The following is a 142,215-nucleotide window of genomic DNA, read 5'->3' on the forward strand; positions in this document are numbered from 1 at the left end:
AAGTACTGGTGGAAAACAGCTTTTTCCACTCTTGGATGATAGGAAATTCCTCTTGCATTGACCTTGCATTGGCTCCCACCTCTAAAACTCAGCCCATTGCACCCCCTGCCCCAGAGGAGGTTGGAAGGGTAATGGAAGGCTGAGGACTGTAGAGGTGATGGGCATCTGGGTCCTTTCACCATCAATAGCTCTACCTGACACTCAGAGAGAGCCCCAGACCGTCAATGCTATCACAGATACTTGGGAAATGGGTTCTGTTTGCTCTCTGCATATTGAATTCGTGCACTGCAAGGCTAGGAGAGATGCCTTCAGAAAAGGTAGATAGTTTGGGTGTAGAGGCCATATGAAGGTCTGGTTTGGGTTTGGTTTTTTTTTTCCATGAATACATCTAAAGGCATAAAAGCAAGAGGCAAAGGTTCTGCAGCCTCACTTGAGAGGCTCCCCGAGCAGTGAAACTCAAGATGTCAGTCCACAATGGCAGGTGTCCTGCTGACCTGGGGGCCATAAAGTATACAGTGCAATATTGGTGGGCTTCTTGTTGTCTCTTTGTTCAAAACAGCATCCTGGGTGTTAAATTAAGAACCAGTTTAAACATTACTCAGGTGTAGCTATGAATTAGGTAAACTCTGGATCCCAAAGCCCTAAGCAATCATGAAGAATACTTAGATACACCTTTTGGAGGACCTTACTGTGAAGTGACAATAGACAATATAGCTCCCAGGATGAAGGAGAAAGAGAAAGGCTTATTCTCCTATTTTCTCCCCAGTATGTGACAGTGTGGCTCTATCTGCTCACAAATTCCTGCAGTTTTGCAGTTAGTGTGAAAGGATAACCATGACAAAGTAGGATGAAGCTGTATCATCCCTGGAGATGTCATCCTCATCAGTCAGAAATGCCATCTCTATCAGTGCCAGAGCCATGGTGTCCCTGATTTCTCCATCCCAAACCCCAAGCAGGCTGTTCCTTACGATTGATGTGCTGAGTTGGAACAGGTCACGACACAGATATGATGCCAAAGCAACCACCTTACCTGGCTCAACAGTCTGTGGCAGCCACTCATTGCTGTCATTGGTGCATCGCATGTCAAGGGGGGTCCAGCTGATTTTGCCATTCCCCTTCTTGCACTCACGAGTGCCAGAGATGGGAGGTCGCTTGTCGTACCCGCTCTGGCATTTGAAATGTAAGACTTGTCCCACGTAATACTGTCTGTTCAGGCTTAAAGAGGCATGTGGAACAGTCTTGGGAGGACCACAGAAATCTGGTGGGATCACAAGGCAGCACACAGTTAAAGCAATTTTTTTCCCTGCTGCTTTTGTTATTGAAACAACACGATTTGCGATCTTACAACATATAGACTAGCAGGATGTGTTAGGATACAGAATACTCATTTGTTTACACCACATCACTTGTCATTATTCTTAAACTGCTTCCACGGAAATGGGAGAAGTGTTACAGTAATGAATGGGCTCTTACCTTTCTGGTCAGATGCTGAAAGGTTTACTTGCTTCTGGGGTGCAGGGGTCTTCTGCGGTTTTCTTTCTGGTTTCTGTGTAGCATCTAACTCCATTGTGGGAGCCGTTGACAATAAAACTCTCTCATCTGTGGGAGAGGTCATATTGCTGAATTACAGCAGGACCAGTAGCAGAGCAAAGCCACAGCACCCAAAGTTCTAGAGGCAGAATAGAGTTGCTACAAGTTCTAATTAGCAAAGATAAGCATAAAAGATCACTTGTTAGAGCGATGGCCCGATGTGTCTTACATAAACTCATTGGAAAAACACCTCTAAAAGTGTAGGAAAAGGACAATCATCACTTACCAATGCATTCAAATTCTTTGTAGACCCAAGAAGCAACCTGCTTTATACTCTGACACTGAATTCCCAAGTACTGCCCACTTCTTCTTGTGTAGCCCTTGTCGCATTCATAGTACAGTTTGGTCCTCAGTGGATACCTTTTAGCAGTAATATCAGCAAATTCGGTTGTTGGAAGAGCTGGGCAGGCTTCTGCAAATGGAAAGCTGAAAGTCAGGACAGCCTGTGCATTTACCCAGTTCACCGAGGACTTCCCACATTCTTCTGTCTTACCAATACCAGATCATGCCCAGAGCTCAGTGAAAGAAGCCTAATTCTGCTCCTGGCCACAGGGCTGAAATCACAGCAGAGGGATGAAACTGGATGCCATGAATGGAACATGAAGGTAGCAAAGCATTGTTTCTGTGGTTGACTCTAAACCAAAGAGCGGCTCTGAAAGTCTGGTGGAACTGTTGGTTACCTTAAGTGAACATTTTATATTTCAATTTTAGGAAAACCTCACCGTCCAAAAGACTCCTTCCCATTGGAGCTTGTTGTTGGCATTGATTTTCTAAATATAAATTTGTTCAGGCTGCAGAAAAACCCCTTGGGAGTGTCTCCACAAAGTGACAAGAAGCCTGTATTTGTCCACACTTCTTTAGTTAAGAGGGGCTGATTCGACTCCCTTGTGTTTCTTCTAAAGGACAATGGATGCTGGAGCAGGGATGCTCTACAGCAGCTGGGAGCAGTGGTAAAAGGCACCAGGTCTATCTGCCTGCTCCTGCTCCCCTGCATAAAGCAGGCTGTTGAGCCCTTCCTTTCCGAACCCAGCAAATGAGCAACATGAAAGACTACCAACATTTTCTTAATTAAGCTGTACATTCAGTGTAGGGAGGCATAATAAGAAAAACTAAGCCATTAAGACTTGCAATCATCTATAAGCAAACACTGGAGGGGGAAGCAGACTCTCAGTTTAGTCTGAGCACACCAAAGAGCAGCTTACTGTGACAGAAGTTTGCAAACCTAAATATAACTTGTCCCAAAACAAGGACGTGAAGTGCTGTGTCATCAGCAAATCACGTCTAAATATACTTCTCAATCAGTTGTAATGAATTAAGTGAGATCGTTTCAGTGTACTTGAAAAGCCCACTGAAGCTGAGCTGGAGTCCCAGAAGCTGAGAAAGGCACTACTTAATGATTATTTAAGGCCTAAAGGCTGAGAAATTAAAAGATAAAGCAGGCTGGTTGCATTAGAGATGGCATTTTGGATCTTCGGGTGCATGATCTGTGGCCCTTTATGTTTATGCATAATAGTAACAGCTATTATGAGTAGAAATTCTTGGGCATCATGTTTTCACATCTTCTACAGCCATAATTAATGCAGCCTTAGCAACCAGCAAGAATGACTGTAAAATGGGCCTTGAATCCTTAATAGGGCCGCTCTCCATCATCTTTGGTAAGTTGTGGGAAACAGGAGAGGTGCCTGGGGATTGGAGGATGGCAGATGTCACGCCAGTCTATAAGAAGGGCAAGAGGGAGGACCTGGGTAATTATAGACCGGTCAGCCTCACCTCCATCCCTGGAAAGGTGATGGAACAACTTATTCTTGACACCATCTCTAGACATATCAAGGATGAGGGGGTCATTAAGAGCAGCCAACATGGTTTTACCAAGGGGAAGTCATGTTTGACCAACCTTATAGCCTTCTTTGAAGAAGGCAACAACTGTTAGCAGCCAAACAGACAAGCTGTGTAAGGGGTATGTTAATCCCCTCATAGCTTGGTCTTATCAAAGGATTTGCCTTGTAAACTACATCACACTGTGGCTTCTAGAGATGTGACTGTACCCGAAATAGTTAACCACACGGTTTACCACAGACTGTCGGGGTGATTAGAATTGAAGAGTTATCAGATTAGCAGCACATTGAGATCATGTGCTCTCACTTTCCCTGAAAGCTAAAAGCATGTTTCCCTCAAGACTTCAAAAGCCTCTTTGAAGCAGACTGCAGATCTGAATCTTAGCACCAGGCACTCAAATCTACAACTCTTTGGTCTCTTCTTAAGAAAACCCACAGCATTGAGTCTATTCATCATAAAGGGCACCTGTTGTTTTAACCTATGAACAAATGAAGTTTGGGTTCTTCTGAACTCGCATGTCAGATAAGGATTGTGCACATGGGTGACAGTGAGCAATACCCATCAGGCTGGTGCTCTTGGATCAATTCATCCATGTTGCAGCTGGATCTCATGCAACACTTCTAGGATCCAGCTTTGTCATTTCATCCACATCATGCAAATTCTCACACATCAAGCGAGACTGCAGTATCTACCTCTTTGGCCTTTACAACCATATTCCTGTCTCTGACCATCATTCGGAAAGATGAATTTCCTAGGTCTCAGTGTGACCTTCTGCTTGCTTCCCTCTGTTGACTTCTAACTGCTTCACTGTCAATATTACCTCCCATTTTCAAGAATCTTTCCCTTATCAACCATCATAACCTTTCAAACATTGGCTTCTCTTCCCTGCTATACCTCCTCACCAATGTGTTTGATATTAAAATCAAAATAAAAATATTAAAATCAAAATAAAAAATATTAGAATCAAAGTAAAAAATATTAAAATCAGCTTTGGGGTTTCTTATAGAAACATAGAATGGTTTGGGTTGGAAGGGACCTTCAAAGCTCATCCAGTCCAACTCTCCTGCAACAAGCAAGGGCATCTTCAGCTAGATCAGATTGTCCAGAATCACATCCACCTGGCCTAGAACTTCAGGCAGTCCTTGTGCCCAAGGAAACTGCATGGTTTGTCCCTAAAACATCAACGTCCCTGTTGTATGGATGACAAAAGAGCCAAGAGATGAGAAGAAGCCAGGTGTCCTTATGTCAGCTGAGATAGAGTTAATTATCTCCCTAGTAACCAGTGCAGTGCTGTGTTTTGGATTTAGTCTGAGAACAGCACTGATAACACTGGTGTTTTTAGTTGTTGCTAAGTAACGCTTACTTGAGGGGGTTTAAGGCACAGACTTCAATTGTAAGTCAAAGACCTTTTTACTTCAGATTATGAAGATTATATACGTTTTAGATTATGTCCACACGCTCAGAGCTACAATGTGATTGGTTAGTTGCTGCTGTTCACGTGCACAATACAAGCTTTTAATAGGTTAGTCTGCCTTTTTCGACATCTTCCTTTCGACCTTCTCCTCACTTCTCAGTTCCTTCTTCTACCTCTTGTTTTCGTCCCCTTTTGTTCCACTTCTTTTGCTCCACTTTTCTTGCTCAAGGTTAGTTCCTTGCAGAGCTGAAATAGCAGAGTCTGGCTCAAAGTTAGCTCCTCGAAGAATTAAGGTCACTCAGCATACTCTGACCATGTTCAAACTCCTCTTCTCCTACACCTACTCTGATCGAGGGCTTTTCATGCTCTGCCAGCGAGGAAGGGCACAAGAAGCCAATCACTGCTCAGGGACAGCCTGGGCATCAGGCAGCTCGTGGTTAGCGACTGTACTGTGCACCACTTCTCTGCCTGGGATTTTATTCCTCTCTTTTTATTCATCATTATTGTTATTATTTTAATTCTTAAACCCATGAGTTTCACCTGTTTTCCCACTCTCCTCCCCCTCCCACCATGGAGGGGAGTAAGCACGCAGCTGCATGGTACTTATTTACCTGCTGGGGTTAAACCACAACACTAGGGAACTAGGGAATGGCAGTGTAGGCTTTCTTCTTGCCTAGATCTCTGACTTTTTACATTTTTAGAGGACATTAACTTTGCCTTTTTTGCACCTTTTTGGGAATTTTTCAGTTTGCTTGAGTTGGTGATGTGAAATAAAAATACTATAAAAGGCCAGCCCACATAGGTGTAAGCTGCCTCATCACCTCTGGTGGCACAGTTCTGCTCAGCCCAGCTTTCCACTGGATTCTGCATCCCTCTATAGCTGCTCCAGGGCTACACTACCTCTAGTACTGGTTTAAAAGACTGCCCACACATCACCTTTAAATCTCTCCTCATTTTCCCCCCCTGCATCCTCCAATTCTCCATCCTGGTCACAAGGTGCTGTGTGTCCCTATTTCCTTCTCTTCCAGCATCAGTGCCCTCTGTCCTCCCTTTCCAGAAGTTCCATCAGACCCCACCTACCATTCTCATCTCCTACACCTCAAAAGTTCCCTGTTACTCCATTTCTTTGCACTTAGAGGTGCTAACATGATGTATTGAAATGGGCAAACAGAGAAGTTAGTGGAACTGCAGTCATGGGGTTTAGCACTGGTTGCAGAATTGTTAGAACACATAGGTCTCCTAAGGCAGCTGGGAATCCACATTTCTCCCCCTATTAGTGAATTTTTGGTGCCTACAGCATTTATGGAGCTGGATTCAAATACTGTCATACAGGGGATGCAGACATGCTCTTGGAATTAGAAGGACAGTAGTGAATTCAGATGATAGACCCCTATGAAGCATAAAAATTCAAAAGTACTTATTGCATCTCCTGGTGTGCTTCCAAAATCAAGATCAGTAAGTTTTCTGAGCAACCCTCGTCCTCTGAGCCACCATATAGGTGGAATTCCTGCTATTCCAGTGCTTGATGACATTTGAGGTGTCTTAAGGCATCTGGCAATCCATATAAGCTGGCAGATATCAGATAGGAATTACTGAAGGCTGATGCCAGGCAGAATACCCTGCTAAATAAAGCTTAACTGTCTTTGGCTACCCTCAGCATCCATCTTTTGGCTGCTCTCAGCATCTAGCATCATTATGTAGGCTCAGGGGAAAGATACCCACTAGCTAAATCACCATCAGTTCTTTCAGTGCGCGGGTTTCTTCCCTGAGGTTTCCCACTCAAACACGTTACTGACCCAACACAAAGCTGCTCACAGCAGACGTACTGGATTAGTATTTATGAAGCTCTCCTCCATATTTCTCTTCCATGTCTCAGTTGGCAAAGCACTGTTAGGCAAAGAACTGTTAAACAGAGCATCAGAACAACATCCTTTGTCCAGAAGAAGCGAATGGAGAAAATGTATAACAGGTACTTTTAGTACTGGGTAAACACACACAGTGAGTCATGCAATGATAGTCTGAACTCAGAATTTCCTCTGTTCGTGGCTGTGTGTCACCAGCGCTGACATTATTATTCTGATGTCGAGTTAAAGTGTCAAGGTGTAAAAAAAGGACAATTTTCCCCTAAATACAAAGACATTAAGATGGGGTCAGTAGGAAACCGGATGCTCTGAAGAGGTGGGTAAAAGCAGTGGAAGAAACCAGCCACTTCACAAACCTGCCCAGTCCAGAGATGAAGAGAATTTCATGCCAGAGGTACCAAGAAGTGAAACCAAGCCAAAATGAAGACATCTCCCCAGATGTACCTGAGAAGCTAATTCGGCCCTGGGGGTTCATCTGCTGTCTGAAACTGCGTGCTCTCCAAACAGAGCACATCTCTTGAAGATGAAACTGATTTGGGTGAAGAGAAGGAATTGATACCAGCAACTGGACTGAAATGGTAACAAACCTTTTCTAACTTCAAACCTTATTCCCAAAGGGTCTGTTAACAAGCTCACTGCAGCTCTGCCTTCTTCTTTCCCTGCTAATGAATGTCATTTATTATCTATGTGGATTTGTAAGCTGGTAATAGATCCCAACTGTGGGGATGGGGTGCAGACCTGAAACTTAGGGTAATTTGCCTGTGAGAATTTGTTTAGCTATACTGTCAATTACACAGAGATTATCCCCCAAAGTCATGGGAGTAGTAATGAGTTTGCAGTGTAAAGGACAGAAATACACTGCAGATGAAGTTAGTTGGCACAAATTTTAATGCAAAAGGTAGCCTTATGGGGCAGGAAATGGGTTTTAATGTTCCTAGCAGTGGAGAAGAGGCATGTCCTGTTCTAAGGACTAGGCAGTTCAATGCCTGCTGAGTTTGCTGTACTGGGAGATGGCTCTGTTGGAAAGACAGTGTAAAATAAACTGGAACAGGAACCAGCAGGGGCTGTCCATTAACTCCTTGTAGGACCATAGACAACTCGATAGGGGTGAAATGCACTTATCTCTTGGCTTACTCATGCTAACCAGTTGTTTGCCACTGACCTAGACAGTGGAATCGAATGCAAAAATACCTCCATACACAGCAAAGCAAGATTTGGTTTGACTGTGGACTAATTTTTCTCACACTAAGCATAACTTTGCCTCAGGAACCTGCCTTCTTAGCTCCCTCTGTAACAAGTGAAACTGGGCAGACCTCTCTAGAGGACAGCAAACACCTAACTTAAGCTCTCCAAAGCAATGCTTCAAGGTGCTTCTCTCTTTTTATCAGCCACAGTGGTGGAAGGACACTCTTACATGCTCACATTGATAAGCAGTGTGGTTTAGCTAAGGCACTGATAGCATTTTAAAGCTCACTTCACTGTGAGTTCCCAGCAAAGCAGCCTGCAGATGCTGTTTCGTCTTCTGCTGTTTCTTGACTCCCCCTCTTCTTAAACATATTTATCTCCTTTCATATCCAACTCACTCCTGTTTTAAGGCATGGAGTGAATGCCACACAGCCAAAAAACAAGCAGACATTTCAATTCTATGTGTAGTCACTAGAAAGACACAGGACATGACTCACAGCACCTTATCTGCAATCTGGCAGATCAACTGTGCCCTGAAAGTGCTATGTTCTTCCCCTTGGTTACAAAGGGGATCCACAGGTCCAGCTTGATGGAGAAGATGGTGCAGATGGCTGAAGCTAAGCAAGACGAATCTCATGCCTCCCCTGGGAGGAGGCTGAGAATTTGGATTGAAAATGTGGAATTGGAGTATTAAAAAAGAGGGAGAGTGTTTCCTAGGGCAGGGAGAAGGACAAGCACAGTGCACTGCACAGAAAACGTACGAAGTGGAGAATGGGGAACATCTGGTTTTCTTCTGCTTTTATTTCTGGATGTTTATACCCATCTTAGTTCCGTGGTAAAGCCACAGAGCTCAAACTCTGTAAAGACAACCACTGCACATGGTATGGTAGCAGAACACAGAGTCTGCTTTTGAGAATATCGTACATGAAAGCCTTGTTTTGGAGTGTGACATTTGGGTTTTAAACAGGTTTGGTTACATTTGTGCTTTAATCTGTGACTTCAGCAACACCCACCTCTTCAGTGTTTTCATCTAAAGGGAAGAACACATTCCTGAGCAAGAAAATCTGCTTTTAAAACAGCAGCAGAAATTCAGATCCTTTTCTTTGTCTGGACCAGTCTCAACTTTGCCTTTTGTTGCATTGGAAGGGCCATAGAAAGGAACTGGACTGGCTGGCAAGCACACATCCCAGTCTTGGGTAACAGTGGGAAAAGGTCTGGTGGGACTCTTGATTTCAGGTGGCTTTAAGACTCGTCTTATTTGACTTGTGGCCTTAGCATGGTCATCAAGCTTTTGCTGGAGCTCTTACGAGTGGGCTGGAAATTATTTGTTAGTGTTGCTGATTTTTCTGACGCTGTAATGCATGAAGTGTTTTTCCAATTAGAGAGGGCTGTATATACTTCACCTTTACAAATGGAGAGGATAAAAATAAAGCAGCAGATGACTGAGTGCTGCTACCCTGGCAGGGCTGAGGAACAGGTTGTCAAGTGAAGAAAGACAATGGAAGGACTTTGGAAATGTGAGATTTGGAGAAGCATCAGAGGAGATGGAGCAAAGGCATGGTAAGTCAGGTTGTTCCAAGATTCAGGACCAGGGTCAGGAGATGGAAACCGTGGGGAGAAAACATCCAAAAGCTGTGCTTTAGAGATGCAATTAATGTAATGGGAAAACCAGGAGAGACAAAGCTGAATAGGTTTGATATAAGGAAGAAGTTCTTTACTGTGAGGGTGGTGAGGCACTGGAACAGGTTGCCCAAAGAAGTGGTAAATGCTCCATCCCTCGCAGTGTTCAAGGCCAGGTTGGACAGAGCCTTGGGTTACATGGTGAGGCGTCTCTGCCCTTGGCAGGGGGGTTGGAACTAAATGATCTTAAGGTCCCTTCCAGCCCTAATTATTCTATGATTCTATGATCGAGGTAGAAAGCGAGGAGACCAATACTGCAACAATCTGAAGGCAAAAATCAAAGCTAGTGGCTTTCTAAAAGTAACTGAAGAGTGGATTTCTTTCTGTAATAAAAGGAAAGGGCATAGCATCTCATCTCTGATGAAGTAGGGAGAAGATTTCTCCATCTCAGGGCAGAAGCAGATACTGCAGGATCTCTGTCCATAACATCCTCAGCAGGATCACAACTTATTGACAATTTATTTTTAATTGTAGCTGTATATTGGTCACTTTGCTGCTGAGGGCACTGTAGCTGAAAAGTTTAGAAAGGTATTTGCTCTCTGGTTGACCTTAGGAGAAACACTTGCACGTGTTTGACAGCTTTAATTTATTCCTCATTGCATTTCAAATCCATGGGAGCGAGCCCTCATATGCAAGTATAATGGGGAAGAAATTCCTCTCATTTAAATGGCTGAGATCTGGTACCCATCTTGTGTGAATTCAGCTGAATGAAATTCTTTCTTTTGTGAGTTTTAATCCTTTCCAGGTTTAACTTACAAACCTATTTAGGGCATTCCTGTAAGATGAATAGCAAGATGGGAAGGTCGGAGGAGCGTAAGTCAGCTTTTATCTTGTATTTGACCCTCACCTAGCATACTTCAAGCCTCATTCATGCCTGCAGCTTCTAGGCACTGCTGCTGTGAAGAGTAAATGAGATAAATGTGATGCTTTTTCTGAGGAAATCAGCATTTCTCTTACCTTCTTTAGCACTAAGGTGTAGTTTAACTGATACTAAATAATCATCCCATGCCTTAGTTTCCCCAGGTATATATTAGAAGACTTTTCCCTCTCAAAGCATGTTGAGATCCAGCAGTGAAACTGTTCAGTAAAACAAAGACTTCTTGTTTTCTATTCCCCCTCATTATATTTATTCCTGATAGTGCGTTTTGCCAGAAACCCTCTTCCAAACAGCCTCTACAGCAGGATCTATTTATGAAACTGAACTTGCAGTGCTGGAAAGGCCAAGGCAAGAGAACACAAACAGCACTGTCTGTACTGAGGCATAGTTGATTTTTGACCAGTTTGACCTAGCCACTTCCCCTTTTCTTTGCTGAAGGCTGTTCCCAAGTCTCCCTGTTAATCCCCCAGAGGAAATAAACACTATGAGCCTTGGAGCCACAACAATTCAGGCATCTCTAAAATGAAAAATATTGGTAGAAGTTGGTGTTTCTACCTTAGCGCCTTATTTGCATGGAGAAATTAAAAGATATATATCTATGGGTAAATACTACGTTTAAACATTGGGTGAGACATTGAAAATAAACACAGGAAGCTGAGGAAAGAAAATCTTAGTGATATAGTGAAGAATGCAAAGCTATGCATTTATTTGTCCATCAGAGAATGAAATCACATCAAATAGCACAAAATGCAACTGGCTCTGACACCCCTCCATTTTTTTTTCCATAAACCAGAAAGATTTCTGATAAATGAGACTGGCCAGCAAGAAATCTCATGCATAGTAATATGGAAAGTGTGATATAGGGAACCTGACTCATCCCAGAACCAGTCCTATTTACATATCTCTGGCTGAACGTCTTGCAGTGATACTCTCGCACGCAGCACTGAAATGCTTGCTGTGGGCACTGGCACTTTATTTGGCAATGAAAACGCCCCATGGAGGAGAAGGTACAGCGTTTACTGGCAAAATAATGAGAATAAACTCACCTGCAGGTTAAATATTTATGGAGGTACTTCCTGCATTAATGAGTTTGGTTGCAGCAACACAATGTTCCCTTGAGATGCCCAGCCCCTAGGCTACAGATGATCCATCAGAAGGTACAGTACCAGCGTGCCTGAGAACGTGCCTTAGGCTGCTCGTACCTCTCAACCTGGGCATCATCATCAGATACAGAAGAATTACACATTGCAGAGGGACTGGACTAGATGACTGTCCAACCCAAACTATTCTATGAGTCTATTAAATAATCACATTTATAGAGCACTGAGAATGTAAGATGGTTTTTCTTCCCCTTTGAACAAAGCAATTAAAACTCAAACACACTCTTATATCACCAGACCATTTCTCAGAGCACACACTTGTCACAATAAATAAGCCAAATATAAGCAGTATCACAATTTAGAAATGTGTAAAATTATGCTGAATGAATTAGCTGCCTCCGTTCACAGTTTACAGGCACTACTGGTTGGGAGGTGTGGCTGAGAGAATACTTGGTATCTATAGCACCCATAGCAAACGTGGATGGCACCTTCGAAGAGCATTGCCATCAGTTTTACCTATAGTTACTGACATTTCAGTGCCTATTTTTGTATTTCCTAAACTTACATGCAGAATGGAAAAAACCTCTACAAATTCAAAGAGCTACCTAAGGTGCACAAGGTTGCTTTGATCTGCCCACTGTTCCAGTGGTGGGTTGGATGACACATGCATTACTCAGACAAAAAGTATTCTGTAGTGCTCTGGATTGTCTGCAGTGGATGGCTTGTGGGCACAAACCCCGTTTCTCTCATTTCCTTAGAATAATAAATTCCTTAAGCTCTTAACATCTTTCCTTACCTGAAAGGAGTCAGGATGTCGCGAACATCCTCCAGCAGCCACCACAAGAAAGCAAATCGTATTTTCCCTCCCCAAAAGGCAGAAACAGTCTTTTACCTGGCCTGTTCCCCTTGACGGATCCAAACAAAAGCCACATCAAAAGGCACTTGAGCTCCATGGGACTTGTTCACATCTTTTCTCTGCCACACTGAGGACGGTGAAGTTTCTTAGAAGTGATGGGCTGCTGCCAGCCAAGCCAAGGAGCCTCCTACTGCCTGGTTAGACTGGTGGGGAGCATCCCCACCCTGTGTGCACAGCAAGGAATTTGCTCTTTGGTCAGCAAATCGTCATTTCACTGGGCTGGCTCCGCAAGAGATAATAAAGTCTGCTCTTTGTTCAAGTATTAGTAGCTTTAATCCAGGAACTCAAACTTAATGCTCAGTGTGGTGGTGCGTGCTGTTGTGTGTAGGAAGTGGTTTGACACATCAGAGCTGCTGACTCCAGAGCTGTTCCACTACAGCTGAGGTCAGCAGAAGTGGGCAAGGTTTTAATGGGTTTGTGGATTATTACACAACTATTACATGCTGGGTGTTTACTTCTCCTTTATAAATCTTCAAGGAATGAAGTCTTCCTAACAGGCATGCTAAGAAATAGATGTGACATGTTTTTAAATGCATCTGTCAGTCATAGGCACACACACAGAGGACCCTGGGTTAGTGTCTCTGTTCAGAGACTCTCCTGTCCTCACTCTCAGCAGGGTGATGGTGCTGTGAAAGGCAGTTGACACAAGGGAGACCCAAAACAGACCTTTTTGAGGAGTGAATAATGTGATATCTACAGGGAGAAACACTAATCTGCATCTTCTCCCCCAGCACAAGAAAAGGTGAGAAAAGGTTCAGCAGTGCTCATAAGAGCAGCAGACAGATGAGGTGGTACAGCCCCTGCTATCTCTCTCCTGATGAATCTCCCTTCACCCTTTTCATGAAAGCTTTTGTGCAGCTTTACTGATGCAAGTGACAAGTTCTCTTATAGGGTTCAACAAGGCTTTGGCCAAGAGATTACTGCCCAAACCCAAATGCATCAGGGCACAGGGAACATGTAAGGCTTATGGAGAAGCTGCTGTGGATAAAATGCTTTGCTCACGCTGGGACTCCATGCTCCAAATCCCCTTCCAATTTTAATAGCATAACAGGAAACACCATTGCCATAGTCCACTGAAGGACTTCAAGAGATTCGCTCTTGAAAATCCTGTCTGCAAGTCTTAGACCCCAACTCTTCACCTTTTTCCAAGGTATCTGGAGATGCACAACTGCATACACAGAACCCCAGCCATCTGGGTTGGTAAAACATATTTGTTACATTGCCCAGAAAGAAATCATAGAATCAAAGAATAGTTAGGGTTGGAAAGGACCTTAAGACCATCCAGTTCCAACCCCCCTGCCATGGGCAGGGATGCCTCACACTAAACCATAGCATCCAAGGCTTCGTCCAACCTGGCCTTGAACACTGCCAGGGATGGAGCATTCACAACCTCCCTGGCCAACCCATTCCAGTGCCTCACCACCCTAACAGGAAAGAATTTCCTCTTTATATCCAATCTAAACTTCCCCTGTTTAGGTTTTAACCCATTACCCCTTGTCCTATCACTGCAGTCCCTAATGAAGAGTCCATCCCCAGCACCCCTATAGCCCCCCTTCAGATACTGGAAGGCTGCTATGAGGTCTAAATCACAGACTTTTAAGCGCAATTTCTCCTTCCCCTGTTAAACATGGGGTCTGTTCTTTGGAGGCGCATGGGTTTACTCCCCAACATCCCCTTCTATTTCCTGCTTCATCAAACTATTTAATTTTATAGCTATTTCCATGATGGAAACAGAGATGGGGGATGTTTTCTGCAGCCCTCCAGCTCAATCTCCCTCTCTCAACTGTTCAAAACCCTGCTGGTCAGTTAATGATTGAAAACTCTGAGCAGAGGGCAGCAGTTTGCACTGCACACACAGAATCTATGATCTTGAAGGTCCCTTCCAGCCCAAACCATTCTATGATTCCATGAACTATCCACCAGCTGAAGGGGTCTACAAGGATGCTGGAGAGGGACTCTTCATCAGGGACTGTAGTGATAGGAAAAGGGGTGATGGGTTAAAACTGAAACAGGGTAAGTTTAGATAGGATATAAGGAAGAAGTTCTTTACTGTGAGGGTGGTGAGGCACTGGAATGGGTTGCCCAGGGAAGTGGTGAATGCTCCATCCCTGCAGTGTTCAAGGCCAGGCTGGATGGGGCTTGAGTGACATGGTCTATGGTGAGGCAACCCTTCCCATGGCAGAGGGGTTGGAACTGGATGCTCTCAAAGCCCTTTCCAACCCAAACCATTCTAGGATTCTAGGATTCTCAAAAAATGAATTTGTCCTTTGCTGGAAAAGGTCTTTTTTTGGCAGATGAGCTGAACGTGCTCCCTCCTTCACAGCCATTTGCTTTCAAGCAGCAAATCCCAGCGTAGCTGGATAATAGGCACTAAGATTGGATTAGAAATGGTGAGTCTTTATCCTAGCAAGAACACACGATGTACCTCTCAGTTGTCCTGGAAGGCACGGTGACCCCAGGTGGCTAATGGCTACAAGCACAGCTTTCATGAGCAAGACCTGAAACTTGCCATTTAGACCTCTGAAAGGTCAGAGGAGGGGAAAAAAACAGGTTACTGCTTGTGAGAGCAATTAGTTAGGTCAGCTCTGTGAAACAGGGCAGCTTGCTCAACAGTACCAGGAAAAACCAGTGCTGCTTCTGCAAGCGACTGACGCGAAGCAGAGCGAGGCAGAAAAGGGGAACGTGAGAACAGACCCAGCAAGGGGGAAAGTTATCCAGACACGGAAAAACCAGGGGGTTGTGAGATAAACCCCCCATAATTAGCGTTATAATTTAGATGATGAACATTAGGTGTTAGCAATAGAGGTGTGTGGCAGTAAAGGAGGGGAGGTGCTGTGAAAACTCAGTGGAAACTGGGTGATGAAGAGAAATAGGAGGGTCTTGAGCACCTGGGAAGGTGTACGGGGCAAAGATAGTCTCTATTGCTTGTTGTCTTCCCTTCATTGATCACTAGAGTTCTACTGCTCAGAGAAGTCCTCTCTTTTAGGAGAAGAAGGAAAAGATCACGGCCTAGGTCACCACAGACGAGATGATGAAGATCATTTTTGTGCAATGCCAAGAAAGAGGCAGAAATGGGGTTGCCAGGAAGTAAACCAGACACAGTTCCAGCCCTCTTTAGGTGTAGGCTTAACAAGGGCCTTCTGAAATCCTGCAGGTGCTTTTAAAATGCTGCACTAACTCGTCTGGTCTGGAGGTCTGAGTAGTGGAGGTTGTAAGCTGATTGTGCAGTGGATCTGGTGCAGTTTTGTCTGATGGGAAGAAAGCAGAATCATTCAGAAGCTGGGGAGCAAACAGAAATTCAGAGGTCTGGACCAAAGGACTTGCCCCCTTTGCATCAAATGAACCCAAGTGGTATTACATTTTCAGTTGGGCATTCCTTGTTTTATAGATCCAGTGATGAAGTTCTTCCCTGTGAGGGTGCTGAGGCGCTGGCACAGGGTGCCCAGAGAAGCTGTGGCTGCCCCATCCCTGGCAGTGTTCAAGGCCAGGTTGGACACAGGGGCTTGGAGCAAGCTGCTCTAGTGGAAGGTGTCCCTGCCCATGGCAGGGGTTGGAACTGGATGAGCTTTCCCTTCAGCCCGAACCAGCCTGGGATTCTGTGACACAATTCTTTATTTGCTTGTTTGTTTTCATTTATTAAACTGTTTTCATCTCAACCCATGAGTTTTCTCACTTCTACCCTTCCAACTCCTTCCCACTGAGGAGGAGTGAGTGGGCAACTTGTGGTGCTTCATTGCTGGCTGGGATTTAAACTATGACAACCTGCCAGTACCATTGGCCTCCACAACCTCCTCTGGCAGCAAGCTAAAGGACCCACTGTGCAAACAAGGGACTGCTTTTATGTTCTATACTGATGTCCTACCAAATGTCCTGTAGTTCTGTTATCGGGGGATCTGCAATCCCTCACCTCCATGATACAGTTAACCTACACACATCCTTATCCTGAACAGTCCTAGACCTCTGCAGTCTGTCCTTGTAAGGCCACTGCTCCATGATTGTGTCCCATGATTATTTCAGTTGCCTTTCTATGGACTTTCTCCAATTCCACTATACCCTTTTTGAGATGCAGAGACCACAATGGCAGGATTTCCCCTACATGTAGGCACACCAAGATTTTATATGACAGCAAAATGATCTTCTCTGCCCATTCCCAGCAACATCCAACATCATGCTGGCTCTTTTGGCTGTTGGTGCCATTCTCCAAAACCATCAAGTTAGTCTGCAGCAACCCCAAACATTCCTTAGTATTTCCCTGTGGGAATCAAACACCAAGCACATTGTTGCTACAATAAAATGGTCTAATAAGCAGAAAGGGAGGACTCTAAGTTCTTAATCTTATTCTGCTCAGAGTTAGCGTTTGGCTAAGCTTCCAGCTTAAAAATTCTTGATATATTTAGTATCCCTGTAGTGAGTGTTGCCACAACTTCATGAACACAGAGATGCCAACATTGGGTTCTTTAATACTTCCGCATGCAAACACAGCTGTGTAGTACAGATAAGTTTCTTCTCTAGATGTTCCTATTTGCAATCATCATTGCTCTGGCCTGAGCAGGAAAATTTCAGGACCTTAAAAGAAACTCATAAATGAAGCACATTATTGCATGACCATACTTGTTCCTTCCCTTCTCCTTTTTATTACCAGCAGGTTATAGTTAATCAAGTATACTTAATCCTGTAAAGTGCACGTCTTAAGCCAGCCTCTGTACTGAGCTCCTTACTCAGGTGTAGTGAGACACCCTGTCACTTTGCTTGACTTTAATAAGAAGTTTTGCACTATCTGTCAAGTTAGGGGAATACAACCTATTATAAGGATTATAAGGTGAGTAAAAAATTGATTGGAAAATCCCTGAAAATAAAGTGGCCTTAACATGGTTCACAACTGTGTCAAATGGAAGAGCATATTGAGTGGCACCGATTAACCGCAGAAGAGAAGGATGTATTGTGGGTCTTAGGTGGTAATGTGGGTCTTAGGCTATTCAGCATTTTCAGCAGTTATCTGGATGATAAATGCAGGCAATCCTTGTTTCCATGCATATATTAGAGAGCAGGAAGGAAACAGCCTGTGAAGTGGAGCAGCAGCATCACTGATTCGATAGGTGGTCTTCCAGAAATGAATCAGGGTGTACATGCAGAAGATCAACTGGCAACATCACACATAAAAAGTGTAAATCTAATTCTGAGACACGTAACACATGCAAAGCAACCCCTTGGTTTATGCTGTGACAATAAAACCATGGATAGGATGCTCAGCTGTGGGCACTACACATTATGAGAAACACGGAGCAGCAGAACAGAATCAGAGGGAAGCAATGGGAATGATAAGGGAGTCTAGAAACCTTTTCCTAAAAGGAAGGACTGAATAACTTGGGGCTTTCTGAGGAATGGTGATGGAGAAGGGGACAAGGTATCAGTATTCAGTGAAAGAGGTGGAGTTGACAGGCAGGGACTAGATGACCCCTCGAGTTCTAGGGTCTGGTAAGGATTGTGCTCTTCTTCCTCGATTTCTAGACTCACAGCCCAGCAAGCTGCAGCCAGTGCTCTAACCCTGTGATTTACAGTCAGAGAAAGTCCTTCTGCATTATCCTTAGCTCTTATTTACCATTTAACCCATCTCCAGGCAGACTTAGAATCTGGCTGATTTTTGTACCAATTCTATTGTCTTTAGCCCAGAAAACAGCCAGACCTTCAGTTTTAAAGGGGTTTGTGACTAAATGAACAAATGCACATTTTGAATAACACGATGGCATTGTTGCCATAGAAGTCAGGTAGAAACTCTACATAACATCCGTCTTGGACATCAGGTATGTAGTACTTGCCTTTGTCTAACCAAGAAAGCAGCTTTCTCCCCTATCCAATAACTAGACACTAAAGGTGGGAGTCATACCACCTTTAGAGACTCACACTGGAGACAAACACCAGAGCTGGCTGTCTAGACTCCTTTCACCATCAACAGACACAAGTAGGCTCAACTAGGGCAGGACTGTATCTTAAGAAAGGTGTTTTAAACAGGTGGGACATGTCCTGTAAGTGTCTGGTTTTCCCTGTTGAAGATAAAGAGGATCTAGATGTTAAATTCAGGCATAAATACCCTTTATGACAGGCATCTAAATTCAGAGATGAGCCTGACTTCCAGCAAGTTTTAAAGCATACTAAACCATTCCCATTCCACCTTTACTCTTATGTTACCAAGTGAACTTCCCATGGTTGAAGACCACCATTAGAAATCTTTCTACTCCATTTCATAAGGCATCTTTCTACATCTTCTTTAGTTTAAGGAGCTGAGTAGATGCTTCTGTTTAGGAAGGTAGAGTTCAACGAGTTCCTTTACTTCAGTGAAGACACAGTTAATCTCAAATGTATGAAGTTTGTTGAGTCAGTTCTGAGTTTACCACCTCATAGGAAGCTGCTTTAGATGTTCCAAGAACTGGGGCTAAATACTCTGCCACAGAACTAAATGCAAACAGTTGCATTTCAGTTCTTGGCTGATCTTAATCTAGTGCTTTTTCCCTGGCAGTGAAAATAACGCCATCTGAACCATACAGATTTTGAGGATTCCTTGCAGAAATGGAAAAAGGAGAATTTCTAAATGCAAATAGCACTGGTAGGAAATACTTAGAAAAGGTCTTGAGCTGGAGTAACTTGGAGGTTTCTAAATCTAACCACTAACCAAGAAATGTTAGTGTGTGACTGAGAAAATCAGTGTGGTCCTCAGGAAGGAAACAGAGAGTGAAAAAATGAAAAGCTGAACGTAAAAAGGTCAGGATTCAGTTTGCATCAGCCAGGCTAAAGAAACAGAGTTATTCCTCCTTGAGCATAAATTATTAAATCTGACCCTTTCATTCCCTGCAGAATAAGGGTTCATGCCTTGTTTTGTGCTCCTAATGAGGCTCAACAGCATCTTTTCGATGAGTCCCCAAGCCTTTTGTTGCAGTACCAGAGCAATCCTTCACGTTATTGCCAGAGTAACTCAGGATGAGCTTATGCTACACAAGTCAGACCTCATGCATTGGGATATAGTTTTAAGCTCATAATTTCCTGGGGTTGCTTGAGGATTTTCTCTGTAGGGTGGTTTTCTAACACACATTCAGCTGCCCTCAAATCAAGGAATCGGCAACCAAGGGTTGTAGGCAAAGGCCATCTAAAATGGGGCAATTAAGCATTGCTCTAGCTAAAAAGGGAGCACTGATGCCAGTCAACAATGCTGGAAGAGAGAAACTTACAGGTGAAATATTAAATAAATAGCATCTACTGGAATATCCTTTCCATTGGGTTAGATTTCCATGACCCATTTTGTTACTGTTTGCAGGGACCAAGCATTATTTGTGCAGGGGAAAAAGGTGGGGTTGGGATGGAGACCTTGGGATTAACAAATGACCATGAGAAGCAAAGCTCTGAGTAACCCAGAAGGTTTGTGGGGTATTCCAGAGAACTACATCTCTTTCTCTAGAGGGAAGCATGACAAGAAAACACTTTGGGATCAGCAAGGTGGTTTTCACCTTTCCCCACATAATATTAGGTTTAGGTGTTGGTGTAGATGCAAACTTTGGAGCTAGTCACCCATTTGCCATCGCAGTTAACAGAGAGGGGTAGGCATAGCTATGATGTGCCGACATCTAAATGCACCTAATTTAGGTGTCTTCATATGGGTAAGACGAACTCCACCACAGAATTGTCTGCTTCTCTGCCCTGGCCACAAACAAGCCAAATGCCCAGATGCGGCAGATGTCACATTTGGTCTGAGGATACCCACCAAACATCCCACCTGGTTTAAGGACGTCACAAACATACTCTATCTCCTGTAATGAACACTGAAAATTGGCCTTTGTTGCCTTGGTGCCTGTAACTGCCTCCCAGTGCTTGGCAAAATTAACCTTCATACCATCAGATTTATCCCCTTCACTCAGATGAGCTAGCATATTTGTCTCAGATCCAGACCCTATAACCAACCTCACCATCTCTCTATGGTGTTGTGCAGAGTTTTGGGGCTGAGCTCTGGGCAACTTCATACTTGAAGGTAAATGCAGTTAAAGGTGAAAGCAATGAACTTCAGCTGGTAAATATGTAGTACCAAAAGGATCAAGATGTCCACACCAGTCCTAACAGTTGTGCTGTTCAGGGCATACAATGCTCAATGCCTCTCCTGTGCTTAGGAGGAGAAGGAAAAAGAAAGGTGACCTAGACAGGATGCAGTTGGCCGTAAAACAAGCTAATGAAGTGCAGGAGTTATCTCCATAAAGCAGTTCATATTTCATGCCCTGTAGCTTTTCTTCCAATGAAACAGCAACTATTCATCAGGCTGCTCAACAGAATTACGCTTACCCTGAGGAAGTTCTCCTCTGATCCTCATAAATTGAACTGTCCACACTATAACTAGACCCTGCTTCATCATCTGCATCATTCCAAGCCTGGTGGTTGGCTTTGGATGTTGCAGAGAGATCACTCATGTGGGGCAAATGGCCTCAAACTTTCTTCTTAGGGCCAGGACAAAGCTCATTGCAATTAGAGAGCATTCAGTGCTGAAAATGGGTCTTCACCCTAAGACTCCAAGCTCAGACAGTTATTGCGATTGGCTTTAAATCTGATTGCATTGCTCAATCACAAAAGAGATGCGCAAACTTTGCTGGAGACCACTTTCACCCCGCAGAATCCCATCATGTGTGGGATAGTCTCATGCTTCAAAAGGGATGTTGACACCTACTGCAAGCAAGGAATCAGATGGAAAAGCAATGCATGGGATCTTCTGTATCTCTTCTGGACATACACACACTCACTTCTCTATTGATACCTCTGATTATCACAGTTCAGCCCTTCCGAAGTCCTATTGATTTTGATCACTGCATGTTGATAACTGCAGACAGCCCTATAGGAGAACAGGGTCCTACGAAGAAAGTATTAAACAACCTTGTAATTACATGCTCCGTCCTAAGGTTCATGCTTCCAAGCTCCTAAATTTCTTCATTTCTGGTTCCCACAGATCAGTATTTCCTCAGCTGGGCAGTTTGACTTGCAACCGCAACTTTCTTTCAATACAGGAAATGACTCAAAATTCTTTTAATACAGGAAATGACTCAAAATTCTTTTATTCAAAGGAGAAGAAAGAATATTGTGAAAACGAGGATTTGGGAGGGTGTAACATGGCTTCATGTTATACAAAGGCTGATGTCACTTGAGCTGAAGCACTGAAGAGAGGACAAAGCTTCCTGGGGCTGATTTGCTGCCTATCAGGCAGGCACTCGCTCAGAAGCCCTCATGACCATCTTCATCACATCTGATGATACACAGGGCAGCACTCATAAAAAACCCTCAAAACCCCCTCAAAACCTCCTTAGCAGTTTTCATGGTAAGCAAGTGGAAAGCTTGAAATATTTGATGTGACTAATAAAAACCAGGCACTGATCCTCCTCAATTTGGAGTGTTTTGTCAGCTCATTTAAAGTTAGAAGAGGAAAGTACTCCAGATGCTGTGCCAGATACGCGCAGCTCAGGTGATACAGGAAGAACACATATATTGCAAATTATAATAGAAAGATAGTATCTACCTGCTTGGCTGTTTAGTGTTCAAACCATGTCCACCAAGATGATTACATCTGTATCATCTTCTCTTCAGGGGAATAAAGATTAAGAAATCCAAGGTTTGCAGGAAGACATCAAAAACCACTGTTTTCTTTCCCAGTTCTTGGCCTGGATGTTGTTATGCATAGCTTGCTCCCCTTTTTTTACTTTACCAAGTTTTGCAGTGTGACAGAGTCTTTCTGCTGTGTCTCCAATGGGCACTTCCCTAGAGCTTTGCTAAATCAATCATAGAGGAGGGAGGGAGAAGATACCATGGTGAAACTGGACAAGGACCAAGATACAGCTTGGCACAAAACCAGCACCTCTTCTCGCTGTGGCTCAGTGTGACCAGCAGTGCCAGCCAGTATTAACATAAAGTGTAGTTTTCAGCAGAAGAAACTCAGAAGAAAAGAATTCTTTGGGTTTCAGGAGAGAGGAAGTAACTGTGCTCGTTGTATGCAATTGGGTTTGCACTCTGGTTGCTGTGGCATCCCAAATGGCCATGTACAGCCAAACCTCAGCTTCCCATGCTCCCCAGAAAGTGATATGGTCAAAGCAGAGCTGCTGGTACAGACTCATCACCATGAGCATTGCCAGGAGCTCATCCCTGTGGTGGCACAGCCTGGCTCTGCCTGTGGAAGGCTCCATCCCAGAAACATCCAGCTCCAACACAGGGCTTTAAAATCATAACCAGCAAATGTAACTGAGAAACCAGATAAGCCAAGAGAGGGAGAGCTTCATGAGAAGGTCCTGCTGCTGCAGGCAACAAGCATCAGAATGATGAGCCCAGAGGGGACGGCTAAGAGCACCTCATCCTCATTTTGGCTCCTCCACTAACTCTAAACGTGGCCAGGGGATGTCACTTCCCTGCTTCCCCCTGCCTAACACCCGTAAGCTCTTGATAATAAATTGCTGATAACAGTCTTGAGATGATTTAAGGTCCTTTCCAACCCTAACTATTCTATGATTGCAACTGCAGAGATGTCTCTCTGCTCCCCTGCTTAATGTCATGCAGCCTTTGAGTAAAGACAGTACTTTAAAAGTCTTCATTCAGAGCATCACCTCCTAATTGTGAACAGCTAGAAAACAACAGAGCAGAAGCTTAGTTTTCAACCCTATATTTAAAAAGAAAGAGACAAGCGATTCATTTGTTTTTACTTCAGGAAGCTCTCCGTATCGACAGAGAAGAAAGTCCCTTTCTGAAATAACAAGAAATTCATTAGCACTTCTTGTACTTTTTTAAGGTCACCATTACAGATATTTTTGATAACACATCCTTTTATGTGCATGTGGTCTGCTCTGACGGTGGAGATAATGCTGTTTACTACGCTATTAGCTGAAGAGATGTTGGTGCTTTTTTAATGATGTCTTCCTTGTTTATTAGGAACAGAAGGATGGACTCTGCTCCCACCTGGCCGTATCTCACTTATGGTTAAGGACTTGGAAAGACACTTGGAAAGACTGCAGAAAGAAAAACAAGAGATGTGGTGAACATTGTCATGTTTAAAACATATGAGAGCTCAATGTTCAAGCTTCTTCATTTGCCCTCCATGAAGCTATGAGACCAGGTCATTAAGGACTTTGGGATCCTCATCTCTGACTGCAGTGTTCTTTCTTAAGAAACATAGGAGTTGACAGGCTGGACCTGAGTGGTGAGACACTGGCACAGGGTGCCCAGAGAAGCTGTGGCTGCCCCATCCCTGGCAGCGTTCAAGGCCAGGTTGGACACAGGGGCTTGGAGCAAGCTGCTCTAGTGAGAGGTTTCCCTGCCCATGGCAGGGGCTTGGAAATGGGTGATCTTAAGGTCCCTTCCAACCCAAACCATTCTATGTTTCTATAGACTAGATTACCCACTAATTTAGTTGCTTATCAGGCCCTTTTCCAATAATCAGGATTCTATCTCCAAAGGAAGCGCCAAGAAATCCTACCTAGAGCAATGCAGATTTATCATCCCTTGTCCCTAATTTTGTCTTTACTTCCAGTCACTGAGCTGTTTTATAACATACAAGATAAAAGCTTTTCTCTCTTGCAGGAGATGGCATACTCTGAATAAATACACAGCTCCTCATTTTTTACAACAGCAGTTATGTTGTGAATTTAGAGTGACCAAAAGCCTCAAGGGACACAAATGTCTTTGTGAAATTAAAACTCTGGACAAAAATATCTCCTAGGACAGAAGGCAGAATATGGAAATTGTCTCAGTAAATTAAGAAAGTGCTGTTCCATGAACTGTTGTCTAGAGATGAATCACCTCTTGGCCATAGCTCATGCTCGAAAGCTTACTGGGCACCTCAGTTTTAGACAGCTAAAATTAGATGGAGTTAATTGTATTAGAATTGTATAAAACATCTTACCTGATCTTCTATGTCCATATATCCAATATATAGAGTCCTACTCTGAGATGGGAAGTATCACTGCTAAACAGCTGGCAAATGCTGCCTGGGGCCTGCTGAAGGTCAGAATCCTAAACCAGTCATATCATTTAGACCAGGCTGGTCCATTCCCAACAGCAAGGGTAAGGATGTTCCAATATACCTCTCTCTGCATCAAGCAGCTCTGTGGTAGAGGCAATCTTGAAGGGTTGATGTGTAAGTCCTCTAGGACTACTCTAAACCAGCAGTTCTTCATTCAACAGGCTCTGAATATCACAGCTTTATCTTAGCTTCAAGATGTTCAAGGCCAGGTTGTACAGAGCTTTGGGCGACATGGTCTAGTGTGAGGAGTCCCAGCCAATGCCACAGGGCTGGAAATGGATGATCTTGAGGTCCTTTCCAACCCAAACCGTTCTATGATTCTATGATTTAATGATTCTAAAATAACATAAAATATAAGAAATCAAACCAAAATCAAATGGAATAATAAAATAAAATCTTGTTTCCACTTGAAAACGTTGTGATTTGTGTCCTTGTAAGTGTTTTTGGTGCTGAAAACCCCTGACATTGCAAAGAAATCAGTCTCATTGTTATTCAGCTCAGGGTGAGCTTAGGGAATGGAATGGAACGGGACAGAATGGAACAGACTACACTAGGCTAGACTAGGATAGAATTGGAATAGGTTAGGCTATGTTATGCCTACAGCTCTGCATGACAAGAGATGCCCTAGGTCTAAGGCTGTTCATAAGAATTCAATATGAACCTGCAGCAAGTGCAAGGGTCACCTTGTCTATCTGCATATCGTCAGTACAGATGCATTTCCAGAGAGATGTTGCATCACTCAGGAACAACCCACCATTCCCAGAATTTAATCTCAAATCCAGAACTGTGTTTCAGTCCAAAAAATGCACCTGTAAATTCATTCAGCTGTTTTAACTGACAGTGAAAATTGCTGTCTGAGACTCCTTCTGTTTTGACTACTCAAAATGCTTTCATTTGCAGAGAACAGATGCCCAGAATCCTTCAAATGGTCTCAGGCTGGGCTCTCACAACCATAGGAAATGCATTAGGGAGGAAAATGGAAGGGGTTAAATGATTCTAAACGGGAACCAGCCCTTTTAGATGGTAAAAGGTTCAGTGAATTTAACCAATGCTCTTTCCTGGCATAAAAACTTCGAACCTGGACACAAGTATAATAGCAAAGGATCTCCACCATTGCACTTGATCTTTAAAAAGGATCACTTGAGCCTTAAAAAGTATCATCCCATCATTCAAAATGGAATGGAAGCTATTGAAATTTGGGGTTAATAATGGTTCAGCCAAGGTTTGGCTCTGATATAAGGGAAAGCTAAAAGGAAGACGTTAACACTAGAGTGAAAGCTTTCACCGCAGGCACACACAGTAATGGTTGGGAAGGCAGGCAAGCCAGCTCATAAAGCTGATTTTCTCCTTCTCTTCCAAATCCTCCCTCACTGTTTGCCTTGGCTTCCAAAATCTTCCTCAAAGCTATTAGAGCTGATGACCAATGTAATGGAGTTTTAAGTTTTCTTTCCCCCTTTCTTCATTAGAAAATCAAAGAATATCTCTAATTGGAAAGGATCCATAAGGATCATCGAGTCCAACTCCCAGCAAACATAAACCTGCTGAAATCCCTCCTATTTACTGATGCCTCAAACAGTGGGGCTTTAAGCATGTAAGAAGCCAGCATTTTTGGCACAAAGACCCTCTTTCTGGCTAACACAGGGGGATTGGAATAACTTCCTATCCAAATCCTTCCTCTAGCAGAGCAGCACAACCCTTTTTTTTCCCTGGGTGACGACAGACATTCCATCTGTACCAAGTCTAGTCATGTGTAATATTTTCACTGTTACATTTGCAACATGTTTTCTCAGCTCTTCAAACAAGCTTGAGACAGTGACGGTGGGACCAAACGGTCAGTTCCTCATTTATAGCACTTCTGTTCCCCACTGCCGGCCAAACAAAAACCACCCCATGGTGCAGTGTCAATAGCAACGGAGCTTTCTTTTCGTTGCGACTGAAAATATTGAAATATGGGTGTCGGAAACTTCATCTGTGACAAAATATTTCTGTTCTGAGACATTTCTTACTCATTTTCATCATGGAACTCAGCCAAAATACGAAACTAGGTAAAAATGTGAAGTAAATAAAAACGAGGTGAAAAAACCCAACGATTTGCTGGGGTTTGGGGTCATTCTATATATGGTAAAATGCACCGTTTTCTTCACTGCTTTCATAGCTGCATTTTCAGCTGTTCCCTTAGCAGAAGAAAGAATATTTCAAATGCCTTTCTAACTATTTTTAACTCTTTTAGGTTACTGTTCCTTCAAGTTTTGGGGTATTTTTGAGCCAGAAAACCTAAGCCAATCTTTCCAAGCCAGAATAGCTTTTCTACTGGCACTTTCCTCTTCATACTTCATTTTGCCACATAGGCAATGCTGAAGGCCCTTAGGAAGATGGCAGTGATAATCAAACAGGTATTGTCTCAAGAAAACAGTCCAGGAAGGTGCTGCCAAGGCCACCACAATATATGTGGTGTGCAGCAGGATTGGATCTCCGCTTGGGATCTTCACCACTGATTGGACACCACCATCTGATGGGATTTAACCACTTTTTATCCTGATTGACTCTTCTCTAGCAGCCCTGATGTGTTGCTTTCGTGCCACATCGTGGTCTCCACCATTTCTCATGTATGTGGGTTGGAAATGCTCTGTTCTCTTGATCCCCAATGTTTTTTTGGTGGGGGTGGGGGTGGGGGCGTTCTACAATCACGTTTGCCGTCCCAAAGACCTCCAGTTAGGTTGCAATGCACTGCCCTCTAATGCCGTTTTGGCGTGTTAGCAACCTTCATCCTCAGCAGAGATCTGTAATACATAGCAGAAATGACCCACATCCAGCGAAACCTGCTATCAATGCTTTGGGGAAATTATACGAAATGAGGCATTTATAGGCTGCTTTTTTTTCTCCAGCATTGCTTCATTTTACACCTTCAAAGAGAAAAATAAGAACTCCCTATTTACCTTTTCTATACCATTTTGGATGCTTGATGCTTTTGAGGTCCCCTTTTGCTGTCTCTTTTCAGTCAACACATCTGATTTCTCTATGTTTTTGGATTACATTGCTGCACCTTGGAGGAGATGAGATGCCCAGGAGTGCAGACAGCCACCAAAAGGTGCATACAAATGTTAGATTTATGAGGAGGTTTTCTCCTTTTCTTTTAAATTTTAATGCTTCCTAGCATCGCTTTCTTGCCTCCTTCAGAGCACTGAGTAGGCATTTCTAGAAAATGATCCACAATGAATGCAGCATCTCCTTCCTTAATGGAAGCAGCTGATTTAGAGCTTGCCGCTGTGTGTGTTTTTTTAGTGCTATTTTCTCTTGCGTGCATTGCTTTGCATTCATTAACACTGGGTCCCATCTGCCATCTCATCGCCCAGCCAGCATTATGCCATCCTTCTGCAACTTTCTTCTTTGAGCTTTTGGCTGATTATTCTGAATAATGTTGGAATCCATAGCAAGTTTCATCACCTTGGCTGTTCACCTTTCCAGGTTGCCTGTTGGGGTCCCAACCAAGGCTTTTCACAGTGTGAGTATCAGGAGTTTATTCACAGCTTCCTCGTTCTGCCCATAACTCCATCTCCATTGGGGCTGTTCAGCCTGGAGAAGAGAAGCTGCATGGAGACCTCAGAACAGCTTCCAGCATCTGAAGGGGGCCTATAGGGATGCTGGGGAGGGACTCTTCATTAGGGACTGTAGTGACAGGACAAGGGGTAACGGGTTAAAACTTAAACAGGGAAAGTTTAGATTGGATATAAGGAGGAAGTTATTTCCTGTGAGGGTGGTGAGGCACTGGAATGGGCTGCCCAGGGAGATTGTGAATGCTCCATCCCTGGCAGTGTTCAAGGCCAGGCTGGACAGAGCCTTGGTGAGATGGTTTAGTGTGAGGTGTCCCTGCCCATGGCAGGGGGGTTGGAACTTGATGATCATAAGGTCCTTTCCAACCCAAACCATTCTATGATTCTATAAATAATCTCCCTCCTCTCCTCTCCAAGGAGTTCAGGAGACCCAGCTGCATCAAACTACTGAGAAAATGGAAAAGTTGGGAGAAAGAGCTCCAAGAAAACGTATAGAGCAGAGCCAGGTGGGCTAAGAAAGAAGGTACAGAGGTAGGACTGCTGGAGCAGCGATCATTAGTGGGATTCAAGAGGAAAAACACCAACATGGAAAGGTTTAAAATCCTAAAACAAAGCAATAAGGGTAGTTGAAAGATCCAACTTCAGCATCACTGAGGGTCTGCTGCAGGGCACAGAGCTGGCCAATGCTTCCTCACCTTTGCAGATGGTGGAAAAACCTTTGCTAGGAAAAGAGATTTCAGGCAGTTATTACCTTTCTCCAGGATATGTACTGCTGGGGATGAGACCACGAATGTCTCCCTCATTCGGAACCTCTACACTTGGCAGCTGGGTGAGGCTTCTCTACCTGCCTGCAGCCTTCCTGAATTGAACGAGATGGATTTTTTGGGGGCTTCATTGCTCCTATATGGGTGTGTACAAGTGTATTTTGGCTATTATTGCTGTGGTGGATAAATTCTGATCCATGCCTAACGCAGTTTCCAGGCTAAACCAAGAGCTGCTTCTCTACTTGTGAAGTATCTGATTCATTTCTTTAATAGGCAGTTATTTATAGGTCTAACCATTTAGCCTGTGCCTTCCCTGTTGTGACTTGTTCCTAGGAGGAACTGCAATCTCCCATTGTTATGATGTTTTCCACCTTTGCAGACTCTGACCTCTTTTTAGTTTTTCACAATGATTGTCACGCTGTGCTATTGCTCTGTGACATTTCAACCCATGGCGATTCCTCTCAGCACCTTTTGATGCAATTAACTGTTTGATTTCTTCCTTTAACATAGGACACTTGGTTTTTTTCTCAACAGGATTCTGTCACTATAGAATCAGTAGGCAAGTGTCCTGCTGATTTTCTTTCTTCCACAAAGTTACATATATATATATTAATATTATAAATCCTTCCCTTCAAAAAGCAGGCATTGCTATGTCAAGAAAGCCAAGGAAGATACTTGGAAGATCCTCCATAAATAAAGTTAAGACAATTTCTTCCTGTATTTAAGAAGCTTTCACTGTTACTATGATAATACACTCATCTGTAAATGCACCACCTAGGAAGACTGCCTTAGTAGAAAGCAGCATAACTAGGAAGGGAAGATTCTAGTATAGTCCAGAACTTGAAATGAGATCTTTCTGAAGTAGTAGCTTTACTTACTAGCACCACTTCTCAGCTAACCATGGGGAAACAAACTGCATAGTAGCCCAATGCGAAGCAGTGCTAGAGGTAAGGACTTTCTGATGAATACAGAGGTAGTGCTTGCAGTACTTTGAGGTTGAAGTGACAATGCTATCTGCTTTGGGGTTGGAGGTTGTGCTTTGTTTTGCAGTGTCGCATGTTTATTTCCATCACTTTATTATGCAGTGGAAGTGGCCATAATTCTTAGACATCTCAGCTCACCCAGTTTGACACTGGCAGGAGCTGGAGATACACGTGCCCATTAAAGCAAAATAGAAAAGCCATTCTTGCCACTGTCAAAGAGAAAACACAGAATAAGTAGTGCGAGCCTTTGGGGTGAGCCACCTGAAGAAGATGGGAAACCAGTGTGGTTGGGTAACACCCACGCTCAGTCAGCTACAGAATAGAAGGGATTATTTTGGAAAACAAAACTAATTTCTGCAACAACTCTGATCAGAGAAATCAACCAATCCAGCCCACTTCAGGCCAAAATGAAGGGGATAAATACTTCTAATAGCCAGATACTTTGCAATAACATGATTACCTGGTGACCTCAGTAATGGCACAGTGCAACGGTAACAAGCATGCCTGCATAATAATAGATGGGGACGTTTGGAATACACTTGATGTCAAACGACTGTAAGTTTTCTTTCTTCCTAACTTTTTCATTATGACTGTGCTGTCATACTCAGTAGAGCTTCATATTATTGTCTCCATTTCCCCCCCCCCCGAATTAAGGTTTGCTTGGTGAGTAATTGGAAATGCTCAAGGAGACGAGCTGTCAGGTTACGCATTCAATAAGCTGCCACAATTTCTTAATGAGTTAGAAATACAGTACAGAGATTTGTGATATACAGGGACAATACAGTGTTGGGCAGAAATACAGTCCTGCCCTCTGCCGATCGAATTCCTAAATCTGCTTCAAACTCCAGCACAGCTCCCAACTAAACAAGAGCAAGTGGCAGCTCATCATATTGCGGGGACATAACTCTGTTTCCCAAACCCCTCACAGTTCAGCTATAACGATGATTTCTTCTCTCCTCAGCAGTGACACAGGCTTTTAAACCTGAAAAACCTCTTAATGATCATTCAAATTATGAGTGCAGAACTAACATGAGGGTTTGGTATTGCTGCTGCCACTGGGATTTAAAGCAGCTTTGTTTAAGTGAGCTACATGGATTATCCGATAGTATTTGCTGTTTGGTGCCAAAATAAACTTTACTTTGTGTTTGTTGCTGTTTGTCTCTATTCCCATAGTTACACGCACCGTATAAAAGGGTTATTGCAGGGGATCATTATAGAGCCAAACATCACATTCAGATCGTGAGATGAGTGATTCACATCATCTCCTCCAGAGTGGGACTGTGATTCCCACCACTGCACAGGACTTAGAACTGGGGGAGACCCCAGACTTACGGGAGACCCCAAACCCCACAGCATCACTGTATTGCTTCATCGCACGACCCTCAAGTCACATCAGAGACTGGATTCCAGGCGTGAGGAAGCAAAGAAATCTCAAGGTGCTGATTACACTCGATGTGCATCGTGAAAACCAAAAGGAATTTGGATTTCTTTGGGACTACAGAAGCCAGGAACCCAAACTTCCCACCCGGGGTGAAAAATCGTGCGTGCAATTAGCTGTCATCTTTCTTCCCTTGCCAAATTCATCCCCGCATCCCACTTTGCTGTATTAGGAAGATGATGTGAATGGCGGCTGTGGAGCAGCAGCCGGGGCTCAGCTGGAGAGAGGGGGCTCAGCTGCGCGTCTGGCACCTTCAGCAGGGCTGCAGGAGGAGGTCAGCGCTCCGAGTGCTTCCTCCGGCCCCTTCTTTTCGGGTTTAGAGCGCTTTTTCCCACCCCACAGCTCCCGGCGAGGGTCCCCCCCCGTTCCCACCGCCACCGAGCGGAGCGGCAGGGAGGGAAGGGAGCCGGCGCTGCGCCGCCGCCAGGGGGCGGTACAACAGAGGCGCTGCCGCTTGGCGCTCATTGGTGGAGAGAGGGCGTGCTTGCGGCAGTGCGCAGGTGCGGCCTCTTCCCGGCTGCCTCAGCGGCCGGCTAATGGCGGCGGCGGCGGCGCGGTGACGGGTGAGCGGTGGGTGCCGGGCCGCGGCCGGCTGTGCCCGCCCGGGGAGGCGGTACCGGGCTCCGGGAGGGTGTGCGGGCGCAGGGCGGAGCGGGAGGAGGGCGCCAGGCTCCTCTGCAGCGGCCTCGGCAGTGCGGCTGCTCCGCTCGGAGGGGTAGGGGCCTGCGAGGGGTGGCCTGGGCCCCTCGGCGTCCCAGGCCTCGGTCCCCTCCGACCGCGCTTGGCGGGGGGACATGGGAGCCCTTCGCTCCGTCGGCGTGGTGACAGCCCCATGGCTGGGCTCCGTTGTGTGTTCCCCGCGGTGCACCTCATCCCTGCCAGGCGCTGAGGCACAAAGTCGCTTTCCCGCGGTGGCAGCACCTTCCCTGTATTCCCTGTGTCCGTGCGGGTAGCATCACGTACCCGAAGTGCATCGTACCTCCCATATATACATCGTATCATGTGTCTCGTATATTCATCGTATTTCGTAGAATAGCACCGTTGCTACTGCGCTAACTTTATTCCCTGTGGTGGGTGGAAATTCATGTTGTTCCCTGTCCTCATCCTGTGCCCATGTATGTTATAAGGTACCTCTGATAATCTCCAGTAAGTGCAGCCCTCCTTTTCTTGCAGTGAACTCTCTTCTGCTGAGCCCTGGTTGTTATATTCCGTTGCAGGATTAAATTGTCGGGTTTGTTTTAAATTCAGAGTTACAATATAGTTGCTGTATCCGGGACTTTTCCCACAGGCTTAGGTGAATGTAAGTTATATTTGCAGCAGCCATCATCTCCCGTACGTCAGGCAGGTTCCCTCAAACGTAAGTGTCTGTCAGACCTGTGGGATCAGGATCTTGCTGATGAGTCTGTAAGCTTTATCTGCAAGACCACCGACCAGTTCTGTTTGATCCTGCAGTAAGTTAAGAGGTTAGTTTTGGGGTGAAGATGCTGTGATCCAGCCTATCAGAGAGTAAATAGTGAGCTTTAAAAAGGGCCTTTAAACCCATTTAGTGAGCTTGTTCCACAAATGATAGACCTCTCATTACAGACGCATCTCTTTTTCTGTTCACCTAAGATGCAATATCAAAGTGATGCATTTCATGTCATGTTTTGATATTGTTACCTAGCTAATTTTATATACGTGTGCATATGTATGTGTGTGGTGTGTGTGCACATACAGATGTAAGTTCTATGTATAGGCCTTTAAAAGGGCCTCTGAAATATGTGGAAATAGTGATTTCATAATACTGTGGCAAGTGTATTTAGTATGAGAAAGATCTTCCTTTACAGTGATGCAAAAATTAGTGACATTTAATAAGATGATTGTAATGCTGATGCGTTTTTAAGGGCAGCAGAGACAATAATTCCTTTGTGTTTGATTCTGAAGTCCTAACGCTTGTGTGATGCACAGGGTGTCGCTATAAAACCTGAAATTACTGATACTTAATGCTACAAAAATAGTTTTAGGAGCTTCCTATCACTTGTTAATGCTTGAACAGTATTCATTACTTTTCAAACAGTTGCTTTTAAACAGCCTTACTGTAGTTATGTGTATTTGCTACTAGCTTAAGTAACATTTGATTACTTCAGATTTTCTCCGGCTCTGAAAACAAGTCATTATCAGAATATGGTGTACTAACAAACCAGTAGCAAATAAGCCCTGGCATAGGTTTGTTGTGTCATCTGGAATTTGTCTTTTTTGTCTTCTAGTTTTCAATTGAAGGGAAAATGTCACTTTACGATGACTTGGGAGTTGAGACCAGCGATTCTAAAACAGAAGGCTGGTCCAAAAACTTCAAACTACTACAGTCTCAGCTGCAGGTGAAGAAAGCAGCTCTCACACAAGCAAAGGTATAGTCCCTTTGTGGTTTTGCTTTGTTATTAAAGCTTCTTTTCTCTTTGGAGCACTAAAGAAGGTTTGTGACCTTAGAATACCAGTTTGGGATACTTTTACTGGAATTTGGCTGTGAGCTTGTAGCAAGGAGTGTTACAAAACCGAGGGGAGGAGAGGCAAGGTGCAAGTTTCTTAAAGTCTGTTAGAGGGAAATATCAAAATTAACATTAAAATTGAACCAAGAACTGATGAACATCTTTCAAGTAACAGAGCTAAAAGCTTATCTTCAGATCTAACTTTAAAGATAATGAGATTAAGTTGGGGTTTTATTTAAAGTAAGGGTCATGCTGTGATTGATGGTTGGCCATACTGTATCATTTTATGCCTTTTATGCTGTTTAAGGCCTTTGCTTCTAAAGTGCAAATTGTTTTGCGTTAGAAATGTCTGCAGAAAGCATTTCCAATGTGCCTAAAGGGAGAAAGAGTTCAAGCTAATTCCCTGAGCCTGAGCTGTGACAGAGCCATTTGCTCTTTTTATTGCTATATTTCATCCTCCTTCTTCAAGCAGTGTTGATATGTTGGTTCAGTCAGGATCTGTGTGTGTTCTTTGTGGTGTGTAGCTTCTAGAGTGAGAGTACTTGGTTAAAAATAAGTAACAGCTTAGATACTGAACACTTCAGTAGGCACAGCATTTTTTTCATTGGATTTACTCCTGTTTTATGCCACTGAAATTGAGGGCAGGATTTAGTTGATAACTAGAACAACCTGCATGAATGAAATCTAAATGACTACTCTATTAGATAGATTCTTTGTGTGACACTGGTATCAGTATATGCACAGGCTAATAGAAGAGGATTAGAAAACTCAGATTTCAGAATAGATTAATACATTTTATCAGATGATAAAATATGAAGAACAGTAGATTTTTGAAATAAGTCTGAGCCCCTTAAAAAACCCACTTGGTTCAAACTCATCTGGAAAGATTGTCTGAATTTTTAAGGGGTGTCTTTCTGGCCCTAGTCCAAGCCTAGAAGCATTCACCTACTACTGTATGTTCTAGTGCATGCACAAGCCAAGTCTGATCTCAGTTCCTTAAAAAGAGGAAAATATGCACTGGTTTCATGGAAGCATTCTTTGAAATATTCCATCAGATCTGTATTTGTGCAGCAGCTCTTTAAACATAGTTGACAAGCATCTGACTCAGAACTGAGAGCCTTTGCCACCACTAAAACGTGACATAAACTTAGTTATCCATGTCAGGGTCCATTACAAATCACAGAATCACAGAATGGTTTGGATTGGAAAGGAACTTAAGATCATCCAGTTGCAGCCCCCTGCCATGGTCACTAGACCATGTTGCCCAAAGCTCTGTCCAGCTTGGGCTTGAACACTGGCAGGGATGGGTCAGCTTCTCTTGATGCAACCCGTGCCAGTGCCTCACCACCCTCACAGTGAAGAGTTTCTTCCTTATATCCAACATAAATCTCCTCTGTTTAAGTTTGAACCCACCATCCCTTGTCCTGTCTCTACAGTCCCTGATGAAGAGCCCTTCTCCAGCATCCCCATAGCCCCCTTCAGATGCTGGAAGCTACTCTGAGGTCTCCACACAGCTTCTCTTCTGAGGCTGAACAGCCCCAGGTGTTCTCAGCCTGTCTTCATACAGGAGGTGCTCCAGCCCCTGATCATCCTTGTGGCCTCCTCTGGACTTGCTCCAACAGCTCCATGTCCTTCTTATGTTGAGGACACCAGAACTGCACACAGAGCTCCAAGTGGGGTCTTATGAGAGCAGAAATTACTGTATTTTGGTAAACTGAAGAGAAATGATTTATTGAGCTTTGCACAGTGAAAAATTTGAGACAGTGGTTTTCATCCTTTTACTACAAAAATTGGAGATACTAGCTACAAATACATAAAACTAGCTGCTGATTTCTGGTTTTTTTAGACATTCTTTGTTTTGGTGATGTTTTTCAGAGTCAAAGAACAAAACAAAGCACAGTCCTTGCTCCAGTGATTGACCTGAAACGAGGAGGCTCTTCTGATGAGAGACAGATTGTAGACACACCACCTCATGTAGCAGCTGGCTTAAAGGTAAGACCAAGGCAGCTAAGAAGTTCATCTGTAAACTAATGGTTTAGAATTTGAGTTACTTGACTGCAGTCTGTATTTTTAGTTTTCCATCATCTTTCCTGGTGGTCAAAAAAATAACCATTTTCTGAAATTGATTTCCTCTGCTCAAAGAGTCTTTAATTGATGAACATTTCAGTTTCATACAGTCTTTCCATGCGATACAGCGTGGGATTACCAATCTTAATGTGTAGTTAAAATCAAAGTGTTCCTAGTGTATTTCTTCTAATCAGCTTGAAGGTACTTTGCAAGAGAGCAGTTTGGTCAGGTTAATAATGAATGTAATTGTGATTGCACCAATGCTGGAAATGGACCTGGGTATCAATCAACTTTAAAAAAAGCCACCTAACTTCTAAAATGGATTTCTCATGGTAAGGAATCAAAAGAAACTTTCTCCCTGAAACTTTTTCAAAGGTGGTGGTTCTGAAATAGAATCCCCGAATGGTTTGGGTTGGAAAGAACCTTAAGGTCATCCAGTTCCAACCCCTGTCATGGGCAGGGACACCTTCCACTAGAGCAGTTTGCTCCAAGCCCTGTTCAAACTGGCCTTTGATACTGCCAGGGATGGGGCAGCCCCAGCTTGTCTGGGCACCCTGTGCCAGCGCCTCAGCACCCTCACAGTAAAGAACTCCTTCCTTATATCTAACCTAAATCTCCCCTGTTTAATTTTGAGCCCATTACCCCTTGTCCTGTCACTACGGTCCCTGATGAAGAGTCCCTCTCCAGCATCCTTGTAGCCCCCTTCAGACACTGGAAGCTGCTCTGAGTCCTCCATGCAGCTTCTCTTCTCCAGCCCCAATTTTCTCAGCCTTTCTTCATATGGGAGGTGCTCCAGCCCCTGATCATCCTCATGGCTCTAAATAGTTCTTTCAGATGAGGGTAGAACACTCTAGGAACCTCTGTGTTATATTAATAGCAGCTGATGAAAAAGACTGATGAGATTATGTGGAAGGACCCCTTGCAGATGCTTGCAAGAGCAAGGTGCCCTAATACTTCTAATAATGAATTAAGGGGGGGTTGAAAAAATCCTTGTCCATGGTGACATGCTGCTGCTTTGTATTTGGTAGGGGGAGTGAGTGCGGGCAATGTTTTATTCATGGAAGAATTTGAGATAGTGAAAGCCTGGATGGAATGTTAGTTTTAAGTGAAGCAAATATTTCTTCTGGTACCTGCCATTATTGAAGTCAGGAATTGTGGTTTATGGTGTTGAGAGTAAGAAGGAAGTGTTAAATTAGTGTTTTCGAGCTGGAGGTTGCTTTCAGATATCAGCTGACCAAATCGTTTTTCTTTCTTTAAGGATCCTGTACCCAGTGGTTTCTCTGCAGGAGATGTGTTGATTCCTTTGGCAGATGAGTATGATCCCATGTTCCCAAATGACTATGAGAAAGTGGTAAAACGTCAAAGGGAGGAGCGACAGAGGCAGCGTGAGCTGGAGAGGCAAAAGGAGATTGAAGAGAGAGAAAAGTAAGGCTTTTGTTTAAACTTGTGACAGTTATATAAAGAACAAACCTATCAATTTTCCCTCTAAACAGGGAAATTCTTAAAGCTTTTCTGAAGAAAACTGTGCTTTTAGAAACAAGCACGAGGTTTTAGTATGTTGTATGTTGTAATACTCTTGCTAAATTGACTGATAGTGCAAACATGACATTTATCATGTTAACAGTCCCTTTAGCTGAAAGGTACATGTCAGTTTTTATCTACTTTATTTTGACAGTAGCAGCAGGATTTGTGTACTTAATGCATCATTATCAGACTTCGACCTTTAGAGTGTTGTCAGTATAACTTGACTACAGAAATACCTTCCAGCACTCAGTGATAAACCATCATTTCGGGGTTTAAATACTACAAAGTGATGCATAATTTTAAAGATACATAGTTTTAAATATGTAGTTAGCACAGTCTATGAGAGGCATAGTTACACTTTATTAACAGTCTGCATTCAGTTCAAGTAAGTTAATTGTGTATTTTTTACTTCTTTGTCTCTGTACAAAAGAGAGCACTACTTACTTGTAATTACCTTAATACCATTTCCATGGAGTAAGAAATCTCTCTAATCATATTAAAGAAGTTGAATGCAGATTCAGTGTCCTATTGAAACAGATGGTGAAATGCCTGCCAGCCAGGCAGTAAGACTATATTTGCCCATTTTAAGTGAAATTAATAAGCCAGCTTCATCGTGGTATGAATCATCTCAAGTCTATGGAATTACAGGAGGGTTATTCTGTTGCCCTTTTTAGATTGTGGAAATTGATATTTTTAGCCATTTGGCCTTCTCTGTTCGCTCTTGGTTCTATCTTCGTTGATCTGGTGGAGGAGGAATGCCTCAGGCTCTCTGTCAAGATGTCAGAAATCCAAGCTGTCATTTCCACAGCTTCAGTGTTGATAGCTGTTCAGTCATGCTTGTGCTTGTTGTATGTGGGCCAAAAGGGTAGTCTTTATATATAACATTAGAGAGAGGAAGTGACAAACACATCATACACTTTGATTTAAAATTGGGGAAACAATCTCAGCCAAGCCTGCATCAGCTGGATGCATTGTAATAACCTGGGTGATAGAACAGGGTGTAGGTTTGGTTTAAATTCACAGTGCAGAGATTCAGAACAGCTGAGCTGTTTTTAGCATCCTGTAGCACAGTTTTGATGGCTGTTCTGGCAATGAGATCTGATTGAAGTTCCACGCTGTGCTCCTCACAGTTTGGGAAAACTACTTTTCCTTTTTCTGAGATATTAAAGTGAGTAATTTCATAATCACAGTAAATAACAGCTGAAGTGCAAACACTTCTTGAAGCATTTCTCACCTAATGTTAAATATGTTTTAATAGACTTGTTGGAATCTTATTTAATCACCAAGCTACTCAATAATCTGATGGTTTTGGGGTTGACTGAGTAAATGATATTACTTTGTATAGCCTGTAGTGGGGAATGTAGAAGGGATCTGTTCAAAGCAGGGTGATTAATTAACGTCTCTGTTATCTTGTGGTCTGTTCCACCCAACACCTTTTCCTTTGTAGTCATTCAGTCACCGTAGTCAGTTTGCGCTAGATTTATTCAGGTGCTTCCTCATTTTCATACGTTCTTCTTGGCTGACTTGAAAGTGGAAGATGATCTTGCTTTGGATCTGTCTTAATTTTACAAAATATACTCTGTGAGTATAAAAGCAAAGAAACAAAAAGTAAAGGTTTTTACGCATGCCTTCTTGGAAGATGTTATAGAATGCCACTTAGAGTGGAGCAGTATAATTCACACTGCAAAGGTGGTATCACAGATTAAAGCAAAGAGTTAACTTTGATGGTTTCTAACTTACTATGTTTCCTAGAAGACGTAAAGACAGACATGAAGCCAGTGGCTTTTCAAGAAGACCAGATCCAGATTCTGATGAAGACGAAGATTACGAAAGGGAGAGACGAAAAAGAAGTAAGGGAACTGTTGGATTTATTTTTTTTATGGGGAAAGAGGTGAAAAATAAATGCAGGGAATTCACAATCCTGTTCCATGGATTGTGTATGTCTCTGTTCTCAGCTGAGGTGTGTACTGCTATTTCTGAGCCTTTAGAATAACCCTAGCATTTTCTTACAACCATAACTGTCATCATGCAGAAAGCTTTCTTTCCATGCAGGCTAAATTGTGGAAAGACCTCTTTTTACTTTAGTTTATAGATAACCTGGTTTAAGTTTCTGCATGGTGTAGGTTCCAGGAAAGGGGTGAAGCACGAGATAAAATCACTGGAAGAGGATCACTGTTGAGTTTTAACTACTAAAGCTGACTATTCCTGCATTTGTTATTTCATGCCCTTAGAACTACTTAGATGGTGTGGATCTGGGTGATGAGACAGGTTTTTGCATGTTGGTTCAGCCTTGGGAAGAGAAGCTGTGTGGAGACCCCAGAGCAGCTTCCACTATCTGAAGGCGGCTGGAGAAGGGCTCTTCATCAAGGACTGTAGCGATAGGACAAGGGGTGATGGGTTCAAAGTGAAACAGGGGAAGTTCAGGAAGAAGTTCTTTACTGTGAGCGTGGTGAGGTACTGGCAGAGGTTGCCCAAAGAAATGGTAAATCCTTAGCAGCGTTCAAGATCAGATTGGGCAGAGCCTTGGGCGACATGGTCTGGGGTGAGATGTCTCAGCCTATATCAGGAGAGTTGGAACTGGATGATCTTAAGCTCTTTTCCAACCCAAACCATTCTATGATGCTATAAAATTAAACTTTCAGCACTAAAGTTACAGTAAATAGTTCAGGGCTGTTGTTACTCTAAAAAAGAAAATTTCTGACAGGGGACATGACATATATTTGCTCTGTCTTGAAAGTTACGAGACTACGTTAGAACATTGTTCATTAAGAGGCTTTGTACTTTACTGGTTTGAAAGTGTTGCTAATTTTGAACAGAGCATCTTTCTCATTTGGTTTGATTGAGCAGTTGTAGAACTAAAGGTTTGTTTCCCTCTAGTCTTTAACTTTGAAATCCTGTGAAATATGTTTATGACAGACACGACATGTAGTAGTACATCACTGCAGTTTGATGTCTCCCTTGATGTGCTTTTCATTCAGTTCTAGTTCACCACTGTTGAAGCTTCTCAGACTGCTGTCTTGCTGCTTTTCTCTTGATAGAGATGTGGGTTAAGAATTGGCTGGTGAGGAGCCAGGAGCTATCTTAAGATTCAGTGAAGCTATTTCGAGCAGCAGAACATAATCATACAAATGTGTTACCTTCCATTTTGCTCATAGGTATGGGAGGAGCTGCCATTGCACCACCCACTTCCCTTGTTGAGAAGGACAAAGAGCGTAAGTACACCAGAATCCTGTTCTCTGAAACTTGGCTGTGTTTATTTCTTGCTCAGCCTTCTGTTGTCCTGATGTTCTTCCCATACAATTCTTTGGCAGAAGAACTTGTACCGGTTCTTTGTTCATGGGGGAAGCTGTGGGGATCCTGCAACACTGCTGTGCTTCACATCTCCGTTCTAAAGGATTCTTTCTGTATTGCTGCAGAAGTGGTTTGGCAAGCTGGTCTGTTACAACCATGCTCAGTGGCTCATTTGTGATGTGAAACGTTGCAGACGAGTTCCTCTGGGTAGACTAGAAACCTCCACAGCATGGAGACGGAATTTTTCTATTGCCTTTTGCTTTAGGAGGTACTTTATGAGTATCTTTCTGAAGGGGTTGTGTGCTACAGGCAGAACTTAGTTTTTGAGGGATGCAGTATTTGCTGAAGAGCTCTGTGTGTGCACCAGGTTTCTCTTAACCACTAGATGGCACAATCTTACTTTAAGAACAAACCCATTCCCTCTTTTTCCATGTCGAATGGTCTTAAATTTGTCAATTAAAATATGGAACAGTGTGTGGTGTATGTTAAAAAGTAATAAGGGAGAAGAATCTTCTGCACACAAACGTTCCTTTGGGAGTCCTGGTTTTATTCATGAGAGCATTCAACTTTACCAAAAGCGAAGCTTGTCAGCGTGAGTGGATGATACAGTAGTGAAAGCATTTGAAGTGTGCAAACATTCAAAACAGAAAGAGGTTGTTTTGAGTAAATAATGAAGAGCAATTGAGCAGTGTCAAGGAAAAGTAAATAGAGGCTGGAAATGGTGGAAATATCCTGAGGGAGAGAGCTTTTTGAAATGGGACATGATCTCACAAGGAATCCTTTGTACAGTTTGTTACTTGATGCTCAAAGCTGGACTGGAAAAACGTTAGAAAACACTGCTGTAGCAGAAGTCCCGCAGACCAGTTCATCTGCTGCTTAAACAGGGACTGGGTTTTGCTCATACAACATCCCCAAGCGTTACATCTGACGTTTTATTTGGTAAGGGAGAACTCCTGGTTCAGCAGGAAATAATCTAAGACTATGTCAGTCTGCAAGTCCTTAAGTCCATTGAAAAGTGTGTTCCTTCAGTGCTCCGTAGGCTTTTTTTCTTCACATTTGACTTGTCAGTGGAAGGTAGTCCAATAATCTCATCAGTATGATTGAAATACCTATATATAGATACAGAGATAGATACAGATATATCTCCACACCCCAGGAAGAGTTTCAGTGCAGGAATTGTCAGATCTCTTCAGGTTGTATAAACACTTCACTTCGAGCTGCATTCATTCTTCTTCAGACTTCCTCTTTTGTGTACATCTCCAGTGCACTTTTCTTCCCAGTCCCCAGCCCCCAGGCTGTATGCATTGATCTGGTTTTGTTGTAATTCTGTTCTTGATGAACGAGGCTTTCAAGTTTGTTTGCCCTCTGTGTGGATAAGCTCATAGTGCAGGTGGCCTCTTAATGTTTCTTTTTTCCATTTGATAAGTAAGAGGTTAATAAATGCATTACAGACCTGTGGATACAAACTCGCTTTATATCCAGTGAGGAGAATCAAGATAACTCTTGTTTCTAAGAGGGAGAGAGGAAGAGGGATGTTAAAGCAGCATGTGCAAAGGAAATCTTGGGATTTGGATTTTATGTGGAAGACTTTTGTTAGTATCAATGCAGAAGAAAGTACAACTTGCAGCTGTGTGTAAATGTGGTAAACTGAAGGCACAGTATTCCAGTGCTCATAACAAGTAGGTTGGATCATGCAAAGTATTTTACTGAAAAACCAAATGTCTCTGTTTTCTTTAGCTGTGGCATCATTTCCATATGAAGAGGAGTCGAGACCTCGGCCACCATCTTCCAAAGCAGCTATTCCTCCTCCAGTATATGATGAGCCAGAAAGACCTCGTTCCCCCACGGGACCTAGCAACTCTTTCCTTGCTAACATGGGGTAAATGATTGACTTATGCTCATTTGGTGGAAAAAAGGTGGTGGAAACCAAAAGTTTAAATAGCTTGTCAATAGAGAAGAGCACATCCCACCACATGTCAGAGTGCATATAGTTCTGGCTGGCAGGGTACAGGAAAAGCTGTGGGTTTACTTGCTGGAGAGAAATGAATTTGAGGTGGTTGCATTCAAGGCTTTGCTTTTAAGCGAGTTCTGAAGCCACACTCTGGCATAAAGTGTTTATGGCTTTTACAAACCAAGCTAATGTAGTAAACAGGAAATCACAGATGGCATGTTAGTTCCTCTAGGGTTTTTTTTCCACCTTTGTCTTCAGTGTGGTACATACCAGGGGGCAAAGCAGCTCTGCTTTGTTTGTTTCTTCAGAAATTCAAAGCATATTTGCAGGAATGTATCAGCTGTGGCTGCAGATCTGCACAGTTACTTTCTGCCTTGAATTAGCATCATGTGTAGTTCTTGTTACTACTGTGGCAACAAGTGGAAGTCGAATTCATAGCTAAAAACATCTTGAGATCTCAGTTGAAAGGTGGAGTAGTTAGATGTGGTACTCTTAGCAGTTGCATTGGGTGTTGTGGAAATGCAGCCTCAGTGTAGTCAAACACAATTACACTACATTTCCATTTTGGAAATGATTTTTAATGCATTTTTTAATAGAAACACTTTGTGCAGCAAAAGGATAATCAAACTCAGGACTGTTGGATCAATTAATGCATTGTTACCACCTCTAGTTATCAATACCCCAGGACCTTCAGGCCTTCACTTCATTGAAGGAAGTGCTAAATACAAGATCTAATCTGCTTTATTTTGACCACACAGTTAGCTACTGCTAATTCTGTGAGTTAGTGTTTTAACTGTTCACCATGACAGAGCCAGACTTTGTGGCCTTTTGAAGGTGTCTTTGTATGTTTCATGTAGTATGCTTAGAAAATAGTCAGGTAGTCACCGATTACCCAGGATCATTGTAATCTTATGTGTAATCTTACATGTCTTTTGATAAAATGGTGGTGACTGAGCATAGAATATTTACCGTGGTTTAAACTAGTGAACCATGGCATGGTTTTTGTATCTTTAGCTGTGGTCTCCAAAGAAATGGCAATATGCTCAGGTATCTTTTGATTATGAGTATTCATTCAGTGGGAATTTCAAAACCTGTCACTGGAGGTGTTTTTTGTAAGGTACTTAAGGCGGAATGGTTTTAAACTGAAACAGGGGAAATTTGGGTTAGATATAAAGAAATTCTTCCCTGGGAGGGCCGTGAGGCGTTGGCACAGGGTCCCAGAGAAGCTGTGGCTGCCCCATCCCTGGCAGTGTTTAAGGCCAGGTTGGACACAGGGGCTTGGAGCAAGCTGCTCTAGTGGAAGTTGTCTCTGCCTGTGGCAGGGGTTGGAACTGGATGAGTTTTAAGGTCCCTTCCAATCCATTCTATGATTTTATTGCCTGAATATGTTCTTGAAAATTCAGAAAGATGTGTTTAAATTAATGCTGAGGATATTCAGATATGTTAGAGAATGGGCTGACAAAACTCTGTGCTCTGGAGCTTATGCCAACTTGGAACTAACGGCAGGATCTGATTAATGTGGGAGTTAGGTTGTTCCACATCTGCCTTTTTCTCTCAAGCTTTTGATACCAGCCACTGACAAAGAAAAGAAACCGAACTAAATAGACCTTCATCTGATCTCATTTGTGATCTACTGTCAGCAGCCTGATCTAGAGGAAGGTGTACCTGCCATGGCAGTGGGGTTGGACTAGATGGTCTTTAAATGTCCCTTCTAACCCAAACCATTGTATAGTGTATGATGCTGACTTGCACTGTTAATATAAGTTGGGTTGTATCTATAAAAGTATGAGCAATTTTATTAAGTCACCTTCTCTGACAACTCTTCCATCTAATTTAGGGGTAACACTTTTCATCTTCACAGGTGCTGTTGTTGCTAGGTTGTTAAGTCTTATAGAACCTATTATGTTTTCAGTCTCTATGTAATGAGATTTTTAGGAGGTAGAATGTTCAAGCACTTAAGAAAAATACAGTGATAATGTTTTGTGGAAGAAACCTTTACTGACTGATGCTTTTTCTCTTTGCAGAGGGACAGTGGCTCATAAAATCATGCAGAAGTATGGTTTCAGAGAGGGCCAGGGGCTGGGAAAGCATGAACAGGGGCTGAGCACAGCACTCTCAGTGGAGAAAACAAGCAAGAGGGGTGGCAAGATCATTGTTGGTGATTCTACAGAGAAAGGTAATTTTGTCCTACACTAATAAGTTTGTGAGAAATGGTCAGGGGCAGAATAATGGTTCAGGGTCAGTGAACACTCCTGGATTTGTTAAGTTTGCCACCTGTCCTTGCAGAAAATGCTGGTTAGAGTTGGAAGAATGGTTCATATTCCTTCTTGTAGGAATTCATCTTTTTTTAAAGTGGTCCTCTTTGCTTTTAGCTCATCCTCCCCTCAGTTGTCCTCCAGTGTTTGGATGTTTAGTGTTCTCTTCAAGAGGTGATCCTGCTCTGTTCATGCTGGCTTTCTCTCCCTATCACATGCTTTACATACTGCTCTCATTCCTCTGGTGTTTGATCTAGAGACAAGACAAGATGTAGCCTTACTAGAACAGCACCTGTGCCTAAGCACAAGTGTTGGAAGTCAGGAGACCTGATTTTTAGTTCTTAGGGAGTCTGATAATATTCTGAACTGATGAATTATTATGAAAGAGTACATTGCCAATGTTCAGCTTAGTTCACATTTTGCAGAAGTGATTTTTTTCTCTTACTGTCCTTACAAGTAGAATTCCTATTCTTACAAATTCGGAATGACTGTTCCTCACTAATATGAAACTACATTTTGTGGCTTTTATTCCATTGTTCGGTAACAGATTCTGATAAAATCACCCCTATATGTTTAAATCACAGAATCAACCAGGTTGGAAAAGCCCTTAAGCCCATCCAGTCCAACCATTCCCCAGCACTGCCAAGGCCACCACTAACCTGTGGCACTGAGGCCTCGTCTCCACGCTGTGTGAACACTTGCAGGGATGGTGACTGCAGCCCTGCCCTGGGCAGCCTGTTCCAATGCCTGAGCACCCTCTGGGGCAGGAATTGTTCCTCAGCTCCATCTAAACCTGCCCTGGGGCAGCTTGAGGCCGATTCCTCAATTTCCCATCCCTTGTTCCTTGGGAGCAGAGCCCAACCCCTCCTGGCTCCATCCTCCTGTCAGGCAGTTGAGCTTTAATCTTCAGTTATTTCATGATTCACTGTTCTGTCTTCATAGAAACGGGCAAAAAAGCGGATTCAAACCCATTGACTGAGATACTGAAATGCCCAACTAAAGTGGTCTTACTAAGGGTAAGTTGGGAGTAGGAGAACATGTCTTTGTGCTTGCAGCATCTGTGGTTGAAATGTGTAAGTCTGTGTTCCTCTTACAATGACTGTACAGTTTGAGTAGTTTTGAGCAGCATCTACATGGTGAAAACATGTCTGAGGTACAAGTTGTGACTGTAAATCAGTAGTGCTTTGGATTATACAGTTACCTTGTCTTAGTAGTAGGGAACTCTCTCCTTCTGTGGCTGTTACTGTTGAACAGAAGCTTAAATTATTTATGGTCACAGTTGAATACATCTGTGGTTTGTCTACATAATGGTCTGTGCATCCTGGTGAGTTGGGTTTGTTCTTTTGACTTTCAGAACATGGTTGGTGCTGGGGAGGTGGATGAAGATCTAGAAGTTGAAACTAAGGAGGAGTGCGAGAAGTATGGCAAGGTTGGGAAATGTGTCATCTTTGAGGTAAGAGATAATCTGTTCCTTTTAGGCAGCTCTGAAACCAAACTGAATACTTGTCCCTCACAACTGGCTTGTTATTGCCTAGGAGAAGTGGTGTAGATTAGGAGATGTCACATGTTCCTTTGCTGTGTTGTGAACCTGGATTTTCTATATCTGTAAAACACAAACTTAGTGTCAGAAACTAAGTTACATGACAGCCTTGTTTTTGTAAATCCTCTGCACACCAGAGGGATTTGGGGTCATTGGACAGTTGGCTGCTAGTTTATTCTCACCTGACTCCAGGGCAATGCTTTCTGTGAAGACTAAAGTAACAAGGAATGAGTCTGTCTTCACCAAATCCAAAAATCTCTGGGTATTGTGCTTTTGAAATCTTCTTAGTCTGTTCTCTTCACTACTTCTGTGAAGAACAGCAATTTATACCAGTATTTTTACTCCTGTTCTTGTTCTGATTTGGGATATTTTGTTTGTTTTCTGTTTTGTTTCAGATTCCTGGTGCCCCTGATGATGAAGCTGTAAGAATATTCCTAGAGTTTGAACGGGTTGAATCTGCCATCAAAGGTAGGATAGTAAATAGCGTCCTGTGAACCTCAGAGTTAAGTCCTGTAGAGACATTGAACGCTCTCCCTGATTGATTAGTGAACTGAACTGGTGCTTGCTGACCTGTCACTGGTTTCACTTTTAGCTGTTGTGGATCTAAATGGAAGATACTTCGGAGGCAGAGTCGTGAAGGCTTGTTTCTACAACCTGGACAAGTTCCGAGTACTGGATCTGGCTGAGCAAGTTTGATTTTAAAACCCCTGCTCAAGGTGGCACTGTTTTGGCAATCACGTTTTCAGCAGTAGGCTGGGAATAAGGAAGAGCAAAGTAGCTTTCCTAGCAAACTGGAAACAAGCCTCATTGAATGGATTTTTCACATTCGTTGTGACTTACATTTTTCTTTTTGTAATATAAAGCCCTTTGAAAGTCAGATTCACGTCTGTGTGGTTTTGAATTGCACAATTCCGCTTACTGCTCTGGGGATCTGGATTGTTTCGGAGCTTTCAGACGACGTGGTTCTCTTGAAAACCCACTGCTGAGGAGATGCTTTGTCTGTATTCCTGCTTTCCTTGTTCTGGTGCTTCATCATGGAGTCCCCGTGCTGCCTCCATAATAAGTGGGAAGCTCTGGAAAGGGACTATGTGCTGTCATGCTTCTCTTCCCTGATGGTATCTCTCAGAGTTACGTTACAGCCTTGCACACCAGAGTGATTTGGGGTTGTTGGACAGCTAGCAGCTAGTTTGTTCTTACCTGACTCCAGGACCATGCTTTCTATGGAGACTAAAGTAACAAGGAATGAGTCTGTCTTTCTTCCCAAATCCAAAGAATATACATGTTTAACCCAGGGAAATAGAAGGAGGAAGGAATTTAAACTGCTTAGCCATTTGAATCTGAATGAGTGGACTGTTAGCAGGAGCTTTGTGCTGTCAGTCAGTCTTTGCAGAAATATCCAGGGTTAACTGATGACAGGTCATTACTCAAATGCTACGGGTAGAACTGAGGGGAAACTCATTCTTGTGTCTCAGAATCCCAATTCCTCTAATATCACACATAACTAACTTCTTGTTTCATTGATTCTAACCTGGCCATTGTTATATCTCTATATTTCTATATTGGAGGTCAAATAACACCAGGGTTAGTTTTTTTTCTTCTGAGGAGTGCCAGTGGAACAGTTCAGAGTAGGAGGTGATGGAGGAGAATTCTCATATGTAATGTGAAGAGTACAAACTAAACGATTACACACTAATTTTTGATAATCTAATGTAAAATCATAGCTAGCACTCTGCTCCTGATTGTTTGCTTTTTGTTTGGGAACAGTCTGTGACAAAGAGTTGGCAAGGGGTGGCTATGCAGTGATGGCAGTTGTCTCTGTGCTCCATTGCACCTAGGATTATGCAGATACCAACATGGAAGTGAGCTCTGAGGGCATTTAAGGTGTTTGAAAGCTGATGCTGGATGTCTTCTTCCTGTTATACACATGTATTGGGGGGAGGGGGTATAGACCTGTAGTTGATCAACGCTGTGAATATCTCCAGTTATTGGCCTTTTATTAAGTTTGGGCTGCAGACCTATATGAGAAACCCTTGGTCTTGTGTTTCACTTACTTTGTCTGTGTTCCACCAACCTCTGTACAAACATTTGCTTGTAAAACAGAAATCAGTTTTTAAAAAACCCTTGTATTTTACTTACTGTGTGTTGGCTTCCTTACTACCCTCTTGTGTTGCACAGGGCCTGCTCCACAGTCAGTGACTGCTGTGATCCACCATTAGACAGCCTCACTGCAGCAGAGGTGAAGAACCAGCCTGACTAATAGTAAAAGCACAGGACTTGGGGCAATAACAGAATCTGAATTCTGTTGTTGGCTCTGCTCTTAGTTTTCTGTTTGACTTTGAGCAACATTTTAAGGTCTTTGCTACTATCATAGAATCACAGAATGGTTTGGGTTGGAAAGGACCTTAAGATCATCCAGTTCCAAACCCCTGCCGTGGGCAGGGACGCCTCACACTAGACCTTGTTGCCCAAGGCTCTGTTCAGCCTGGCCTTGAACACTGCCAGGGATGGAGCATTCACCACTCCTTTGAGCAACCTGTGCCAGTATCTCACCACCCTCACAGTAAAGAACTTCTGTGTAGTAAAACAAAGAAATTACCTAGTATAAATTAGCATAGATGTACTTAAAAGAGTCAAATAACTTGGGAGGCATGCTGTAGAAAGTTAAGCACTGATAACATATTTAGTGTGATCTTAACTTAGCTTGAAATATAACTCGGCTTTAAGCACCATGATTTATTTATGGCTCCTATTTCAGCAAATATCTCTGTTCTGAGTTACTGACTGTAAGCTTTCCCTGATGTATACAGGCTAATTTTTGTCTTCTTACCAGCTGTTCTGCTGCTTTCTCTATAATCCAGCTTCTGAGCTTCCAGTTTGATGAGATGCAGCTCTTCTAGTTGCTGAGAATTACTGTACTAGCAAGTTTTGAACCATTTAGTTCTAAAGCTCCTTATTGTGGTTGAAGACTCACAAGTAAAGCTTACCCCTGGAAATATAGGAGAGAGGACTGGTTCATTTAGTGGTTTGTATAGGAGATACATGCTATAAATGAAGTATTTCTCTGTACCATGGGCTCACTAAGACAGAAGTGTGAGCAGACCTACACTGCTGTACTTTAATCATTCTTTGGATGCCGTACAAATACAGTTGAACAGTTGTCCTTAGGTGTTTCCACACCTAAAAAAGGGTGTGGAAAGCTGGAAAGGCTGGGGTCCTTAATCAGACTTTATGTACCATGGATAACGTAGTTGGGAAGCATGTTTTGCAGATGCACATTCTTCCACTTGGCCTGTGTTGATGTGTTGGCTCCATCTTTCTTGGGTATGGCTGTATTTTGCATGCCTTGAAAAACTGAGTTCTGAATTAACTTCCCTACTTCCTCCCTCTGGAATCTTGTCACTGACTTTTATCTATTTCTAGCAGCTGCTCAAATTAACACCTCCAGTGCTTCCTGCTTACATATCCTTTTCTTTCCTCCTCCATGATTCATCGGTGCCCTCTCAAAAGGCTCAGCAGCACTTAATTTGGAGTTCTTCATTGCAGCTACAAAGTTTTACTTGTTTCTTTGTCTTTGCATATTTGATACTGTGCAGCCACCTTTTTCTGTGAGGTTTGTACTTGTAACTATGGCCTGAAGCAGTATTTTAGTTTCTCTTTTTGTGTGGTGCCCTAAAAGGTAAAAAAAATAAAGAGGATGATGGCCTATTCAGATAAATTTGCCTCATTGGCAGCATAGGATTGGTTATGCTGCTTCAGATGAGGCTCTTGGTATTTTTCAGGCCTGATTTCCTAACTAAGCTTTAATCATGTTTGAAGTACCCACATAGATACTCTGATTCTCTGAATACCTGAGTCTCCTGTTGAGCTCAGTGTGAACTGCTCATTACTTCTGGGAATCTCGATTAGATGCCTACTTAGGAGAGATTTGACCGTGTCCTGAAACAGCAAGCTGAGAGGGATGTGTAGGACGTGTCAGCCTGAGCTGAATGAGGTGTCCCTAGTGTGTTACTAACCCTGAAGTCTCCAGAACAGGGATTTGCATAGCAACATAACCATTTGCTGCCTTATTTTCTTCCCAGTTCATAACACTGGCTGCTATTTTAACAGTAGGGAAGTAATGACTTTGCTTTCATTACTGTTATAACCCCAGGGTTTCATTACTGAGTGTTAGCAGCTATTTCAGAGCCCATCATTATGTACATAGGTTATAATAGCATTTTCTTATATGCACTGTTCTACACATAACCCATGTTGAATCAGTTTCTCACTTGCCTGCTTGGTGTCAGACTAAAGAAATCTGATGAGATGGAGCTCACAGGGAACATTTTTAATCATTGAATCCCAGCCTGGTTTGGGTTGGAAGGGACCTTAAAGCTCATCCAGTTCCACCCCCTGCCACGGGCAGGGACACCTTCCACTAGAGCAGCTTGCTCCAAGCCCCATCCAGCCTGGCCTTGAACACTGCCAGGGATGAGGCAGCCACAGCTTCTCCAGGCAAGTTAACATCACTACTGTTAAAATCTGAGCTTGCTTGGCCAATGCCATATGCAAAGTGAGATTTGCTGCCCCAGAGAATGTGCTGCTGAATGCCTGTACCAAGAGGGAGGGAGGCAGGTACAGTAAGTGTCTTGCCCAAGGTCATGCAGAAGGTTGATTGAAGAGTTGGGATTGCACCCTATTGCCCCATACTTGCAACTATGCAGCCAAAACCCACGTTCCTTGAGGAGCTGCTTTTATTTTTAACCATAAACAATGTGCTCTCAGCCTTGAATTTTGAATTCTGAAGCAGATTCAGCTGAGAGGAAGGAGATGTAATTTGTGTGCTGCAGTCTGTAAGTGCTTGGCTTTTGAGGTGCTTACCTGAAAACAGGCTCCTGTGGTAGGTTTGTCTGAGTGTGTTGGGGTGTTTTACCCTTTGCAGGATGAAATGTGCATTGTAAGCTCATGTAGCTTTAATAAAGACAGAAGGAAAAATGTGGAAGGCTTCAAAGAGGTTCTAAAACCTCTTAAATCTGTTTTGCTCCTCAAGCACAAGTCTATTGAGGGAGTACTTCCTGTCCTTACAGCACTTGGTGCAAGAGGCCCTGAGCAAGACATGGATTCATCCCCTGTTAAATCAAATCCCAGGCCTGAGGCTGGTCCTTCCCAGTTGCAGGACTTGGCACTTCTTGAGCTTCACGACATTCCTGGCAGCCCATTTCTCCGGGCTGTCAGGATCCCTCTGGGGTATCAGCCACTCCTCCCAGGTTGGTGTTAGCTGCAGACCTGCTGAGGATTACTGCTCCATCACCCACATCCTTAATGAAGGTGTTAAACAGGACTGGACCCGGTGTAAAACCCTGAAGCGCACCACTAGTTACTGGCCTTCAGGTAGACTTTGTGCCACTGACCACCACTCTCTGGGACCAGCCAGTGTTCAGTCCACCTCAGTGTCTGCTCATCCAGCCTGTACTTCAACACCTTCTTTATGAGGAGTATCTTATGGGAGACAATGATTGAAAGCCCTATGGAAGTCCAGGTAGACGTTATGTGCTGCTCTGTCATTGTCTACCAAGCCAGTCATCCTGTTGTAGAAGGTTATCAAGTTGGTCAAGCATGACTTCCCCTTGGCGAATCTGTGCTGCCTACTACTGATGATATCCTTGTCCTTCATAAAAAGAGTTTCCAGGATGAGCTGCGCCAGAATCAGTTCTCTAAAGACTGGAGTAGACAGAGAGCATCCATCCAGCTGAGGCAGCTTACAGCTGCATCTAGCACTGATGTGTTCCTGACCAAGTGCAACTGCAACCCTCTTCCATTTCCCAATAATGCAAGAGCTTGTAATCAAGAAGAACTTCTTATATTGCTTACAAGCACTTTCTGTACCAGTAACTGCCGTACTGTGTGGTAATGGTTGACTCCTTCAGAGAATCCATGCCTTTAGGTGCTGAGGCAGTTGTCCTTAAGAGAGGAACAAGGACTGATTGTATTAGCAGTGCTCTGCCTGCTAATTTGCTGTCAGCTGAGTGATGAAAGGGTACAGCCTGTCTACAGCTGGAGGCTTGCTTTGCTGCTTTGAAAACTCCTTGTGGTTTCTCTGGTGCTGTCTGGATTTCTAAACCTCCATTAGCATTTCTATAAGGAAGGAGACCCTTCAAGAGAGACGAGCATCCGGTGGGCTGTCACACTCAGGAGCACCCCCTGGCCAGGCTCCAGCTGCTGCTCCTTGGCAAGCAGCGCCTGAGTTTAGGCTTTGCCAGAAGGAAGAATGGAGGTTCTGGGGAGCTCTGGATGTGTCAGCCAGGAGATGTGGCTGTCTGCTGTGCTGTGGGAAGTGGGGTTCGTGAGTAGCACCTGGCCTTGGGAATACAGGACTTCCCTCTTGCCCTGTGATGCTGAAGATGTTATTCTATCTGCACAGCAGTTAAAGAGCATCCCAGGGCCTTCATCATCTGATCAGTTCAGTTTATGTGGAACTTCAGTATTTCCCACGTGTCCTCAGGGCCTTTGCTCTCCTTTGAAATCCCCCTATGGACTTTTAGAACTGTGAAGGCTTTTGAGGTTAGTGCTAGACTAAACCCATTGGCAGGGAGGCACTGATGGGCAGCATCATAGTCCAGAGGATGATGGCAACTACGAGGCAGCACAAACAGATTGGTCCTTGCGTCTGCTCTATGAATAAAGTTTCTGCTGAATCCTGTACACCAGATCCAGATGGTTTGGGGAGTTTATCATAAAACATGAATGTTCTGTACTTATTCATACAGTGGGAAAAAGCATGGGCAACCCTGGTGCTGTGTGACCATAGAGGAACAAAGCAATTCTTACACACCACCACTGACTTCTAGTTACGGCTGTAGAATGGACTTCATGGGGTCCAGCTGGAGAAGGTGAGGCAGCTCCCGACAGGACACATGAGATTTGATTGTGTCTTGTATGTGAAGCTCATTTCCGTCCTCCTTTGGCCCAAAACTGCATTTCAGGCAGGTGGTTTCACCTGTGATGTAGTTTAGTGGATGGATGCATTTGCTATTCCTTTCCCTGAATAGTGGTTCACTGCGGTGTCCTGGAGAAACAACTGCATGAGCTAAGGAGGTGGAGGGGTGATGGTGCTCAGGGTAATGCATGAGAGATGACTGTGGGTATTTGAAGGTATTAACTCAATAACCGGTCTGTACGTGAGAGGAACAGACCTCATGCGAACGCTCTTATCAACACACTGCAGAGTGAGCTGGAAAATGGACCTTTTCCTCAGCAGACTGGTGGCATTCCATGCCTCATAGAGGATGCAAAACCTGGCAATTCTAGGAGGTGCTCCTAGGATCAGCCAGCTCCACAGCCTATGGGCCTTAACCCCTGGATGTTGTTACAGATATTCATGTCTTGTGTCCAAATGGGGAGCTGCTCCTTTCTCCTCCCCAAGAAAGGATCTCTGAACTCTGAGCCTTTCTCTAATTGAGCACTGAGATCCCCTTTCTGTTCCTGCAGGTCACGGGGTTGGATGTGCCGTGTGATTTTACCTATTTACTGGGACAAAACCTTTTGTGTCACTCAAGATGCAACTCGGCAACTTAGTGCAAGGAGGAGAAAATGCAGGGAAGTGCAGGACTTAACTGCTGGAGAGCAAAGGTGGGCAAAGCTAAGGTCTTCCACTCTTATAAGAGAAGTGGATGCCAAAGTCCGTATGTGCTTGAGAGCTTACCCAGAGCTATGCAGTGGCTGACAATAAATACAGATGTGGCCCTGTAGTGAGCTGTGCTCCTGGAGTGATCTCTGCGTGTGATGGGACTGAGCATTGCTCGTGGCTTTCTGTACACAGGAGCAAACTCACAGCTTTCCATAGCAGGGAGCAAAGTCCTACTTGAATAGGGGGGAAAATGGACATTGAGGTGGAAAAGCTGCAGGGGAAGAGCAGGGAACTGAGAGCCAAAGAGAGCATTGCACTTAGTGGGAGAAGGGATAGCGTGTTACTTCTGCACATTTTTCCTCTCATCTCTGTTTTCTGATCCCTGCTGAGCTCATGATTGCATCTTTATGGGTTTTCCTTTCTTTTCCTTTTCTTTTTTAGCATCAGGAAACAGAGAAATCCCAAAGCCCAGGGATTCAAGCTGCGTTTCATTCTTGTTAGTACGGAAATGTAAGAGCTCAGCCTCATGTCTTATGTCCAAGCAGATTAACACACCCTAAGCTTTTAGCCCTATAGATGTGGGCAGAAGGGAACAAGGAACTGGAGCTCTGCTCCCCTGGACCATATCTCCTGTGCAGGATACCTCATTGCCCTGCTCTGGTGCCTGCCTGCCCATCTCTCCAGCACTGCTTGTTCATTATAACATAACCCAGCTGATGCTGGGGATGCCTAAAGCAGGTACCAGAGATTTTGCAAGGATGCTTCCAGCAGCACATGCTTAAAGGCCAAAACAACCGCAGCTCTATGGAAAACAGGATCTTTTCCAGGAGGATGACTAAAGCTTTCCTTGCTTCTCTCCTGATTCTTATTCCTCCTGTAGGAAGAATGTGGGGATTTTTCCAAAGCAGTTTTTAAGCATCTTCCCACTTCAAGCACATCCAGAGGAGAGACACCCTAAAAATGAATTTATGGCATAACAAAATCAATACATACATTGTTGGGTTTTTTTTCTGATTTAAAAGAAACGGGATTAACTACATGGCAAGGATTTGGCTGTGTGAAAGAGCACTGATTGATTGTCACTTTGGATGCATCGCAAAGATGGAGATGTTTCTCCAGATGTGATGTTTTCTCTTCAGTGCCAAGTGGATGTGTTCAAAAGCTCAAGGATGGAAATCAATGGAGAGGGAAGACTGAGTTTTTTGCATGAGCAACACCACAGTTAGAAGCCTGCTGTAGGAAAGCCACTGAGGTACATGACAGTGGATGGTGCTGCTGCAGTATTCCCTGCATGCAGGTCATTCCCAGGGAATGCTGTCCCATTCCTTCTCTCCAAAACCCTGATAACTATTCAAAACAGGAGAGCAGGATCCAGAGCTCTGCAAGAGACCAAGAGCACCTCTTCCTAAGTCTTTAACCTCCATCTCTCTAATCCAATTTTGTCTTGACACCTTTATGGAGCACTTAATCTCTGTGATATGAAGACGCCAGCTCTAATACCAGAGGTTAGTGAAAAGTAATCTGTCTAGGTCAGGTTGTAGGGTATATGGAGGTTGGTTATAGCTTCCAAAAGCTTATCATTCCCAGTCCTTGCTGCATCTTAAACCCTGATGACCTGGTTGTGCTGCCTGCTCTCCCAGCAGAAACAGCATTGCCATTGCAAACAAGAGGCCCCAAACCAACTTTCCCTTCTACATTTGCAGGGCTGAAGCATCAAGCTGGTGATCAAGATGTGGAGCTGGGTACCGGGTGTCTGGGGCTGTGGGAGAGACAGCAAAGGCCTTGAGCTGGAAACAGCAGCCTCAGGGCTATATACAACTCACTGATGGTCACCGAGGTGCAGCCTTGAGGGACTGCTTAGGTGTAAATGCATCATCTCAGCAAGAGCTGAGCAGTGGGATAAGGGCATGATGCTGGCAGGGGGAGCAGCACCTCCCTGCAACGTGTGACCAAGGGGGTGAGGCTCAGAGCCTGCCCGAGCACTCACACACCTTATAAAGGACAAGATAGGATTATGCAAGGCGGCTCGATGGTGTGAGCCTGTCCCACGACATCCCAGCACGAGCAGTTACCAGCACCCGCGTCCTTCTTGGGCTTGTGCCACACAAGCCATTCAGAAGGTTATCAATATTTGAAATGAGCTATTTGCGTTATGATTTGCCTGTAGTGAAGGAGATCCCGTGAGTGATGCTCAGGCTGAAAGCACTGAGTAGCTCCAGCCCAAGCAAAGCATCCTTGTCTCGCAGCCTGCTCCCACCCATCATTGCACCACTAACTGGAAAGGGAGGTCAGCTCAATACTGATTTCCTGGCTGGGCAATCACTGACACGAAGATCCATTCCTCTCTGTGTAGACAGTGATGTCTCTGCTTCTCTTAGGTACACTCAGAAGTGCTGAGCCATGTGGGTCTCTCCTGCACCCCTTGATACAAAGCCTGGTTGTGCACACCTATAGATGGGGTGCCAGGCAAGTTAAATCTCCATCTTTATCCTGGCCAACGAGGGGTTTTCTGGGGTTAAGGATGAGGCCGAGGGCTGCAGTTACAGCATCTCAGCCATAAAATAGGGGTTTTAAACCTGGGGGAAAGGTAAAAGGACTTTTTGCTGGGTCAGTTGTAACTGAACAACTCCTCTAAAATATGATTTGCCTAAAGTATTCTTATCATGCTTTTGTTTTAGAGACAGCTTCCTACAAGACACAGCTGGGAAAGGTCAATACAAACCACTTAGGATTCAAATATCCTGCAGAATTCCACTTCTGCATGATTTTTTTGCCAAGAAAATGGTTCCTGTTCAATGTGCCTGGGCAGAGTCCCACCTGCAGCCTGTGCTGCCACGTTCTCCAGGGACAGGGAAGAACCAGCAGCTCTAACTGGTTGCAGTGGCTGGAAGGAAGCCCAGCAGCCCATGCCACCAGGTCTGGTGTGCTTTTGTCCCTCATGGTGCTGAGGATGCAGCAGCGTGGGAGGATGCTGCAGCGATCAGTCCCAGAGCAGGGGAAAGGCAGCAATGCCATGTAAGACATTGATGTCCCTGCTGGAGTTCCAGCTCTCCTAACAGAGCCTGAGGGGTATTTTCAGAGTGCTCTCAACCCACTGGTTCAAACAGGCTTCTCCAAGGGGAGATGGAGTCAAATCTGTCCACTGGAGCAGATGTAGAGTGCTCACCTTGAGCACCACTAAGGTCAATAGGGCTGGAGCCTGCACTAGCTGGGCAGGGAGGCTTTAAACCACCACGGCCACTGACACAGGGATGCTTTGAGGAAGGTCTTGGCAGGAGAAACCTGCAGGGAGCAAAGACACAGCAGAGAGCTCATGGTGGGCTGTTAACCACCTAGATGGGGTCCAGACCTGCGTAGCTGGAGTTTCTCTTGAGCTAGCTCCAAGCCAATGCCTCTTTCTACATCCAGGGAGGGCAAAGGAACCACAGTGAAAATAAGCCACTTTCTCAGGTGATAATGCTCCACCTTCACATCCTGCTGCACCCTGAGCTGCAGGTTGGATAGTAGAGATCAGGACACACAGACCTGACTCTGTTCCAAATACCTAGGCTCAGCTCACAGCTTATCTCAGCTCTCAGTGCTGATGTAATCGCAGAAGCTGGGTTTGCACATCCTCAGCATGGGGGCTAGCACAGCAGGATCTGAACCTCCAATTCATAGAGTCTTGGAATCCCAGACTGCTCTGGGCTGGAAGGGACCTTAAAGCTCATCCAGTTCCAACCCCTGCCACAGACAGGGACCCCTTCCACTAGAGCAGCTTGCTCCAAGCCCCTGTGTCCAACCTGTCCTTGAACACTGCCAGGGATGGGGCAGCCACAGCTTCTCTGGGCACCCTGTGCCAGCGCCTCAGCACCCTCCCAGGGAAGAGCTTCTGCCTAAGAGCTCAGCTCAGTCTCCCCTCGGGCAGGTTAAAGCCATTCCCCTTGGCCTGTCCCTACAGGCCCTTGTCCCAGGCCCCTCTCCAGCTTTCCTGCAGCCCCTTCAGGCACTGGAGCTGCTCTCAGGTCTCCCCTTCAGGAGCCTTCTCTTCTCCAGGCTGCCCCAGCCCAGCTCTCTCAGCCTGGCTCCAGAGCAGAGCTGCTCCAGCCCTTGCAGCATCTCCATGGCCTCCTCTGCACTCGCTCCAACAGCTCCACGTCCTATTGCTGCATCCAATTGCCTTTACCTTGGATGCTCCAGCCCGTGCAGGGGCAGACAGGAGATACTAAGCTTGAGGCTCTGAGTTTCTGCCTTCCTATTAGAAGCAGTTGAGTTTTCCCAGCTTGGCCCAGTACTACCATAGAGAAGACAGGATCGGTGCTCTGCTGAGCTCAGAAGACTGGCAGAGGGGATGTGAGAGGCCAAAACCCCATTATCCCACACATATCCATTACATTCAGTTCTCTCTTGGTCCTACCAAGAAAGATAAAAAACACCACCACAGACAAACCCAAACACCACTTCTCAGTGCCTTCCACCTCGTCCTAACAGCATCAGCTCCTTATGCCGTCCCTATCGCCCCTCTCCCAGCCCCGCTGCCTCCGGGAAGCAAGGGGTTAAAAGCTCTGAACCAGCAAGCACACTTCCTCCTCTCTGCAGTGCCTGCCTCCCAATGACGCTGGTTTCTGCCGGGCTTTGCCCAAATATGTCCGTTTCCTCCTAAAAGAAGGAAGAAAGAAGATAGAAATCAAGAAGAAACAGATCTATAGAGAAGAGCAAGTCATCGCCACCACGGAAGCCTGCATCCCACTGCCCCATGCCGTTCCGCAAAGGTAAGAAGAAGATCAGGGTGCTCAGCATCACAGAGGGCTCTCCTGAACTTGGAGGGGGGATCTGGGGTCCAGGGCTCTGGGGCTGGGATCTGTGTGGTGTCTCCTTGGTGGGAGATGGGAGCACCGGGTGCTTTGCTGCAGCATTGGCTTTCGGAAGAGGATGTGGGACACCCTGTGATGCTAGTGGGGATGGGGTAGAAATGCAGCCTGTAAAGGGCAGTGGTTTCCCCTCTGCCTTTCCTTGGTTGTAGTGTTTTCATCTCCTTGCTGCAGGGTATAAGCTGCTCTGAGTGATGCTAGTGCTGAGAAGCAATGATGTTCCCAAGCAGGGGGATGCTGCTGGGGGTTATTTTGGCCATGCAGGGTGAGAACTGGCAACCTGCAGGTGTTCGTGGTGGTCTTTGGGGGATGCTCAGCTGGACGAGCTGCTGTTGGGAGCCTGGGGGGGAGAGGCCAGGGAGGTAAATGAGTTTCGAGAAGGGTATCTCACCTGGCCAACTCTCTTTCACATCATGGGGCTCTCAGATCTGCACCACAAACCATTTCTTTCGCCCCAAACTCCATCCCATCAGCTGGCAGCAATTCCCTTTTGCCATCCCTTGGCTTGGCAGCGTGGGGCGGGAAGGACCCAGCTATGCGACCTAAACCCCTGATGCTCCTTCTGTACTGCCCTGCAGTGGGCATGGATGAGTTTTCCATCCTCTCCAGACTGCTGTGAAGCAGAGGCCCTTAACGTCACCTCCTCCTTATCCCAGAGGGGTATCACAGTGCAGGCATGGTGGCAAACAGCTCATGACAGCCCCTTCTCCTAGCAGCAATACTGGGAGGAGAAACAGAGGGGAAAAGTCTTTCCCACGAGACACAAAAGCCAGGGAAGCAGGGTTAAGCAAGGATATGCAAGGACACAGGGCGAAGACGCTGCTCAGCATCAAACCCAGATGCTTTGCAGAAGTGCATCAGTGTCTGCACTGGGGCAGAGGGTACCACTGCAGGGATGTTGCCCACCGAGGCTGCATGGCGTGAAAGGGCAGCAGGAAGGGAACGAGAAGTGGGGAGGGAGAGAGGGCTGGGTTTGGTCCTCACCTCACCCTGCTCTGGGGAGGATGCCCTGGGTGTGTGGGGATTTGCCCTCGGTGATGCTCACATGAGGTTTACGTGGGCTGTTAAGGCTCAATGAAGCGCGATGTGTTCACACCCTCACATCATGACAGTGCAACATGCTTCAGGTCTTGGTTTAAGTTCAGGTGGCAGATGGGTTCGTATAGAGCAGGAGAGATGCTGAGGATGGGGGAAGAAAGCAGTGTGTCAGGATTTAAAGGCACTGAGCCCTTGGGGGTGAGCATGGGGAGCTTTATGCTGGAGAAGAGCTCACGTGGCTCTGTTGCAGCCTCAGCAGGGAGCTGGTGGTAGAAATGACAGGAGGGTCTCCAGCACTTGGGGACACACGATGGGTTTGCAGTAATGAGGATGTATTTCTATGCTGTATTTCGATGTATTTCCATGCTGTCCTGCCCAGCACACGTGAATGGGGAGAATGCATTTGTTGGGCACCTTGCTGTCACCACTGGATACCTTGATATGGGCAGTTCTGTACTGCAGCCCTTGTGCCACTCTTGCAGACATGGCTCATCTACAAACTTCCTCTAGAGGTCAACCTTGAAATGCCAGAGGAGCTGCCAGCTGCTCCTTGCATCCACTTGCAGCTCTGCCTTGGGGAGAGGGGGAGAGGCCAAAGTGAATGGGTTTTGTCATAGAATCCCAGACTGGTTTGGGTTGGAAGGGACCTTAAAGCTCATCCAGCTCCAACCCCTGCCACAGGCAGGGACACCTTCCACTAGAGCAGCTTGCTCCAAGCCCCTGTGTCCAACCTGGCCTTGAACACTGCCAGGGATGGGGCAGCCACAGCTTCTCTGGGCACCCCGTTCCTTTCCTTTGGGAGCCTTTTGGGAACAGCATCTCACCCCAGGGCTCACTCACTGCCCCCCAGATCCAGGTTGCACAGAGGAGGGGCTGGACTATCCCATGGAGTAAAATGCAAACCCCACCACTAGCTCTGTCAGTTCCTCACCCCTTGCAGCTTTGGCATCACTTTCCTGGGTCTCTGTGACAAGTCTGTGCTAAATCCTCATTATTTGGCTCTGTTCTGCCTCCTTTCTCCTGGGGCATCGTCACCAGTGGCATTGCCCCAGGATCTGCACTTTGTGTCTATGCAACAGTTTCGGTACAGCCAACCACAAGGCATTTGGCAGTTTCAGATGCTAAGGGAAGGTGTTTCTAGCAGCGATGGTCAAGGACAGATATAAGGAATGAGCTTAGGGCAGGAATTAATATCTTACAGCACCGCTGCATCATCCAGGAGCGCTGATCCCCCAGTGATGCTGTTACCCTGGCAAAGCCCCATCCCTGGCTGCAGCTCTGCTGGCAGGACGTGTTGGGAGCTCGCACCTAAAATGCCCTTCACCCTGTCTGGATAATGTGCTTTAATTCCTGTGCTGACACAGGGCAGCAGGTGATAAGCAGCAGGATAGTGCCAGAGAACGGGATATCTGTCATTTGCTGAAGGACAAATGAGGTCCTGGGGCTGTTGCTGGCTGGGAAGGAGCTGGAGATAAGGCTGAAAGCCAGTGAGGAGAGATTGAATGTGTGATGCTGGGAGCAATGGGTTCCCAGTAGCAAGCTGGCAAGGGCATGACCGATGGTGCAAGGTGCTTCCCAGCTGGAAAGAGCCTGGCACCATGAATGTATTGTCATAGAGTCACAGACTCATGGAACGGTTTGGGTTGGAAAGGACCTTATCCAGTTCCAACCCCCTGTCACTCTCAACAATACTGCTCTTTATTAGGCCTCTTTGCTTTCTGTTAACAGAACTTAGGACAACTTCTGGTCTTGTCTCTGCTTGCCGAGATCAAGGAGGCTCTGGTTGGCAGAGGAGCAAAGGTGCCTTTTGCACATGAGTGTGAAGGGAAAGGGCAGGACAGCACCACATCCACACGCTACTATCCCCCTTCTCTATCAAGCCCTTCCTGATACCACAACTTCAGGTAGTCAGACTGTAGCACCCTCTGATGGGAAGCTATCTGCTTTTACACAGTGATTACAGCTAAGGCAGAGCTTTGCCTTTCTTCAGCTTTTTGGTATTAAAAAGGAGAGTTTTGCCCCTTTGGGATGCTTTCTGGCTTGCTGGCAGTGCTGCAGTGCTTGCTGGTCGTATCCGCCATCACTCCTCCATGTACTTTCCTGGCAGCACGGGAAACTTCTCATCCAGAGCTTCCCATCAAAGGCACTGGGAGGGGGTTATGGGCACTGATGATGCAGAGAAGCTGGGGGGGTGGGGGTTAGGAGATGCTTGGGGGGGGGTCTTGCCTTCTTCAGGTTCCTATTGGGGATGTCCCAGTGATGGGTGTCTGCTCACTGATGCAGGTGTCTGCTTGCAGTTGTAGGTGCCTGCTCACTGGTGTAGGTGCCTGCTCACTGGTGTAGGTGCCTGTTCACTGGTGTAGGTGCCTGCTCGCAGATGCAGATGTCTGCTCACTGGTGTAGGTGCCTGCTCACTGATGCAGGTGTCTGCTTGCAGTTGTAGGTGCCTGCTCACTGGTGTAGGTGCCTGCTCGCAGTTGTATGTGCCTGCTTGCAGTTGTAGGTGCCTGCTCACTGGTGTAGGTGTCTGCTCACTGGTGTAGGTGCCTGCTCACAGTTGTATGTGCCTGCTTGCAGTTGTAGGTGCCTGCTCACTGGTGTAGGTGTCTGCTCATGGTGTAGGTGCCTGCTCACTGTTGCATGTGCCTGCTTGCAGTTGTAGGTGCCTGCTCACTGGTGTAGGTGCCTGCTCGCAGTTTTATGTGCGTGCTTGAAGTTGTAGGTGCCTGCTTGCAGTTGTGGGTGCCTGCTCACTTGTGTAGATAGGTGTCTGCTCGCAGGTGTAGGTGTCTGCTCACTGATACAGGTGTCTGCTCACTGGTGTAGGCGTCTGCTTGCAGTTGTAGGTGCCTGCTCACTTACATAGGTGCCTGCTCACTGGTGTAGGTGCCTGCTCACTGGTGTGGGTGTCTGCTCACTGATGTAAATAGGTGTCTGCTCACTGATGTAAACAGATGTCTGCACGTAGCCATCTGCTCAAAGGGCAGGAGGAAACGTGTGGCCCCATCTCTCCTGACTCACCAGCTCATGCCTGTGTCCATCCACCACCTTGTTTTCAGTTAGCACCTCTCCTGGACGGCTGGAAACCCCCTCGTTGTCCTGCTTTAACCCCTGGGTGCTGTTTCTTGCCCGGGTGTTTTCCCTCTGGCTTTTGGTTTCATTGCATCCCCTTGCACCTCAGTGGCTTCTTGAGTGCAACAGGAACAAATGACCCAAAGGAGCAGGCGCCTGTCCCCCCATCTCACCCTACACAGCACGTCCCTGCAGCTCCAAGGAAGCTCTTGGTGAGCATGATCCCTCCACTGGCTCTTTGACATTACATTTAGCATTTACTCATGGAGAGCTTCTAAGGGGTTTAAGGAGCCACTGTGATCAGTGGTTGATGCTCTCGGTGCTGTGCAGCAAAGCCCACCTCATTTCATGATGGAGGGCATGCCAAGCTGTGGTGGGAAGGGGACACCCTTTGCTGGAGGTGAAACCATCACCCGACTTCAAACTGATGTAAAGGTGGGATCTGTAAGGCCCAGTGGGGGGTTTGGGCACCCTGATTGCTCCCCAGAAACCTTCTGGTGAGGAGAGATGGGCTCTTCCCACCCCTCAGACTTCCTTAGTCTGGGAGCTGAAACCACATGAAGATGCAGTTGCTGATAGCACATCCTCATCTCCTACCCTGGGAGCGGGCAGACGTGGCTGGAACCTGCCTTCCCAGGGCCAGCAACCCACCAAGTCACTCAGGATGCTGGAAGAAACCCTCATTTTGGTGTGCTGCCTCCCTCCTGCATGGAGGGGGAAGGACTTTGGTGTATTTACACTGTGAGCATGACACTGGTACTTTCTATCCATGCCACCAGCTGAGGACCAGTCTCAGTAGCCATGTTATAGAGTCACAGAATCCCAGAGTGGTTTGTGTTGGAAGGGACCTTAAAGCTCATCCAGTTCCAACCCCTGCCACAGGCAGGGACCCCTTCCACTAGAGCAGCTTGCTCCAAGCCCCTGTGTCCAACCTGGCCTTGAACACTGCCAGGGATGGGGCAGCCACAGCTTCTCTGGGCACCCTGTGCCAGCGCCTCAGCACCCTCACAGGGAAGAGCTGCTGCCTTATCTCCAACCTGAACTTCCCCTGTTTCACTTTGAACCCATCACCCCTTGTCCTATCACTCCAGTCCCTGATGAAGAGTCCCTCTCCAGCATCCTTGTAGCCCTCTTCAGACACTGGAAGCTGCTCTGAGGTCTCCACGCAGCTTCTATTCTCCAGGCTGAACAGCCCCAACTCTCAGCCTGTCTCTGTAGGAAAAGCCCATCTGGCTGCACTTGGCCCACGAGGAAGAGTCCAACCCCTCCATAGGAAGCTCAGCAGGGGCTTGGGCTTTACCCCCGTGCTGAGATCCCCCCCGACTGCCACTCTCAATGCGGCATCCCACCACCTCCGACATCCTCTTTGGCAGCAGGAGCTGTGCCGGCTGGCATGCCTAACACACCCTCAGCGATGGAGAAACTCACCTCGGCATCAGGACAACTCCAAAGGCTGCAGATCAGATGAGCAGGGGTTGAGGCACGTGGGAGGATTTCCAAACCAGCAGCTGGGAGGCGGGATCCCAGTTTGCCCAGTGTGTGCGTGCACACACGCAGCCACACGCATCTCTGCAGGGCACCCTGCTCCTTATGCCCTGCATAACCCCGTTGTGTGGCTGAGCACAAACACAGGAGGAGGGACGAGCCCTGGATGGGAATCAAGATCAAACCCACACACACAGGTTTAGATTTCCATTGTGGTTTTCCCCTGTGTTTGTGTTGGAAAGGACCTTAAGACCATCTAGTTCCAGCCTCCTGCCATCCATGGGCAGGGAGATCTCACTTTAGACACCCCCTAATACCTGGGCAAGTTTTCCTGTTATCTACCTTAAATATTCCTTGCTATAAGGAACATCTATTGCTGTCTTCATAGCATGCTTTTTCATCCTGAAAGCTCTTTCCTTATTTTCCACTCCAGTTTTCTCATTCCTGGAGCACAAAATCACTCCTGTGCTCTCCCATATATTCCATTCTGGAAACATCTCCTTGGTGCTGCCCATCCTAGGTTAAACCTCTTCCCTAAAGCATGGAGCGTGGAGTGGGACATGCCCTTCCCTAGTGCTGAGGAGCCAGCACCATCTGGGCCAGAAAAACGCAACCTCCTGCACTTTCTATGCCACCTTCCTGGTAAAACAGCCCAGAATTGGACCTTCCCATTGGATTTTCATTATTATTTTCTCCAGGTTCATCATGCTGCTTGTTCACAGTTGGCTGCTGAGACATTTATTCTCCTGCTTATTCAACCCTCGTTGCATGGCTTCCAGCTTTATCAGTTGACTCAGGGGAAACTGAGGCACGTCAGGGTGCAGCTACAGGCTGGAGGCCACGGTGATTGTGGCTTTAGCTGCTCTTATCCACAGATCCAGGTCACTTTGCATCGATCCTGGCTGTGCCAGTGCATCCTGCAGCGTGTCTGCACCGGTTTGGTACATTTTGGTGCGCATCACTGGTCCGTACCCTACCACAGTGCAATGTGGAGCTTCAGTATCACCCCATGTGGGTAGGAGCAGGGTGTTAAACCCACCTGGGGATATTTGGGTTGGAAATCAGGGAAGGCTTTGCTCAGCCCTGGAATAGGTTATTTGAGGTGGAGAGGCAAACGTCTCCCTGTGAAATAGATTAGGGAGAAATGATGCTACTTTGGGGTCGGGGAAGGGGTGATGATAAATCCACCGGGAGAAGGAGATGCTTCCATGTTCTTGCACAGCCCCAGCCTGACTTTGTGCTCTCCTCATGGGCCCGGCAGCCAGCATTCAAGCAAGGACACGGCAGGGTCGGTATTAAATAGCCACGACCCTTCGGACAACGTGATTTATCCCTTTCCTTGAGGCCGGTTGCTCAGCTCCGGAGCCTGTTTGCTCAGCCTCAGCGAGCTGGGCCTGCTTCCTGATGTGTTTATGACTTGTTGGCCAGCAGCAGCTCGCTGGCACACAGGGACACCGGGGACGCCGGAGCACGTGCCAGCCCCGGGAAGCGGCACGGGCTGTGCATGCTCCCTTCGCATGCACGCAGAGGGAGGAAACGCTGCCAGGCTCTGCGTGCCTGACCCAGAACCATCTCAAGCAGCTGCAGCCTCCTCCAGAGACATGCGAAAGGGGCATGAACGGTGCCAGAGGGGCTGCTGGGCTTCCCGGGTATTTCCAGGAAACACGGAGAGCAGCTGAGATGGGTAAACAGGCTGGGGCAGGAGGTGGTTGTGTCCTAGATGTGCTGCGAGAGGAATAGGGCGGTTTGCCTCCTGCACGCAGATCTGGCTACAAGCCCCCACGTGGATGCGAGTTCCCTGTTTAGGGCAGGATATTCCAGCCGCATCGGCATCGGCAGGAGGATGGGTTGTGCTGCGCGTGTCTCGCTCGTGGCTTGAAGGCCACCGAGTGATTGGCAGAGGTGAATTCTGCGCCTTGGAGACTGGATTAGTCTGTCCCTAAAAATATAAACGGGCACCGCCAGGTTCCCCTGCGCAAGTAGGAAGTGAAGGGTCCTCAGTCACCAACAGAAGTTTATTTGGAGGAAAATTCTCCCTTCATAGGCTCACAGACTGGTTTGGGTTGAAAGGACCTTAAAGCTCATCCAGCTCCAACCCCTGCCACGGGCAGGGACACCTTCCACTAGAGCAGCTTGCTCCAAGTCCCTGTGTCCAACCTGGCCTTGAACACTTGCCAGGGAAACATCCCACCCTTGATGCCACCTGGTGCACAAATTGGAGGGTTTGACTTGCTTGTTCCTCCCCCTCACTGATTTTCTTATGAATCCCGTAAGGGATTTCTCGCAGGGACAGCAGGACACTGCTGAGGCTGTGATTTGGGCTTGGGCAGACTGATGAAGCCCCTCCACTTCCAGCACCGTGGGATGCTGCCCCGCTTTGTGCCAACACCAGTGCTCCAGAGATGGATCCATGCTCTGAAAACAATTCCTTTGCAAAAAAAAAACCCTAAATATAATAATTAAGAAGGAAAAAAAAAAAAAAGAAATTATTGGCTTGTTTTCCAACATAGGTCCTTTTCCCAGCTAGATCCTGTTCATAGATGAGGATGAGGCTTTGCGGTGGGAAGAAGGACTCAGAAGTGGCTTTGCTGCCAAAATCTCTATGTTGTTAAACTGCCCTGAGCAGGAAGAGCTGAGACAGAAGAGGCACCTGCCAAGCAGTGATTTCTGTGTCTGCTTGTTTCTCCAAGGTTGATTTGCCAAAGGCAAATGGATTTCTGCCTCCTTCCAGCCACGGAGAACATGCACATAGGGGAATGCAGCCAGCAAAGCCTTTGGTCCTCCTAAACATGAAGTCACCTGTGGTTGCTGCAGTGTTTTCCCCCTTTCTTTTCATGCTTGTTGGCTGCAGCTGAGCTGCTCAGGCACAAGTCAAACACATTGGCACCATAGACAGGAGAGCAATTTAATAAACCATTAACTGTTCTGTGGCTGTTGCAACAGCAGCGATTTGGGCAGCTTCTTGGCAGAGAACATTAAGGTGGGAGGAAGTCTTTTTCTGGGTATGGCTTTACCAGCCCAAATGTTGGAAAACCTGAGCTTGCCTTTTCTGGCTTGGCTTTGGACGTGGTGCTTGTAGCTTACAGCAATGGGGTTGGGTGGCCTTGACGGGTAACAGCTGCAAACAAGACAAGACAAGGCAATGTGGGATGAGGCTGGCGTGTGCCAGCACTGAGTCTTAGTCACCCTGTTTCATTGATGACTGACTCCATCTGAATGCAAAAGGACCAGATGTTTGAGGAGCATCTGAAGGCAGCAGCGGCATGGGCTGCCAGGGATTGAGGTGGTGGTGTGTGTGCTCTTGCACGTGTGCAGGAGAGCTGTGCATGTCCAGGCATGGGGGGCTGGATTGGACCCTCTCCAAGTTGGGTTTTCAGTGTTGTTTAGCTCTGAAATGAGCATCTGTGTCTAAAGTAGCACAAGGAGGTGACACATAACACATCCGCGTCCTGCAGATATGGAAGACTGCAGTTACTGACCCTCTGGCCACCCTTGCCTTCACCCCAAACCCATGCTGGTGGCATCCCCATTAGCCACAACAGCAGAAAGACCTTGTTTTTGCACAGCTGGCAGGTTTGGGAAGTGCTCTGGGCTCTGCCCATGCAAAACTTCCATGGGTCTTGGCACCTTCATGGGCGCAGACTGTAGCTCCTCGTGGCTTAATGCACCGGTCGGGAGACACAACCATCCTACAAAGCACCCCAAGCACCTTCACCCAACAGTGGCAATGAGGTGCCCATCATTTATGTGCCTGAAACTATTCAAACCTGGATGATGAAAGCCCAGCATGAAGCAAAGGAAGGTCGTGCCTTCAGCCCGAGCCTGGCTCTCTTTCTTTATTGGGAAGTTGGCAGGAGCGCCTGCCCGGGAGTCGGGTGCCTGTCAAATCTCATGTTTACTCAGGCCTATCTCTAGCAGTTGTTTTCATTCAGCCTGAGCACTGGGTAAACAGCAAGGCTGGGAAATGTGAACCTTCCCTCTGACCTTACCGTTGCCACAGGCGTCAACACAGGAGGTGCAAATAGAGAAGCGCAGACCCACCGGTGCAGTGCAGAGTTGCACATGGGCATGGGAGGGATGAACACATGGAGTGAGCCCGTTTCTCCTGGAGTCATTTGTTTGGTTTTCAAGGCATGAGAAGCAAAACTTGAACCCTGTCTGGGGCACTGAGTTTGGGCTGGGATTCCTTGGTGGCAGAAATGCTGAGACAGAGGCAATGAAAGTGGTTTTCCCCCTTCTCCATCCTATTTGGTGGAGACAGCTCATGGTGAATGGAAACATGTGCTTTCACCAGTGCCACCACCACAGAGAATCACAGAATGGTTTGGGTTGGAAAGGACCTTAAGATCACCCAGTTCTACCCCCCTGCCACGGGCAGGGACACCTCACACTAAACCATGGCACCAAAGGCTCTGTCCAACCTGGCCTTGAACACCACCAGGGATGGAGCATTCACAGTTTCCTTGGGCAACCCATTCCAGGGCCTCACCACCCTAACAGGAAAGAATTTCCTCCTTATATCCAATCTAAACTTCCCCTGTTTAAGTTTTAACCTGTTACCCCTTGTCCTGTCACTACAGTCCCTAATGAAGAGTCCCTCCCCATTCTTTGTAGGCCCCCTTCTTAGCTCAAGGAACAGCAGCTGTTTTGGGGGGAAAATGGGTCACTTCCTAGCTCTGTGAAGCACAGCATCTTCCCCTGTGGTTCCTATCAAACTGCCAGGGGGATGCAGTTTGCATCCAGTGCTGGTTTGCAACTGCCTGTTAAACTCCGGGGCAGAAATCTAAACCTTCAGGTGAATTTTTTCATGTCCCTTTTTTTTTTTTTTTTTCCAAGGACTTGTTAGCAACTTGTCACTGTGGGTTGGAAAATCTAAATGCACTGGAGAAAATACGTTGGCAGGAAGCTCCCCATATTGTTGCAGCTTGTCCCAAAATTGCAGAGAGATTTCCCACTGATATTTTCTCATGTCTGATGGAAAATATCAGGGAAAGAAGGAATTCTGGAGATGTTTTGGGATAATTTTAGCTTTTTTTTATTTTTATTTTTCCACAGCCAGGTCTCCATGGCATGGCAAAGAGTAAATGAATGAATTTAAAACATCTGCTAGGAATTAGATAAGTGAAAATCTTTGCCCTATAAGCAGGAAAAGAAATAGGAAAACCCTGATAAGGGAATGTGGTTATTTAACTTCTGCATTCCAGCAACCTGTGTGATCTGATTCCAGTGATTTGGCTCAAAAAAATTGGTTAGGAGGGTTGTTAGGAAACCAGATAGCTGAAAGGTTCCCTCGGGGAAGCTTTGACTGCAGAGAGTTCCTGCAAAAGAGATGGAGAATCAGAGTATTCTCAATTTCAACCTATTGACCATGCACTTTCTCTCTTAGCTGTCTTGAAGCAGTTCCTGCAGGTCTCCGATTTAAAAGCACACGATAACAGTCATTTAGACCTCACCTCTTAATGCCTTGTGGTTTTCCATCCATTGAATGGAGAGGTGAAGCCCTGGGGAGTCTGCTTCAAGGAACAGCTCAGCCTGAGGAGTGGTGCTGGTCTCAAGAGTGGCTCTTCTTGGCCAGAGTTGAGGTGTGTAGGACTTCCTTCCTACATGGGAGTCTGGGGTGAACAAGGACTTGTGCTTTGTGTCACCTCGTGCTGGAGCACACTGAGATGTGTGTTGGGTGGCTTTGGATGCAGAGAACGCTGAGGTCTCCCTTTGTGTTAAAAACATCTCCAGGACACATCTCATCCTGGTTTACAATCAACAGCCACAGCAGGGCAAGTGTGTTGCTCTGGGAGTGCTGATTTCTCTGCAGATGGTAGGAGTTAAAGGTGACCAGTTCCTTGTAGACACCCAAAATGACAAGAATCAGGGTGGAGGCAGACACAGCAGGAGCCCTTCGGGCCTGGAACATCTCCTTGCTGCTCAGCATCCCTCTCGAGGAACATTTCCATTTGAGCCTTCCTCCTGGGATGCTGCTTACTGGGATGTTATTTCATCACCCCTTGATCAAAAGTCCCTGTATCAGAAGCCAATATTAGTAGGGAATGACAGCAGGGGTAAAAAAATACCCTTTTTCCTAGGCTGTGATTAATCCAGTGCATGCTGCTCCTACAAGCACCTCCTCCTCAGCCAACAGGAATACAAACCACCACTTTTCTTCCCAAAAGCTTTCGTGTTGTATCTTTCTGCATTACTTTGAAGAGATTCCCCAGCATCTCCTGGGTATCTGGCTTCATGCCATCATTGCCTACATCTCTTTAGAAGCCTCTTGGTTACCATGGTGATGCTGAGGTTGCCACTGGCCTGGGCTTGTTGCATCAGGAGGTGAGTCAGCCTCAGAATGAAAGGCCACAGCCTTTGCCATTGTTTGATTTAATAACCTGCAACGATGAGATAACGATCCAGGCTGTTAATGAAAGGTGGGTGTTAATAAGACCTTAGGAAATAGTTCAATGGCAAAGTCCATGGGATAATGACAGGATGTGATTTCCAGATGGTGACCATTTTCAGCTCTAAATGAGCTGAATAGTCTTACCCATAGGGGGGTTCATATCTGTCATTGACGCCCTTCAGGCAGGAGAGATGCATCCCTAACCATAGAATCACTGAAAGGTTTTGGTTGAAAAGGACCAGCTCCAACCCTTGCCCCGGGCAGGGACACCTTCCACTAGAGCAGCTTGCTCCAAGCCCCTGTGTCCAACCTGGCCTTGAACACTGCCACGATGGGGAAGAGCTTCTCCCTAAGAGCTCATCTCAGCCTCCCCTCTGGCAGGTTCAAGCCATTCCCCTTGGCCTGTCCCTACAGGCCCTTGTCCCAAGCCCCTCTGCAGCTTTCCTGCAGCCCCTTTAGGCACTGGAGCTGCTCTCAGGTCTCCCCTTCAGGAGCCTTCTCTTCTCCAGGCTGCCCCAGCCCAGCTCTCTCAGCCTGGCTCCAGAGCAGAGCTGCTCCAGCCCTCGCAGCATCTCCCTGGCCTCCTCTGGCCTCGCTCCAACAGCTCCACGTCCCTCTTGTGCTGCTGCCCCAGAGCTGGATCAGGACTGCGGGGGGGGTCCCCCCAAAGTGCAGCAGAGGGGGAGAATCCCCTCCCTTTATCTGCTGCTCAGGCTTCTTCTCATCACAAATGTATCACTGGACTGAGAATTCAGCTCTTCATGAACTTCAGCCATTGGGCAACTCCATAGCATTGGTTCCTATAACAGTCTGTGCTTAGAGGAGGGCTGTGATTTTAGCTCCTTTCTGCTGGATCTCCAGCTTGCTGCATCACTTTGCAGCACGGTGCTAGTTTGGGCTGGGCTAGAGTTAATGTTCTTCATAGCAGCCGGTATGGGGCTGTGTTTTGGATGCGTGCTGGGTGTTTGTGCTGATTTATCTGGAAAAGGCTCTACGGGAACATATGCCAGGCTTATGCCGGCAGCAGCAGGACAGGTAATATCTGATCTGGCAGCTGGGGTAGAGTAACCCTGTAAACACACTCGTTGGATTTCTGTGCTGGATCAGTGCCTTGTCGAAGGTTGTTGTGGCATCTTGCTTCGGGACGAGGTGATCTAAAGTCAAGTAGATTTACACCCAGGACGTTCAGTGGGGAACTTCACACCCTTAACATCACAGGGCAAATGGGGAGTTCCTTGCACATAACTAAACGTACCTGGGAATAGGAGGTACAAGCCAGTGTCAGGCTAACGTGAATACTGGCCACTCAGAGCCACTGACAGTGCTAAAACCTGAACTGTGGCTCTCTGAGTGATCATAACCCTTTCTTTTTAGGATCAAGCCTGAAATCAGGCAGTCAGGTTTTATTTCAGGGAGAACCAGTATCAGATTCCCGAGACTGGAATATCCCAACCTCTTGCCATTTAATTACCCTCTAACAACTTTTTAAACCCTCATATTTCATGGAATCCCAGGCTGGTTTGAATTGAAAGGGACCTCAAAGCTCACCCAGCTCCAACCCCTGCCACAGGCAGGGACACCTTCCACTAGAGCAGCTTGCTCCAAGCCCCTGTGTCCAACCTGGCCTTGAACACTGCCAGGGATGGGGCAGCCACAGCTTCTCTGGGCACCCTGTGCCAGCGCCTCAGCACCCTCACAGGGAAGAAGAACTTCTTTATATCTCATCTCAATCTCCCATCTCCACAACCCATGGAGTCAATTATGTATATGATTTAGCCCTGTTTATAAACCCTGTTTATGGGGTGAGTTTTGTTTTGCACTGCTCTTGAAAGGTCAGGAACTTTCACAGGAGGTTGCTCAATCCTCCTGGACCTGTTTCTGAGCAGACCTGCCAGCGTTGGGAAATGTCCCTGCCCCAGTGGATGTTGTGGGTTCAGAACGTTATTTCCAAGTTTATTCTTTTATAGAATGTAATTCTCAGAAATTATGGATGAAATCTCTTCCCTGTGATTTTAAATAACACTGATTTTGGAGGCTCCTTTGGGACTGTCAATCCTGGCTACTCAACACCCATTTTACACCTCCCCATCTCTAGCTTTCAGCTTCCCTGGGTCTTTTCCCTGCCCACTGCAGGGGGTTGGAACTGGATGATCTTAAGGTCCTTTCCAACCCAACCCATTCTGTAATTCTATCATTCCATGATTCTTTGACTCCATGATTCCCAGAGACCTTTCAATACCTGAGCACAGCTGGGGACACCTACCTCCCTCTGGGGATAATGGAGGGATCCTTGAGCGATTTTGCTTCTAATTTGATGAATTGAGATTAAATCCAGGCTCTCATCCTTCCTTCTTCCCCATATTCATCATGGCTAGCAATGCATTTGCAACTGTCCCATTTCCTTTCCCATCTACCTTTAACCCACCCAGTTATAACCAAATGCGTCTCGTTGGTGCACAGATTGAGAGCTCAAAAGAAGCAAGGTTTGAGCCCTCATCCTCCTGCTTGAAGGGCTCCTAAATGAAAAGGGATTTATAAGAAATAAATTGGTTTTAGCAGCTCTGGTGGCAGAGTATGACAGAGGGTTGACTTCAGGCCGAATTTACTGTCCCTGACAGTGTCAGCACACAGGGGAGCTCAGAGCAGTGGCAAACACGTCCTGAGGCTTATATTGGTTGAAAAAGCACTTTGAGGAATATAGGGAGCCCCTTTATTGCTAGTGGGCAGTGAAACAATGGGGTTTTTTCCTTGCCCATCATTGTACACCAGGTCATGTGCACAAGAGCTGATTCTTGCTGAAGCGTTGGGAACCACAGCCCCATGCATTTCTGCAGCTTCCCCGTGTTTTTTCCTGCCTCTCTTGCCACGAAGGCAGGATCAGCTCCTGGTGTGCTGTTTGCCTGGTGCTGATACAGCAGGGTTGAGCCTCTGTGGGGATTTCCCTCTCTCGTGCCCAGTTTCTCAATGTCTGAGACTGAACCCCTGGGAATTTTCCCCTTCTCTGCTTGGAGCTATTTGTAAGTAAAGGCATGTGAGTGACAGCCCCAAGTGCGTGCTCTGGTGGCATTTCAGTGCTCGGCTGTTAGCAATGACTAGTCCCTTACAGTTGGGGAAGGAAGGCGTTTGATGAGCACATGAAGTACAGTTAGAGTGCAATAGCTGCAAACTGCACAGCTTGTCCCCGTACAGGGGAATGGGTGTTTGCATCAATGGGTGAAGGGAGGGCTGGCTCCGGGGAAGCCTGAGCATACGATGTGCCTTGCTGTGCTCCCGGTTTCAAACATGAGAGGTGTCAAACCAGAGCTCTCCTCTGATTGCAGGGTAGGGGACTGCAAGTGTAGGGCATTCCATAATCACAGCGGGGAAACCCTGAATTGAAACAATACTGCGAATAAATTATTTTGCCTGATCATTGTTGCTCTTCGGCCAGCAGCGGCGTCCATGCTGCAGGTTTGATGCTGTTGAGGAGGAAAAGGAGTGTGAGATTGCAAAGGTAGTGGGGAAAAGGGCAAGAAATGAGGAAGGAAAAATGTCAGATTGAGAGAACCCAAGACTGGTTTGTGTTGGAAGGGACTTTAAAGCTCCTCCAGCTCCAACCCCTGCCACGGGCAGGGACCCCTTCCACTAGAGCAGCTTGCTCCAAGCCCCTGTGTCCAACCTGGCCTTGAACACTGCCAGGGATGGGGCAGCCACAGCTTCTCTGGGCACCCTGTGCCAGCGCCTCAGCACCCTCACAGCAAAACCTCTTTTCCATGGCAGAACCCCCTCAGTGTGTTACAGGGGCTGGCGCAGGAGCTCATCATGGTCCCACCAGCAGCAGGGCCGGGGCAGGCAGAGGGAGGGGGTGAGATGCGGAGTGGGAGCGGTGGTACCTCACTGATGTAGGTACAAGTTGCGCTTCACTCCTTGTTTATGTATTCCTGAAATTGAAATACTGTGATGGGCAGGGGGGAGCTGCGGACACAAAGGACCAAGATCTCCATCTTCCTCTCCAAGCCCGCTTGTACCAGCCTTTGCAAAACCCTCCCCACCAGGAGCCTGACCCTCAGAAGCTTCGCAAACTGCAAGTCCATGCAAAGAAGTGCCATTAGCAGCAAAACCAGCTCAGCATCCAGTGGCTGAGAGGAGGACCAACCATTTGGTTTCCTCCTTGACCTTTCTGAAAGCCTCTGGTTCTCCTAATACATTACAGCCAATTTTCTTGGCTCCACCAGGATCCCACTGATGGGTTTTTTGGATGTTGACCAGTTGGTTTCTTTTTCTTTTTCCAAATAAGTGTATAGATACCCCTCGGTCAGCCCAGGGGAATGATTTTGTCTGTTGCAAGAAGGTGTTGCTGATGCACCAACAAGAATTCGGGCACCTGCTGCCTGTCTTTTGCAACCTTCCTCCTAGGGTAGGGAGAACTGTTTACGTCCGTGTCAACTGAGGCTATGCTGGAAACTGCTGCCCTGCAATGGAGCGCATGTATGGCTGCATCTGTATGAGAGCTAAGGCCCTATCTCGAATCCTGTGTTCAGCTCCGGGCCCCTCACTCCAAGAGAGACATTGAGGTGCTCGAGCGGGGCCAGAGAAGGGCAGTGGAGCTGGTGCAGGGCCTGGAGCACAAGTGTGATGGGGAAGGGCTGAGGGACCTGGGGGGTTCAGTGTGGAGAAGAGAAGGCTCGGGGGGGACCCGATGGCTGCCCCCAAGTGCCTGAGAGGAGGATGGAGCCAGGAGGGGCTGGGCTCTGCTCCCAAGGAACAAGGGATGGGACAAGAGGAAACGGCCTCAAGCTGCACCAGGGCAGGTTTAGATGGAGCTGAGGAACAATTCCTTCCCCAGAGGGTGCTCAAGCATTGGAACAGGCTGCCCAGGGCACGGCTGCAGTCACCGTCCCTGCAAGTGTTCACACCCCGTGGAGACGAGGCGTCAGTGCCATGGGGCAGTGGTGGCCTTGGCAGTGCTGGGAACGGTTGGACTGGATGAGCTTAAAGGGCTTTTCTAACCCAAATGGTTCTATGATGCTCTATGGTGATGTATGCATGGCTCCCAGCCAATGCCTCCAAACTGCACTAGGTGCAGGGGTGGACCGCGCAACTCTGATCCCACCGGGAATCACACACCGCGTCCCCAACATGACACATCCTAAGCAGATGGTTCGTGTTGCACTGAACATAGAACATGAACGTGACTTCTCCTTTGCTTCCAAGTTTGCTTTAGAAGGGGGAAAAAAAAATCAAAGAAAGAAAAAGGAGGATGAATCACGGCTTAGTCAGAGTTGGGGCTGCCAGAGAATCACTGCTGTTGCCTGGATTTTGATGCCAAGGGAAGGGTGCTGGGGGAAGCTGGCCCCTTGGTTTTGGTATGTTCTCCAAAGGGGATGGGGAATTTAGTCTGGGATTGTGATTTTGGGATGCATCCGGAGCCCAGTTCCCCCATCCAGGATGCATTGCTGTTTCATGGTTGAGCAACAGGGGAAAAAGAAGAGAACTGAGGGGTTTGGGCTTTGGTGCTTTGGAAAAGTTCACAACCTGCAAACCCCATAAGAAACTCATGTCCCATTCTGACAGAAACAGGGTTTTTCACCCTTTTCTCCCAGACCCCACTCCTTTGTGCTGCCTTTACCTCTTCACCTCACTGCACCTCTGCTTCCTTGGGATGCTCAAGGTCATTTTTTTCCCTGTCTACCACCAAGACCCTCAGTTTTCAAGCCCTGGCATTTAGAGAGGGGTATTTTACAGGGGTCTGTAGTGATGGGACAAGAGAGGGGTGGCTTTAAGATGAAAAAACGCAGATTTGGCTCAAATATAAGGCAGAAGTTTTTCCCTATGATGGTGCTGAGGCGCTGGCACAGGGTGCCCAGAGAAGCTGTGCCTGCCCCATCCCTGGCAGTGTTCAAGGCCAGGTTGGACACAGGGGCTTGGAGCAAGCTGCTCTAGTGGAAGGTGTCCCTGCCCCTGGCAGGGGTTGGAGCTGGATGAGCTTTAAGGTCCCTTCCAACACAAACCAGTCTGGGGTTCTATGATTACATTTCTACCTTCATCCCTTTGCATGTATTAAATCCTGCATGTTCCTGTGATGGGGTAGGTAACCCTCACTCCATGTCTTACCTAGTGCTGCCGTGCTCACCACCCCTTTCATCATCACTTATAAATAGTAAGGATGCTCCTTCCAGCTGACCTCGCTTGGAGCAGCTGGGTGTTCATGCCTTTGAAAACCAGGCCATGTATTTTGGAGTCAAAGCTTTCTGCTCCAGTTATCTGGGAGTTTTTAAGCCAAGAATTACGAGGTGGATCTAATCTGAAGTGACGGTGATCTTCATTCAGGCAGGGTTTTGCTTTCGGGCTCCTTTCCATGTTTTGGGGGTTGTGGTTTCCACAGTGAAATCCTGCAGGAGGAAGGAGGATGCCCGACCTCTGCAGCATCGCATCGGGTTTATTCCTTCTGCTCGTGTTTTAGCTGGGACTGGTTTCCTGTTGCCCTCCATGGATAAAATATATGGGATTTTGCAATAACAAACCCTGTCCTTTCCCAGGCCAGGTTGGACAGGCCTTGGAGCAACCTGGTCTAGTGGAAGGTGTCCCTGCCCATGGAAGCGGGCTGGAAATAGATGAGCTTTAAGGTCCCTTCCAACCCAAACCAGTCTATGATTCCCAAGGATGGATTTTGTCCAGGAAGCACCTCTTTGTGACCCCTCATCCCCACCTGTGCCAGCCAGAGCATCACTGCTGATCCCCATCTTCCTGCCTCCATCCCAAATCTCTGTCTCCCTCATAGCAGTTAATTCATTATTCTCTTTCTGCCTGTGAATACTCTTTCCCTGCGTAGGAGAGGGAAGGATTGTGCATTTGTTTTACTCCATCCCTCTTGGCTCCATGTAAGGAGAAGGCCAAAAATATGTTCTTTCTACATCTGGTATAAAAATATAAGCCCTATATAATGAAAAAAGGCAACAACGGGAGACTTCAAGTAGCTGAGATGTTACTCATCAAGATCTAAACTCACAGGCAGGCTTTGCTTTATTAACACTGCTGCTTCAGGTGGTGGTACTGCTGGGCTGACAGAGGCAGCCTGGTTTAAGTGGGGAACATGACTGGGGGCAACGTGGCCATGGGAACAATAATAATTAGGCTAATAAAGTGATGAAAATCATTAAAATAATTGAAAGAAGAATAAAAGTAATAAAGAAGGGAATAGTAAAAGGAATAAGTAACAAAATAATAAAATATGGGTAAGAACTTAATAAAAATTATAATTACTAATATATACATAAGATTAAAATAAAAAATAAATAGTAAATATCAGAATAACGTGTATTTTATTGTTATGCATAATTTTAGAGGTAATAAAGTGATAAAAGCAATAAATAATATAATAGGAAAACATAGTAAAAGAATAATAAATAATAAAAATAACAAATAAGGTAATAATAAAATATAAGTAATGAGAGAAATTAATTTAATAAAATACAAGTGATTAAATAATAGAAATAGTAAATAGTGAAATAATAACACTGTTAAAAGACAAGTAATAAAGTAATAAAAGCATTAAATAACAAAATAATTAAATGTAGTGAAATCCTATGGATAGTAGGCAATAAAATAATAAAAATGAGACAAGTAATAAAATTATGAGAGTAATAAATATTGAAATAATAGCAGATAATGAAATAAAAAATAATTAAAATAACAAATGTCACGGTAACAAGATGTATTTAAATATAATAACGATAATAATAAATATCATACTAGAATAACACAATGTAATTAATAAGGCAATAAACCCAATAGCAACACGGTTAAGGAGACCCCGCTCATTGACCCACCCGGGGGGCGGGGCCAGGCGAGCAGGGGGCGGAGCCTGTGGAACGTTCCCGGCCCCCGCGACGTGAGCGACGTGCGGACCGCAGGCGGCTGCGGGGCGGGGGGACCGCAGCATCCACCGGGGCAATGGTGCCGCTCGGGGTGGTTTCGTTTTGCGGTCCCTCCGTTGAGTTGATGTGATTTAACCCCTGGGTTCGCGTTCTTCTTGTTTCTATTTTAATCGTTTATTTTTTTTTTCTTAATTTATTGTTACTTTTACCTTTATTTTTATTTTGTGTTTCGTTATTATTTATTTAATTTTACCTTTCGTTTATTTTTTATTATATATTACTTATTTGATTTTAGCTTTTTATTTTTCCTTATTTAATTTTCATTGTTTTTATCTATTTAATTTTAACCTTTATTTTAATTTTTGTTTCATTCTATGTTATTTAATTTTACCTTTTGCTTTATTTTTATCATATTTTGTTTTATTATTGATTTTATTTTGCCTTTTGTTTTTATTGCATTTTTCCTATACTTTTTCTTTTTTCCTTTATCTTTTTCTTTTCCCTTATTTTTTCTAATTTTCATTGCTTTTCCTTCCCCATTCAGTTCCATCCTTCCCATTTCATTTCCCTCCCATCACTCCATCACACCGATTTTAACCTCCCCCCTTTATTTCCACCATCCTTCACCCATCTCCATCCCTTCCAGCACCGCTCCCCGTGTCCCTGTATCCTGCCCTCCCCATAATCACAAAGCCTCCCGGCGCCTCCTTTGTCCCCGCTGCAGTGCGGGGGGCCGGCGGCAGGCGGCAGCGCGGGACGGAACCAGCCCGGCCGAGGCCCCCCCCTTTCCCCTCCTCCTCCTCCTCCTCCTCCTCCTCCTCCTCCTCCTCCTCCTCCTCCTCCCTCCGCCCCGAAGGGCGGGAGCGGCGGCCCGGCCTGCCGGGATACAAATAGCAGCCGCCGCTGCCGCCGCTCCATCGTGAGTGGAGCCGGGAAGCGGGAGCAGCAGCAGGAGTCGCGTCCCAGCCCTCCCCTGTCTGCTCACGCTGAGATTTTTCTTTTTCCCCCTTTTAAATTTATTTTGATTTTTTTTTTTACAAAAAATAAAAGGGGAATTAGGTGGGTTTTTTTTAGCATTTTTAATTATTTTTTTTTTCGCATCCAGACCACGAGCACCGGCCGGACTCGCCCTCGCTCCCCCCGCGGTGCGCGCACCGTTCCTGCCGGCTTTGTGCGCTGAAGCCCCGTCCCTCCTCTTCCTCCTCCTCCTCTTTCTTCCCCTCCTCCTCCTCCGCCGTGCAGCCTTAACGCGACTCCGAGGAGCATCCGAGAGCACAGCAGCGGCTGGTCCAACCCTCCCCGCAGCAAAAACCCTTTCGTTTTTGCTTTCCCTGCGTGTTTTTGACCCTTCCCGCACTCGCACCACGCGGAGCGCCCGCTGCCTCCGTGTTAACCATGCCCATGGAGCTGACTCAAAGCCGCATCCAGAAGATTTGGCTCCCCAATGACAACCGCCCGGCGCTGCCCCGCCGCTGTGAGTACGGCACTGAGGGATGGAGGGATACGGGGGGTATGTTGGGAGCAGCCCCCCGGGAGGCCTCGACGCAAGGCCCCCTTTTTCATTTTCCCAAAATATCCCCTCCACCTCCTCCAGCATCATCCCCGTGTCCGCATCCCGCCCGCTGCCAGCCCGTGACTCACTTCCAGCTCGAGGAGATGGAGGAAGGTGCAGGGATCGCGCCGCCGCTTCCCCTGGAGCGGGAGGCGTTGAGACACGCGTGTCCCAATTTCATCCCCTCTCCGTGTCCCACGTCCACCACCACCCCGCCTCCTTTCAATCCCTGGGAGGATGGACCACCAGGATACCACCTCTGCTGGGATTCCCGGTGTCTGACATCTTGCTATGTGATTTATTAATTTAAGGGGGAAAGCAGCATCATGTCAATGAATTGAGGGGAAGAAAAAGCCCAGCAGTTGCTTTGCTTCACCACTTTACCCTGTGCTGTGTTTGGGATGAGGCGGGGAGACTTAGAATCATAGAATCGTGGAATGGTTTGAGTTGTAAGCGTCCTTAAACATCATTTAGTTCCACCCTCCCTGCCATGGCAATGAGGGAATGCGATAGGAGGTTTAGGATGAGAGAAGGCAGGTGGAGAGGAGGGCTAAAAATGCTGGAACCTGTGCAGTGATTTCCCATCTTATCAAAGCTTGGGATGCACCTAGAGTGATTCAAACCAACCTTTGCGCTTAAAATAATAGTAAATAGTAATCAATGCTTCGGCATCCCGGTGTTACTAGAAACCAAGTCATGAATCATAATCCAGTGCTAAAGCTGAGGAGACAGCTCTTTTAACTCGCCCAGCAGCCAAACTGACAGCCTGCCAGTTACGCAACTGCAAACAGGAATCCTCAGAGCTGCGGGAGCCAGGACGGAGAAGGTGGCACTTTGCAGCCTGGCGAAGCATGGAAGTGGCTCGGGCGGTTGGGTGAATCAGTCTTTCCGATGCTTTTTTTCCTGAGGCAGGCGTTTGAAACAAAGCCGCTCCAGCCGTTTATTTCCCTTGGCCCGAAAGTTCCCGGTTCCCCCTTTTTAAGATGTAATAATAATTAAAACGAAATATCCCCGTGGCTGTAGGTCGGGCACGCAGCGATGCCCGCACATGCTGAGGGAGCTGCGTTCAGCAACAGGCTGAACCATGTGGATTGCCAACGGGGCTTTGGTTTTAGCGAGGGGAAATGTCTCCTGGCTTAATGATTTGCAGATGGAGAGGGTTGGTTTGATTTTTCCCGAGGAGTGACACCTCTAAAAGGAATCCTTTCTATATGCAGAGCTTTATTGGTTTTTTTGCCACTTTATTCACCTGGTTTCTCGGAGCTCCGAGAGAATTCCCTCATGGCGGAGGGGAAAACTAATGCCTTAATATATTAAGGCATCAAGGGGTTTATTAGCGCTATAATGTGCCTTATACTTTCTCGGGGTGGGAGCAAGCCATGCCGGGCACTGTTCAATGGGAGCATTGTGGGCTTTTTTAGGGTGGTTATTTTTGGACTCGAAGTAGCTATTTTAAACTCGAGGTGCTGTTAATTCCTTACAAAGCCGGGTGGGAATGGGAGCTATAACGGAGATGCGAGGTCAGCGTGGTTGGCCGGGTGGGGTGGAGGAGGAAGGAGTGGGAGCATCCCTGTGAGCATCCTCAGAAAGCTCCCGCTTGGCTGCTCCCTGAGTGGGGAATAATCAGTCCGATTGTCAGCCTCCTCATCAACGGGAGGCTGGAATGGATGGGAAGCGATGCCTTCATGTGGCCTTTTGACGGCGATCCATTAAATTGCTGTCAAGCTGCACGTCTCTCACGTAGGGGCTGGGAAAGTCAAGTCGTCGCAAGCGGCTGGATGGGCAGGTCCAGGGGAGGGGAGGGGGCTCAGGATGGGGGATGCCGAGCAGGAAAGGGGCTCCTGGAGCCTTTTTCCTTCCCATCGCCCCAGCTCCATGAGGGTGGGAGAAAATACATCAGCAAAGCCACAGCTCGAAGGTCTGGTACCGATTAACACACGCGTGTTTGCGATGGGAGCGCAGAAACGGGTTCGCTGTGCTTCCGCGAAGGTGTCCGAGAATTGCAATGGGAAGAAGGTGGAAAAGGGGGGGATGTAAGAGGATGTGGTGTGCGCTTGTGGGAGCGGGAGGTGCGGGGAGCTCTTCTTAGAAAGAGACAGTAAAAATATCTGGTGTAAGGAGGTGGCTGTTTTATCCAGCCTTTTGTAGAAGAGAATTTCCTTCCCTTTTCTGTTTTGCATTCACCCCCGTGACGCGCATCAGAGCTGATTTTGTAGCTGATAAAAGGCACAAGTGTCTGAGCTACTTCTAAAAATCCTCCTTGAGCCTTTCAAAAGCCATCGCTGACCTTGACTTACCTGGCTAGATGTCGATAACGAGTAATGAATGCGCACTGAAATCCCTGATAGCTTTTCACCAGTGGTGAAAAGAAATGATGAATTAGGTCTTTGTGAAGTGCTGAGAGCAAAACACTGTTTTCTATTTCATCCCTGATGCAAAGTTTCCTGGAGGCTTTTGTGATTTAACTGGGTTTAGGCTCATATTCCCATAAAAAGTAGCTGCTCCATGCCCTGGTGTTTTGGGAGGTGCTTCCCGGGTCTGTAAACAGGTGCTGTTGCACGGTCCTAGCAAACCGAATTGAGGGGCAGATTCCTCAAACACAGGTGTTTAACCCTTTGGAGATGGGATGTGTGCACAGCTGTCTGGAGATAAAGGGACACGAACAGTACCTGCCAATATCCCTATTGTCCTGCAATGCTGTTATTTTAATGGCCCCAAATCCTCTTGGCTCCGTTCCTTGAGATCCTTTGTCTGTGGGCAGGTAGGGAAAGGAGGAGTGTCTATTCAGGTATTATTCCTTCCCCCTCCCTTTATCTAATAAGTGGCTGTTTTGTCATGCGGACTCGTATCCCCAGGTTGATTGAAGATGTGAGGCTGTTAGAGATGAAAACAGTATTTTTCTGGGTACACTGCACATGTATTTGGATACATGCTACATGGCCCATGCGGTGTGTCATCTAGATCCATCCCTTGATACCTCAGTACTAAGAGAGATCACTGCTTGCTGCTGGAAGCAGTAGGAGCTGGTTTGGGCTTTTGAAGTGTGGCGTTGCGGAGGCAGGTCCCACAGAGGGAGCGGATGTGAGGGCAGAGCCAACCTGAGGAATGTGGAATATTTGGGGGGGGGAATAAAGAAAATATCTTATTAGATAGTTTTCTCATCTGTTTCTGTATGTGCTTTGGTGACCTAATGATGGGTGGCTCTGCTCTGCCCTGCTGAGTACCAGTGCCAAACCTATGAGCTTGGTTTCTTTAGCTCTTGGATTTTTTTTTCTTGGAAGAGGAGGGAAATTCCACGTGTTTTGCATACTCTGGATACCTCTTAATTTGTTTGCCCTTCCCAGGTCTACACTGAGAATAACATCCCCATCTCTACCCATGGGGAACCCCTTGCATCCCCAAATCACTGTCACTCTCCTGGTCTCACCTGCGGGAAGCTGGGACAAGGCAGGCAGAGCACACTACCCAGACCGTAATTAAGCTGCATTTTATGGCTCTGCCACCAGCCACTCACTCCCTGCATTCCTTTCCCATGAGGTCTCCAGGCTCACCGGGTGGATTGAAGGGTGGCTGAGAAATCCCCTGAGGGTCTCGTCTATTCCGCCTTTGCTGGGAGGGCTCTTGGCGTGTCACTCGCCATGAAAGGCGGCTGGCTAATCCAAATTCCATTAGGCATCGTTGAGATCTTCCTTTCCCCCTATTTAAAGTGCTTGGCTTTGTGCCTTGGCCTTTCCTGCGTGCAGCACCATGTGAGAAGCAATTCTGCAGGGCAAACCCTGGGGAGGAGCAGAGATGCTGCCACGTGTTTCCGTGGTCCATGGGGTGTGTGGTCCTAATACATCCCATGGCTCTGGGAGCTGGCTGTGGGGGGCTAAAATAAATTCCCGAGCTGCATTCCTAGTCCTGTAACCTCAGCAAATATCTCTAAAGTGAACCAGGAACTTATTTCTTAAAGGATTTAGAGAGGGAGAAGCAGTTTACCTGGGCATCCTGGCAGCTGATCTGTCTGCATGTTGGTCATGCCATTCAGGTGAATTGGAGAGGAGCTTCTTTTCACTTGCCAAGTCATCACTAGGTGATGCTTCTGGATTTATTTCCAGCTGTTTGACATGGACTCTCTTTATAATAAGAACAAAACCCCCGCTAGCTTAAAATGGGCTTATGAGGAAAAGGTGATAAAAGGAAAAAGGGATACTTTTAAGTGCTGGCGGTTTTGTAGTCATGCCCTGCTCTTCTTCAGAAACAACAGTTGGTTAGATTTGCGTGTGTATCAGCTAAAGAGCCAGCAAAAGTTTCTGGGAGATGCTTTCTGGGTGAAGATCTTGGTGTAGACCTGGCATTTCAGCATGGCAGCTGTGTCTGAAGTGTGCTGCTACAGAAACTTGGCCAAAGTCCTTGGGCCATCCTTTAGCTTTTTACAGAATTAGCCAAACCAAGGGTATGGGAGGTTTGCTTTGGTTTTGCAAATGAGGAAACTGAGGCACAGAGGTTCTGCGGGGAGTTTAGGGCCGTTGCTGGTTCCTTTCCCACTTTGCAGCTATCAGGATGTTCTCCTTGCTGTGGTTGTCAGGATGTGACTCCTGTCGCTTTCGTTGCATGCCACCAGGGTGAATCTGGGTTAGCATGGCTTAGCTGGGGTAGTTGTGTCTCACTGGTGGGCAGCTGTGAAGCAGTGTGCCATGCCCTGACATACGCTCATTCAGCAGATCCTGTTGCAGAAATGAGTCAATGGATTCACCTCCTCAAGGTTTTGATTATCCAGATGTGTGAGAGGGATGCACAGGATATACTGCAGAGACGATGTGCATGGGGAGCAGAGGCTTTGGATTTTCTATAGCTGCTGAAGGTCTTGGGGGAAGGCTGGGTCAGGAGCCAAGTGCCTTGTAGGCTTGATATAAGGTGAGCTGGAGGATTAATGGATGCTCATGTTGCTCTTTCTCTCTTCTTCATAGCCTGTGGGCCACAGCTTGCCAATTCCCCCACTGTGATAGTGATGGTTGGCTTGCCAGCCCGCGGGAAGACCTACATCTCCAAGAAGCTGACTCGCTACCTCAACTGGATTGGTGTTCCAACAAAAGGTGAGGCTTGCACTGGTTGCCTGGGGAAACCATGAGCTCTGGCCCTCAGGAGTTGCTCTAGGAGCTCAGTGCCTTGAAGAGTGTGAGGTAGTGAGAGCTCTTTCTAAGATCCCATGAGCCTAATATCCATGTCCTCCCATCCCAGTCAGGTTCTCCTTCAAGTTGAAGACCAAGGGATGTCCCTCAGCTTTTTGCTGTAAGGATCCCACTTCTTAAGCGGGATCTAAGGATGCCCATCACTAGAAAGTGTTGTCCGCAGGAACTGCGCACCTGAGTGAAGCTATGCTGATTGACTGCTCCTGGTATTGATGGTTTTTTGCCTTTTCCACACAGTTTTCAATGTGGGGGAATATCGCCGTGAGGCAGTGAAGCATTACAGCTCCTATGACTTCTTTCGCCCTGACAATGAGGAGGCCATGAAAGTCAGGAGGTAAGTGTGGGCACTGTGTGCGTGCTTGTACTTGGGTCCTAAATGGGTGGTGAAGCCTATGGTTACCTGGCTTGTTTGATGAGAGGTAAAGAGAAAGGCTGGGCTTTAGCTTCAGTTTTCCCTGTCTGCCCAAGGAGGCCTGACTTGGGTGCCAGGAGCTGAAAACTGAAGCTGTGTGGGCTTGGTAGCTTCAGGCTCACCAGTGCATCCTCCATCAGTGGTACCCTAAATCCACCTTCAGGCTCAGTGGTGTAGGATATGAGGTTTGGCCTCTGCTGCTTCATCTACCATTGCCTCTGCTATGAAGACCAGCACACTGCTCAGCACACATCTCTTGTAGGGCTTTTTAGCAGAGTGTGTCTTTCCTAAATGTCCCTGGGGATGGGGAGGTGAGGAGGAGGAGCTGCAAAGCCTGCCCTCCTTTGTGGAAGTCTATGCAACTGGCTGCCACAAGCACCTCCGAGAACATCAGGATCATGTGTCTCTTCTGCAGGCAATGTGCCCTGGCTGCTTTGAGGGATGTCAAGCTGTACTTAACAGAGGAGGCTGGCCAGATCGCGGTAAGCTCAGATGCGCTCTGTGGCGTTTGACAGCAGTCCTGGTCCTGAAGGCGCTGTGTGCTGAGGGAGGACTCGACGGGGAATGAGGCACCCTTGGTGCTAATCAAATCTTTGCTTTTAAAGGTTTTTGATGCCACCAATACCACACGGGAGAGGAGAGGGATGATCCTAAACTTTGCCAAAGAAAATGGGTTCAAGGTTGGTACCACCAGGCTGCTGCTTGTGTTGCATGGTCCATGTTAGTGTATGGGTGGGGTATCTTCTTTTGCTAATGTATTGTGCTCACAATGCTCCTGTATAAGGGAGATTTCATTGCTGGGTTTGATTGCAAATATTAAACTCTTCCTTCATTCCCATTACTGAGCTCTACGAAGAAAAGGATGGGAAAGGGGCAGAGGGAGAGCCCTTTGGTCAAACAGGGGGGAGTTTGGGTTGAGCAAGGAGCTAGCTGAATGTTACAAACGTTATTGCTGGCTTTCAGTTGAGCTTTGCTTTGCAGGTGTTCTTCATTGAATCTGTCTGCAACGATCCCACTGTAGTTGCCAGCAATGTTAGGGTAAGTGTGGAAGTGTCTTCCTTTTGTTCTCTCTCTCTCTCTCTCTCTATATATATATATATAAGAGCAACCTCACATTTACAATCCCTGTTCCTCATGGGGGACTTCATTTACCCAATATCTGTTGGAGGGACAACACAGCAGGGCACAAGCATTCCAGGTGGTTCCTGGTATGCACTGAGGATAAATTCCTTTCTTAAGTGACAGAGGAGCCAACAAGGAGATGTGCTATGCTGGACCTTGTTATCAACAAGGAGTAGCTGACTGGTGGGGAATGTGCAGCCTTGGCTGCAGTGACCGTGAAGTGGTGGAGTACAAGATCCTTAGAGTGGTTAAAAGGAAACACAGCGAACTCATTACCCAGGAGCTGAGGAGGAGCAGGCTTTCAAGGATCACCTCTTCAAAGCTCAGGAGCTATGCATCCCAACAAAGAGGATGTCAGGCAAAAATGTCAGGAGGCGTGCATGGATAAACAAGTTGTTCCTTGGGATTGAGTGCGCCCTCAGCAAGTTTGCTAACACCACCAAGGTGTGTGGTGTGGTTGACATGCTAAAGGGAAGGGATGGGATCCCAGGGGACCTGGACAAGCCGTGTGTAAGGGAGGCTGTGCAAAGTTCAACAATGCCAAGTGGAAGGTCCTGCCCCTGGGTTGAGGCAATCCCAAACACAAACACAGGCTGGACATAGACTGGATTTAGAGAAGCCCTGAGGAGAAGGACTTGGACGTGTTGGCTGATGAGAAGCTCAACATGACCCAGCAGTGTGCACTTGCAGCCTGGAAAGCCAGCCCTATGCTGGTGCCTCCCTAATGTGGTTAGGGGTTTAAATCCCATCGAAGAGCTGTCAGATTTGGTGTCTTCACCCATGTGCAGCTTCCCAAAATCTGTTGGAGTCTGCTTTGAGAAGAATATCAGATCATCTTGCCTAAAATTTTGGAGACTACAGTGTAAAGCATTGCTTCCTGGCTCCTTTGGGAGCTGCTGGATCTTTGATTTCCCACCAGCAGACCTCCTTTGCCTGCTAGGCTTGGCTAGGGCAGGTAGACTTTAATTGGTCTACCTAGGCATGATTAACTTGTATGAAAGCATCCTTTTCTCCACTGGGCTGTGCTCCAGCCTTATCTCCAGTTGCACATCTGAACTTTGTAGTGTCTGGGAATGCATCGCAAAATACTGAAAGTATGTGAGAAGAGTATTGTCCTGCCCCTGGGATGGGCTCCACAAAGGGTGCTGGGTTAGGGCTGGAGGATGGCTTTTGGTCTTGCTTGGAGCTGGTGTCCCATGATGCTCTTAGTGTTGAGATTGGTGTGGAAAATACGCTATCACCATTGTGTGTCACTTGGTTGTGTTACCCTGTTAGCTTCAGAATTGCTTATGAAGTTACTAATGTGTAATGCTGCTGCTCAAACCTAAATCTTCAGGAAGAATAACCTGTTAAGAGTGTTTCAGCCATAACTTATTCCATGAGAGTTCTGAATATTCATTCACATTGTCAATTTCCAGCCTCTTTCTAGCAAATAATGCGCAGAAAGGGGTTGAATGTTACGTTGCTGCCTCAGGTGATGGACATCCAGGTTAACCTCTAACTCCTGGGAGCTTTAGTTACTCAAAAGGCACAGGATAAGCATCTTGTCTAAACACATGCACTTTTAATTCTCAGCTTCAACTGTTTAAACCTGATGCTTTCCTTTAGCCATAAGAAAGCTCAGTTTTTCGGCTGTGTTGGGTGGTGAGGTCCTACCCCGATTCTTGGGAGAACATGAGTGGACTGATATGCATCTCTACTGGTCATACAATGGTTTATACCAGACTTTCTCAATGTGTGCTTAGAGTTTTGGGTCTAGTCTGCTTCTTTTCTCTCTTATGATAAGCAGTGACTGTAAAGTGGCTCAGCTGATAGCTGGATCTTGGCAGGACTTTGAAATTGGAGATTAGCATGGTCTGACTTGGAAAGTTTCCTAACCTCTCCTTGTGGCATGTTTTTTCCCTTACTGCAGGAAGTAAAATTGTCCAGCCCTGATTATCGTGACTGTAATTCAACCGATGCCATGGAGGACTTCATGAAGAGGATCAACTGTTACCAGGCCAGCTACCAGCCACTCGACCCTGATGACTATGACCGGTAAGAGATTTTGAATTCTGAAAGGGCTTGAATGCCTTTGTTCTCCCAGGAGAGGACTAATGAATTATGGAGCTGTATTTCACTTTGTATTCAATGTATTTCACTCTGTCTTCAAATACATGGCTGCCCCAGAATAATATATGGCCAATATATCACTATGAATTCAAGATTCTTCACTGAAAATGCTGTTTTTTCCCAGCCCTGTGCTGGGGCGTTGGGTGCTGAAACTTTCTGTGGCTCTTCTGGGCTCAAACGTGCTGTTTTCAATCTTGTTCTACCAGTCTAAATACAAAGGCTTTGGGAAAACATTTGGGTTTGAGTGTTTGTGAGGTGCTTTTGTCACTGTCCACCTTAAAGGAAGGACTGCTTGGGCAGGCTCAAACCACAGGATTGAGCAAGCCCTGTGGTTTCCGCCTAGTTGTGTGCCCTGGGAGGACCTTTGCTGTCCTGCATGACCATGCAGGCACTTTTCCACTGCTCACAAATACATCTGTGTGCCCTGAGTGGATTACCCCAGTTCTGCTGAGCCCTGCTCTGGGGAGGAACATGCTTCCTGCTGTTAGTGTTTAATCCTCTTTACTGCTGCAAGGGAGGAATGGTGATTATACCAGTGTTACTTAGCTCTCCATGAATGGCTGTTGCTTGTTGGCTTCCAGTTGAAAATACGCTGCAGGAAATCCTTTTAGCCGAGTGATTGTTGACTGAGGTACCTCAAAAGGCTGTTCGTCCAAGACGGTGCTTCTTCCTGTTTTCCTTACTGGCATCTGCTCATCCTCACTGTGCTTTCTTTCCCTAGGGAGCTTTCTCTCATCAAAGTCATCGATGTTGGCCGGCGGTTCCTGGTTAACAGAGTTCAGGATCACATCCAGAGCAGGATCGTTTACTACCTGATGAACATCCATGTTCAGCCCCGCACCATTTATCTCTGTCGGCATGGTGAAAGTGAGTTCAACCTCAAGGGGAAGATTGGAGGTGACTCAGGCCTCTCCAACAGAGGCAAGAAGGTGAGAGAGAAGGGAATATTGCTCTGTGGCTTCTAGGAGTGATTCGGCTGTTGATGCTGCGCATTGGGTTAAGTGATCTATCTATAGAGCTGGTTATATTCAGGTTCAGGCACAGCACAAGACATTCCAGCCACCAATGTTGCATGTAGTTAGGGGCTAACAGAGGCTACAGAAATCCCTAGGAGAAAAGGGTATGAGTGTCTTCATTGAGCTTCTTCAGACCTTGCACAGTCAGGGCAGGATGCAGAAGGACTGCTGCCACCCTTTGGTAGGGATAGCCAGCTCTGAGGACGCTTTCAGATTGCTCACTACTTGATTTCTTCAACGGCATGGTCAAGTGCTTCTAGGGTAGTTAATAGCTACCTTGGCTTGCCAGACCATTTTGAAGCCCAAATGGAGTCGTTTGAGGTGTGACTGTATAAAGAGATATCATTTTAGCTCGATGACAAATAAGCAGGGCTGTAGTAAAGGGTAGCCAGGCATCTAAGGTGCCCTGTTGGGAAGCTGTGGATCAGGAATCAACCTCTTGTTTTATGTCCCACAGTTTGCCCGGGCACTGAACAAGTTTGTTGAGGAGCAGAACCTGAAGGACCTCAAAGTCTGGACCAGCCAGCTAAAGAGGACAATCCAAACAGCAGAAGCTCTTCAATTGCCCTATGAGCAGTGGAAGGCACTCAATGAAATTGATGCTGTAAGTATCTTTGCATTAGGATCATGCTGGTTGCTGCTTGGCAGAGAGTGGTAGCATCAGCCTTTTCACTTTCACAGCCTAAATCTTGCTTTTTGTGGAGAGATTTTTCCTTTCTGTTGGAAAGGGTGTTACTTCTGCTGCAGTACTTGAAACATGTCTTCTTATCTTGGCATCTACTTTGTGTAGATGCTTCAAGATTAGCTTGAATGAGCAGATTAGAATGGTTTTTGCTTGGAACTGCTCTGTACCTGACTATTCAGAGGGCTGTAGATGTTGTTTTGGAGAAGGTTTTGCATGTTGGGTGTGCTGATGTTTTTTAACTTGAGCATGTCCTTTAACCTCATGGATGTCCTGTTCTGGCAGGGGGTGTGTGAAGAAATGACGTATGAAGAAATCAGGGAGCAGCATCCAGAGGAATTCGCTTTACGTGATCAGGATAAATATTACTACCGCTATCCTTCTGGGGAGGTAGGTCTGCAAGGAGGCCTTCAGAGATATGACTCCTTATCTTACTTTAAACCTGGCCTTCTCATCCTCATGCTGTCCTCTACATTCAGAGCAGGGGAGCAAGAAGTGTTCCAAGAAAGTAGAGTCAAGAAAGGTCAGGGCACCTTTTGCATTGGACTCTTGTGAAATCATGGTATGTGAACATCTCATTGAGACTTGTATCACTTAACAAGTAACCCCTATGAGTTTAGTAGTGGAAGGAGACTGGAGGTTTCCAAGTCCAACTTCCTCCATTATATCCACTCAAAGTGTTGCACTGCCCCGGTTTCCTTTTTCATTTCCAAAGAAGCAATTTCTACCTCTGCTCTCAGTATCATTCCCTAAGGGTTGATGCTGATACCTCTCTTTCCTGGCAATCTGCTTTCAGGGTGTGACACAATGAGGTGGGAATTGGCAGGCTGAATGATACTACAGGTTGTGAATGGGGCTTTTTATCCCCCTATTAAAGGTCGCCCCCAGAGGCATTTGGGAAAGATCTTTGGAGATACCATGACAGCCTGTCTAAAAGGAAACTGTTTAGGTGTCTGTGGTCCCTTCTGGCTGCCTTTCAGGCTCTTCATGAAGTCCCTCAAACCCCTGTTTTTTTGTTTTTAATGTTGCTTCAGACTTCAGAACTTAAAAATCCTGTAGAAAATCAGTTTTCAAGATGATAGACACTGCTCAAAGCCCCTGTGCTTACCTCAGTTACAGTCCTAGAGAGTTTAGTAAGATGTGAGTGGCTTTCTCCTTTGACCCAAAGCAGTAGTCATGTTCCAGAGCAGCCTGAGGAAGAGGATTTGTGTCACTTTGCTTGTTCTTAGCAGTAATTGTGCTGGTTTGGTCAGAGGCATGAAGTCAATAGGTGTACCAAGGCAAGGACCATTGATTCTATGCCATATCTCCCTTCTTTTCTTCTGCCTCAGTCCTACCAAGATCTGGTGCAGCGTCTAGAGCCGGTCATTATGGAGCTGGAGAGACAAGAGAACGTCCTTGTGATCTGTCACCAGGCTGTCATGCGCTGTCTCCTGGCATACTTCCTTGATAAGAGTGCAGGTGAAGTTCCTGTCCTTGGGAAGAGGATTGGTCCCTCTGGAAGAGGGATGATAGATGGGGCTCTTAGGAGAGAAGAGATGCGTTCAGGTCTGCTAAGGGCGTGAAGTATGCATCTCTTGGTTTTGGGTGGCCTTAGCTATTGATGAAGTCTAAGCCTGCTTTTGGAGAGGGGATGGGATAATCCTCCTGCTTTGCTTTCTCTGCAGATGAAATGCCCTACCTGAAATGTCCCCTTCACACAGTGTTGAAGCTGACCCCAGTGGCCTATGGTAAGGGGGGCTTTATTAACATGCCAAGGGGTTTGACTTGTCCCTCTTCCTGAATTCAAGCTACCTCTGGGAGAATAGATGGAGTCTGGGATGGAGACATCCTGTGCCTGGTGGGTTTGCTGATGGCCTCTGTTTCCTTGTGCTCCTTTCTGCAGGCTGCCGAGTGGAATCCATCTCACTCAACATTGAAGCTGTCAACACCCACAGGGATCGGCCAGAGGTGAGTGTGGCTTTTCCTCAGAGCCATCCCTTGATGTCCCTCTCCTTTCCCCTACAGTGAGCAACAAAGATGCCCAAGGTGGGCATGGGGAGGTTGCTCAGCTGGGTACTCAGGAGTGCTGCTCTAGGACCAGAGCATCGGATGCGTTCTTGTTTTGCAAAGATGTGGCCTGTTGAGGGTTTTCCAAGGGAAAATGACTATTGCATGTGCCTGCTTCCCAGTGTGTTTGCTCAGATTAAAGCTGGCCCAGGGAAAGCTCCTCCCTGGTCTTTCACTTTCACCTGTGCAGTCATCCACTCACCTGAGCAGGGAATGGAACCATGGGTGGAGAAGGTGACTTCTCCCAGGTCTCCCAGATGGCTGGCAGAGCTTGGGCTCAACACTTTGCCCAGTATTTCCTGCCTTCAATGTTTTTTTAACTGGCATGCCCACAGCTCTATGGGATTCTGTAGAGTACAGGGTGGTGCTGCTGAGCTGGTGATGGTATAAAGAGAGGAAACCCTTTATGTGTAGCAAAACTCCTATAAGGTCAGGTCCATCTGCCATGTGCTCCACCAGGAGCTCGAAGGCCAGAGCAGGGGGATGCAAGCTCAGTGTTAGGACGGGGCAATAATCCAAAAGGGACCCCATGGACCATGGTAATGCCCATGTCCCAGCCGCTGGGACCTTTCCAACTTGCGCTTAGTGGTGGCGGAGCCCAACTGGATGTTGGGTGGTTGGAGCCGTCCCCTTTTGGCACGCATCTCCTTTCCTTCGCTTCCCAACCTTGGCAGGCACCATAGGTGGGGAAGCCAGTCCTTCCCCTGCCATGGGGGCCATTGATGTCCTCCACCACCCTTGTTGGGGATGTCAGGAAGGATGTGGGTAGGATGGAGTGAGACACACGTGAAGCGCTTGACCCCCACTGCTCGGCTGCACCTCCATTCCACCTCGCTTGTTGAATTGGAGCTTGGCGTGGTGCTGACCATTGCTGCCTGCTCTGCCCTCACTTTCCAATCTTCCTTATCAGCCCAGGCTGGCTTGTCCTGCCTCTTCTTGCTTTCACACCTCTCCCTGGGTAGGAGGGATGAGCTCTGAGGAGGAGACAGATGGGCACCTCTCTGTCGTGCTAAGTCATGCTTTTTTGGCAGTCTGTATTTACTTTTTTTTTGAGGAGAAAGCCTGTCTCATTTCTCAGTTCAGGGCCTCTCACTTATTTATTTTTCCCTCCTTTCTTGGGCAGTCATGCTGCGTTCTTGAACACCTTGTGTCCACAGCCTTTCGCTGCATCCTGTATACATTGACAGTGATTTGTTGGGAAAAGCAGAGGCTGCTTTAAACAAACACAAAAACCAACCTGCTTTATTTTATTTTTTTTTTCCTTTATAACTGTCGCCTTCTTACCTTTTTATTTTATTTTTATTTACTTTCATTTTCTTTGTCTCACTTTAATTTAGGAAGGAAAGAAGGGACCTAACCCGCTCATGAGACGTAATAGCGTTACCCCTCTAGCAAGCCCAGAGCCCACCAAAAAACCTCGCATCAACAGCTTTGAGGAGCATGTGGCTGTTTCTTCCGCCCTGCCAGGCTGTGTTCCTCAGGAAGTGCCCTCGCAGCTGCCGGGACAAGTTAGTTGAACTCTTTTGGTTTGCTTTGTTTTGTTGCTATTCTCGTTGTTTTGTTGTTTGTTGTCCTCCTGTCGCTCCTGAAGCTGGGGACCGGCTTGCACTTGTCGCAACCTGTGCTGATGCATCTTTCTCCTATGGCTGCTGTCCCTCCCTGCCTTGTGTTGGTGCAGGAGCATTCGGTCACTGTTGATTCTCTTGAGTTTTGAGAGTGTCATAAACCACCTCTAAAGGTCCAGGCTGTGTTAATTTGGTGCCTTTGTTATCTGACATTTGTGGTGTCGACCTCCTGAGGAGCTGTATCTCCAGAGTGGGGCTCGTGCCTTCCCCCTGGATGCACTTGGCTTTGCTGTAGACCTGGGCATTGCAATAAAGCAGATCTTCTCATGCTTCTCTCAAGGAGGAGCTGACAAAACTCATCGTTGCCTGAAGAGGTCTCTTCCTTTCTGGAATGACAGGCAAAATGGACCAGAAATGAATAGGAGCCTCTTGGCATATTGAACTTGGTTGCCTTCTGCAGCCTTGGGTGAAACCCCATGGCTAGCTACTATGATGCTCGTGTGTCCTTTCCTCTTTCACCCACCCATGAAGGGGTGTAGAAAGAGATGATACTTTGCTTGCTTCACACTTCTCCAGGAACAACCCCCCCTCCCTGTGCTCATTAAGGAGCTGGGTTGGTACCAGAAAAGCCCATATATATACATACACACACATACACATAGGACCCTCTTTGCCATGCTGCCCTTCCTGCCAGCTGCCTGTTGGATCTCACTGTCTCACCCAGCCCCTCTTTGCATTGTCTGTGTTGCCTGGTGTCCTCTTGGCTAGATCCGGGGCAGGTTAGGAAGGTTGCTGAGTTCCTCCAACCGTTCTACTTGGTGGCCGCTTTGCATGAGCCTTCCCACCCCAAGCACCAAGAGGGGCAGCTCCATCTTTCTCTTGGTTTTAAGGCTTTGCTTGGGCTGGTTGAGTCTTGCACCAAACCCTTTGCCAGCTTTGGGTTTGGAAGCTTTTGCTGTTGGTATGCCCCTTGCTCCGCCTGGTGTCATCTGCCTGGTCTCTTGTGCAGCGTTACTGACACCTGTTCTCTCTGTCTCTCTGCAGCCTTTACTAGGGAAGGCATGCCTGTAAGTACCTTCTTGCATCTTATTCCCCCTTTTACCCCTTTTTCCATGTCTCTTGCCATCCCACCGCTTGTTGTTGCTGTGAAACCTGGCCAAGGCATGGGCTTCTTGAAGTTAGTATTTCTCTGTGTGGGATTTGTATGCATCTTAGGAAGGATAAAGAGGGAGATGATGGGTGCTGCTTTGTCCAACCACTAGGTATTCTTGCTTGATTAAATGTCTTAATTTTGTTGAGAAATAAAGCAAATTACCATTTGCCCTTTATTGATAATGCCTAAATTCCCTACCTCCTTGGTTAGTCACAGGATGGGAGATGCTGTTGGGTTTTCCCTAAGTTCTCTCCTGTGTGATAGCATGGTGTACTGTAGGTGATGGAATTGTTGGGAAGGACGGGCCTCCTGGGTCTAAGTTGTGCCTATGAATAGTCTGAGAAGGTTCTGACCTCAGCCCCCAACAGGGTTTTATCACTGGCATAGGAGTGTGTTTTCTGGAGCTGAACTGATCCTGGGTCCTGGCATCTGCAGTTCTGCAAGCCTGGATTTTGGGAAGTGAGTCTGGGGACAGTGAGTTTGGGAACAGAGTAGATTCAGGGATATTGTTGTGTTCTAGCTCTTAAGAAAGCAGGATGGCTTGAGCTTTTAATGTGCTAATTATGAATGATTAAGGCTTTGACAGTTTGACTTAGTGCTGTTAGGTCTTTGTGTAATAGGGACAGATTTGAAGTCTGGAGGCTTCATTCTATGTGATCAGGCTGAGAGCAGAAGTTACTGAGCTGTGCTCAAGTGTCTTCTCAAAGACCAGGGAGACTTTGGGGGCTGAGCTGAGGCTGGGGCAGTGCCTGGGGATCTTTTTGAGCTCTATAGGCCAATTCAAATCAGCCTATGGGCATCCCTGTCCTGGTTCATTTTGTGGGCTGAAGATAGAGGGATCTGCTGCAACACTGCCAGCCCAGAACTCGGCCCTGCTTACACATAACGACTGGTGAACCTCATGTTTCTTTCTCTTTCGGAATAAACAGTTTTGAGAAGCAGGATGTTAGGAAGTTCACACTTGATGGATGGGTTGGGGGAGGTCATCATGCTCATAATCCTGGGCAAATGTAGAGGTGGTGTTGCTCAGCATGGCCTGCATTCCTATGCTCCTTCCCTTGCTGCTCAGGGGCACAAAAGCCAGTGATGAAGTGTCTGGTTGTGGGTTGTTTTGAAAGCATTTTTGTTTCCTTATCCATCCCTCCACCCACCCTTTTCCCATTCATATTGTAATGAATAACAGTGCATGCCTCAATGCTGGCTGGGACACTGAAAACACGCTCCAATGCTGACTCTGGGAGATGGCTGCATCAGGGTCTGCTAGACCAAGAGCTCTGCTGGAGCAGGCAGGGATGGTTGTGCTAGTGTGTGACTCACAGATTGCCATTGAGGGACTCATGAAGACACCCTAAGCTAAGGGCTTGGTGGCATTCATGCTGCTGATACTTCTTGGAGGCTGTTGTCTTGTACACATGACCATCCCTCACTGTGTCCCGTCACAACATGTATGGGGTGAGGGGAGGTGGAAGGTACCTCCTTCTCATGATGTACCATGGGACTTGGTTGGCAGTGGGTGCTTTGTTGTATCAGCCCTCACTGTTGGGGTCTTGACCCCCATCGAGGAGGACCAGGGAACACTGGAAAGGCTGGGGACATGGCTGTGTGCCTCAGTCCTCCTGGCTGGGGGATTGAGCTGATTTGGGGCCGTGGGACTAATCAGCATGATGACTTCTGTTCCTTTTGCTTGGTTTGTGATCCAAAGTGCACTTTTTGACGAGCTGATCCCCTCCCTTCTTCTTCCCTTCACTTTTCATGGCTTAAAGAAGACCCGTTTGTCACTTTCTCAAAGTTTTCTCTTTACTAATATTTCCAAGGTAAATGGCTGTGGTGCATGTGGCTTCTCCCAACCTTCCTCCTGTCTCCTTAGATAACAGCTCAGCCTGCTCTGCCTCATAGCCTGGTTATATTCCTGGTGCTTGTAAGAGGCAGTTTAGGTAGTAAAAGCAAAATAAGTTGAGAAACCTTCCTAGCTGCTTCCTAGTCCTTTTCTTCCTGCCCTGTTTCATGTAGTTGTGTGAACTGGGAAGTGTCCTTGTTGTGACCATCTCCCCTTGGGTTTTTCCCCCAGCCGCTGCCCTGGGGGCTGGTCCTGCTTGTGTTTAGTTGCTTGTCTCTGGTTTTGTGGTCCCCACCGCATGCTGGTGGGTGCCCACTGTCACCACTCGGCACCAGGCTTGTGTCCAAAGCAGCTCTAGGGCCTGTGAAAGCTCGTCGAGTGTCATTGGTTGCTGCTGCCAAAGTGGTGTCTGGTCCCCGTGCTGACTGCTCAGTAAGACTGGTGGGAGCAGCCTCTTCTTGACAGTGGCAAGGATGGATAAATGGTAACCTCCACAACCTCCACCTTGGCAGGCAGAGGGTTGGCACTGCCCACCCTCAATGGGAGCAAGAGAGATGTTTAATTGGGCTCCTTAACACCGGTGGTCTCCATCACCTTGCCTTGCATGGTCCAAAGAGCAGCTTCAATAGTGCAGACCAGACAGGGTGGGAGGGTTGCCTGGGGTTTAACTCAGTTTTTAGGGATATCTCTGTCGATCTCCCACCCTGTAGTTGAACCCAAGTGATGCTTGAGGGGTGTGGGTAGCAATTCAGTGTGTCCCCCCCCATCTCTCCTTGGGTGGACAATGTCCTCTCCTCTGTGATGGATGCTTTCGTAGTGACCCGTGCCGTGGCTTTCTGTTACTAGCCTTTGTCCCCTTGTTGATATCTATGTAGAAGATGGGTCTGACCCAAGCACCACCCCAACCACTGTTCTTCCCTTCTCATTTCAGAACATGAACACCTCGCAGAAGCTGTCGTGACTCCGTTGGCGCTGTGGCAATGCCAATGGCAACGCCACCAGCTTCCCATCCTATCGCCATTTCCAAAGCTTGCTTATAAACCAGTCTCCTCCATCTGCAGCGAGGTCGACCCTCATCTGTTTCTACCCGTGCCCGTTCATCTGCAAACAGCTCTGCTGAAGGAGGGGAGAGATGCAAGAGAGCAGAGGAGAGGAGCTGAGCATCCCGGGGTCACCACCAGATCTTTAGGCTGCAGCACTTGCTCTCCTCTCCAGCCTCCTGTTTAGATCCTAGCAAGCTGTAAAGTGCTTCCTAGCGCACAGGAGTTTCATTTCCTTCTGCAAGCAGTTTTGATCTTCTTTTGTAGAGATGACTGGTACCCATCCTTCTCGGGGTGGGGTGTGTATATATGTGGATGGTGCGGGGTTAGCAGAGAGATGGGGGGAAGGGGAGGGAATAAATGGGTTTTGCAGTTTTTTATGATTATTATTATAATTATGATTAATTCCTTTTCACGAAGTCGTTTAGCCAAGCTGCAGCCTGTCGCACACCAAGCCTGGCTCACCCAGGCCTGCGAGCACTAGGAAGGCAGTTGTGTTAAGTCCTTCACAGTGAAAACTTTGGGTTTAACAAGGAAAGAAGACCCCAAAACATCTTTTGTTTTACTCGGTACACCTTAAAGGGGTTTGCAGAGAATGTAGATCTGCTTCTAAAACTGGTTGTGAGCTGTCAGTAGCGTAGGGGAAGCCACACCAGTGGTGGTTTGGATGATGCTTTCATCTTGGGCAGCACCATGGAATGGTCCGAGTTAAAGCATGTGTTGATATGGGAGGGGAAACTGAGCACTGGTTGAGGTGCTGTGCTGGTACTTCATCTCCTCTTTGCTCTTCCTTAGAAGAAAGCGGAGATTTGGGGCAGTTTAGGGGTCAATCCCTGTGTCACTGCAGGTGGACAGGCTGAGCTGGATGCATTTTGCAGGCACACAGGTCTTATGGAGGTGGCCAGAGGTCTGGCTGGGATGCAGAAAGCCCTCTGTGGCTGCAGCAAGCCACAAGAAGGGGACAGTTTTGTCTGTGTTCTCTCTTAATTTTACATATATACATGCGCACACGTGTGTATGTGTGTATACCTAGAAACCGCTTGGGTTTTGCACTTTATTTGTGGCAGGAGCATAACTATTTTAGTTTTTATCTAATTGTGCCCCTTAACAGGGGAAGCCTGAATACAGGCAGCTTCTTTATTTTGCATGCTGGAAAGCTGGGACTACAAAACTAGTTGCAGCAGTCGAGGTGTGTGTGTGTGTGTGTGTGTTTGGGGGAGAGGTCTTGACTTGGACTCCATCAGCCAACTTCCAGGGGTTTGATATGCAAGATCCCTTCTTGGCAGCCTGTCCCAGGCTGTGAGACAGCAGTTATATGGCAATTAACCACTATTGCTTTGTGCAAAATCAGTGGATTTTTGAATATTACCTTTTTTTTTTAGGGGTTTGGGTTGTTTTGGTTTCTTTCCTCACTGCTATGTATACCATCTTCATCCTCATCATGCTTTTTCGGCTGCACAGCTGAGCTTTCCTCAGCCCTTTATGTAGGAAACAACATCCCTACAGCCAGGAGCAGAGAGTCTGGGGAGAAATGATAAATTTTTTTTGGCATGTATATGTGTTTGCAGGGGGTTTGGTCTGTTCTTCCTTTGGGAAAAGGTGAACCACAGTGCCTAGAGCTTCAGCTTCATGCTTGAAGCAGCACCAACAGCGGGAGGGGACCAGAACCACGCTCAGTCTATATCCCACTGGAGGAGATGGTCTCCAGTGCCCTGCCCGTGTGAGCTTGTGCATATGTGTATTATATTCCTGTACAGATGAAACAAAGAACACTTCCCCTCCACCCTTGCCCTTTTTAGTTTAATAATCACATTAAAAGCAGCCATCTCCCCGTGTGAGCAGTTGACATCTGCCCTTTTGGTTTCTCTGCCTTTGAGAGAGAGAGAAAAATGAGTGTTTTTGGAAGGCAAATTGCTTTTTGTCAGCCTCCTTCCTCGGGGAGTCTTATCTTTCTCCTCCTGCTATGAAAAGATAAGGCGGCAAATGCAAACATGACGTCTGGCTGCCCCGTGATCAATCCTGTACACATGTAATTCTGCAGATGTTTTGGCGTGTATTTGTGTGTATATTTATATATATATAAATATATATATAAAGAAATCAAACAGAAAAAAAAAATTGACCTTAAACTTTCTCCCTTTGGAAATAATAGAAGTCTCCATAGGTCTACAAAAAGATGAAATTTCAACTGGGTGTTTTTTTTCCAGCAAGGGGAAAATTGGTGTTTGAGCAGCAGAAAGGTCCCTTCATACTGGAGGGGTTGGTAGGAAGGAGGTGGGATGGTGTCAGCCCCATCCCATCGCACTGCCCCCCACAAACTCACTGCCCATTGCTTTTGGTTAATGGAGCCAAGGACCAGGCAGTGATGGTGGATGGGGAGAAAGGGACTTTTCAAACCACACAGAGGATTTCTTTTCCCCCCTACCTAATTGTTTTGTTTCTTGGTTTTATTTTCCTTTGTGATACTTGAATTTATTTTTTTAACTTTTGGTTTTTGATAGCAAAGCACTCTTTAATTTATTTAATGTATACTGCAAAGCTTGGAGAGAAGCGGGTAGTTCCTTGGGGGGAGGTTGATTTGTGGTATGTTAACAGTTCTGTATATGTCTGGAATAATTGCCTGATATAAAGCTGTGCCACCTTAAAAACAGGGTATGCCTTTCAGAAATTTGTATATTTTGCAGTTGCTGGACCAATAAAGTATCTTGTTGAAATACAGACATGGCCTGGTTCTTCCTTGTGTTAGGAATTACACTCTCGGGCCCATTGTGTGTGTAGCTTGTGCCATCCCGTCCTGCCTCACACGTATGTTCCTGTGCCACATAACCCAGAGTGGGTTTTCTGAGGATCCGTTTGGATTCCATTGCTTGATCCTTTCTTTCTGGCCATGTTACAGCAGTTTTAAGGTTTGTGTTATGGTGAATGAGGAGCTCATCTGTTGAGTTAAGGTTGTCATTCCTCCAACCAATTATTAACACCTACTTAAATACTCAAGCTCTGCTACAACACTGTTGAGTATACAGGTGATGTCCTGCCTAGATCTTCATCTAGGCAGCAAGTTGGGTAAGACCAGCCATTTATTCAGATATCTAGTACAGTTCCTAAACCCAAATACCTGCTAAATGAAGCCTAAGGGCTGGACAAGACCTGTCCTGAGATCACGGCTGTCTTTGCCCTGAAGGCAGGAACATAGAGGCCTCCCTCAAGCAACACTAAACTTCCCTGCAAAGATGGTTGTTGCCCTTTTTCTTTCCTGGGTTCATAGAGAAAAGATGGGGAAGAACAGGGAAAGGTGTGACTTTGTAGGGATGCTCCATAGCACATCATGGGTCTATGCTCCCCATGCAGTAGGATGCTCATCCCCCTCAAGCAGTTGTGCATCTGAAAGCTTGTTGGGAGCAAAAGGGGCAAAGAGGTGTGGACTGCTGTGCATTGCAGCTCGGCTCTGCGCTTAGCCACTGCTGGCTGATGTACGACCCTTGCTCTCATCTTCCCTGGGCTTTCTGAGCAGGTTGAACCTTTCTTTGGGCTTGCTGTGGTGCAGCCAGGGTGCTTGGGTGCCATCTGCCTTCTGTCTCCCGCTTGCTCTTTGCAAGAGGGACCCTCATGGGAGAGGGGAGGCGTCTTTGGTTTTAACCTTGAGGCATCTGCATTGAATTCTCCCTAGGTGTACGTGCAGACAGGGGAGGCTGCAGGGCAATGCCCGTTCCTGCAAGCACCCTGAGGGCAGGGAGGGCCTGTGCCCCAGAAACCACAAGATTATTACTGTTTTTCAATTATTCTTCTTTCCAATCTCCAGCAACCCGTCTGTCTCCTTGACCTAAGCCTTATTTTAGGGCATGGAGCACAGCCTTGCAGAGAATCTCACAAGGGTGCTGAGGCTTTGATAGTGCCACCAGGCACGGTGGGCTGAGATTCCGTGTAGCCATAACAGCAGCACTGCTCCTCTGCCTTCGCTGGGCTGTTCTGAGGCTGTGATAACCTTGTCCTTGTCAAGGAAGCGCAGGGGAAGGCTTTGCTCCCAGAGGCAACACTTCCAAGGCTGCTCTGTGAGAGAACAGACCCTTCAAAAAGCCTTTATTCCCTTTGAATCCTGTGTTCAGCTCTGAGCCCCTCACTCCAAGAGAGACATTAAGGGGCTGGAGTGGGGCCAGAGAAGGGCAGTGGAGCTGGTGCAGGGCCTGGAGCACAAGTGTGATGGGGAAGGGCTGAGGGACCTGGGGGGTTCAGTGTGGAGAAGAGAAGGCTCAGGGGGACCTGATGGCTCCCTCCAAGTGCCTGAGAGGAGGATGGAGCCAGGAGGGGCTGGGCTCTGCTCCCAAGGAACAAGGGATGGGACAAGAGGAAACGGCCTCAAGCTGCACCAGGGCAGGTTTAGATGGAGCTGAGGAACAATTCCTGCCCCAGAGGGTGCTCAGGCATTGGAACAGGCTGCCCAGGGCAGGGCTGCAGTCACCATCCCTGCAAGTGTTCACACAGCGTGGAGACCAAGGCCACATTGGACAGGGCTTGGAGCGAGCTGCTCTAGTGGAAGGAGTCCCTCCCATTGAAGGATCCCCTTGCCCTGGCATATACCACTCATCTCTTGTGTGTGCCAGCTGCAGAGTCTAAGCCCTTCTTCTCCCACCTCACCCCTTCCCATTGAAGGATCCCCTTGCCCTGGCACCACTCATCTCTGCCAGCCTCCCTTTTCAGGTAGACAAAGGTCCAACACTAGTCCCGTCCTTCAAGGCCATACCTCGAATCCTGTGTTCAGTTCTGGGCCCTGTGTTCACTATCAGAGATATTGAGCTGTCTTTAAAGGAGTCACCACTAGCTGCTGGCTCCCCTTCTTCCCACCTGCCCATAATGGCATTGAGAGCCTCTTCTAGCCCTGGCCGTGCATGACTTGGCTTAGGTGGAAAAACCTACCAGGCTGCAGTCCTGCTCTTTCCACAAACCACGCAGACCTAGAGTGGCTTTTGAAAACCTCTCTGAATTTAAAAGAGGTCACGTAAAAGAGGGTTCATCTAGAAGGAAAGAACACCCAGAAGGTAACAACAGTAGCCATGCCATCAGCAACAGCCATCCAGTCTAAGGACTGGAGCTGCTCCTAAGCCCTGTGAGTTGGTCCTGCTGGAGGAACCTCCATCTGTAGCCCCACTGCTACCCTCTTGATGTTGCAGAGCATCCTCCCACCCTGTGCAGCAATGAGGAGACACTTCTGCCTTTGAGCTTAGAAATAGCTGGGGCAGTGACTTGTACCTTGTGACAGCCCCTTGCGACAGCCCCTTGCAACTTCCAGGCTGTATACGGGGGTTTTTCTTTCACACAACAGGTCCCTTGATGACTCAGATTGTGTCATTTCCCCAGCCATGTGCTTTTCCTTTCTAGTATCTTTTCTCCTGGAGTATGACCTGTTCTCTGTGGACAATCTGGCCTCTGATTGCAGAGCTGCTCTTGGAAGGACTTGGGAGAGACCTCAAAGGTTTGCTCACTTGGCTTCTGTGACCTGTGACCACACAGGAGTGGTTCTGGGAAGGAGCTGGTTAGAAAAAGTGAATTGAAACTGAATCTAGTCAGCAGCGCAAGAAGGAATTATATTATGAGGGTGGAAGAACAGTGATGAGTCAATACCAGAATGACTGACACTCCCCTGAAAATCACGTACTGTCTACATCCACAAAGTTGGCTTCACGTCTCATGTTCCCCCTGAAAGTGCCCCACTGCATCTTGTTGATGCTCTTGTCCTGCTCTGTGGTCCACCCCCAGGACCTGTGCCTGGTCATAGGAGAAACCAGTCCTTACTGCCACTGGGGCCAGGCTGGGCTCTGTGCCCTGGGAAACCTTCACTGTAAGGTTTGCTCCATGCTTTCCTTGTGGTCTGATGGACCACTCAACATGTGTCAACATTAGACAGAGCAACAGAACACAAAGGAATCGGTTAATGGTGTACTGAGTGTTGCCAGGACTCAGATCTCCTGGTAGGCTCTTCCCTCAAGAGCCACCACTTGAGGTCCCAGCAGCTCCAACCCAACTAATGATGGGCTAAATACCTTGAGAAGTCTGCTTGAATATTATCTCCCACAGTCCTAAGGAAAAGCTAATTTGCAATGTGATAAGACCATGACCAGGTTACTGGGGCTGGTGAGCTTCAGGACAAGCCAGACAAAAGCCAACCAATGCATACGTCCACCCACCTTGCTGACAAAGTGAGAACATAAGTTCTTGCTGATCAAAGAAGACTCAGAGCTAACAGGATCTCATGGTACTTGCATCCACTTCCAGTCAGACACCCAGCAAATGTTATTTGGTCTCTACTCCTACAAGAGGCATCTGAGTGCTTTTTGTACTGAAATCAGTGTTGGCAAAACTTTGTACCAGTTGGTGGCCTGGTGCACAGAGAAGTGGGCAGCAGCAGAGGTTGTGACCAAAAAGCACGGCTGAATTGGAGCTAGGAAGAGAAACAGTAATTAAGACCTAACGAATAATTATCATGGTGGAGGGCAGCTCAAGGGTGAGCACAGCTCCAAACCCAGAGGTTTCTAGCTGCAGCTCAAACCCCACAATTAAGCTGTGATTTTGGTCATTATGAGGAAGTATTTCCAGAGCTGGCTCTTGACTTTTGCTGTCTTTATCCACCAGCTGGATAAAGACAACTGACACAGCACCAGCAGAAAGAAACCCCAACATTTTGAGAAATGTCATCCAAACCAGGCTTGCTTTAGCCTACGTTGGATGCCTCCACCAAAGCTGGATGCCAACCTGTGGGCAGAGCTGCCTTTTCATGATGAAGAGAGAAGAATGCTTTCTGGCTAGTGGGTGATATAGGAGAGGTAGGGGGTACCTAAATATACTGATCATCATAGTATCATAGAACGGTTTGGGTTGGAAAGGACCTTAAAGCTCATCCAGCTCCAACCCCTACCATGGGCAGGGACACCTTCCACTAGAGCAGCTTGCTCCAAGCCCCATTGAACCTGGCCTTGAACACTGCCAGGGATGAGGCATGTCCTTTCTTGGGAACAGGATTCCCACCATATGGCAGCATGGGGAAACAAACGTCACTGTGCATCTCTGGTTCTTGGTCCACCTCTACCCACTCATTACTCCAGGGCACTGATACACTTGTAAGAAAGGAGGGGAAGGAAGCTGTAGCTCTCACATGAATAGCTGGTCACCCCATCCACTCTGTACTGCAAGCATGCTGTCCTCAGAGATGTGTCTCCAGGCAGATCACACCATTGACCTAGATTTCAAGGTGCTGGCACAAGTGTTAATGTCTGATTTCCTTCCTGCCTTTCCCACTGGTGATGCTGCAAGGACTATGACCTTGTTCCATGGCTACTCTTTTCCCTTCCAGAAATTATTAATGTCACCTGCTCGGATGGGTGACAACACCCTCCCAACCAAGCACCCTTACTCACTCTTCCTTCTGCCCAGCTTTTACTCAGCTGTGACCAGTGGCAGACGTGCTCTCTTGCCATGCATCCACCTTACTCTTCCCAATTGCTTCATCCTCCAGCATTCACTAGGATTTGCGAATGCACAAGGTCTTTTTGCCCAGTATATTCCATGCTATGTGTAGGCATCTCCTCCTTGTGCAGTACCCCAAGGCCATCTTTAATCCCTTGACAGACTACAGACACCCTGCTCATTAACCCACTCTAATTGCTCAGCCACCACCAGCAGCTCCCTATGCACAGTTTCTGCTGTATGGGTACATGATGTCAGGGGTTTTGGGGCTGCACTGGTGGCTTTAACCTACTGGAGAAAGGTGAGCGAAAAGACCTGAGAATAATCCTCAGGACAGGTTCCTGGAGGAGGAGGTTGCCCTTTCTATCTGAGGTGAACCCATCTATGGTGTCAGAGTCAGTGCCATAAAATCCCAAAGCCTTTCCAGCCACCACTTTATCTTTTTACTATTTTCTCCAAGCTTTCCCTAAGAGGATATAATCCATTTGGGAACAATCTCCATGACATTTTTGCACCATTACAGGCCCCAATGGTATGGATAAGCCCACTTTTAGAAGCTACTTGGGTCAGGGAAATGATTTTCTTATTTGACTATAAATTACTCAGTGGTGACTGAGCGCTGTATAACCATGGCATAATAAAATAATAAAGCACTAATAGTCACCATAATAAATTTGTAATAATGACTGAGGTAGTTTTTCAGGCTTGCTAAACCAGTGTGCAGGTTTATAGGGAGTATTTTTATGTGTGGCCATCGCACAAAGACTTCTTCTGGCACAGTTTTGAGCATGTCTGGGTCTGTTGAGGAGGTGAGAGTGGTCTATCTGCATCCCATACATAAAATCACTTCCAAGAGTCAGCAAACCTTAAGAGAGATGGGTCAGGGAAGCAAGTGAATTTAAGACAGAAGAGTTGTAATACAGTGTTTGCAAGACTCATGGTTAAAGCTGGCTGAAAACCAAGGCTTTTGGTTCACCAGAGATGGTCTCTTCTAAATGTAAATGAAAATGAAATTATCTTTCTGTCCAAATGAGATGTAAAACCGGTATTTTTCCGAATTTCCAAAGCTCCTTTTGACCCTATGAATAGACATGTCATTTTTCCTGTTTTGCTGAAGGCTTTTTAAGCAAAGTGTTGTCTTTTTTTGACAAAACATTCCTTTGTTACAGAACACTGTACTAGATTGACTTGTAGTAATGCTGGAGGAAGAAGCAGCAGTGATGAGAGACCAGGGGATGGCCCTTCACCACTCATGAAATGGGGTTTTCACTGCTTAATCTTGCACAGGGCTGGATGCCCACCTCATCCACAAAACAGGTCACCTTCAGGCACCTCCTGGAAGACCCAGCAGACAGCAGCTATGGGCTCAGGGGTGCAGATAGGACTCAGTGTGGTGTCTCTGGCATCTTGCTGCCATCCCTTGAAGTGGTCTTGGAGCTGCATGGCCAGCAATGCCTCAGATAGGGATCAGGATCGGAGGGCCAGGCTCAAACAAAAAGCCCATCTGCCTGTCCTCGGTGGTTTTAATGCAGGTATTAATCACCTTGCTATCTGCTAAGCTGCTCTGAGCAGCTTAGCATGGGGTGGCACCATGGTGTTGGGCAGCCAGGCTTCTGCTCATGGGCTGCTGTTGCAATAGCTTGGCTGTGTGTCTGATCTTGTAATGTGAGTTTTGCAGCTTCTTTGGGAGTTTCTTTATGGGTTTATTTATCCCACACATGTCAGCGCCATGCATGGCACAACATTTCCCGTTCTGGTTGCACTGGTGGGGTTTTGTGCTGGTGATGACTGGGCTTCATGGCTTGTATTTGGCACAGACATGGGTGTTGCAAAGCATGATGTTTGCCAAGAACAGTCAGGACCCCACACAACCATAATGTCCAGCCCATCCACTGGGATGTGGGCTATCCATGTGAGATAACAGTTCTTATGTCTATGCATCTTAAGGTCCTTTCCAACCCAAATTATTCTATGATCTCTTGTAGGTTATGGATCAAAGTCATAGAATTATAGTACCACAGAATATCTCAAGTTGGAAGGGGACCCAGGAGGATCATCGAGTTCAACTGTTCCCCTCTAAACTACCTAAAGCTAAATCATCACTGCAAAAATAATAATAATAGATAAATACTGTCCAGGATGTCAGCATTTAGAGTGCAAAGCAGCACAAGTAAATTGGCCATCTGCTTCAAAAGGGCAGGCATTTGCTCCTGTGCAAAGGTCAGATGAAATACTAAGCAGCTGCCACATCCCTCTATTGTTTCGGGGCAGTGATTTGAGATAAGCAGCTGCAGGACCCATTGCTAGAAGGGTCCGGTTTCATAGGAGGATGTTCAAAGCCAGGCTGCGTGGGAGATCCACGCTGCTTCCCAACCACCTTGCATGCTTCAGTACACGCATGCCAGAGATCAAGATACCTCTGGATGAGCAAACGTTTGCTGCAACGACTTAGGAATAAACCCACTGAAGGAAACGTGATTAATAGCTATTGCAGAATCAGGCCTGCTCTCCAGATATGTTTTAGACAGATCCCATTAGCTGCAGCGTCGGCACTTTGGGTTATCCTCACCTCTTGCAGCACATGAGACAAAGCACAACGCTGAAGCATCCAGTTGCAAAACAGATCTATTCCAGGGTGGAAATCCAGTGGCATCTTAGCTCAAATAATTAACCAAGGGGCCAAAGCAAATGTGCATGAAGAACAAATTAAATCATTGTGGATTGGTCACGCCAGCAAGGGAGTAAAACTGTCAAGGAGGTAGTCTCCTGTGCTGGCTGGGATTATTTATAGCTGTGCTCTCTGTGGAGTTTATTTGACCAGGCATGGAGCATGGCAGGGGTTGTGGTTACTGGGAGAAATCAGCAGTGTTTAAGCAGGGCTGGGAACACACAAGTCAGGCAGGATTCTTATGGGTGAGCTTTTTTCTCTAGCTGAAAGCATTGGTTTGTCAGAAATTGAAGCTTTCTGCAGCAACATGCAAGGCTGTGTTTGTATTTGCAAACCAACAGGGTCAGGGCAAGGGCTGTGACTGTCAGTGGTATTTTGGTGTATTCCCTGGTGTGGTGCTGGCCTTGGCTAACTGGGGCTGTGGCTGATGGGTGCAGGGGACAGCATGGCTCAGGGGTGGCTCCTGGGTCATAGAAAAACATGACACCATTAATATATTATCATAGAATCATAGAATCCCAGCCTGGTTTGTGTTGGAAGGGACCTTAAAGGTCACCCAGCTCCAACCCCTGCTACGGGCAGGGACACCTTCCACTAGAGCAGCTTGCTCCAAGCCCCTCTGTCCAACCTGCCCTTGAACACTGCCAGGGATGGGGCAGCCACAGCTTCTCTGGGCACCCTGTGCCAGTGCCTCAGCACCCTCACAGGGAAGAGCTTCTGCCTAAGAGCTCATCTCAGTCTCCCCTCTGGCAGGTTAAAGCCATTCCCCTTGGCCTGTCCCTACAGGCCCTTGTCCCAAGCCCCTCTCCAGCTTTCCTGCAGCCCCTTTAGGCGCTGGAGCTGCTCCAAGGTCTCCCCTTCAGAAGCCTTCTCTTCTCCAGGCTGACCCAGCCCAGCTCTCTCAGCCTGGCTCCAGAGCAGAGCTGCTCCAGCCCTTGGAGCATCTTCCTGGTCTCCTCTGGATGCAGCCACACTATACCCACTGCCCAGCTTAGGTACGTGCATAAGCTGAGGAGGCAGAATTCTCCAGTCCCAAGGGACTCTTCTACAATAAATCAGAGTGCTCAAATTAGCTCCTTATTTGAGGCACACTGAGCAAAACCTTGACTGCAGATGCAGTCTGCAAGATTATGTGGTTTATACATAATGGGGTCTGTGAACGCAGCTGAGGGCAGCAGCCTCTTGTCAAGAGGCCAACGTACCTCCATGACGGATGAAATGGGTAAGACTGGGAGCAGCTGGGTGAGAAGCAGAGAGGGGGCCGTGTGAGTGTGGTGCACATCATGGCTGTGCAATCTCCATTCTCCAAAAGCAGCCCCCCAAAAGGCATGACTGAGGGCATTATACCACTGGGCGCTGGCTGTTGTGTTTGTCTCTGAGCCTGTATGTGCATAAATCACCCCAAAGCAGGTCTGCCCCTCATGGATGGAAAAGTTGTATTATTATATGAATCATTACTACCATTATTGTTGTCTTTGTTACTATTAATATTGTTATGCCTGGGAGTGGTGCATGCTCATCTGTATATATTGGGTCAGAGTAGGATCCAGGCTGCACAGTGGATTCAGTATTGCTCTGTTGGAGCCCAAACCCTGCATTTGGTTTCTTTGGCCAGGAGGGGTCTGGGAAAAGAAGAGGTAAATCACCTCATTTCTCATGCTCTGCAATCCCCAGGCACCCTTCACTGTCCCCTGGAGGGATGCATTCCTGTTATAGCCGTTAGCAAGAGTCACATACCTGCCTGGATCTCCAGTAGTCAGGGTGACCAATGAATCTGTATGGGGAAGACATCAAAACTCAGGGTTTAGATTATGAAGCCCATTCTTTTTTCAAACATCTGCCAAAAGAAAGCCAAGGTGGAAACAGATTCTACTTGATGCCAACATCCCTGTTTTCCCCCCATGGTCCCAGTTATGGATTTCCTGCAATCCTGAGAACTGGCATTAATCAATCCTGAGCAAACAGCATTCCTACAGGGCACATCAACCTCATGCTCTCAACCTCACTTCGGTCACTACCTTCTTGTTTAGGATTGGTTGGGGTTGGGGAATTGAAGCAGAGGTGATGTCTAATGAGGCAGTCAATGGATCAGTGGAGTCACAAAACACAGGAGAACCTGTAACTGGTTTCCAAACTGGATATTTACTCTGTCTTTAGCTTCTTAACATTGCATTTATTAGTGCTGATGCTATGATTTACAACCTGTGCCTTGCCTGACTGGTGCTGCAGCTGGTAAAAGTTTGCAGCTTAATTGTTGCATTGCCTCATTCTCCACCAGGTTGGAAGCCTGATGCCCTAAGCAGTGAGGCTGTTGGATTTCAGGTGCACATTTGTCTATTTTTTCCTATTAAAGCCTGTAGAAAGCATGCAGGCTTGGCTCCTCCCTTGCAGGAGAAACTCTGGGGCCAGACAGAGGCTTTGAGTACAGCTGTGGGCAGTTAGTTTCTGCCAGTAAATGCAGTCCTTGTACATGTGGTGAGTGGAAGAAGTGACTGAGATTTGCATCTTTGCCTGGCTTGGAGGCGAGAAGCAGCACAGCTGCTCAAACTGAGCATGGGGTAAGAGGGGAGGCAACGGAAGGATGTCACCACATATCACAGACAGACATTTCTAGTGACCAGTGCATGCTGCATGGCTTAGGCAAAGCTCATGCTTAATTTACCACCAGACAGATGTTGGATAGCTCACCCGTTGCCTGGTCACAGGGCTTGAAGTCTCTCTCCTTTTACTTCTTTGCTATTGCCCAAACAGAAGCAACCAGAAGCACTGATCTTATGATCTGTCTCTACGGGTGATCTCCTGGAGAGGTTTCTCACAGTTAATTCACTTAAACTGATGGTCTGGCTGAACTTCTCTCTTGGCCCTGTGTGTCTGAGAACCTGCATTTGGTCCTAGCAGTGCCCCACATCTAAATTGCATGAGATGCTTTGGGTTACCTGCAACAGGACTCCTGGTACAGCTTCTTCTGGCTTTGCTCAGCAGATGGATGTTCAGAGGTGCCAAACAGGCTGACATTCCTAGCATTCCCAAAGACACCAGTGCCTTTGGAAACTCAAGTCCTCAAGTCAGTAAATTACAGACCCATTAAACCACGAGGGCAATACCTAGAGGCTGACCAAGGCACAGCCATTACTGCACATGGCCTTGCGTAGATACGGAGCTGCAGATAGACCTGTGCCATGCTGAATTAACAATCCAGGTGGGTTTATGCAGAGCCCAGAGGCTGTGCTCAGGGAAACAGTGTGGGTGGAAGGGGAGGAGATGAGGAACCAAACCATACCCACTGTTTAGGGGCATCGATCTAACAAACTCCTTGTTAGGTAGTGTTTGCTTTAGAGCATGCTGGTGTTCATTAGTTATGTAAAGCTGCTTGATTATGAAAATCAAGTCTCAGATCAGCCAAACTAACCTGTCATGAAGTCCACAAACAAACAAACAAGCGTTTAGAGAGATGCAAAACCCGCCCTCTGCTTGGAGCGCCTGAGCTGGGAGAAAGGGCACGATTGCTAGTCCAGGACTGTGCATCAAGTCCTATCTGATCTCCCAGACAACACACTGGCTCCTTGCCTCCTCCTTCTCTTGCCCAAGGGATGTTTTGACTCCAGCACTGCGCAAAGAGAAAGGCATATGTGACCTAAATCAGGTTTTACTTCTGCTCACATCCCTCTAGCTTGAGTAAACAGCAGAGGATGTGACTGAGAGCACATACAGTTGGTGCCTCATCAACGCCTCTTCTCTGCTCCAGGTTTTCTTCTCCCTTCCCCAGAGGTGAGTTTGACTCACTCTGTATTTAGAGAGATGCTTCCCCTTTCCCCACACTGCTCCTTAAACCTCCCTGATCAGCCCATCCCCATCTCTGCAGCTTTCCTTGTTCACCAAGTAGCTTTGTCTGAACCTTCCTTCCAAGCCAAACCCCACCAGTGGGCTGGGGAAGGATGGGAAAAGGCCCAGATTCTGACAAAACAAACACAAAAGAGGGCTCACTCGATCAGCCTGAGTGCCAGCCCCACCCTGGGGTGTGGAATAAACACTGGCAAGTATTTATCCATCACTCAGCATCCAAATATTTGTTTCTCTTTGTCACAAGGCGCATACTCATATTCATGCTGCTTGTCAGGTGCTTTCCTTCCCAGTGAACCTGGGCACACTTTTGCCTGCTAAGGCAGGGGAGAAAAGAGATTCTGATTCTGATTGCTTTATATGTTATAAATACACTAGGATTCCTAGCAATTTGATGTCTAGATCCACCAGGATATTTAGTTTTGGTCTTCCAACTAAACATTCTTCATCACCTCGCATTTATCTATCCATTTATATTCATGCACTTCCAACTGTTTGCATAAATATGTGTGTGTAGCACATGCATTTGCTGGAAATGATAATCTGGATGCCTTGGCATTAATAATGCATAAGGCTGATGTTTGCAGAAGTGAAGATGTGGCACATGATACCATTTAAATCTTTGCATGCACACATACACATCTTTTCTCCATCTGTCTAGTTATGAACATGCCAGTATATAGGTGTGCTTAAAACCAGTATGTTCTTATATGGGAATGCGAATGAATACAGCCACAGTAAACATCATCAGAACCATTTCATTCAAAGTCATATGCCTGTTGTATTTAAATCCATATGAGTCTGGTGCAATTCTGAGCACCTTCATGCAGCTACCAAGAGGAGAATGAAACGTCCTTTTACGACTAAGGAGAAGTTCCTGGTTGACCCTATGACCACTAAAGTGCTTCACCCACTGACAGACTGAATGAGGTTGCAGGTAAAATGTGCAGCTGTGTCACCTGGGAGGAAAGCTTTCGGTCAGGATGAGCACACACAACATGTGATAACTACCCTTTGATCTGTCCCAGCTTTATGGGCATTAGGGGAAATGTCTTTAGGGCATGTGAGTTTGAAACGGTGACCATGGTGATTAGATAAGGGTGTTTAGTAAGAAGCTTCGTTTCCTGCCTAAAATGGTCATGATGATCTGCGATGTGATGAATAAGAACGGAGGGGCTGCAAAAGGTTGGGGAAAAAGCCCCAAAGGAAGGATTTTTCAGTATCTTTAAGGGTTTAAAAAGGAGGGGATTTTTCAGCTAATCCGAGTAATTTCTGGGGCTGGCATTTCATCCAAAAGTGATTCTCCATTGCCCTGGTGAGAATTTGAACTGGCAACTTGGAGAAGCACAGGGGATTCTTGTTCTGGCCCAAGTGTGGCTGCCCCTGTGCTCACCGGTAATTAAAGACATGCTTTATCTTTATCAGTGACAATCTACTTTTATAGTCTCTGTGACAGTAATTTGCTAAGTAGACACAAGACTTTACTGAGGTGTCACTGCAGCACCTGCAACATGCTTCAGTGCTCACATTGCAGCTTAACTGCAAGAGAAAGGTAAGTGATGCTCAGCTCCCAGCGAAAGCAAGGCCTTTAGACACCAGTGACAAAGTTCCATGTGCTGTTGACTCATTGACTGGAAAGGGAGCTGGGGTCAGGCAGGTCTGAAGTTCTTCTCTGCTTTCTGTGTTTTAAAATGGATAGATGGCATAACCCATCTTAGTCACACCAAAAAGTGGTTTAATATAACACATAGAATCAGAATTGTTTAGGTTGGAACAGACCTTGATGATCTTAAAGTCCAACTGTTAACCCAGCACTGCCAAGTCCACCACTAAACCATGTCTCTAATGGCCTAAACTGCACGTCTTTTAAATCCCCCCACCGATGACGCCTCAACCGCTTCCCTGGGGAGGCTGTTCCAGTGCTTGACAACCCTTTTGATGAAGAAATTTTTCCTAATATCCAATCTAAACCTCCCCTGGAGCAGCTTGAGGCCGACTGGAAGTCATCCTTTTACTGTTTGTTGCTGTGAGCTCTTAATGTGCTCTTCTTCCACAGGCAGTGGAAGTACTCCAGTAAAATAGTCTTGGAATCGCAGAATGGTTTGGGTTGGAAAGGACCTTAAGATCATCCAGTTCCAACCCCCTGCCATAGGCAGGGACACCTCACACCAGACCATGTCACCCCAAGCCTCTGTACAACCTGGCCTTGAACATTGCCAGGGATGGAGCTCTTACCACTTCTTTGGGCAGCCTGTGCCAGTGCCTCACCATTCTCACAGTAAAGAACTTCTTCCTTGTATCTAACCTGAACTTCCCCTGTTTCAGTTTGAACCCATCACCCCTTTTCCTAACACATAAATTTGCATTTTCCAGCCAAGGAACCTTTGTGGTCCCAGGCCAAAGCCATCACAGCGTATGGTGCTCCTCCAGCCATATGACGTGTACATCACCAGTCACATAGCAGGCCAAAAGAATACCTTCCTCTCCCTTTTTCCTGAAACCATCAGAACAATCAAGGAAGTCTGGGAGGTCAAGGTAGGTTTTTCAGCCAGGTGTGTCAAGTTCCATTGAAGATATGGTGTGTTCTATCAGATAAGAGGAGGTATGCTGGCTCCTGACCTGAAATCCCATGGCACAGGCTGTCACAAGTTCCAAGAGGTCTCATGGTAACAGTGTCAGTCAGGGTGCTGGAGCTGACCTGCAGCACTTCTATAATTGGAGGCACACCTCTGAAGCTATAAATGTAATTGCCTCTTGAGAGATTACTGAGATCAGAGAAAGAAGGCCATCCGCTGCTTGTGACTGTGCTCAACCCTCTAAATAGACTCATAATGACGTCTGTTGAGAAGACATTATATGTGGCTGCTGTCCAGAAACTGGGTTCTTCTGTAGTCCATAGATTACTGTGCTTTAACCATCAGTCAGACCCTCTTACCATCATCTCACTTCTGATAAAGCTATCTCCGAACTTCGCATGAGTCAATACCTGTTCTGCACTGAAAGTGGGCCAGCTTTCAGTGACGAGGTCTTCCGGTGCTCTTCTGTGATGGTTTTGCTGTAGGAGCGGAACAGAGGGGGACAAGTCTTTTTCGGAACCCCTATAACGTGGCTGGGGGTTGACCAAGGATCTTTGATGGGCTTTAAGGTCTTCAGCGCCATCTACTGCCGCGCTAAATCTTGGCTCCCTTGTCATCCCTCCAGGAATGTGTTTAGAGGACGCTTTCAGGCTTATAGGATGGGGATAATTAGTAGCTGGACCTATTGCCCTTCTCTTCCTATGCTCTGAGCACAAGTTACAAGTCATGATAGTGTCTGGAAGAAAAAAAAAAAAAAACGGTGCTATTTTCCTTACAAATTGATGCAAAGGCCAAGAAAAAGACTGTTATATGGCAACAAGCAAAAGCCAGGCAAGAAACAGTAATTGGGAGCTACAATGCTGCTCTTTCTGATCAGCTTCTGCCTATAGGGTGTTCTCTACTGTCAGTGTAAAGTTATAAAGTGAAGGTTAAGTAGACCATTCAGTGAAGTTCAGAGGGAAGAGAGATAAAGTGGTTATCATTATGGTTCATTGACTTGCCAGTGGTCAGATACAAAACATCTCTCACATGAAGCATCAAAGAAATGTTAGGTGAACCTGTGACAGGAAAGGTGTGGCTGAGGCAATGGATTTGCCTTTATGTTGGAGCGGGGCCAGAGAAGGGCACTGGAGCTGGTGCAGGGGCTGGAGCACAAGTGTGATGGGGAAGGGCTGAGGGACCTGGGGGGTTCAGTGTGGAGAAGAGAAGGCTCAGGGGGGACCTGATGGTTCCCTCCAAGTGCCTGAGAGGAGGATGGAGCCAGGAGGGGCTGGGCTCTGCTCCCAAGGAACAAGGGATGGGACAAGAGGAAACGGCCTCAAGCTGCACCAGGGCAGGTTTAGATGGAGCTGAGGAACAATTCCTTCCCCAGAGGGTGCTCAGGCATTGGAACAGGCTGCCCAGGGCAGGGCTGCAGTCACCGTCCCTGCAAGTGTTCACACAGCGTGGAGACGAGGCCTCAGTGCCATGGGTTAGGGGTGGCCTTGGCAGTGCTGGGGTAAGGGTTGGACTTGATGATCTTAAAGGTCTTTTCCAACCTGGTTGATTCTGTGATTCTGTTGTTCTATGTCATGTTCTAATTTCAATCAACTTGAAGCAAATCAGCTGAAATCAGTTAAGTTGCTCTGAATCCACAGTCCCTGTATTAAGTGCAAAAGTTGGTTCTTTGTGCTTTTTCCAGGTAGAAGAGCATCAAGGTTAAATAGCTCTTCCAGGCTTAGGAAAGTTCTAACCTATGGAGCAGGACAGCAAGTCATCTCTGATATGTCTCAGGATTTCTTCCACTGTTTAGGAGCTGGTGTCATTCTAAGGTATTTCATGGGGTATGTTCCTCCCTCTCAGGGGTTAAGAGTGGTTCAAAAGACACAAGTTTCTCTCTACCTGTTCAGGAACCTATTAATTTTACAAAATGAAGACCCAAAATTGAGCCTGTTCAACTTTTTTTCTTCCCTAGATGCAGCCAAAGGCTATGAAGAAGCTTCAACTTTTGAGGAACTTTAAACCTGAAAGCAGGGGAGATTTTGGATGAGGAACTGAAAGCTGGAGATTAAGCCTATTAAAAACCAGTTTGCTTAGTACTCATCTAGGAGTGTGTGTGGTCTGCGAGTTAAACACAACCTCAGGACCTCTTGCATGTTCTCCTGGTGAGGGTTTGATCAGCCTGATTCATCAGGAAAGCAGTAGATACTAGAACCAATTGGGAGGTTCCCATTAACGAAGGTTTAGAAGGTAGCCTAGCATAATTGCAACCTAAATGCTTCTGCTAAGCTCCAGCTGGTGTTGATTCATCACCAGCCTTCTGCTGCAGATGGCTGGGTAAATTAGGAGTCCTGTGTATAGCAACCTGTATGCTTTTTCCAAGAAAAACAAACAAAAAAACCTCACTGTGGTTTCTGCAGGAATGAGACTCAGTTGGAACGCTGGCTGTGGTCCTCTACTGAAAGGCAGTCCCATGGACCATGTCTACAAAAGGCACAAATAATACAGACTTCTCTTGACCAAAGATGCTTTCCTAAAACCTATGATTTCCACCAAATGCTTAGCAACATCCCTTCTAGCTAATATGCTTGTGCTCCTCCTTCTGGCATGCTGGATGGCAAGAGAAGGGTACATTTGTGCAAACACCCCCAAATTCCTTGTGAGCATCACCCAGGTCTCCAGCTGGGAAATTTGACACACAAAATGTGACCCCGTTAGAATCATAGACCTGTTTAGGTTGGACAAGATCATCAAGTCCAACTGTTAATCCAGCACTGCCAAGGCCACCACTAAACCATGTCCCTAAGTGACACATCCACACTTCTTTTAAACACCTCCAGGGACGGTGACTGCAGCCCTGCCCTGGGCAGCCTGTTCCAATGCCTGAGCACCCTCTGGGGCAGGAATTGTTCCTCAGCTCCATCTAAACCTGCCCTGGTGCAGGTTGAGGCCGTTTCCTCTTGTCCCATCCCTTGTTCCTTGGGAGCAGAGACCAGCTTCCTCTTGCTTCCATCCTCCTCTCAGGAAGTTCTAAGGAGTGATAAGGTTCCCCCTTATCTCCGGGCTGAACCACCCCAGTTCTCTCAAGTATTCCTTATAAAGCTTGTTCTTTAGACACTTCCCCATCTCCATTGCCCTTCTTTGGACAGGCTTCAAAGTGTTTGATCACCTGCTGAATGCCTGAGGGATGACGTGTTGCAATCAACCTTCCTGGCTTGTAGGCATGTGATAAGCCTAGCACGTGTTCGCACCCACCTGGTGTATATCTCTCTTTGGCACTCCTGCGCCTTGGCGTGCAGAGAGCTGTGTTTCAGGGGTACGTGGTACCCTTACAGGGTGTCTCCGATCCTGGATATACCTATGACTGAAAAGGACAGGCCTGGGATTGTATGATTTTGATTTCTCAGCACTACAATTTACATAGATGCAAAATGCTGATAAGGAGTTCTTGGAGAAATTTATAAACTACATCATGCCTTGCTCATGTAGGAGTTAATTATCCTAATTATTATATCCTTTTGATTGCCAGTCATTTAGCACAAAGGAATCTACGTGAGGTGATGGGATAAGAAACGTTTTATAGTGCTCAATCAGCAGGACTTGGAGAGGAGATGTCTGAGCTCTCTTCCTGAATCTGTGACTGTGACTCCGCTAAGACCTTGGCCAGGACCCTTGAACATCTCTGTGGCTCCATTACACATATATAAAACAGAAGAATACTGAGCACTCTGCAGAAAGGATGGTTTCCTCACTGTCTGTAAGATGACTACAGAAGCCTTGAGAGCCAGGGAATGCAAAAATGCTTATAATCTTCCTCTTTGTGGCTTCAATTTGCAGTCTCACATCCATGCTGTGCTCTGGAGGAGCCTGTGATAGCATGTTTATTTGGCTTATGAACACCAACATGAATAAAGGCATCCATGCCTCTGGTAGAACATCCAAAATCAGGTGAGAAAAACCTTGGGCAACTTTGCCCTTTTCTAAACACAGTGATGGAGATTTTTAAAGCTCCACACATTGATAGGCTCTAATTTACTGGACAACTGACTCTTTCTTCATGAGCAGTCATAGCAATCCAGTTCAGCTGATGTGGTCTCCTGGTCTGAGTTAAGAGTGCCTGTCATGTTGACTCTACCCATGGGTGGTTTCCACAGGGCATTTCTCCCCTTAGGAGCTGCTTCTCTTTAACACAGCTTGAGTTAGTCAGACTGCAGCTCCTGACCACCTTCCCAGAGACACTGCTATTTTCAGACTTATGGAGATAAGCATTTCCAAGTAATGAGTTAAAAACAGCTAAAATTTCCCCCGTGGAAGAAAGGGGACATGATTAATCCATTCTCATTCACCACAGGTTCATCTCTAATACCTGCCCTTCAGCCTTTGCTGTCAGTGGTGCTTTAGCAATTTCTATCTATCTATCTATCTATCTATCTATCTATCTATCTATCATCTATCTATCTATCTATCTATCTATCTATCTATCTATCTATCTATATCTATCTATCTATCTATCTACCTATCTATCTTTCTTTTCTATTTTCTTTGTTCAGGTTCTTGTGTGTGTGTAGAAGAACTATAAAAGTAAAGAAAAGTGTGCAGGACATGACTTTGTCTCAGTTTTCCATGTCTCATTCACCCTGGCTTCAATGATGAGTAGAAGCAGGATTGCCTTTTCATCCCCACTTACACAGGGATCCTACAAAGACGTGACCATTTGCAGCACTGCGAGGAATACCGTTGAAATCACAGGGAATAACAACAAATCACAAGCATGAAACAAAGTCATCAAAACCAGGGGGTTTCCATGTTTCTCACCACTCACTGATGTTTAGAGCACCCTAATGTGGTGATGCTTGAAACAATAGTGAACAAAAACAACTCAGAGAAGAGGTGTGATGTTTAACTTGGCCAGAGCCTCCCAGGATTTCTAAATCCTTGGCTGAAACAGATTGTAAGGGCAAGAATATAATTGCTATCAGTTTAAATTCTGTCTTCCAGGCATGTGAAGTAGCAAGACCTCAAGCAAAAGAGAGCTGCGTGCCACACACAGCAGTAGAATCTGATCCTCAGTGCCGGGTGATCTGTTCATTAGAAGGGGGACTTTTTACCACCTTTGACTGCCCTTCTAGTCATAAGTTGCTTAAAATAATTGAAAATGGAGTTTCAAAGCAAGAAGAGAATTTGTCAGCCTGGGATGGAAAACCTGTGATTTCATTTCAAAGGCACAAGAACACTGTTCTCAGTGAATTAATATTCTGGTGTGGCATCTGACTTAGGTGGCTGCTGGAATATTGTTAATTTTTACTCTCCACTTTCAGGCATAATAGCAAATTACTATTTTGTGGCATTTTCTTTCTTTTTTTTCCTTTTTTTTTTTTTTTTTGGTGGCTCTATTTATTTGGTTTTGCCTTTTACTCACCTATCCACGCTGGGAATTTACAGAAATAAAACCAGAGTAAAACTGCATTTGACAAACAACAAGCAAAAGGTACTCAGTCCTGATTCATGCTCTAGTGTGAGGTGTCCCTGCACGTGGCAGGGGGTTGGAACTAGATGATCTTAAGGTCCTTTCCAAGCCAAGCCATTCTATGATCTATGGTCAAGGAGGAAAGGTTCAGTCTGGGCTGCATGTGAGAGCTCATTGCATGGGCTTGAGGAGTACTGCAGCATTGATTTAGGGGTGCCGTTAGCCACGAATTGCTCCAATCCCACACTGCAGTTTCTTTTGCCTGCAGCAAATTCGTAGTTAATAAATAACATAATAAATAGTATACTATAAATATAAAAAAATATAAATAAATAAAATAATAAAAGAGAAAAAAGCTACTTTATTTAGGCAAGAAGCACCACAGGGTCCTTTCCAGCAGTTGCAGTGGGGCATTTCCACACCTGTATTCACCTGCGAAGTGAAGCCCAGGGCATCCAAGCACTGGTCACTGCTCCAAAGCAGTTCTGCACACTGAGCACTGTGGAGAGCACTGGGAGGGTTGGTGTGAGCAATTACTGCACAATGGTCTGTATGACATTCCCAAGAGAAGCAGAAAGAAGAAAGGCAGTCGGTGGTTACAGCAAGTCTTTCTTGAACCCTCATTCACAAGACTCATCAGAACCATTGACTAGAAACACTTAATCTTCAGTAGGAATGGTGATATGAAATGAAATGGCTGTTTGGTCTGGTTCTTTCCCTTGAGCCTTGAACAAGACCCTACGGGTGAAAATAAGGTTGTTTGGGCACAGGCACCTCCCTGGTGAATGCACTGTCAACCTGAGCTCAAAAGTGAGAGGTTGCAAAGCCCAAAGCTCCCTTCTTATCTACATTGACCTCCATGGAGTTGGTCCAGCTCCCCATGCTTTGTGAAATCTCCTGGGGCTGAAGTTCAAGATAGTAGGAAGAGAGAACTCCTCCCCTGGAGATAACCAACACATGGAAGGATAATGCCTTTACCTGGATCTTGTGCACCTTATGTCTGCTACAAGAAGTCTTGTGCGAGAAGATTTAGTGTGAAGTGTCCCTGCCCATGGCAGGGGGGTTGGAAGTGGATGATCTTGAGGTCCTTTCTAACCCTAACTATTCTATGATTCTATGAAAACCCTGGTGTGACTGTACAGCAATATCAAGATGTTCCTCCCATGGGCCTGCTGTTCCCCTGGGCCCAGCAGAGCTCAGGAAGGAGGCTTTTCCTTCCCAATAGCTCCCTTGGTGAGAACACATTGGGAACAGAGCAGATCTTAACCTTGTAAAACCATTAAGCCTCCCTTCCCTAAGCCCTAATGGGCAGGCACATTGATGGATGAAGCCCATATTCTTCCTGAGAAGGAACGAACCTGCCAGCTAGAGCAATTCAAGGATCTCTTCAAGGATCACACTGGGTCGTTAGGACTTCCAGCCCTGTAAAGCAGGGGGAAGACTGGAGAAGGTAAATGGGGGATGCATTCAGTGTGGATCCTGCAGCATGATGGTGTTATTTATGATATTATTATGGTATTTATGGTAACCACTGGCACAGGTTGCCCAAAGAAGTGGTGAATGCTCTATCCCCATATGGGAAAGACAACTCTTGAATGAGTTGAATGGGAACCAAAATGTCTGTGACACTGATGGTGGGTACCAAACAGAAACACTAACTGATGATGCAGATCCCTGATTCCCTGGAGAAAAACACCTCCCAATCCCAGGATTACCATGGGAAGAAGTAGGTTCTTCTTGGTATTTACAGACTAGTTTTGCTGGCTCCAGAGAGAGGGGAGCACCCTCAGGGACGCTGATGAATCTCTAGGGACCAAGTCGTTACCTAGGCAATTTTTCTTCCATGACTATGCCTTGACCCAAACTTCAGGCCCACTAAGATCTTCCAAGTGATACTTTTCTTATGTCCATTGAATCCTTTGGTTTTCTTCTGCATGGCAGGCAAAAATGGTTCCTCTGCAGGATTATTGCCCTGAGGTGGTATCAGGGGACATGTTGTGCTATGGCAGGCGCTGTTCAAGTAACAGCTTGGCCGAGGACGAGATATTCACCCCACAGGTGTGCAGTGTTCATATTTCCCTTGCAGTGGGACCTGAACCAAACCTTGACATTGCTGTTCAGAGAGTGCCCTGACAATTTCAGTCATTTTAATGCAGTTTTTCAGGTGTAAAGAAGAGAGATTTGAACTTGTAGTCATTTTAAAGTAGTTTTTAAGGTTTAAAGAAGAGCGATCTGATCACTGATCATGTCATATTAAGCAGGTACCTTTTTCACCCTTCCTCAAGATTTTTTCCCACCCTTTAAACTCCAAAATGATTTGGGTGTCTTTAAAGGCTCAGACTTCTTTTTCCAAGAGAAACACCCACATGGAGGCCTCTCTTCTGCAGCCAAACACCAAATAGCCAACACACCCAGCAGCAAAATGACATCTGTCCCTGAGGACATGCAATGTGGATATGACTACTTTTGAGGACACAAAGGGTTTCTTATCCAGCACATCAAACAGCTTGATTCACCCTATGCTGTTCCATGCAGAACTGGCTCTAGAGTTGCTCCATATATCACAGCTCAGGAAAAGCCCTATTTATTTGACAGCAGTAGTTCCATTAGTGATCCCCAGATAACCCGCGTCTGACTATAGAAAAGGCATAGTTTAAACATCCAAGGGTTTCCTGTGCTGTGTGTTGCTGTCCTGTTTCCCTGTGACCTTCATCCTTATGCTGGGAGAATGCTGCTGTTGGGGCTGCAGCAACTTTGACTCAGTCTTTTTAAAGCAAAGCTGTGTGTATCCGTGGATATCCTCCATTGCCAGGGACATATTTTCCATCACCAAACATGCCATGGACAGAGTCCTGCTGCTTTCAGGGTTTGAAAAGTTATTTGGAGAAATGCACTGGGAGAGCATTCAGGAAAAATGTGGCTGTGTGTTTTTGTCATATTTTCCCTTAGGTCACAGCTGTCAACCATAATACTGGGCTACTTGACCATAGGGTAGGAGTTTTTATGTTGTTTTGTACAAAAATACAACGCATGTGTTTGCATTCTGTGGTTCTAGACTACAGTGCACAAGATGAGCACAAGAGTGGGATGAGATGGGGTCAACTCAACGCCATCCCTGAAATGAAGGGAGACAAATGTGTATGAACATGATGAGCATGAAGGCAGGATCACACTGATGGTGCCCATTGAGCATCATTGACCACCCTTAACCCATCCAGCAGTGACTGTGCAGAATATCATAGATAACAGACTGGTTTGGGTTGGAAGGGACCTTAAAGCTCATCCAATTCAGTCCCCTTCCATGGGTAGGGACACCTTCCACTAGAGCAGGTTGCTCCAAGCCCTGTCCAACTTGGACACTGCCAGGGATGGAGCAATTCATAGGGACCTGCAGTATGCTAAACTATTGGAGTTGAAGGGGTTGCATCCACATTAGGCACTGGAAAGGATAAACCAGGAGAGCTGAGAGCTTGGGACAGAGGGTGGGTTTCCCTTAGCATGCACTGAAAAGGTATTTTTTTGCCCTTCAAGAAACATAGTGAGCACCGAGGTGATGAATTCTAACCTGCATCCATGAGCAGAACAGCATTGCCTTATGACAGACAACGTATATTTCTAACCCATGGCCACACCTGATCAATAAACCTGCCCAGAGCAGCACCAGCCCTGGAGGAAAAGTCAGCAAACTCCCTGCTTAATATCAACCAAAATCTCCCATCCAACCACTGGGCAAGATTTTCCCACTTGGACCTGCCTGCTTTGATCCCTCAACCCCAAATTCCCCTTTACAAACCAAGAAAAAGCTAAATATTAAGAAAGTGACCCTTTGTGTCTGCATGAGAGCAATATTTCTACCTTTTATGAGCAGGGTGGCAGTTTTCACAGAGAAATAACTCTGGACAGAGTTATTAAAAGATTAAAAAACACACCCAGAAAGGGGAAAAAAAAAGACATCCAGGCTGAAAAAACAAATATCCTTACCAGAAGTGGGTGTTTCTCATAACATCTTGCTTATGTTATGAAGTCTTTTTTTAAAGGATGAGGTAGACTCGATTACTTAGTTGAAATTCATATGACCTGCTGATAAACCAGATGAAACATCCCCTGCCATAGGGCTGCATTACTGCAGGAATCTCTGCAGCTCTGTGATCTAGGTTCCTGTACTGATGGGAGATGCATCGTTTTCCTTCTGTTCTCAATGGGCTTGTGCCTTGTTGCATGACAGCTCGTAATTCACCCTCAGTGTGGGTGTGAGCGTGCATTGGCTGTGGCATGGGAGGTCCTGGGGCTTGTGATTCCTGGTGGTGCTGCGTCACAGCCCCAGATAACGCTTGCAATGGGCAGGTGATCACCTGGTACTGGAAAGAGAAGGTGATGGGGGTGCAAGTGGCTCTATTGAAACCTGGCTGAAAAAGTGAGATTTCAGGGTAGTGAGGCCGAAAACCATGGGAATTAAAATAAATAAATACATGAAAATCTTTAAAACTGCAGAAAAGCAGTGATTTCAAGTGAATCTCAGTGGAAACTTCAAACATCTGAAGGGGACATACAGGGATGCTGGAGAGGGACTCTTCATCAGGGACTGTAGTGATAGGACAAAGGGTGATGGGTTCAAACTTAAACAGAGAAGATTTAGGTTAGATATCAGGCAGAAGCTCTTCCCTGTGAGGGTGCTGAGGTGCTGGCACAGGGTGCCCAGAGAAGCTGTGGCTGCCCCATCCCTGGCAGTGTTCAAGGCCAGGTTGGACACAGGGGCTTGGAGCAAGCTGCTCTAGTGGAAGGTGTCCCTGCCCGTGGCAGGGGTTGGAACTGGAGGAGCTTTAAGGTCCCTTCCAACACAAACCAGTCTGGGATTCTGGAATTCTGTGTGACTGAGAATCTGCAAAAGGATGGAGGATTTTAGACAACCTGTGTTTGGGCTGGTGCAAGTTTGCTGTGCTAAGACCTGCTGTAAACAGCATCAATACTGACATACTGCATCAGTGCTGATTTCACCTTGCTTTTATAGGATGAGAGAAATGCTTCTTTTTAGAGGAAGAAGTGAACAACATCAAGCAGGGAAAGCAGATGTGTTTATACAGTTGCTAATTCTTGCCTGAGCCTGCAGATACTAGGCATGTCTCAGATACCTTTACTGTTTCTTTTTCTTCTTTTTACATAAGTCATGGAGATGAATTCACTTCCAGAGGTGACTTCAGGACAGGAAATCACCTTGAAGCTCTGCTGGACTTTTGCCTTATGTCTGTATCAGGTGTTTTCACAGCACTGTTTACTTTATACATTCTTACTGTCTCTTTAGATACCGAGAGCAAAACAAACCATGATGTTTTACTTTCTCTCCTTTGGTCATTAAAGTCATACCTATTCCTTACAGCAGATGTGCTGCAGCTCGGGTCCAAATATGGATTTAGAGGAAACTCAATATCCTTGCTGTAAAATGAGCCAAACAACCCTCCCCTCCTTCCCTGTGATTACAGTTGGACATGATGACTGAGTGGTATGTATTCATTTCAGTGCTCGGAGCTGATGTCACCCCGGACCCAGGGTCTGGGAAATCACTGGGGCACGTGGAGATGCAGAGCCAGGAAATGTCAGCTAAAGAAGAATGAGTCAATGTTAAAGACATTGGGTGCCGGTGGCAGCTTCCTGGATGGAGCTGGGGGAAGCTGGTCAGGGCTAAGAGTGAATGTTAAACTCCAGGGTTCAGCTCGGTTAACAGATTAAGGCAGAACGCCTCCCTTTTGCCATTGCCTAAGGATGCAAAGGAGGAGAGAGATGACAGGCTCAAGTATGACCCACGGTTCTGGAATGCAAACTGTCCTCTTTTTCACAGCTCCAGCTAATTGAAAAAGCAATCAGGGCCTCTGCAGGAGGATGGAGGGGGGGAAGCGTGACCCATTTCCATCTCTGTGAGTTTCCTGCCAGATGCAATATATGGATTAGGATTGGATGGCGCTGAGGGCTTTGACATCCCAGTGACTCCTGAGGCCCAGGACTTGCACTGTGAGGGTGCTTTCACTTCCTTTTTCTTCCTCATTTTTACCCAGTTTATTGGTGGGAGGGATTTTGTCATTAGATAAGTAGAAGAAAGGGGAAATCTTAGGGGGAAGAAGAGAAATCCATGGGGCCCTGCTGCTCTGCACTGAGTATAAATTCAGGTTGTGCTGCCTGCATTCCAGATGACTGATGGGGTGTCTGACACCACAAGGGACTAAGGCATATCATGGCTTCTGAACAAGTAGAAACCCCCCAAAACTGAACAAGTAGAAACCCCCCAAAGCTAAACCAGACCAACAACAAAACCTCAATTTCTTGTTTGTTTTGCTTTTAAATTTTCTCCTATTTGATATTCCTCATGACATCCTCTTAGTTACAGCTATGCAGGGGTTCAGTGAAGAGAAAACACCTGGTGATTTCAATTGAAGCTGGCATGTTTTTGTCTGATCTGTTGAAGACACTCAAGTTTCACTTCGCTGTGGGAGCTTTGCCTGTGATCTGAGCTTGCTGTCACTTGCAGCATCAACTATTTTTTGATAGGAAGCTTTTGCTAGCCTGTGCTGACACATAGAAAAGTTTAATGTCATTTTTAGCCCTGGCTGAGGGTGTGAGCATTGGAGGGGTCCAGGACTTTGTTTCTGACACCAGCTGTGCTGGGGGAAGGACGCATTTCACTTTCCTCTCTTTTCTGTGTGGCAGCACGTTGCAGCCTGCAGCAAGGAGGAAGCTGCTGTTTAAAGCTTCCTTTCAGGTGCTTCCTTTTGCAGCATGACTCATTTTGTATTAATCTTTGCCACATGATTTGTCTTTTTTTCCTCTCTTTGGTCTGAAATAAAAAGCTCTTTACCCTTAGAAAACATCTTTTGCCCCTTTGGGATATATGCATGAAGCATAAAGAGGTGGGGTGGTGTGTGGGCAAATTTAAGATGAATGTCCCATTGAGATAATCCATGCCAGAAATGATGAACTTTTTCTCTAGTTTCCTGAAGACATTGAGAGAAGTTTTTCATCACCTCCAACCTCGCAGAAACCCCAGACTTCATGCTGTGATTTGGTGAAAATTCTTGGTTGCATTTCTTCTAGGCTGGACTTCCTGATGGTTAGAGTACAACTGTATTGAAATGCTCAGTGATGGCATCTTTCCTATTGTAATTATCTGTATTCCACAGATCCCAAAGGCAAGCAATTACTGCTAAAGTCAGGAATGCCTCGAGAGAGACACCATGCCAACTCAAAGACCCTGAGATCACATCCATGGGGTCCTATAGGCCCTGGTGGTGCTGTGGGCACATGCTCCTTACAGCAAAGAGGTCATCCAGAGGAGAATGGTGCCCTGTCTTCCCCTGTTCTTAGCTTCAGACTTAAAATTAGGGATTTATGTTGTTCCTTGGGTGAAGTCACCAATTCTCTTTGCCTTCCAGAAACAGAAATGCCCTGACTGTTGTTTTAGCAGTGCAGGGCTTGGAGGAATGGGAGATCTTCACCTTGAGGGCTACAGACTTTGCCCTCTCTTTCCCTTCCAATTGAAGAAACCACATCCCAGTGCACTCAGGCTGTGGGACACTCTGGCCTTCTTAATGAAGCTGTTGGACCTTATGTCAAATGCAAAACCTGTCCAAGGAGCTGAGGAAATGTTTGGTTAATGTGCTGTAGCTCCACAGATCCGTAGTTACCCTGATCCAGTGGTGCCTAAGCCATGCATTAAATCCTTATTCCCAGTTATCATGGTTATGCCTAAGCTGCATGTCACCTCGACTGAAGACATGGTTGATACTGCAAATGCCAACCAGAGCCACAGAAAGTCTTGGCAATGAATTGCAGGATTACAAAGTGGAGACACTGGGATTTTGGTGCATCTATAGAACGGTACCTTTAGTGTCCACTGGTAGTCACAGGACTGGGAGCCTTGTGGCACAGGGACCACTTCAGTGTTTGACATCCCACTGTACACGTTAAGAAAACAAACCTCATCCCAGAGTTTTCACAATCCCAAAGGCAAGAGGCAAATGTGCACCCGGAGGGATGCAAAACCCTGGATGGGTTTAAGCAGTCTGCCACTGCAGTCACTGTTATCAGATGCTGTTCCCTTTTCTGCTGCCCTTCCTCCTAGCACATGTGGCTCCTTCTTCAACTGACTCCTACAGTGTAGACAACCTGCCCTTCCACAAGGTCCAAAGTGAGCAGAGACAGCTGCATCTCACATGTGCTGCATCTCACGTGCCTTTCTGTTCAGCCTCGTATATTTGCATTTTTATATCATAGGTCCTTGCCTTTTGTCCTTGTTTTACTCCTTTGAACTCCTTCTCACCCCTGATGAGGTCTTATCTCTGCCTCATGCCAGCTTCTGATCCACTTGGGGAAGTCTGCTCCTGTAACGGCTGACTCTGGATAAGGCAGTGAAGGTTGCAGTTATATCTTGTAAGGACATGTGGAAACAAAAACTTTGGACAAAAGAGAGACAATTCAGGTGTTTGTAATGTCTTTTCTTTTTGGCTAACTTTGGAGAAATCTTTGGCTTATTTTAGAGCGCCATGAAAACAAGGCAAAGTGCTGATTCTCTGCAATTCCTCATATTTGATATAATGAAAGTGATTGATTGACATCACTCCCAAAGGGCTTTGTTCCCCCAAAAAAGCTGGGATCAAAAGCTTTGGTAGAGTAATTCCTTCAAGACTCAGATTAATGCTATTTACAAGACGGTTAATGATTAAAGGACAAGTTTAGCATTAAGCTCCCTGGTTCATTAATGACACGTGACTTCAGGCTTCTTGATACCTTGGCCACCCTGCAATCCCAGACTTATCTTTCATTGCTGTAGCCCATGGGAGTTAGTAGCAGCATTTCTGATCTCTCTGTCTAAGAGAGAGATCCTAAACACATGGCTCACCGTGTGTTGCTATGCGGTGGGAAGGTGAAACCAGGACTTGACTGGTACGGTGATCAGAACATCTAAAAAGATCAGTCACCAATAAGGTCTTCCTAGTGTTTTTATTTAGCCCACAGGACATGTAGATACCTTACCATGTGATATTAAAGGTAAAATCAAAAAGAACAAAATCATACAACTGTGTTCTATGTAAAAACGGATTAAAACCAAAGCAGCACCAGGTCTCCATGAGCTGATCTTGTGCACTGATCCCAGTTTAATGTTTTTTGAACTTTTCCCCCTTGTTTGTTTCTATTATGGATGTCTCAGTTACCCAATTCCAGTGCCTGTTTTAGGGTGTTTGAGTGAAGACATACCAGGCAGGGAAAAGAGAGTCCCGACGGGGGAATTAGGTTGAGGATGGAGGTATGCAGTAGCTTTATTACTGAAGCAAAGGCTGTGTGGTTGGGAAAGGTTAAGAAATGAGAGCAGATGTGTAATCCTTCCATGGCTGGAAGGGAAGGATGAGAAAGGTGAATTTGATGCAGAAGGTAAGCGGAAGCCAAAGAGTCAGAAGAAAATGCATACTATCTGCTGTGTTCTGGGTGAAGAAGTATGGGGGAGCAGGCAGGATGAATGATGGGGCTCACATTACTTTTGTTCTGATGTGTAGGACTTATGTCTGCTGACAAAGTTATTTGTTACAGGTTATCTATAGACCTCCCTTTCCATACTTAGTGTTGCTGTCCTCATGTGAGTCTGAGCTCCTAAATACCCACTGGAGATCTAGAGCAGCTTTCAGCTACCGAGGTGTAAATCCCTGTTGCCACCTTAGCCATTATGATACATCAAGTCTCCAGTAGCAAGTGGTCTTCATTACTTCTCCCAGGTAACAAGTGACAGGATGAGATGAAATGGCCTCAAGTTGTTCCAGGGGAGGTTTAGATTTGATATTAGGAAAAATTTATTCACTGAAAGGGTTGTCAAGCATTTGAACAGGCTGCCCAGGGAAGTGGGGGAGTTGCCATCCCTGGAGGTATGTGCAAGACCTGTAGACATGGCCCTTAGTGACATGGTTTAGTGGTGGACTTGGCAGTGCTGGGTCAGTGGTTGGAATTGGTGACCTTAAAGGTCTTCTCCAACCTAAACCATTCCATGATTCTATGATTCAATGATTCTATGTCCTCTGTGGTCTTGCAGCACATCTCTCTGTTTGGGGCAAACGTTTTGGATACCCTTGGAAATTGCAATTGTTTCTTGACCCGAAGGTTTAAGCAACTCCATCCTGCCCTTTGTATATTCAATGGGATCCAGAAAGCTAATTCCATTCACAAGTATGTAGGACCACTTGAGCTGTACCATGTATGGTTTCCCCATTTCTTCAGCTGTTCCTGGTCTCCCACAGGTGCTATGTCACATCTGCAAGCCCTTTGCAGATGTTCAGCCATCCAAGGGTGTCTCAAACTGCACTAGATGCCTGTATACTTTTGAAACAACCAACCTAACCACGCTCCTGAATTTGGTCTCAGCCAACTCTACAAGGCAGAGAGGACCATAAGCAGGTTGTGTCTGCTTGGAAGAGCTGGTTAGTGGGATCTTGATGGAGGGAGACTTGAGGCAGCAGGAGAATGTAACTGGTAGAGCAGAAGGGCAAGAGCAAAGTTCTGTGACAGTAAAACAAGTTGGTCTCTGCACTTGCCCTGTGGTTCCTCCCTCATTTGAATTGTTTCCTGTGTCAAGCACTGGAGCTGGTAGCACTGTGGACCATGCAGACAAGGGGGCAATTTGGGTATACATTTTGTGTTGCGATTACAAGCTTCCTTCCTACTAGTCTAATGGGAAGTCAAAGGAGGACAGTGCAGAAAACACATCAATGCACAGACACCTTCCTCACTTACCAAGAGACATTCTCACTGTTTAACAGCTCTGAAAAGCTCTGAAGGGTTACACTAAGGTGTAAGTTATAGGTGTGATACTTAGATACATTATGCAATGGCTGCCATCTGAAGGCTGTGAAACAGGGCCTGCTGGGCAGAAAAGTTGAAATCTCAGGCTAGAAGAACACAGAAATGTGAAGCAGTGATGAGTCTGGGTAAGTTTATAGCTTGCAATGTATCCTGCCCTGTCTCAGAGTTGGGCTTTCCCACCACTGCATGGCATTATGCAGAGTCAAAACTAAATGAATATCCTACCCCTTTGAGAACATGCAGGTGAAGATGTCAGCACAGCTTGTGGGACTTGCTCCTGGCAAGCTTTCTGCCTTTTTCACCCACCAATTCCAGCTGAATTGCCCAAAGATGTTTAGGGTTGGAAGTGGCATTGTCTCACCCCACTTAGAATCATGGAATGGTTTGAGTAGGAAGGACTTTAAAGCTCATCCATCTCCAACCCCTGCCACGGGCAGGGACACCTTCCACTAGAGCAGCTTGCTCCAAGCCCCTGTGTCCAACCTGGCCTTGAACACTGCCAGGGATGGGGCAGCCACAGCTTCTCTGGGCACCCTGGGCCAGCGCCTCAGCACCCTCACAGGGAAGAGCTTCTGCCTAAGAGCTCATCTCAGTCTCCCCTCGGGCAGGTTAAAGCCATTCCCCTTGTCCTGTCCCTACAGGCCCTTGTCCCAAGCCCCTCTCCAGATTTCCTGCAGCCCCTTTAGGCACTGGAGCTACCCTAAGGTCTCCCCTTCAGGAGCCTTCTCTTCTCCAGGCTGACCCAGCCCAGCTCTCTTAACCTGTCTTCAGGACCTTGATTCATGTGTTCAGAATTGCCCCAGGTACCAGACATCCATGTGGAGCTGGAAGATAAGGCCCATAATCTACAAGCAAGAAAGCTGCCCTTGGGACTGACAGCTGGGAGCCAGACAGGACCACTGAAACTGAGTACCCCCTTCCTCAAGAGATTTCCACACCAGAAGGGTGGTAAAAGTGGGAATCTAAGGGTTGGATCCATGGAGATAATGAAGTGTGGGACCTATTAGTACTTGGCCACCAGAGGCTTTTATGGAGGTTCTATCTGACTCACCTTCACCTAGGGAGAATTGGTTGCTCTGGCTAAAGCTGAGAGACTGAAAATGTGCTGAAAGCCCCAGAGATGGCCAACAGATTAGAAACGAGGTGTGAAAAGGCAACCTCTGCTCTGAATTGCTGTGCATGGGGCTTGAACATCAGCTTTGAAGAATGAGGATCCTGACCTCTCTTTAAGCACCCCATGAATTAAAAAAGGGGAAAAAAAAAGAAAGCTACAGCTGTAATTTGATAAAATAAATCTCCTTTTCCACCTCTTTTTTCCCTCCTACCTAAATTGCTTTCCTTATTCATTCTTTTTCCCAGCCTTTTCAGTGCAGCAGCTGAGAGTCATTTTAATATTGACCTGTTTCCACCGGCAGTACCTTGCTTCCAGTAAAATCACAGCACATTCCCTTTGTTTTCAGGCTCACAGACAATCACATTTCTCTCTTCACTGCTCTTCAATAGCAGGCAGCTTATAATGGATTTCTGTATGAGGACCATACCCCCTACCCACTAATTGAAATTCAGTGCACAGAGTCACATCAGTGCAGCGGGATGGTGGAGAATATCAATGCACAAAGCCAGGAAGGGGAATGGGCTGAGAGAATTTCCACATTTTCAGAGCCTTGCAGCAAACGCAACTGGGACTTTCTTGTGCATCAAAGCAGTGTAATAGGGTTATGTTCTCCAAACCTTCTTCTGAGGGTCCCAAAATGTTCTTGAGATGGACATCTCCACTAGGTTCAAGAGTGAGGCTGGGCTTGGTGGCTTAGATCAATTGAATGTTGGAAACATCTCTATTTTTAGGTTAGTGGTGGCCTTGGCAGTCCTGGCTGGGGTAATGGCTGGACTTGATGATCTTAAAGGTCTTTTCCAGTCCAGCTGATTCTATGATTCAGCTTATGGTTATGGGAAAAAGGGCAACCTTCAGCCAGCAGCTGGACTTCACCAGCTCCTATGCTGGATCTGAGGATCAAATACTGGGATGCACAATTTCACCTCGTGGTTAGAGGCCTGGATTGATGGTCCAAAGTACTGGGCCTTGTTCCCAGCTCTGCCTTCTGGATGACCACAGGCATCTCAGCTTACCTCCCTGTGTCACGCTTTTCTCACCCGTGAAAGAGCTCATTTTCCTATGAAGGGTCATTTGGGACCGTGCTGAAAAACAGTCACAAGAACATATGAGCTCATTTGTTTTACATTATTTTTTTAGTAGTAAGACTCAGTGTAAGAAAGAAGGTAAAATACTTTTAAGACCCATCAGGGAAGGCTGCACTTGATGGTTGGGATTTAGCTCAGATGTTAGGGACACGATTCAGTTTCCCAACAGTGGTGCCCAATGCCATACATGAGGTCCTACAGTACCTCCCAACACCTAGATGCCCCTCCAAAAGGGGAGTAAGTTTCATGCAGGTCTTATGTCTTATCTTTTTATGCTGCTTAGATGTTTCAAGTAAGCCGGAACATCTCAACTTGCTCTAGGCACCTCCCTTTGGCTCCACTGACTGTAACAGGAGGTTGGATGTCCGCCTCACAGGGAGACACCAGTGCATAGAGCAGGATCCATCGCTTAAACAGAAGTGTCTGTTGTCAGCTGAGATATTCCCACGTGGGGAGAGTAGATAAGAGAGAAGACTATGAGAGAGCCCTGCACCTGGGGAGCAGCTGGAGAACTGTGGGGTAAAAAGAATGACACACGATGCTTATGTTTAGTCAATTGAGTCCTGTCTCTGTGTTATTTTACGCAGTCAGGGTCTCCCATACACCCTGGTGCTTGGGTGGTCTAGAAAACAGATGCCTATTTTAAAATCATATCTAAAAGCACAAACTATCCTGCTATATAGGGGCTGTGATTGGCATGAAGTCAAGCCCCTATTCTCCTATGAGCATCCCTGAGGATACCATGCCAACCACCTTAGTTGGATCTTGCCTTGAAAGCTTGATTTTAAGAGATGGGTTCTCTTGAGTCAGGTGGCCCAGGCCCTGGCTTCTGTAACCAAACTCTCCTTCCACCAAGCTCCACTCAAGAGCAAACTAGGTATCTGCTCTTCTGAACTAGGAAGACCGAGTTTAGGGAGATAATCTTGCAGGTTCTGGCGCAAGTCGCTTCATCTCACTGTGCCTCAGAAGGGGATGGCAATACCTCATTCTTTCCATCTCTTGTCTACCGGGAGATAAAACTCCTTGGTAAGAAGGGTTATCTCTCAGGTGGGTGATTTGGGTTGCACTTAACATAGGTTTCTTGCATACCCTGAAGTCAACTTTGTTTGTACACATAGGGCAACCTTACTGTTAGCAAAAAGGAGTATTTTTTAACAGCTTTGTTTATTTTTGTCCTGGGAGAAGGCACAACATTTGCAGACAGCCCTTGCTAAAAGGAGATCTGATCTCAGGCACAGTCTCCAACCAGAACTTATAATTCCAGTGGTGATAACAATAATAAACATGGCACTAGCCATGCCCAAATATAGCACTTGGCACTGGTTTTCCTGTTCAAATACCAGTTCCTGTGACTGTCATTCTTTGCACGCTTCCAGACTCTTGTCATTTGGAAATGGCAGCTGCTTCCAGCAACACCTTTTGTCCAGAAGAGATTATTTCCAATAGACTGCACTGCAAACTGTGATGCTGCACTTTGTCCCCCAAGGTAGAGATGGGGATAGCATGTGAGTCATGCCTCTCATATGATCCTGAAAAAGGAATTTATCATTGGTGCAGGCTTCAGCTGTACTCATGAATTTCATCTTATATTTTCCCCTTTTGTACAAAAAGAAATCCACTCTCACAGTATCACAGTATGCTAGAGATTGGAAGGGACCTCGAAAGATCATCTAGTCCAACCCCCCTGCCGGAGCAGGAACACCTAGATAATGTTACACAGGAATGTGTCCAGGCGGGTTTTGAATGTCTCCAGGGAAGGAGACTCCACAACCTCCCTGGGCAGCCTGTTCCAGTGTTCCATCACCCTCACTGAGAAGAAGTTTCTTCTCAAGTTTAAGTGGAACCTCTTGTGTTCCAGTTTGTACCCATTACCCCTTGTCCTATCATTGTTTCCTACTGAGTAGAGCCTGCCTCCATCCTCGTGACACTCCCCCTTTATATATTTATAGACACTTATAAGGTCACCCCTCAGTCTCCTCTTCTCCAAACTATAGAGACCCAGCTCCCTCAGTCTTTCCTCATAAGGGAGATGCTCCACTCCCTTAATCATCTTCGTTGCCCTGCGCTGGACTCTCTCCAGCAGCTCCCTGTCCTTCTTGAACTGAGGGGCCCAGAACTGGACACAATATTCCAGATGCAGTCTCACCAGGGCAGAGTAGAGGGGAAGGAGGACCTCTCTCGACCACCCCCCTTCTAATACACCCCAGGATGCCATTGGCCTTCTTGGCCACAAGGGCACAGTGTTGGCTCATGGTCATCCTGTCATCCACTAGGACGCCCAGGTCCCTCTCCCCTACACTGCTCTCTAAGTTCCTCTTTTGGATTTAGATGTTCTCAATGATCTGCTTTCCCCCTTTTGCTTGCAATCCTTTCTTCAACCTTGCTCCATCTCTTCCACCCAGCAGGACAGGAACCAGCCTCCAAAAGTCATAGAACCATAGACTGGTTTGGATTGGAAAGGACCTTAAGATCATCCAGTTCCAACCCCCTGCCATGGGCAAGAACACCTCACCCTAGACCATGTCACCCAAGGATCTGTCCAATCTGGCCTGGTCAAATTGCATTTCTCCTGAAAGATGTGGCTTGCTCAGTTCCCAGAAGGTACCAAGGCTGCTGGATGGGGGGCTGCATTGCAACTAGATGAAACACAAACTGTAGGCCCAGAGGAATGCCGTTGTTTTCTTCCCAAATATTTCAAAGCCAGACAGAAATATTAGCATTTCCAGAACAGCTATCCTTTCCCTAACACGTGTCTCTGGAAAGACCTTGTTTTGGTGTTTCTCATCCAAAGGAAATATTATCAAATTCCTGAATTTAATAAATTTTCTGTTTGTTTGGGGTTTTATGGTTGGATTTTTTGGTTGAGGTTTTTTGTTGGGTGGGATGTTTTTCCATCACAATTAATCTGAATCTTTCTGAGCTGTCAGAGACCATCTGTGTTTGGGTTTAACTGTATCAAGTTCCCATCTGAGCCTGGCCAGGCGCTGCACTCACTTCTCTCTCTGGATGAACATGGACATGGTGGGAATCAAGATCCAGGGTGTACTGTGGAAAATGTTGTCCATACTGGAAGGTTGCCTCAGAGCTGAAGTAAAAAGGTCCAAGACACTGGAAAGGACTGTTATGGAGTCCCTGTGTAATCATAGAATCATAGAACAGTTTGGATTGGAAAGGGCCTTAAGATCATCCAGTTCCAACCCCCCCGTAATGAAAACAGGCAGAACATGAGGTCAGCATGACCCCAGCAAAATGCTTCCTTTCTGCTGAACAAAACAAAACAAATGGATCCAAGTAAATTTAAACAGAAATGAAGTTGTTTGTTTTCATTTTTCCCAAGGGAAGAAAGGCAAAACTCTGTTCATGCGTGGGCATGGGCAAACGAGAGAAACTTTCGGTTACACAGAAACTGTGTTTGTAGGAAGGAGTAAACAATCCCTAAGCTCGTGCAGTGATGGGATTGTTCATATATGCTTGATTTCATGAGCATTCAAGAGAAATTAATGAAACTTACAGATAAATGTCAGGAAAGCCTCTTTATGCAGCAAGAAGAGCAGATTTTCAGCTTCACTTGCAACAGGGAAGGCAGTAAGGAGGAATAAACCAACATCAACAATCTTTTAGATGGACAGGAACGTGGGCGTTTGAGAACAGCAGCAATGAGGGAGGGTCTAAAAGAAGAGGTTGGAGGAAGAAACGGGAGGGTATAAACCCAAAGGCAACACTACTCTCTCCTGGTTCAGATAGGATTTACCGAAGAAATGAAGAAGGGTGGACAATGTTAGGGAAGCTTTCAGCTCTTCTTCCCTACCGTGCTGTGACTTGTCTGGTGTAGCTCACACTGGCAGCATGGTTACACAGACCCTGGAGATACTCTTGCACAGCCCTTTGACAAACCTAGAAGGCCTTCTTAAGTACTGCAGCCCTTTGGCAACCAGCACCATCCAGCCTTGCCCAGATGTGCTCATCGGATGTTTCCTGGGAAACATCCCATAGATATTTAGGCCTTGGCATGCTGGTGTTGAGGGAAGCTCACATCTTAGGCTGGATCCATAGACCCCATACTAAAGACAGACCCAAGACAGGAGCTGCCTTGGCCAGGCTCAAAGAAGCACCAAGAAGAAATTGTGTCTGGAAAAGCCCTCCTGCAGCCTGCCATCACCCACTATGGGCTGGATGGAGGTGATTCGTATCTTCCCAGGACTCACAGCTGTGAGCTCCCCTTGGTGTTGCAACACCAGAGTGCTTTGACTTGCTACAAGGCAAAAGGAAAGATCAATACTTTATCAGCTACATCCAATACACTTATGACTGCCAGGATTTATAGCCTCCCCTATCAACCTGCTCATTTCCCAGTGCCTAAAACCAATGGGCACAATTCTGTGATTACAACCACCCCATCTCTCACTTAGATGAAGGAAAGGCAAAGGTTTCTCTTTTATTGTTGTAACTGATATCCTGGGTGATGGGTGGAATGGGTCAGGCTCTTTGCACATCAGCACTGAAATAAGACATTGCTTCACAGATAAATGTGAAAAGCGTGACCTTTCCAAGCAGCCTTTGGAGTGCTGTTTTCAAATAATCACAGTCAGCTTTGCAGGCCAGAGAGGAACATCATGATAATTTAATCTGGCTTTCACGCCTATTGGAAGAGAAGTCATTTCCCCCTGTGTCCTCAGTACTGCAGCAAGGTCTTTTGGTCAGCTCTCTTTGGGGTTGCAATTGAATCTATACTTTAGAAGAGGGAAACTCTTCTTTCTTCCCAGGCATGGAGGGATCAGAGAGAAGATTTGAAGGTCTTTGACCTGGTATGTTCCCCTTCTTAAGAGGTGAGAAGGCATTCTCAGCCTTGAAAGGTGAAGTAGAGGGACAGAGGTTTGCTCTTCCTTCTCTTGTAATCCCACTGCATCCGAGCAGTTTATGTCCGTACCCAAAACAAGGGACCTCCACTGAAAAGCTGGTGCTGACCATGCATTGACCTGTTGGTTGCCCTTACAAGGGAAGGCTGTTTCCTTATATGCTGTCCTTGCTGAGGGAGGCCAAGGGATGGTGGGAAGCTGGCTGGAGGCAAAGGCAGATTGGATCTCCCTTCCAAAATCTATGGAGCATTGGGAATCCAACAGAGAAGTGCTTGAAACCCAGCTATCTCGCTCCCAGCTCCTTCCTTCCAGCCATCCAGTGCTCCCAGTGAACACCTGACCCTCCTGCAATGCCTAGGAAACCATGCTCTGGGAAATGACATAGAAACTGTAGGGACAGCAGTTATGTGACGTGTCTTCCTTAAACAACAGTGTTTGGGGAGCTGATCTGCACTCTTGATGCTTACTGCTCAGATGTCCTCTCCAAGCTAACCACCGACAATTCCCCTCTTAATCCCTGGAAAACACCAGGCATTTGGAATTGTCATTTGTTCGCCCTATTTAGGTTAAATAACCTCAATCTGAACACAGCTGTTTCTCAGCATTGACAATGGAAACAACTAGCTCAGATGCTGATTAAAGGTGTCTGTGTTTGATCCGCTGAGTTCCATCCCTACACCTTTAATCAAGCCAGATGTTTTCCTCCGAAGTGGTCCAGCTCATGCAGGACAGCAGGACTGAGTCACTAGACAGTCAAGCTGACCCTCCCTTGGGCTCCAACCTTTGCATCTCTGAATAATCACTGCTGAGTGTCAAAACCATGCTCTTAATGAGATTCAGAGTGGTTTGCTTGTCTCAGATCTCAAAGGCCAACTGTCACAGTGCATTACATCCAGCCTGGGCTGAAGTTAAGACTCGATACTTGAGGAGCTGAGTGATACACACCAGCGGCGTGTATCAGGCGAGATCTCCTGCTATGTCAGAGGGCAATATGTAAATTGTAGAGTCATGGAATTAGAGTATCATGGAATGCTTTGGGTTGAAAGGACCATAAAGTTCCTCCAGTTCCAACCCCTGCCACAGGCAAGGACACCTTCCACTAAAGCAGCTTGCTCCAAGCCCCTGTGTCCAACCTGGCCTTGAACACTGCCAGGGATGGGGCAGCCACAGCTTCTCTGGGCACCCTGTGCCAGCGCCTCAGCACCCTCACAGGGAAAAATTGCCTAAGAGCTCATCTCAGTCTCCCCTGTTTATGTTTGAGCCCGTTACCCCTTGTCCTATTGCTACCTTCCCTGATGAACATGTATAAATGTGTATATATGTGCATATTTATAAATGCAAAGGGAGAAAATCTCAAATTCTAAGTTTCTTACCTCCTTTTTTTATGCGTGTTTGTATGTGTGGTTGTTTTATTTCCAGTGTCAGCTTTTCAACATGGGGAAAGTCTTTGAAAAAGCCTCTTCTCGTCTCATATGTACTGTGGGATGTTTGATGCTGACTTTGTCCATAATCATGAGCAGTGCAGGCTCCAGCAAAGGCTGCTGGATTTATCAGCCCCTTGCACGACATCCTGGATCTGACAGCACCTGATGTGACATACTTCAGTTTAAGATCAAGCAAAAACCTGTTATCTCCTTCCCGCACCTATCCCCTTTTGCCCCCTTTCACTGGCCACTCCAGATGGGTTCGGGTCCCACACTCTGCTCTGGATGTGACTCTCTGCAAGCAGATCAACTGTGTTGCCTTTCATTCCCCCAGCAAAATACAACACTTTAAATTATCCCATCTCAAGTCTTGCTTATCACCACTGCAGGCATGTTTCCAGTTACCACAGGCTGTGATTCCTACTGCCCTGTCTTGTTGCATTGTGTTGGTTTTATTTATTCATCTCACGAGGTGGGATTAGTTATTCCTCTGCATAAGAAGCCACTGTCAGGAGGAACAAAATCTGAAAGCTCAAGAGGTATTCGGGTGAATTGCTTCCCTGGATTTTAGCCAGGAAACCTGGAAGCTCTTCCAGGAAGTGCTGGATGTCTGGTTTGCTGAGACTCAAAGAAATCTCTGTTAGAGTAAGATATGGAGCTGTTGCAATGACAGGAGTGAAGACAAAGATAGGAAAATGATATTTGAAGAGGCAGAAAGGAGAAAGAAGGTTTTTTTCCTGCTAATTTTAATTCACAGGCTGCTAAAGCTCTGCTTTACGTTAAATTTAACCTTCACTTCCAGGGGCTGCTGAGGAAATGCATTTTCAGCTGGAAAACAGGCGGTTGCTCTCTGAGACAGACTTCCCCTTTGGGGCTGCCAAATCTCAATGCAGCTCTCCGTGTTGTCCTCACTTAACCTCTCCCAGAGCCAAAAAGTATCCCAATAACTGGCTGCTTCATTCCCATTAACTTGCTAGCACACATCAGGCAAATTAGTTCCAGTGAATTTAAACAGAACCCTCCTGTGGCTCTCAGACAGCTGGTGAAGTCTTCCAGGTTGCTGGAAAGAAAGTGGGAAAGGTAAATAAGACAACTCAAAAGTCCTCCCCAAGTGTGTGAGTGCGGCTCCACAGTGTGGAGGTCCCCCAATCAGGAGGCCCCTGTTGCCCTTCAGGAGCACACCCCAGCAGTACGTTCTCACCATGCCGACCTGGCATGTGCTGAGAAGTCCCAGGGCACATCTGGATTTCTGTGCTATGCCCAAGAGCTTTCTCCTGAGTGTTTTAGCCAGGCACTGATGAATTAGCACATCGCTTCAAGCCTTTTCTTCTCATCATATTAAGGATGGTGAGGGAAGGAGCTAGAAGGTGATGTAAAATGACTCATTCTGGAGTCGGTGGATAAAGAACTGGCTGGATGGCTGCACACAAAGAGTTGCGGTCAATGGCTCAATGTCCGGCTGGAGACCAGTAACGAGTGGTGTCCCTCAGGGATCGGTGCTGGGACCGGTCTTGTTCAACATCTTTGTCGCTGACATGGACAGTGGGATTGAGTGCGCCCTCAGCAAGTTTGCCGATGACACCGAGCTGTGTGGTTCCGTTGATCCGCTGGAGGGAAGGAATGCCATCCAGAGGGACCTCGACACGCTTGTGAGGTGGGCTGATGCCAACCTCATGAGGTTTAACCATGCCAAGTGCAAGGTCCTACACCTGGGTCGGAGCAATCCCAGGCACAGCTACAGGTTGGGCAGAGAAGAGATTCAGAGCAGCCCAAGGAGAAGGACTTGGTGGTGCTGGTCCATCAGAAAATGAACATGAGCCGGCTTCAGTGTGCGCTCGCAGCCCAGAAAGCAACCGTATCCTGGCCTGCATCCAAAGGAGCGTGACCAGCATGTTGAAGGAGGTGATCCTGCCCCTCTGCTCTGCTCTCGTGAGACCTCACCTGGAGCATTGTGTGCAGTTCTGGTGTCCTCAACATAAAAAGGACATGGAACTGTTGGAACAAGTCCAGAGGAGGCCACGAGGATGATCAGGGGACTGGAGCACCTCCTACATGAAGACAGGCTGAGGAAGTTGGGGCTGTTCAGCCTGGAGAAGAGAAGGCTGTGTGGAGACCTCAGAGCAGCTTCCAGTGTCTGAAGGGGGCCTGTAGGGATGCTGGGGAGGGACTCTTCATTAGGGACTGTAGTGACAGGACAAGGGGTAACGGGTTAAAACTGAAACAGGGGAAGTTTAGATTGGATATGAGGATGTTTTTTACTGTTAGGGTGGTAAGGCACTGGAATGGGTTGCCCAGGGAGGTTGTGAATGCTCCATCCCTGGCGGTGTTCAAGGCCAGGTTGGACAAGGCCTTGGGTGCCATGGTTTAGTGTGAGGTGTCCCTGCTCATGGCAGGGGGGTTGGAACTGGATGATCTTAAGGTCCTTTCCAACCCTAACTATTCTATGATTCTAAGAGCAGGCCAGACTCTTCCATGGCATTTTAACAGCAATCCTAAATACCTCTAGGGGCACAGAGTCATAGCATTCACAGCTTCCTTGGGCAACCCATTCCAGTGCCTCAGCACCCTCACAGTAAAGAACTCCTTCCTTATATC

The 142,215-nt window shown here is 46.5% G+C and overlaps 3 protein-coding genes across 13 annotated transcripts in view; 2 read left to right on the top strand and 1 right to left on the bottom strand.

Moving 5' to 3' along the window:
* LOC130605998 (interleukin-2 receptor subunit alpha-like) overlaps positions 1-12,850 on the bottom strand; it is a 16,452-nt gene extending 3,602 nt beyond the window's left edge. For 2 of the 3 annotated variants that reach the window (XM_057421907.1, XM_057421908.1), the window contains exons 1-4: positions 12,437-12,849; positions 1,817-2,002; positions 1,474-1,599; positions 1,031-1,258 (exon numbers count right to left, since the gene is read on the bottom strand). In XM_057421907.1, the coding sequence (XP_057277890.1) occupies positions 1,031-1,258; positions 1,474-1,599; positions 1,817-2,002; positions 12,437-12,497 (601 nt within the window). In that variant the 5' untranslated portion in view covers positions 12,498-12,849. Of the gene's footprint in view, positions 1-318; positions 1,259-1,473; positions 1,600-1,816; positions 2,003-12,436 lie in introns of those variants that run through there. The other variant, XM_057421906.1, reaches the window with a different exon arrangement.
* An 18,810-nt stretch (positions 12,851-31,660) lies between these two features.
* RBM17 (RNA binding motif protein 17) lies at positions 31,661-47,191 on the top strand. Of its 4 annotated transcripts, none has more exons than XM_057421901.1 (12): positions 31,661-31,784; positions 33,468-33,608; positions 35,562-35,678; positions 37,012-37,178; positions 39,030-39,127; positions 40,433-40,489; positions 42,306-42,447; positions 44,544-44,695; positions 45,717-45,790; positions 46,129-46,227; positions 46,710-46,782; positions 46,907-47,191. In XM_057421901.1, the coding sequence occupies exons 2-12, from the start codon at positions 33,486-33,488 to the stop codon at positions 47,008-47,010; spliced, it is 1,206 nt and encodes a 401-aa protein (XP_057277884.1). In that variant the 5' UTR covers positions 31,661-31,784; positions 33,468-33,485; the 3' UTR covers positions 47,011-47,191. The 4 variants fall into 4 exon arrangements, with proteins under 4 accessions (XP_057277884.1, XP_057277885.1, XP_057277886.1 ...); XM_057421902.1 differs by having other exon boundaries at positions 31,736-31,791; XM_057421903.1 differs by lacking the exon at positions 31,661-31,784 and adding an exon at positions 32,558-32,684 and having other exon boundaries at positions 39,033-39,127.
* Positions 47,192-58,525: 11,334 nt separating this feature from the next.
* On the top strand, positions 58,526-98,561 carry PFKFB3 (6-phosphofructo-2-kinase/fructose-2,6-biphosphatase 3). 6 transcript variants are annotated; one of them, XM_057421910.1, is made up of 18 exons: positions 58,657-58,671; positions 79,718-80,086; positions 85,117-85,242; positions 85,576-85,672; positions 86,166-86,232; positions 86,356-86,430; positions 86,732-86,788; positions 88,785-88,909; positions 89,706-89,913; positions 90,458-90,604; positions 90,968-91,072; positions 92,014-92,143; positions 92,350-92,412; positions 92,568-92,632; positions 94,069-94,239; positions 95,341-95,363; positions 97,213-97,263; positions 98,218-98,561. In XM_057421910.1, the coding sequence occupies exons 2-18, from the start codon at positions 80,008-80,010 to the stop codon at positions 98,222-98,224; spliced, it is 1,596 nt and encodes a 531-aa protein (XP_057277893.1). In that variant the 5' UTR covers positions 58,657-58,671; positions 79,718-80,007; the 3' UTR covers positions 98,225-98,561. The 6 variants fall into 6 exon arrangements, with proteins under 6 accessions (XP_057277897.1, XP_057277893.1, XP_057277894.1 ...); XM_057421914.1 differs by lacking the exon at positions 79,718-80,086 and having other exon boundaries at positions 58,526-58,671; XM_057421911.1 differs by lacking the exon at positions 58,657-58,671 and having other exon boundaries at positions 79,687-80,086; positions 97,216-97,263.
* The last annotated feature ends 43,654 nt before the right edge of the window (positions 98,562-142,215 follow it).

This window comes from Pezoporus wallicus, unplaced genomic scaffold (assembly GCF_028554395.1).
Source record: "Pezoporus wallicus isolate ANWC-B61680 ecotype Strahan unplaced genomic scaffold, APGP_CSIRO_Pwel_v1 contig_7901, whole genome shotgun sequence".
In the NCBI taxonomy this organism is placed as follows: Eukaryota; Metazoa; Chordata; class Aves; order Psittaciformes; family Psittacidae; genus Pezoporus; species Pezoporus wallicus.

Coding starts and splice junctions, on each gene's coding strand:
- RBM17 (XM_057421901.1), top strand. CDS start 33,486: ATGTCACTTTACGATGACTTGGGAGTTGAGACCAGCGATTCTAAAACA. Junction 35,679..37,011: donor ATGTAGCAGCTGGCTTAAAG/GTAAGACCAAGG, acceptor TCTTTCTTTAAG/GATCCTGTACCCAGTGGTTT. Junction 40,490..42,305: donor TGTTGAGAAGGACAAAGAGC/GTAAGTACACCA, acceptor TGTTTTCTTTAG/CTGTGGCATCATTTCCATAT.
- PFKFB3 (XM_057421910.1), top strand. CDS start 80,008: ATGCCCATGGAGCTGACTCAAAGCCGCATCCAGAAGATTTGGCTCCCC. Junction 89,914..90,457: donor TCTCCAACAGAGGCAAGAAG/GTGAGAGAGAAG, acceptor TATGTCCCACAG/TTTGCCCGGGCACTGAACAA. Junction 92,144..92,349: donor CTTCCTTGATAAGAGTGCAG/GTGAAGTTCCTG, acceptor CTTTCTCTGCAG/ATGAAATGCCCTACCTGAAA.